The 144179-nt window shown below is 35.5% G+C and overlaps 2 protein-coding genes across 2 annotated transcripts in view; both read left to right on the top strand.

The window, feature by feature from the left end:
- Positions 1 to 10298, top strand: part of LOC114349997 (pickpocket protein 28) — a 23111-nt gene extending 12813 nt beyond the window's left edge. Inside the window, exon 11 of the mRNA XM_028300612.1 lies at positions 10150 to 10298. Within this exon, the coding sequence (XP_028156413.1) occupies positions 10150 to 10298 (149 nt within the window). The remainder of the gene's footprint in view (positions 1 to 10149) is intronic.
- Positions 10299 to 61530: 51232 nt separating this feature from the next.
- On the top strand, positions 61531 to 105198 carry LOC114349996 (mucin-2-like). Its single transcript, XM_028300611.1, has 22 exons — positions 61531 to 61563; positions 63737 to 63766; positions 64113 to 64157; positions 67858 to 67911; positions 68088 to 68108; positions 68486 to 68581; positions 68867 to 68908; positions 69557 to 69619; positions 69999 to 70064; positions 81248 to 81283; positions 86702 to 86773; positions 87296 to 87331; positions 93604 to 93633; positions 93853 to 93900; positions 94673 to 94699; positions 95424 to 95492; positions 98470 to 98583; positions 98752 to 98802; positions 101264 to 101350; positions 101710 to 101760; positions 102606 to 102659; positions 105087 to 105198. The coding sequence occupies exons 1-22, from the start codon at positions 61539 to 61541 to the stop codon at positions 105149 to 105151; spliced, it is 1182 nt and encodes a 393-aa protein (XP_028156412.1). The 5' UTR covers positions 61531 to 61538; the 3' UTR covers positions 105152 to 105198.
- Positions 105199 to 144179: the final 38981 nt, after the last annotated feature.

The raw sequence follows: 144179 nt of genomic DNA, 5'->3' as shown, positions 1-144179 counted from the left end.
TTTGGTATCAATGTGATGTCACATTTGTGTTGGTACGGCCTCTGTGTTACGGATATTCACAGAAATGGCACTAAAGACGACACAGTATCAATACGTTACCAAAATACCAACCCAATCAGGGAATGCCTGCCATCAGCAAACCAACTAGTACATACTAGTAATTTCACTTGACCTTTACTGATTTAGTTTTTATTGGCGGTAAAGCTGTAGATCCTGGCTTCTTATGTGTTGCAGCGATGGGAACGAGAAGTGGGAATAGTCGCGTAGTCATTTCATTTACATTATGCACGAAATCTGCATGCATACCGGTCACTAAATGCACTGTAAGGTTACAATATACTTCTGAGCAATGCTATACCGTAAGTTCATTCCATATCATATTGAATGCAAATAAAAGAAAACTTTCAGCACCAAGTTTTGTGTTCAATAAGTCATAAACTTGAGAGCTTTCTCGGATAAGAGAAGTTTCCTCGGAAAAGTCTTCAGATAATATTACTCTGAATATAACTGAATTTAAGTTGTAAATTCAATGTGGTTCGTCAAAATCAAATAACGTTAGATATTTGCATTGAGGATTTGAAATAAATAGTTATAAACCTTGTTATATTCATTAATTTAATTTATCAGAAATGTTACCTTTGCTGTAAAACGCTCTAAAAGTACTCTATCAATCACTCAAAATTAGGCGACGAAAGACTGAATAGATTTAGTCATTCATCAACGCCGCCTATCTTGATAAATTCTTATGCTCAGAACTACGTCTCAGAAAATGCTCATGCCTTCTTCAATCATAGCTTAAATGTTTTACAAGTTTCCTATAAATGAACAATCAATCAATACTGAAACTCGATAAAAGTCTTCAGTGTAACTTGTACATGACTGTGATTCATAGAACAATGCTCTATGTAACATCATATTTGTCTGTATTAGTTGATAAAAGATGTTTTGTAATTTGTTCCTAAAAGTACTGAATCATTTCGCCGATTGAATTTTTTCGCGTGGTGTTTACAAACATAAGATGAGGTTATTGCCTGCTTCTATACACATATGACTATTCGTGTCAATAGTTAGTCAAGTTTTATCGACAAAGCACCGTTTCTTCATGGGACGAATTATATTCCACAAATGTATCACTCAGCGTTCATTTCCCATGTGCTCAAATAGTCAAATAGTCTCCAAATGCATTAAAATTTTAGCAGTAAGCACTCAAACGTGACAACGTCTACGCCGCGCTTGTCCTAAGGTAAGCTAGGCTTAACCGTGTAAATGCAGTTCCATTTAATCCGACTTAAAGCTTACTCAGATTAATATTTCAGGCTTCAGGCATTTTAGGTCTCATTCGTACTTGAAGCTAAAGATTGAGCCACATGCAGCATGACAGAAAGCATTACGGTTAGGACAAAATTGATTGCCAAATGATGCAAAAAAATCTGTTAACTGCATATACAGTGTGAGTCACGTTAAAGTGTACATATGAAAATAGATGAAACTAGACCTATTTTTATCGACAAAAAAGAGGTCAAAAAATTTTTGAGATTTTTTTTTAATTTTTTATAGAATTTTTTTCTTCCAATTACTTATTGTAAAGAAAACGTAATAACTTTTCAACTAAGCGGTATATCCTGANTTGTAAGCTATGATACAAGAATACAGCTCAAAACTATGCCTATTTATATATATTTGTGATTTTAATAAACTTAATTATTGTACGAATTGAAAATTGAAAACGTACTCTGCCAAATACAGGTAGGTAATATGAAAACATTATCGAAAGCATGGCACAGTTTCGGCCATCTGCCACACGCATTAATTCGGCGCATTACTAAACGTGGTGCACGTCACTAATTCGCTAACTCGCCCGGGGCGGTGTGACATCGGCCTAATGTATCGGCGTGATTACTGCAATCATGTTAAAAGCCTATGCAATACTTGTTTACCTTTCTATTAAATAGTACTTATAATGTACTATAATAATTATGTCATTTACAGTTTACAGCGTATCATACGGATTATCATCATCCTTCGGACGCAGATTGGCCGTAGTAAGGACAATCTGGTCTGGTGGGGATTCTTGGATGGCTCAAATATGGAGTGCAGGTGCGGTTATGTTCCCCAGTCGATGAAGCACATGATGTCGTACCCTGCGTGCCCAAACAACTGCATGCAGGATGATTTAATGAATGCTACTGACAACGCCATTCTTGTAGCTGAGTTTTCGGCTGACATTGTGTAGGTTTATTGTCGACACGATAAGAAGAAGAAGCGCATCATACTGTAAATGAACATACCGGCTAGAAAACACATAAGTTTAGATTGACATAATGTTATTTGTAGTAGGTATACCCCATAATTATTAGGTACTTAATTAAATGGTCAGTAGTAGGTAATCATCTTCCATACATTTATACGTTAAATGAAAAAGCTTGAATAAGCTTTCAGAAAAAAACATTGGTATGAATTTGATCCAAATATAAATAAAACATATTGGCCAAGCGTGTAGTTTGCGCATTTTGTGAAGACGATAAGATTCAAATTCGTAAAAAAATTGAATTAAGATTTAGTTACTTCATACATATTTTATTTTTTAATTTAATAAAGTGAATATGGAGGTCACTTGTTTCAACTAAAATATTATTATCATCTTCGTTTAAATTGTGAATGCAAAACTAACATTTAAGTGTAAAGACGCTTTTGATCGCAGAAATAAAAATCCGATTTTTATTTTAACCCACGTTCTTGTCTACAAAGGCACAACGACCCAAATTTCAGTTTCGATTTCATTATTTTGATTGTTTGCCCTTACAATACAAATGGGATAATGTATTTCGTGGAATGGAACGTTTGCTCCTTAACAAATGCACTGTACTAAAGGGAGAGTTTATCTCGATTTTCTATAGCTGCTCTATTGTTATTTTACTTTATTCTGGAAGAGAGGACCGAATTGTAATAGGATGAAGGTCTCAGACAAGTTTTGTTTTAGTTCTGCTAGATTTAATTTAAAATTGAGTCTTGTCTTCATTCCAAATGCTTGGCAAGGGCACGCTTCAGTTTTTTTTTCTGTTTAGTAAATAGTACGTCCGCCATATGAGACTAAACATACTGACTGTTTCAGACAACTCTTGTTCCATGCAAAATAAGAGCTACATTAACAACTGCTTCACTTATACAGGTAAATAGTGTACATACGATAGCATATCAACCTAAACATAGTAGCATCTTAAAGGCAGTTATAATTTATGTGCTTTATTGCAAAAATTATAATCTTAAATCTATAATTTATGTGATTTTAATGAGTAACTAAAGGACCTTCCAAAAAGTAACGTTACGCAATAGGCTAACATCCACTGTAACTGTTCTCGAATGGAGACCACGTACAGACATAACGTAAGTCAGTCCTGCCTACCCAATTAAGGAACAACCCGGCCATAGTTAACCACAAGATAGCATAGAGAGGTGTCAAGTGGGGCATCGATTTCACAATGAATTTTTCAGATTAAAACACTAATGTATGATTCAAAGAACGTGAAGCTATTCAAAGTAACAATATTATTTTTGTAGCTGACTCAACGCCTTATTCAGAAACCAAACAAATTGTTTTTCGGGTGGTGTTAACCGCCGTTATTTGTAGTGCGGTTTGGCACTTCGGCATCGATACAAAGCCGATCGATGCCGCAGTCGGACTTGAACAAACCCGTGTGTAATCCCACCGCTTCGTTCATCCACGTAAATCAAAGGCTCGGAATTTCAAGCGCTTTCGAGCACTTCGCTATGGGCTGTAAAAATTTCAAGATTAAAAACTAGTAACTTCCACCTAACACTTGATTGTTGGTAGCAAACTCGGTCATCTGCAAACAGTACCTTTGTACAGCAGGACAAAGTCCTGCAGAAGTTATACTTAAATGCAAAGTTATTATAGGTAAAAACGAAAGACATCCTAACACAGAATGCAAATAATTTTCTGACCTAGCAAAGCCATCACGATCCAAATGACTCGATCTTTTTTTAAAAGAGTTCCATTGCCCCTGTCATCAGGCCATAAGCGCCACCATATTTAGTTATGCGTCTGATATTATAAAGGTAATCCCTACATGGTAAAATGTGATTTTTTTAAAGTAGATTAAATCGGAAACAACATCTTTTCACTGCAGCAAATTCTGTAAGCATGAATCATTAATATTTAATTACCCAGCCAAACCACCATGGACCCTCTAGGCCGTTGTCCTAGCAGGCGGCACAAAGTCTGTCGGGCCACGGACAAAGCGGCGGTTGGATTACGCAAACATCGCCCGACCCTGTTAATGGGCCGAATCGGACTCCTGTTGGATAGTGACGTCACCGATAATCTGGCATTATCGATACCTGGAAAGCCCCAAATTAGTGCTTCGATTGACAGCCATACTTGAATGATAATTACAAATAACACTCAAAATTCGAATGCTTCATAAGTTTTGAAAGCTTTTTCAGGGCACTCATAACCGTCCCAGAATAACTGCCCTATTGTAAACTCGATTCAGTCTCAGTAAATCTGTCCTTGGCTTGGTCCAAATATTATAAAAACTAATCAAAAGCCTTAATTTATGCTAGTTTCGTTCTATTTTTTACGTACCTGACTCTCATTTATGGTTAAATACCTATTCCGAAAAATAAGAGTAAGTAAGTATCATAGCAACCATGTCAAAGGCTTTTTCGATTCCTATAGTCTCTAATAAAATGTGAAATATAAGGACAGTAAACCTGAAAAACAATTGAAAGAATTCTATTCTGAGAATCCAATCCAACCAATAAAGCATAAAAGTATAAAAAATACTTTGAATTGCACTTTCAAAAGGCAATCTTCTTAGAAAATAGGTAAACACAGTGGACATCACTAGAGGCACGCATTGATCGCTCTTTGATTTTCCACCGGCTAGAGGTGTTGGGTGCCCGCATAATATGTGAGCCTACAAAGTTATTACATTCACCTTGCTAACAATGGAGTAATTTTAAGCTTATAGTAAACTACTTTTAGTCTAGAATTAGTATACTTTGAAGCAAGTAAACGAATGTCTAAGACAAGATAATTCGCGGCTTCGTTTCATTGGGCTCCGGTGGAAATGTCGGGTTTTAGTAGAAAGAACACAATTAGGCAGGGAGTCTCACATTCACAAACATTACTATGAGGTCTCACAGTGCGCGTGGTCGCACAGGGTCCCAAAAACCTATTCTTATACAATACTTGAGTGGTGGAATGACACACACGACGCAATCACCGAAGTCTATTCAACGCTGTGCGTTCGACTTCACACAGCGTTGCTGCTTTACTGTAAGAAAGCATCGTTTGTGAATACGAGTGTCATTTTAACCCTGGTCGTCCCCAGCATCGGCTAGCGAAGCATTTGCCGGCGTTAAAAGATGGTATACTTTAGGCACTTATTCATTTATTAATTTAAAATACTGCACCAAATTCCTAAACAGATTTTTTCTTTTTGATGGTACGAATATCATATCACATACTTGCATCAAAAGATTCACATGTATTCCTGGAAAATTACTGTTTTTTTTTCATACTTTGTCGAGGTAATTTAATTAGAATAATGCAATGAAGCGTGTATTTTTTATCAAAACGAAAATCATGCTGCTCTGTTGCGTTAAAATAATTACATATTGGCAAAAGGCATTGCTTTTAATAAAAATGAAGTCTTTATGTTGTATGTAATTACTACACATTGCAATGTACTAAATCCTGGTCCGTAAGCACGTAGAATTTTGTAAATAAAATATACAAATTCTCCAGGCTGCAGCTGTTTGGAAGATATCAGCGATCACTCTAAAAGTGATCGCCTAAATTATGCCGTCTCGTTTGTGTATGTCTTTCTTTTTTTTCCTTTCTATGCTTTTTTTTTCTTTGTCTTGTGTGGTGTAGTACCTACATACAATAAAGTGTGTTATATCTGTCTACTACAACTTAGAACTTACCTCAGCGTTTCTGTTCTAAGTGGATCAATACTCCGTTAGGTGTTTCCAACAGTAGATAATAACTTTTGCTCCATCAATTACTGCCGCGTATCAATGAACTTCAGTCCCCTCGGAATCTAATCACCGTCAAGTAAGATATAATCGATTTATCGTTTCTCTTGCAAACTACGATAACGATTGTAGAGTCGAGTGTCTTTCGAGTGGGCTAGCCCTGCCTCTATAGGCAAAGTAACATAGGTAATTAAAAGTGACTTTTAATTCCGAAATCGCTTCGTTCTGGCGATTATTTTTATATGGTTACTTCACCCCTTCTAGCGATTATGATCTGTGTTGAGGCTGGTGTCAGACTTCATGATAGTTTTTTGTCATGCCTTAACTCATGAGATGTATTGCATAACATACATCAAGGACGATTAATTAGGGCAAGGAAAAATAATGCCCTAAATAATTGTTTATGAATTTCCACAAAAAAATACTCCAAAAATAATTACTAATAACCTACTTATTTATTAGGACGAATTAATATTTATGTAGGTATACCATGATTGATACTTCTGGAGTCGGTGCCAAGATTATGAAACATGTAAAGTTTGCCTGCACCGACTCCAAAAGTATCAATCATGGTATACCTACATAAATATTAATTCGTCCTAATAAATAAGTAGGTTATTAGTAATTATTTTTCTACTTTTTAATGTAGGTTTTTTTGAGTCGGTTTTATTTTTTTTAATAAAATTTTACTTATTTATTGCTTTTTAGTTAACTAATTATTACCTTGATGTTACCACTGAAGGTAGGCAGTACATTGAGACCATACTCTTCATGTCTAGTGTAAAATAATATTCCCTACAAAATACAGGTTACCATATAGGAAACCTAAAAAGACCTTAAACCGTCAGCCCACCTTAAAAACATGAAAGAATACAACTGTTGGTCTATTTGTACTTATAATATTTAAAGAATTATCCTCCAACTCCTTTTACCTTCTATCATCAGCTCATCAATATGAGATGATGATTTCCAGGAGCAAATATATGAATAACTTAAGAAAAAGTTTGAAAAACGATATACGTGCCTATAAAATTTGAGGGTTGCTCTTGATTTCCCTAGGATCCCATCATCAGATCCTGACTTGGTGACAATGGGACTACCTCAGAAGTGTACCCTATCGAACAAAAAAAGAATTTTGAAAATCGGTTCATAATTGGCGGAGTTATCGCGTAACAAACATAGAAAAAAAAAAAAAAAACATATGGGTCGAATTGAGAACCTCCTCCTTTTTTTGAAGTCGGTTGAAAATTGTATCCATCATCATCAGATCTTGATGAACCTAAGCATAGTCTTATATCTTGTAAAGATAGAAAGTTAAAAAAAGTTAGGAAAAATCACAAGATGAAAAGCAAAACGCCTCTGTGGTCCAGTGGTAAGACCACCTGCTTCAGACGCAGAGGTCCCGGGTTCGATTCCCAGTGGGGGCAAATTTTTCTGTTCGGTTTGGTTGGTAGTAAGTCCGCTTGGCTAGCTACCACCATCTTACCTACGGTTGATAGCACATCAGACCATACGGTCTGATGCAACAAAAATGTATATTTTTGTTGCAAAATAGCCTGTAATACAACGAGATAAGACGCTACTGCTTAACTTGATAATATGCTGTCATCCTTCTTGTATCTGATATCGACACCCGAACTTGAGAACAAACATATTGACAGGGATGTATCGTGGTTAATTACGTGTTTGGATAGCAGTACGCGTAACATGAAGAATCCTGTTTATTTTCGGTCATTTTTGTTTTACTTACTCGTACATGAAGAGTCAAGTTACTTTCGGCCATTTTGTTTAGCGGTTGGTAGGTAATTGATATTGTTTGGCTTTGATACTGTTTTGTAATTTTATAGGATTTGTTCTGAGAAAATTTAATGTGCGTATAATTACAGTTAGTGAAACCACTCTGAACCGATTTGTGGCTATGATGCGATAATATGAGTGACGTTGTAGTTTTAATACAATTTATCAAAGACTTCTGTTTGACCATTTAACAAGTTTTAAAAGTTTTACTTTCTATTTTCAGATAACCTAAATTAAAAATACTTTTTAAATGTCGAATTCCAAAAAAATAAGTTTATTTACTGTAACATTTAATTTTAACATTGACTAAATTACAGCTAAAACCCAATAAGTATCAGTGTTTGTTTTACTTCGATCAAGGAAAACTCAATGTCATTAAAAGCTTTTTTTATTCAAATCGCCGATTTAAACTTAGACCTCCCGGGACGATCCAAACTGGCAACACATAAAGCGAATCCTTATAAATGCGCCTCGTTCGCATCCGCTAAGCAGCCAATTCACAACTGACAAACTTCCTGACGCAACTAAAATAAAATTTTACTGCGAATAAAATTTCCTTTGTTATCCGAACACCTAATAAAACATTTATAGGCCGAATAAAAAGAAGTTAAAGAAAAGAGTTGACTAAAGTGCCAGCGAGTTGTATCAACTCTTTAAGAGAATGTTCCGCTTGTCTCCCAAGATTAAACCCTCGACAAAAGCTGTCAGCGCCCAACATCATTTTTGTCAATTCTGTTCAAGCCACTGTCGCCTTTAGTCTAAGAATGTAATACCGACTATTATTGCATAAAAACGAGGGAAGAACCAAGAGATAGAAACAATTGAAGGAAGCAATAAACACACATTGTTTTTCATCTTAATGTAAATTGTGACGGTTTTTCTCATTTAATGTTTTATTGCGTATTATAAGTTTTGACCCAGTTCTAGTGACGGGAAATTTTCATCGCGACATTGTCTTTTACTGTTTGTTAGAAGAGTGCATTGTTTCAATTGTAGTTCACGCCACAATAAAATACAAGCAGGATTTTCTTATCAACTACTAGCTTTTGCCCGCGGCTTCACCCGCGTTAAATTTAGTTTGTCACAGATCGTCCTAAATTATAGCCTACTAGCGGCCGCCCGCGACTTCGTACGCGTGGACCTCGTTTTACTCCATTAGGGGTGGAGTTTCGTAAAATCCGCTCTTAGCACCTATAGCGCATACATTTTAAATTTCAACTCTCTTACTTTAAACACATAGGACTTTCATAATATAAACTTCCAACCCTCCTTTTATCTCCTTAGGCCCAGTAGTTGATTTCTAATGATACATTTTCAGTATACATATGTACCACCACCACCACCACCATTTCAGCGATAGGACGTCCACTGCTGAAAATTAAATTTTTNCCTTTGTTTGATCATAGCAAATGTTGTGATAGGGTTAGAGTTTAAGAGAAATTTATCAAATAACCAAAAAAACACGAATTTTAAAGCAGATTTTTTTCAAAAAGTATCATTTTTTATTATTTGTTGGTCTTTTTTGTGTATTTTATGTATATTTTTAGTATCGCCTGTTATTTAGCATTATTACTGTTTTTATTTTATCAGGATATACCGCTTAGTTTAAAAGTTATTACGGTTTCTTTACAATAAGTAATTGGAAAAAAAAAATCTATAAAAAATTTAAAAAAAATCTCAAAAATTTTTTGACCTCTTTTTTGTCGATAAAAATAGGTCTAGTTTCATCTATTTTCATATGTACACTTTAACGTGACTCAAACTGTATAGATTTACTACTCGTAGATTAAGGCTGGGATGCACCATCTCACTTTGACTTTAACAACCGTCAACAATCAAAAAACACCGGTTATCGTTATAGTTACGGTCAAATCTAGGTGGTGCAATCCAGCCTAAGACTTCTAGAGCTGCCTTTTTTATAAGTTTGAGGAAAAAATCCTAAAGTCAAATCACTTACATCCTACTTTTCCTAACAAAGTAATTTGTCTATAAGAAATGAAAGCACCAAAGCTCTGGCGCCAAAAACATTCTAGATTGAAGTTGTAAAGATGATAGTTTTTCTGTTTGTTTCTTTATTCGTACAATTTGGCGCTTTCGTTTATCGGCGTTGATATTATTTTTATTTTAATGTAAGCTCCTTACAAAGCACTGATTTTGATCGACAAAGCCCCTTTTTCCAAGTAAAAACCACCTAGCTACCAATTACGGCGCACATTACGCATTTTGTAATAATAATATTATGTTCGTCATAAATAAGGATCATAAGCAGCTTTTCGGCTTTATCATTAATTAAAATGCGAACATAATGTAATAAATAATAACGTTATGTAATATTTTTGTTTTCAGCTACTTACGGAGGAGTGTTCTCGTTAGCTTTCGGGGGATCCATTATTACTGTGTTTGAATTATTATTCCTGCTCATTAATTTCGTTAACACAAATGCAATGTATTTGTATGAAAGATTTATGAAAAATAAAATTTCGCCGTCACATTAAGAAAAATGTGTTGTAATTTTAATTATCTATTGTCCAAAAAACTGAAATAGTTGCTTAGGTAACTGTGACTTTTTTGCATACAATATCAGTAATTCATTAAAAAATATTTATATTAAATTAGTATGCAATAAATCTAGGTCATTTCAAGATGAATTATTATCATAGATATAGTTAACAGTACACCAAAAATTTGATTGCACAATCGCATTAGTTTTAGCGAGATTAAATGCCATAATGTTAACACTTTACTTAGATGGTGTGCCGTCTCTTTTTATTTATTTCGTGCGCTCTACTCTAAGTTGTAACCCACTCTTGACATCAACAAGGTTTTTCCCTCTAGTGGCAAAGTTCAGTCTATCAATCCTTTTAACTTAAGCCAAATGCTTCCACGATGAAAAGAAACATAAAAATACCACCTGAAAATGGTCCATTTTGTAAAATTACGGAATTGTGATTCCAAGCCGTGCCAAATATTTGAAAACGTGCCTGTACAAAAGCAGTTCCAAGAAATCCTAAGGTTTTTTTGCTGTCAATGACCACGAAGCCAACGACCGCTAAAGCCAATCGCTTATTAAATTGTCAACAAGTTCGACTTTCCAAAATTAATGATTGAAAGACAATGCTTAATAATTTAATTTCATAACTAGTTGAAATTGCTACCTTTGTCTTCTTTTGAACGTAGCAATGGAATTTCATTTATTATGACGCCGTTTTAATTAAAAATATCAATATTAAATACAATTGTATCTGAAAATTGTCCGTATTCAAAGAGATATTATCTCTTTGAATAAAAGATGATAGACCGTAGGTATATCGGTACATTCCAATTCAATTCTGAGTAAATTTTCAATTAATTTTGATATCAACGTATTATTTTGCTTTTCTAAAATTGGAGAGATAATATTTTTTATTATTAAAAGAATTATTCCTCGTATTGACGAGGAAGACATCAAGTTATTTTTTAATGCATACCAAACTAGGCAGTTATTTGACCGCATTCGCACCTGGTGTTAAATGAGATTCAGTCTAGGATGATACTCACTGTCGCCCTGAAAAGGTCCGGATTATAATGTTTGGGAAAGACAGCAAGCACGCAGCGAATTTCAGTCCCTAACTGTTCGCATTATAAAAGAGTTATTTTATTTGAAAGTTATGTTAAAATGAAATACTGAGCCCTAATAGGCTAAGGCTAAGTCTTAGGTTAGACTAGACTCATCAATAACTAGTTCCAGCTATTATTATAACTATAGACCGTTATTACTCTATCACTCATAATACCAACCCATTTAACCAATCAGACACTAGAGACGAGACCTAGACTAAGACTCACTTCAAAACAACTTAACCTTTGCACACATCTCAGTACCATAATATTGCGCTGTTACTTTGATATCAAGCCGTTAGGTTAAGTACGGTCACCCTTGAGCCTGCCCCGCTTGAGTGCGCTTCAGGGGAGTTATGACTCCTTCAAACAACCCAATCTTGGCGGTAAAATGCAGGCATTGTTTTTTATTGTATAGGTGAGGTCTCTAATTGACACCTACAGAAGTGCGAAGATTTCGTTTTTGTTTTTCGGAACAGAAATAGAGGTATTGAAGAAAAAATAGAGACTAATGGTTAAGGGACTCTAGAGTTTGTTTGTTATGAGTTTGCTAATGTTTGGGATCTAGTCTGAATGGCTATTTCGCAGTAACAGTCGTTAGGTAAGTACATAACCCGTTTCTAAAAGTAACACACGTGTTGTAGTTATAATAGTTTAATATTATCATTTTCATACTAAACGTCACATTATACGAGTAGGTATGTATAACTTTTATAATAAGGAGGTTAGTGTTTTTAGTAAAGTATTATTTTTAAATTACAGAGTATGGCACAGTGCCGTTATTTGCTGTGGTCACTGGTCATGTATTTTTTGTAGAAACCCTTAACTAACATACGTTTATGTCTACGGTTACGGTTGATTTCGGCCTATGATAAAATTGCTAGGTATGATATTGGAAGAATGTATGTGTTTCCGCAAATTAATCGTCAATATCAACATGACTGACCAATCTAATTGTCATTTTCTTTGAAGTCTCTACCAACACCACAAACCTCGTTTACAACAAAACCAATGGCTGTGACCCAATTATCTCACATGTTATCCTTCCAATATCCTGTTAATTACCCTATTAATATTCCTTTGGCGGGAATCCGTTTTGATCCTTGGTTGTGCTAACAGAAGACTTGGGAACATAGCGATTAATACATGAACGAATGTGGTATTTGTAGTCCACTGGCGATAATGATTTGACATAGCATTGGTAGATAGGTCAATACACCATGGTGGACTAATCATTTCAAATTCACCAGAAGTTATGTAGGTCATAAGATGAGTAGGCCTATAGAAATGCTTGAATAGAATTATGGGACGGACGGAATTAGTCAAGTTAAACATTGAGGCATCTCGTCATCGTCGGCCATTTGGTGTAGTGGTTCAGAACGGACTACTATGCCGAGAGGTCCCGGGTTCGATTCCCGGCCGAGCAGAAATTGAAATGATGAATTTTAATTTCTGTGACGGGTCTGGGTGTTTTCTATGTATAATATATGTATGTATTTACAAAAAAAAAGTATTTAAGTATGTTTATCCCGTCGTCTAGTACTCATAGTACAAGCTTTGCTTAGTTTGGGACTAGAGGCGCAGTGTAAAATGTCCAAGGGTATTTATTTATTTATTTATCTTAAAGCATTAACTTAGGTGCGCTATTTTTGGCTACAAAAATGTAGAGTCTTAAGTGCTGTCAACAGACTGTTTTTACTGCTGAACTAAAACTTCTTGATATTTTTTGTGACCAAATTCAACTTTCACGAAAAGTATTAGCACAATAGTATGAAGTAGCACAATATCTAATTAATGTACTACCTATGTGCTAACTCGTTTAATGAAATAATGAGTGTGCTTTTATAATGAACATACAATAAACAATTTTGACCTCAATAACCCGTTATGACGTGATGAATAATCAAGCTAGCCCCTTGTTTACGAACCCATCTATCACAGTCAACCAGACTGGAACAATTCATGACTAGACTTAGCCCGCGGCTCTGCTTGCGTTTTACCTCGCTAAAGGCACAATACAATGCATCGCTTTTCCTGGGAACATTTGTATTTGTCCGCGGTGATAGAGTATTGCAATTTGTTCCTGGAAATAGTATAGACCTAAGCGACATTTTTAAATTGACTAGACTAGGTAAACAATATAATATTTGTAAATAAGTTGATGAACAAAAAAAATAATTGGTAAAGACGAAGGTGACAGATTTTCTTCTGTCATTTCGTTTCAGCACCAGCCGATATGTTGACCTGAAGATACTAATAAAGAATTTGAATTTGAACATGAGTAAACATCTCGTGACCGACGTAGTTCACTTACACCTGTTTGCTGACAGTTGAAGGACGGATTTGGGTTGAGATTGATTATTATCAAAATGGCGTTAGAGCACCCTTCCGAACAGCACCCAGCCTAAGTAGGTACACGAACGTGCTGTTGGAGGATTCAAATTGAGTAATTAATTATGATAATACTTGGTTTTAATTCATTCATTGCACAAAATAAAAGCTCCTTGAATTTATTTTCGCCTGTTATAATTAACGATTATTGACATCTCGGTCGAGTGATTCGCACTCAATATAGAGCGGTTGCCAGTTCGAGTTTCATTAAAATGCGGAATAGTAGGGGAGAGTTCGGCATATTGTACCGCCGGGTAAATTGTACCACCCTCATATTTCGTAAAGTATTTAGGTATTGAATGTCTGTAATTGCAACACTCAGCGATACACAATTAAATTCAATTAATATCGGCCATGTGGTTTTTGCCGTGACAACGAACACGTGTGTTTTATTTTGAAAAGTATTTTTTCATTGTTTTCAAGTAACTTTTGACAATGCATGTTTAGTTTGTAATTTTGTTAAATTTAATCACAGGGTGTTTCTAATATATTATTCAGAAGCGTAAATTAGTGTAGATTACAATTATTTGAAACATTTTTCGGTATTTATAAGCTATATTTTTTACTGATTTTTTAAAAGCACTATCACCTAGTCGGCTAAATTGTACCACATCAAGTTGTATGGAACTTTACCAAAGGATTTTGAAATTTTTTTTAGTAAATCATATTTTGAAGTTATAATAGCGTAGTTATGTTTGACTAACAATAAATGAAAGCAAAAGACTGGCAAAGTAGATTAGGTACGAGTGTGCGTGACGATAATTGGAATTACAAAACTTTTACTCAAAATCGTGATAACGTGTAAAACAATATCGATTGTCTATGTTATTAACTACTGTTCCTTTTCGTTACCTAATTTGTTAAGAATGTATCGTATAATATTTTGCCATAGTTTTTTTATAGGCTTGAAATTTATTGAAATCTAATTTACTAACCCTGTGGTACAAATTATCGAACCGGTTGGCTAAATTGGACCGAAGCTCTGAACTCGTATTTTGTTCATTTGTGCTAAATATACAACAATTTTGTTGATTAATACCTATGAAATAGTAAGTTAAATAATTTCTCTTTAATTATATACCATGAACATTAGCAAAAACAAAAGAAAACTATGTGTAAAATAGGATTGAAAAAAACTGGTCCAAATTACCGGACTCTCCCTTAACTATTAATTTGACAAATATTTAATTTTGTGGAGCGAACAGGAGCATGAGAGTTGCGGGTAAATTTAATTAATCATGTAAATAGTTTTGGACTTAGTTATTGGTTTCATAGCTATTAATAGTTTCTAATCGAATAACTTTGCTACCCAATAGAGCGGGAAATAAAACAAATATTCACAGTTATAAGTTGATATAATTTTAATACCTTAATACATATTTATACACAATAAATAAATTGATACATATTTACATACCAATATCATGATATTTGGGTATAATTATCATACGAGTATACTATTTACATAAATTACACATCAATATTTACAAATTGTAAGTAATAGCTACTAATTTCGTTAAAACATTATGTACACTTGGTCCGTTAAGACAATGTTTTGAGATAATTTACATACATACATTTACATAACACAACAAGAGTTTGGATAAGCATTCGAATCGGGGCCTCCTAACACAGGTATTATACTTAACACTAGAGTACACGCGCGGACTACTATAGTAGACCAGGGTAACACTTTACGCTATAACTTTTTGAAAACTTCCGCCAGAGAGCTGGCATTCCAGGAAAGCCTCGTTTACTAAATTAGTCAGTAAGCCAGTAAAGGTAGGATCGCTAGCGTCTGCGCACTTTTCTAAAATTGGCCGTCAAAACTGCGGGTCTACTCAAAAGCCCGAAATCACTCGACAAAAAATTATAAAAGACTTGCAACAAATGGATTTACCCCATGTACCAGGCAGTAGAAAGTCTTGAATACTATGACAGATAAAAAACAAATCATATTTTTTCAGTCAATTGTTTTTTGTTAACATTGGTCTCAGAGTGCAATTTTGGTCCAAAAATTTACAACTTTTAAATCTGTTTATAATGTTTGATCCCAAATAGTTATACAGGATGTTTCTTGTAAGGTGTCAAGCCGAAGGCAGCTGATAGGTGAGGACTAGACCTATCGATTTCACCCCCATGTATGTTCTACGATATTTCATAGTTTAGAAGTTATCGTTAATTTTGTGATTTTTTCAAATTGTATGACCCAGTAGGCTTTAATTTTTTTTTTTTTTTTGGGTCGCCTTTTCTCAGATTTCTTTTTTTTGACAGATTACCTATTAATTGCAGATTTTTGAAAAAAAAAACAACTTCCTATCTTTGATGCAAGATACAAAATTTTTGCTAGAAACATAAAAAATATGCTTTTAGCGGAACATTATAAAATTTTCAACTTAAAAGTTAAAAAAAAAAATTCCATAGGTCCAAAGTAATTTTAAAAACTGCGCAGTTTTCTGAACTTTCATAATAACACAAAAAAAAAAGTCGACCCAAAAAAAAGATTAAAAAATTTAAAGCCTACTAGGTCATACAATTTGAAAAAATCACAAAATTAACGATAACTTCTAAACTATGAAAAATCGTAAAACATACATGGGGGTGAAATCGATAGGTCTAGTCCTCACCTATCACCTGCCTTCGGCTTGACACCTTACAAGAAACACCCTGTATAAATAACATTTGATTATAAAATAACTATAATAAACACTTTTATCATTTACATAGTAATTCTATACATAAATTGCTTACAAACTGATTTACAGTGATTTTAAATTGGCTTACTGGAGTAGGCCGCGCGTGTATTCGTGTAAAAAAGGGGGCGCGTGTACTGAATAATATACTGAATAAATGTTTTTTCATTTCCATTTAACATCGTCAACCTTAATAATAATAATTAAACCTTACATAATAATAATTAAAAAAAACCAGAAGATTATAGCCTCGTTAGACACTTGACTACCAATCGAAAGATCGCTGGTAAAATAGACCTGAGTATCCATCGTCGGACTATTTATTATGCTAAACCTTCACAATATAAAGTGTTTCTTTTTCAGGTCGCTTCAGGACTTTATAAGGTCTTTGTTTTATATTTCTCTATCTTTCTAATAACAATATCAATGATCCATCACGTTCCAACTGCATTGCACGAGACCTCGAGCGGATCCTACGCTAAGCAAATACTCGGGTGTTTATTAGCTTAGCCTTGAAGGCTGCAAACGTAGACACTCTTGTGTCTTGTATCGTATACAATCCACCAGTGAATTTTCATTTTTTAATCAACATGAAATCATGACACTTTTTGTGTAGATTTACTTCCACATGATACTTAGTAGGTACTCTCCGATTAAAAAGTATTCAGTGGGTAACCAGAAACTAAAAGTCGTCAGTAAACGACACGAGGTTTGGCCAAACCATCGTCATCGCTCACGCAGGCTGAGCACGTTGGTTTGGCCGAACCATTACAATAATTGTACAACAGCGATAACCCACAGAGTATGTACTTAAATAGAAACGATCAGTCGCTACCTGATAGAGCAACTTGCTTTCATGTAACCTGACCTGAAACCTAGTTGCTGCTATCCGGCTGAGTTGCTGTATCCAGCCAAGTTGTTGTATGCCGTGTCGGTAAATGTTAGATCGTCACTACCGGACACACTGTAGCGTTGCAATTTTGGCTGTTTTCACAAATTGATATTTCTTCTCGATATTTGGATTTAGGATACCACTAGCGACATCTATTGGCGTGATTTAGAATTAATTTGCAATAGATGGCGCTTTTTGCTCAGTCAATTCAAATATATTTTATTGAAACATTTCCTAATGTTTTTATTGTGATTATTCTATTTTTTAATAGAATATTTTCAGTGTTCAGGAGATTGTTTTCGTCATGGGTTTTATTAGTACAGTATTTACTTTTTCAAACGGCGAAACGAAACGTATCGCGATGTCTATGACAGAGCGGCTGTCAGTGGAGCTGTCAAATGACTTAGGAATTTGTCGATCGTGCGCAACCGCAATTTGATTATTTTCGGGAATGTAATTCCTTTTATTTCAAATCGGGTGGTGCAAAATGCATCCACGATAATTTCTTGATGAATAAATAAAAATAACACACATGAGGTAAGTTCCCGTCGGAGAATTTATTTATTTTTCGTGATTGATATTTTTCGTATTCCAGTACGTGGTTATTTCATGTGATCGTTTCTTTCAGAGATTCCCTAAATCGTATTCGGATGAGGGTATTGGGATGCTGAAAACTGCGAGTAAAGTTCAAATTAGCGAGCAGTTTTCGTGAGTATTTCTTTCCCATTGCGGTTTTTTTCATAACCTAATGCCACGTTCCACATGTGATGCTGACACTGGTATTTTTCGTTTCAGATGCGGGATTTCATATTTTACATTTTGATATTTCATATTTTACGATTTTACATTTCATATTTTAGATATTTCAATATTTCATATTGATTTCTATAATTATTACTCCTTTCTGAACTGCTGATCTCTTCGCATTTCCTCCTTGTCATCAAACCTCTGTCTCTGCAAGAGTGGTTTTATTAGTACAGTATTTACTTTTTCAAACGGCGAAACGAAACGTATCGCGATGTCTATGACAGAGCGGCTGTCAGTGGAGCTGTCAAATGACTTAGGAATTTGTCGATCGTGCGCAACCGCAATTTGATTATTTTCGGGAATGTAATTCCTTTTATTTCAAATCGGGTGGTGCAAAATGCATCCACGATAATTTCTTGATGAATAAATAAAAATAACACACATGAGGTAAGTTCCCGTCGGAGAATTTATTTATTTTTCGTGATTGATATTTTTCGTATTCCAGTACGTGGTTATTTCATGTGATCGTTTCTTTCAGAGATTCCCTAAATCGTATTCGGATGAGGATATTGGGATGCTGAAAACTGCGAGTTAAGTTCAAATTAGCGAGCAGTTTTCGTGAGTATTTCTTTCCCATTGCGGTTTTTTTCATAACCTAATGCCACGTTCCACCAATAGATGTCGCTAGTGGTATCCTAAATCCAAATATCGAGAAGAAATGTCAATTTGTGAAAACAGCCAAAATTGCAACGCTACAACACGACACAGTTTCCTGCGATAGTGTGCCGTGTCTCTAACAAAAGTGTCTACGTTTGCGCAGCCTCTTAGACGCTCTACCCACAGAGCACGTCGCCTTGCTTCAACACAATTACGCCCTTCCATGAAACATTGAGGTTGGTTAGCAATGGAGATGAATAGCTGAACATCGATACACTCAATTATGTGAATGGTCAGATATACGAAGACTTTTGTATTTTATTATTACAAAACATATTATTTCCTTAAAATTGTAAGCCAACGAATTGCTTTTTGATTCATTGCTTTATGTTGTTGGTTACGAAAATTGAAAAATTAATCCGAGAATATACAGTCTATTACTCATAATTGATGTTGCAAATTAGTTTTACAAGTATTTTAATTCGAGATCTTACTTTGAACTTTGAAGGTACAAATTCTAAGTAATTGCCGTCTGTTTGATGTAAAATTTTATTAGGAAATATTTGATGTATTGATATCAATAATCAATTAGAGAATGATACGTCCTTTACATAAGTATTTAAACAATAATAAGATTCTCAATTTAATCTTCTAAAAGTGTAATTAATGTTGCCATAAAATTGGCTTCGTAATAATCTATAAAAATGTTTCGATCAGTGTTTTTTATATCTAAAAACAAAATCAACATACAATATACATAAAATACGATTCAATACTTATAGATGTAATTATAAACATAACATATTGTTTTAATAGTTATATTATTTACAAAAGTCGTATACATTACATAGGTAACTGTGTGCCTACCATGAGTTTACGTTAGGTGTGCTCGCTAGCGACTGCGTAAAAAAATGACATTTAAATGTATGACATATTGTGCAGCGCCCCTAGCGGCTACTTTTAAGAAATAAAATCTTCATAGAACTTTTTGACGTATTCGCTAGCGAGCTCACCTAACGTAAACTCATGGTAGGCACACTGATGAATTTTTGGTTTACCACAACCTAACTTAACCCTCGATACCTTGCCGCCTACAAGGTTATACACGTGGTTACCTACTAACGTTAGTCAATTATTAGTAGGCTTGGTTGCACCATCTTATTTTGACTGTAACAAACGTCAAAAATCTGTCAAACTCCAAACAAAAGCACCGGTTATCGTTATAGTTACCGTCAAAGTTAGGTGGTGCAACTCAGCCTTAGAAGCGCACTCGAGATACGCATAATGGCCGGCTGGTACAAAGCTTGAAAACGTGCCGATACAGAGGCACATAAGAACAGTTAACATAAAGTAAAAGTAGCGTTTTCCAAGCATTCGGAGCGCTCGTTTGTGAGCCAGACTGCAGTCAAAAGACTTATCAAAGCCCGATGGCCCGATAGAAACGCTTTGCCGATGTTTTAAACGCGCTGCATTTCAGGCTGCAGAATGCACAAGTTTGCAAATTGAAAGGCAATTCACAGACGTTCGAATTCAATGTTTGTATTCAAGGCTCAAGCGAGTTATTATACGTTATTTTTAAATCATTATAGAGTAGTAATTTTTATGTATAAAATCTTTAACTAGGTATAATTAAGGTGTAATTTAAGGTTTTTGTATTATTAACATAATAAAAGAACTCGTTATTATAACGACTGACAACAAATTAATTTCTTGAGAGATTAAGTCTAATTAGTATAATTTTTAGTTGAGCTAAAATAATAAGTCTTCGTATAAAATAAATACGAGTAAAACTAGCGAGACTAACGTCATGACTTTGCAGTTAGATTTAAGCTATTTAATTGACAAACTTAATTGTGTTTTTCACGGCGTTATATTGCTAATTATTTCATTGTAATTTCGTCGAGTCACGTTTTGTTGAAAGGTAGGTACCATTGCTACGTGACAGGCCCCTGTTACAGTTTACTTTATGGTCCCTTTTGTGCTCTAACAAGAAGGGAAGAGAAAAGTTAAGTTTCCTCGTGACAAAGCCATGCCTTGCCATTCTTCTGCCGTAGTTGTTTTTAAGTTGATTCGGCGTTTTTGTCGTTTTCTTTTGACCTTACAAAGTTTTACTCTGGTATACTTTCATTAATTTGGTTCCTGAAAAACTTTTTCCTTTTATTTTCTTAATTATTGCAGAAAAACATTTTCATTCTATTCAATTTAACAGAAATCACCCAATTCCCTCTAAACAGACAGTAGGTATGTCCCAATAAGGTGCTAATAAAGTGACTCAAAATTGATTTGACATGACACAAAAATTGATGTTTTTGTGGATGCAATTCCAAAGGTAATTTGCCTTCATGTCCCAAATTCGGTAACTAATAAAACATTTCCGATATTTTCCAAGTCAATGAACTGTTACCTACTGTCGAAAAATATTTGCCTTTTTACATTCGCTATTTACATTGCCAGCCGGAAATATTTACGAATTCAACCCAAGCTCCTTCGTTTGACGGGAAAATTAACGCAGTGCCGGGACAAAAAGTAACTTGGAACGTCTTGGATTTTTCATAATATCCCGATTCGCAAAGTTACGACACGATGACATACGAGATAAAAACGCAAAAAGAAAATTATACTTTGTACAGTTAAGTATGTATACCTAACATGGTGCGAGAACTTTTAGTAAAATTAAGGTTGGATTGCACCATCTTACTTTAACTTTGACGAACGTCAAAAATCTGTCAAACTCCATTGCAAAAAACGCAAGTTATCGTTATAATTAGTACGGTCAAAGTTAGGGGGTGCAACTCAGCCTATATTTTTATAATATAAGGGAGAATCAGATCGAGAAAAAAAGGAACTTCTACAAATTAAGTTACATTCTTGAAATTAACAATGAGTCGAAAGCAGTCAGCATTCTTCAGGTGTGAGCGAACTGTGTGTATTGACTTAGAACCAGTATAACCAAATAATATGGGATGGGATAAGCAAATAATGATAAACAGATGAAAGGGGCATTCAAATCTAATTTAGAAACAAAGTTTCCCGAAGCCACTTGCACCATTGTTACGCGGTTAACCCTTAGGGCTTGTACACAAAACTGCGATGTAACGTAGCATCGTAAAAATCTATGAACTCTCAATGCCAATTCGTGTCCCAGGCGAATTCGTATCGCGCCATTTCAGTTTTGTAAAAGGCCTAAAAGCCTCGTCGATTGTAACTTCTCTTTCACACCGAATAGTCAAAATAAGGCTGACTTGCACCACCTTTTGACAGTTTTAACAATCGGTTAGGTTAGGTCGGCCGTTTGGTGTAGTGGTTCAGAACGGACTACTATGCCGAGAGGTCCCGGGTTCGATTCTCGGCCGGGCAGAAATTGAAATGATGAATTTTAATTTCTGTGACGGGTCTGGGTGTAAATATGTATAATATGTATGTATTTAATTTAAAAAAAAGAAAAAGTATATAAGTAGTATATCCGTTAAGCTAGCACCCATAACATAAGCATTGAGTTGCTTACTTTGGGGCTAGCTGGCGCTGTGTGAAATTGTAAAAAAAAAAAATATAGACCTAAATAGACCTGTTTTTTGTATAGAGTTTGACAGATTTTGACGTTTGTCAAAGTTATGGTGCAACCCAGCATAACTGAAGGAACAACTTTACTATGCATAAGCCATAGGTTCAAGCGGACTTCTATCAGTAGTACTGATATTAATTCAGTTATAGTGTTGTGCTTGGAATGAATGAATGAAAGTTATAGTGAGAGAAGGCTATGTAGTATGTGGAAGATTTAGAATATCATCACCGAAGGAAGGAATGACAGTAATATTGATGTCATTTACTAATAGTCCGTTCCGATTTACAGTCGGCGGCTGACAATACGGTCGATGTGAACAAGCCCTTAATTTCCACGTAAAATATTTCTCTCCCGACCTACGTAATAACCGTCGTAATATATCTTGAGATACGATTACAAGCTCTGTTAGTTAGGAGTATTACTTGAGTTCAGCCAGCCAGAAGTCAACATTAAGGGACGTAAAATACAACAGGAATTTCACTTATTAAGTAAATTGCTTTAAATTTTATAGGGTTACTTTGTTACATTTTCCGCGTATTAAGTGAATTTAGAATTAATTGTTGCATTGAAAGGATGTTAAAATGAACTTAAATCAGTCTTTGGTAGATAAGGAGTACTGAAATATAAACATTCAGGCGTATGAACTGAGATCGAAAACTCGATTAAAGATAATTTTATTAGGAAAACTAGGTAATATCAAGAAAGCCGAGAAGAAAGTAGGTTAAAATTTACATGATAAATACAATAAAAAGAACTTAGATTTCTGACTCATTCACTTCTGAAAATAAAACATTGACTGAAAAGTATGCAAAATTTGTTCTGACTTTTAGCCACTTTTAGATATTTGAGTTTGGCCAAATTATTCAATAAATATTCATAAGTAAAAGTTCATTAATATTTACAAACAGAGGAGATTGACCGGTAATTTTAGACTAGAATTAGTCAACAACTGACACAGTTTCGTAAACTTAAAATTTGCAACGAATTTTAATTAAATTTTCTACTACAACTTCTACGGCAACTAATTGTGATTTAACTTGAACTCTAGCTCAATAATACCTTGACAATAATTTATGGACCCGATTTCCGATCCAAGTTATTAATAATGACTGAGATGGATTAACGTCCCCCGGGATAGGATGGGTCAGCCACGTATTATTTTGACTCGATCAATCCCAATCCAGCGCGGGCCCACATAAATACATAAGTGATGAAAAGATAATAACAAATTCAATTGCCAAAGTGCCCTTAACGTAAAATACGAGCAAAATCCATTACATTTATAATTACAAATAATTATTGTTGCTCATTCCAAAGAGTAATACTCAGTTTTCGAATAATATAAATAGATTTTATATTATTACAGTCCAAACGTGGACTGTTATTAAAAGTATTGCTATAATACTGTAAGAAATAGGATGAAAAGGTATTTTTTTATATTTTATCTTCACAGTAGGTGTACAACAAAACTAAAAGCATTACAAAGTCTTATTTAATTTAGGCCTCAAAATACGAGTGTGGATATTAAATCCACAACATGAAACTACAAGTGTTTATGTACTGTCGGAAATTGTTAATTGTGTCAAACAAGTCGTGTTCTTAGCGATATATTACGCTATATACGTGTGAAAGTATGTCTGTTGTTACATAAACGGGTTGTTGTAAGCTATTAAGAGCAAACAAACTTAAATTAATTCTTGTCGAGGCAATTTCACTTACTCAGACATAATACGTACAAAGCTTTTTGGATGTTAATATTAAATTGGCGTTAAATAAAAAAAATGTAGATCAACGTAACACTTTTTTCTCAAAGGGAAAAAACATTCAAGTTGATTCAGAAACTTTTTTAATGAATGTAATAACATTATCTTCTTACTTCAAAATATTTACTGAGGACTTTCGTTTGCTTGCGACCTTGACTCAATAAAAAGCCTAGTGTCTGTGCAGTTCTTGCGTGAAGGTGCAAAAAATCCAACTATCCTCACTCGCTGTCATAATATTCGTATCGATTTCGTATCCAAAATAGGTCGACGACTCATCAGCATTCTTGTCCCTTGGGCTTTCCCTGTGAAGAGAAAATAACTACGAGTACAGTGTATAAAGGGCAGCTTTGTAAGGATTCAATTTATTTTTTGCACAAACATAACATCCCTATTCGGGTATCATTGACACCACAATCCATTGACTTACTTTTTATAAGCTATCTAAATTCTAGAAAACTGAAAATAAATAAGTGCGGTTGATTTAAAAAAAAATTCACGTCTATCTAATTCGTAATGTTAGATTACCTACCTAATCTTTATTTACATACATATGAGTTGAAATGACTTACGAGTATATCTGTTACGGTCAAAGTGATAAATGTGAAAATTATGAATAATCGCCGGTTATTATGAATAATCACCACATGATTTGGTAAATGTGATTAATATGAGGTCATTTATGTGTGTATAAAACTAAATAGGCGGCTTAGGGGTGGCCCAAGGGCCACCCCCGCCGCACCTTAACCTATTTTTCACTTTAAATCAAAACATTATGTTATAGGCATCATGGAAAAGTATTATTATGCAAGAAACATTCCAAACTCATTATGCCAAATTATATTAATATGTGATATCAAAACGTTCAAAAGTTTGGCTGTACAGGAGCACGTACACAAGATGTTGTTCTCTTTTATGAAATTTGTTAGTACTAAGGTTGAATTATTAAATCATCATCATCATCATCATCATTTCAGCCACAGGACGTCCACTGCTGAACATAGGCCTCCCCCAATGACTTCCACATCGCACGGTTGGTAATTATTAAATAATCACTGTTAAATGTGATTAATTTATCACTTTTACCGCGACTGTCGGTAATTATTCATAATAACCGGTTATTATTAATAATTGCCAATTTATCACATTAACCGTAACACATATATATAAAAGAAAGTCGTTTTAGTTACTCCACTTATAACTCAAGAACGGCTGAACCGATTTAGCTGAAAATTGTCAGGGAGGTAGTTTAGAGCCAGGAGAAGGACATAGGATACTTTTTATCCCGTTCGAAATTAAAAAAAGTCTGCTTATTTATTGCCATTAAGGCGGAACAAAGTTCGCCGGGTCAGCTAGTAATTTATAAAAATGTTTCAATCAGTGTTTTTATCTTAAAACAAAATCAACATACAGTATACATAAAATACGGTTATATACTTATAGATGTAATTATAAACATAACATGTGATTTTAATAGTTATAAAGTTTACAAAAGTCGTATACATTACGTAAGCGTAATGAATTTTTGGTTTACCACAACCTAACCCTGATACCTTGTCACCTACAAGGTTATACACGTGGTTGCTGACGATTGTCAATTATTCTTAGGCTGGGTTGCACCATCTTACTTTAACTTTGACAAACGTCAAAAGACTGTCAAACTCCATATAAAAACACCGGTTATCGTTATAGTTACCGTCAAAGTTAGGTGGTGCAACTCAGCCTTAGAAGCGCACTCGAGATACGCATAATGGCCGGCTGGTACAAAGCTTGAAAACGTGCCGATACAGAGGACATATTAAAGAACAGCCAACATAAAGTAAAAAAAACCTTTTCCAAGTATTTGGAGCGCTCGTTTGTGAGCCAGACTGCAGTCAAAAGACTTATCAAAGCCCGATGGCCCTATACAAACGCTTTGCCAATGTTTTTCGTTAAACGCGCTGCATTTCAGGCTGCAGAATGCACAAGTTTGCAAATTGAAAGGCAATTCACAGACGTTTGTATTCAATGCTTGTATATCAAGGCTCAAGCGAGTTATTAAACGTAATTTTTAAATCATTGTAGAGTAGTAATTTTTATGTATAAAATCTTTAACTAGGTATAATTAAGGTGAAATTTAAGGTTTTTGTATTATTACCATAGTAAAAGAACTCGTTATTATAACGACTCACTACAAATTAATTCTTGAGAGATTAAGTGTAATTAGTATACTTTTTAGTTGAGCTAAAATAATAAGTCTTCGTATAAAACAAATACGAGTAAAACTAGCGAGACTAACATCATGACTTTGCAGTTAGACTTAGGCTATTTAACTGACAAACTTAATTGTGTTTTTCACGGCGTTATATTGCTAATTATTTCATTGTAATTATTTTCGTCGAGTCACGTTTTGTTGAAAGGTACCATTGCTACGTGACAGGCCGCTGTTACAGTTTACTTTATGGTCCCTTTTGTGCTCCAACAAGAAGGGAAGAGGAAAGTTAAGTTTCCTCGTGACAAAGCCATGCCTTGCCATTCTTCTGCCGTAGTTGTTTTTAAGTTAATTCGGCGTTTTTGTCGTTTTCTTTTGACCTTATAAAGTTTTACTCTGGTATACTTTCATTAATTTGGTTCCTGAAAAACTTTTTCCTTTTATTTTCTTAATTATTGCAGAAAAACATTTTCATTCCATTTAATTTAACAGAAATCACCCAATTCCCTCCAAACTGACAGTAGGTATGTCCCAATAAGGTACTAATAAAGTGACTCAAAATTGATTTGACATGACACAAAAATTGATGTCTTTGTGGATGTGGATTTCCAAAGGTAATTTGCCTTCCTGTCCCAAATTCGGTAACTAATAAGACATTTCCGATATTTTCCAAGTCAATGAACTGTTACTGTCGAAAAATATTTGCCTTTTTACATTCGCTATTTACATTACCACCCGGAAATATTTACGAATTCAACCCAAGCTCCTTCGTTTGACGGGAAAATTAACGCAGTGCCGGGACAAAAAGTAACTTGGAACGTCTTGGATTTTTCATAATATCCCGATTCGCAATCTTACGAGACGACTACTTACTAGAATATTAAAAACTCAAAAGCAAATTATACTTTAGGTACATTTATGTATAACATGGTGCGAGAACTTTTAGTAAAATTAAATCTTTGTAATCTAAGGGAGAATCAGATCGAGAAAAATAAAGGAACTTCTACAAATTAAGTTACATTTGTGAAATTAACAATGAGTCGAAAGCAGTCAGCATTCTTCAGGTGTGAGTGAACTGTGTGTATTGACTTAGAACCGTAGTATAACCAAATAATATGGGACGGGATAAGCAAATGATAAGAGATGAAAGGGGCATTCAAATCTAATTTAGAAACAAAGTTTCCCGAAGCCACTTGCACCATTGTTACGCAGTTAACCCTTAGGGCTTGCACACAAAACTGCGATGTGACGTATCATCGTAAAAATCTACGAACTCTCAATAGTAATTCGTGTCCCAGACGAATTCGCATCGCGCCATTTCAGTTTCGTAAAAGGCCTAACGCCTCGTCGACAATAACTTCTCTTTCACACCAAATAGTCAAAATAGGGCTGAAAACACAGGTGATCATTAAATTTACTGTCAAAAGGTGGTTGCACCACCTGTGTTTTTTGTATGGAGTTTGTCAGATTTTGACGTTTGTCAAAGTTATGGTGCAACCCAGCTTAAAAGTAACCCGGCGTTGTGTGCAGGATCACTAATTGTAGGAACGACATTACTATGCATAAGCCATAGGTTCAAGCGGACCTCTCTCAGTAGTAATGACATTACTTCAGTTACAGTATGGTGCTTGGAACTAATGAATGACAGTTAAAGTGAGAGAAGGCTTATAGTACCTATGTGGAAGATTTACGCCCGTATTCACAAACATTACTATGAGGTCTCACAGTGCGCGTGGACGAACAGGGTGACATACGAACCAATCACAGAGCTCTATTCAATGCTGTGCGTTCGATTTTTTGCTTCACTTAAGCAAGCATCGTTTGTGAATACGGGTGTTAGAATATCATCACCGAAGGAAGGAATGACAGTAATATTGATGTCATTTACTAATAGTCCGTTCCGCTTTANTGAGGCCCAGTCAGTGGCTGACAATACGGTCGATGTGAACAAGCCCTTAATTTCCACGTAAAATATTTCTCTCCCGACCTACGTAATAACCGTCGTAATATATCTTGAGATACGATTACAAGCTCTATTAGTTAGGAGTATTACTTGAGTTCAGCCAGCCAGAAGTCAACATTAAGGGACGTAAAATACAACAGGAATTTCACTTATTCAGTAATTGCCTTATATTTTAAAGGGTTACTTTGTTACATTTTCCGCGTCTTAAGTGAATTTAGAATTAATTGTTGCATTGAAAGGATGTAAACATGAATTTAATTCAGTCTTTGGTAGAAAAGGAGTACTGAGACCTGAAAAATAAACTTTTAGCCATATGAAATGAGATCGAAAACTCGATTAAAGATATGTTTATTAGGAAAACTAGGTAATATCAAGAAAGCTGAGAAGAAAGTAGGTTAAAATTTACACGATAAATACAATAAAAAGAACTTAGATTTCTGACTCATTCGCTTCTGAAAATAAAACATTGACTGAAAAGTATGCAAATATTGTGTGTTCTGACTTTTAGCCAGTTTTTATATTTTTGAGTTTGGACAAATTGTTCAATAAATATTCATAAGTAAGAGTTCATTAATATTTAGAAACAGAGGAGATTGACCGGTAATTTTAGACCAGAATTAGTCAACAACTGACACAGTTTAATAAACTTTCAATTTGCGACGAATTTTTATTAAATTTTCTACTGCAACTTCTACGGCGGCTAATTGTGATTTAACTGACTATTCGTGAACTCTAGCTCAATAATATCTTGACAATAATTTATGGACCCGATTTCTGATCCAAGTTATTAATAATTACTGAGATGGATTAACCTTCAACTGGTGACGTGAATATGGGTCACAGTATTGGTGAGGTGACGTCATTTTGACGTAATACTAAAAAGCCGAAATTCAGGAGACTTACAGCATAAGCAATGTATAAATTACATTATTTATAAGAATATGAGTTTGTTTTCGTAAATAAAACACACTGGTCGCAATAAATGTTGAAAATTTTAATTAAATAACGCTTAGAAACATGGCAGTCATTTTTGGTCTGTTTTTGTAGACATGAGATCAATCATAATAGAATTAAAAAAAAAAACAAAGGAATTTTACAAAAATTACTTTCTTCTTAAAAAACAATAAGTAAAAAATAAGAATCAGTCATTTTTAGTATTTTGTCCCATAGAAAAAAAAATAGGATTAATTATGGTAACAAACAGCACAAAAATTTTTCTAGGCAATCAAAACATGAGAGTTTCTTGCACTTTTTGCAGAGGTATGATGTTCTTTTCATCTTCTTAGTTGGACATATAGTGCTGGATCTTGATTTTCTATGTCGCATAGTTCACTCGCAGTATTGTGATCCGATTCTAAGCAGTGAGTGTCGTGTAAAAATCGATCTTCCGTATCGCTGATGTCACTCACATTTTCTTCTAATAATCCCGATACAACACGTTTGAAATCCTCGTCATTTGGATTCGATTTTTAACCACTAAATGAAACAAATCATGAAATAAATCACTGACACTAATGGTGACGTGACGTCAAATTGACGTTTGATACCCTCTATCTCACTAATTAAGCGCGTGCAACATCCGATTTCAGTCACGGCGGACGCCAAACTAAGAAAGAAGCAGCTACTGAGGGGTGCAGGGGCGGGGAACAAGCCGTTTGAATAATATGTAACGTTTTCTCCTGTGCGACGTCAATTTGACGTCACGTCACCAGTTGTAGGTTAACATCCCCCGGGATAGGATGGGTCAGCCACGTATTATTTTGACTCGATCAATCCCAATCCAGCGCGGCCCACATAAATACGTGATGAAAAGATAATAACAAATTCAATTGCCAAAAGTTCCCTAAACGTACCTAAAATACGAGCAAAATCCTTAACTACAATTATTGTTGCTTATTCCAAAGACTTACTCAGTTTTCGAATAACATAAATTGCTTTTTGTTTGGACTGTTATTAAAAGTATTGATGAAATACGATAAAAATAACAATGAAAAGGTATTAATTTGCTGAAACATTTTTATCTTCAAAGTAGGTGTAAAACAAAACTTAAAAGCATTACATAGTCCTATTTAATTTAAACCCCAAAATACGAGTGTGGATAAAAACAACACGAAACTACAAGTTTTTATACTTATAATAGCGTCGGAAATTGTTAATTGTGTCAAACAAGTCGTGTTCTTAGCGATATATTACGCTACATGCGTGTGAAAGTGTGTCTGTTGTTACATAAATGGGTTGTTGTAAGCTATTAAGAGCAAACAAACTTAAATTAATTCTTGTCGAGGCAATTTCACTCACACAGATATAATACGTACAAAGCTTTTTGGATGTCAAAATAAAATTGGCGTTTTAAATTAAAAAAATGTAGATCATCGTACACTTTTTTTTCTCAAAGGGAAAAAACATTCAAGTTGATTCAGAAACTTTTTTAATGAAAGTAATAACATTATGTTCTTAGGTTCTTACTTCAAAATAATTACTGAGGACTTTCGTTTGCTTGCGACCTTGACTCAATAAAAAGTCTATCGTCATCTCGTCAAAATCTGTGCAATTCTTGCGTGAAAGTGCAAAAATCCAACTATCCTCACTCGCTGTCATAATATTCGTATCGATTTTCGTATCCAAAATAGGTCGACGACTCATCAGCATTCTTGTCCCTTGGGTTTTCCCTGTGAAGAGAAAATAACTACGAGTACAGGGTATAAAGGGCAGCTTTGTAAGGATTCAATTTATTTTTTGCACGAACATTACGTCCATATTCGGGTATCATTGACACCACAATCCATTGACTTAGGTACTTTTTATAAGCTATCTAAATTCTAAAAAAACTGAAAATAAATAAGTGCAGTTGATTTAAAAAAGCAATTAGATGTTAATTGTACGAATTATCGTAATGTTAGATTACCTAATCTTTATTTACATACATGTGAATTGAAATGACTTACGAGTATATCCATGGCTAAATCATGGTGTTATTTCTAATGTAGGTACACAGTATATTGCACTTCATAAAGGAAAATAATTTCAATCCCGGAAATCTACTGGTATACAAAATACATTATGTATTTAATGTCTTTTTAGTCAAAACGCACTGGCATTTCTAAATAACGCACACACATTACACAACTGTGTCTGTTAGAACGCGCTATTTGTGATATTAGCGCTTGAAGTTGACGTGGCCGTGCCGTTATAACATCGTGAGAAATTCTTCACTTGAGTCTTCTTGATAGAAGAACACTGTACAATTGTTTTACATCAGTGTCTGTGTCGCCGCTGCATTTTCTCGGAAGCGCAAGAAACTCATCAGTTATCAATCGGGACACTCCAATTATTTAACCATAGGTAGGGAGGAGAACACTATTTAATTATTTCAGATCAGTGTCTTCCAAGTCACAACGCACTGGCAATACTGGCATGCTTACAAATGCATTCCCACAATGCACACAAATCGGTGTATGTTAGAACGCGCTATTCGCACATCAGCGCTTGAAGTCGATATGGCCGTGGCGCTGCAGCATTTCTACGAAGAGCGCGTCACGTGACTGAGCTGCGTGGTTTGCGAATGCGTTTCGATGCATTTAGACAGCGGCAGCACAAAGGTATCGTCACTTTTATCATTGGAGTCGGATAATAGTTTTATGTAAATGTCTTTCATGCCAAAACGCACTGGCATAAACGCATAATGGTGTCCGGTCTTGGAAGAAACTTGGCACTTTTATAATTTTAGGGGTATAACAACACTCTTCAATTGTTTAACAGGGGTCTTTCAAGTCAAAACGCACTGGCATTCCTACAATGCACACAAATCGGTGTATGTTAGAACGCGCTATTCGTATATCAGCGCTTGAAGTCGATGTGGCCGTGGCGCTGCAGCATTTCGACCGACAGCGCGTGAGCAGGCGCGGTGCGGCGCGACGAGCGCGTCACGTGACTCAGCTGCGTGGTCTGCGCGCGCGTCTCGATGCCACGCGCGATGTGCGCGCCGTGCACGTGCCCGTTGTGGCGGAGGTTGTTCATCTGTGGAAAGATAAATGTTGAGAAGTGGAAATAGTAAAATAAATTCACTGAAAAAAATACTAACTGAACTTTTAAAGGCATTGCTGACGTAGCTAAAGCCTGGTCCATGAGCACGTAAAATCCCGTCCAATGACCTGAAGCTGCCCATCCTTGTCGCTCGCAGGTAATTATGTTGCTGTCGCGCTCGCACACTCACTGCGGGCGCGCGTCGCACAGTCGCGACAGCAATATAATTACGCGCGAGCGATAAGGATGGGTAGCTTGGGGTCATTGGACGGGATTCTACGTGCTTACGGACCAGGCTTTAGATTCAATTATATTTTAATACTAGATAGGAAATCTTGAAGCCCGCTGTGTACGATTATAATATTTCAGTAATGTTTGGAAACTATTATAAACCATTTTGGGTCATGTTTATCTTAGGTTGCCTTGAAGGTATTATGTACTTACGTTTATTATACAGATAAGTATTATTACGAGTAGAGCAGTATATTTTTTTTATATTTTTTCAGCACTTTCCAGCTTGACAGCGAGCATCAAGTCTATTTTATGAGTATCTTTAAAATTACCTTTTACTTTGATATAAACTCAATAAGTACTATGTAAATAGCTTTTTTACTTGACGCTTTTATCTTAAAGTGGTGTTTGTATTTTTCTATTAAGTAAAAGTACGAAACAAACGCCACCAACAGTAAGTAAAGTGGTTTAAAAATAGATACATTAACCTAAGAAGAAAAAAATAGCTCTAAAGCTCTAGCTAGCTAAAATTTTACGAAAAATGTTTGTAAGAGTTTTAAATTATTTCTTGAGATGTTCTTTCATATTTTAAAATAAAAACAGTGCTCAACAAAACTTAATAATAGCTTGTTAAAACCTTAAAGGTAACTGAAATGAACTGATAATATTGAAAAGTAAAAGGTAACCAAGAATAATAATGTAGCAAAAGTCTGAGAAATACATATTTCATTATTATTGGACGGAGTTTTCAGCTTCTAGTATTCAGCTTCAGTGATTTACAAGAATGAAAATGTTAAACTCACCATACGTTTGATACAAAATCTTACATCGAGACATCGTTGGAGATAAATATTAGAGATAGCGAAGGTAAAGTATGATATTATGTAAATATACATCGAAAAAACTCCTCGGTGTAGTTGTATACATCCTTTGATTCCCGATCCGGAATTTTCCGGTTCGAATTTTGTGTCTCTTCAATATAGGAGGAAAATATTTGCTGATAAATTCGTTTTGCTGTCGGTGGAGTTGAGTAAAATTAACAGTTGAAAAGGAACACCTGAAAATATGTGAGTATATGAGTTAAAAGGCAAATAAATTAAGGTTAGAAAAGGAAATAAAGGTTTGAAACAATATTTTAATGAATGAAATACAAAATAAGGATACATTTTACTTACACTAATGTACTCATTCTTAAGAATAAAAATAAATTGGTTAGTAAAGACACTGAACAAAAGAATTAAGAAACCAATAATATGAAACACGTGGAAAAGTGCTAACGATTAAAAAAGTAGAGTTAATTTTTGGTGCGTAGCAAATTAGCCGTCCTAATGTAATCAAAAACACTTTTTCCAATATAATAGCGCTCATTTAAACATTTAACTGTTAATAAACTCTGTTGTTCATTGCACAAAAAAAAATGCACCCTTTAGTAATAAAGTCTCAAGCAAAGAAAGCGATTTGTCAAGTACCTACTCGTAATATAAATTCCGAAACCCATGCATCGTTCAAACATTTTGTTTACATGTCTGCAAAATTACATCTTGGAAAACATGTGCCGCGTTCATTTGCAGCCTGATTTTCGTTTGTATTTTTATGTTGGTTTATGAAAGTCAGACGATTTTGGACTGAACGAGGGGTGGAATATTGAAACACTTTCATCCCTTGTATGAGCTTGGATTTTGGAATCCAATTACGGTAAAATGCAATCATTATAATTTGGGAATATTTCCGTAGACTTTTTCGTTTTATCAAAATAAGTTATATTTCTTTGCAGCATCACCTTCATTAAAATATTTAAAATAACTAACCAAATAAATTTTTATCTCATCATCATAATGATTTTCAGTAGATATACTCAAGTAAAAGGCTGCGTGAACTATCAAACAACAATTTCTAACAAACTGTTTCCTTGGGTCAAGCTTTTACCAACGTCATACTATTACTTATTCTGTGCCAACATTCACAATCGAGTTTTTCAGCAAAATATGTTAAAACGGCATACTGGTATGGCGGAAAACTTCCAAAGATGAAGAATGAAAGAAACCATGCTGATTTATACAGAGAAGGTGACGCTATTCCTATGATTAAAAACAAATTAATTTAAGGGGGTCCTGCACAGAATTCTTAAAATTGTCATATTTTTAAATCACGAGTGCTCTGCGATTCGTGACTTAAATACATCAAAGAAACTTGTGTAGGGTAGCCCAATCCTTGATCTAGGTCGCCGCCTTTTCGAAATTTTGAATAAATACGTAAAAAATTGATAAACAACATTTAAAATGCAGACATATGGAAAATTTATTTCTTCGAGAACTTTGTTAATTTAACGTATGAAGCAATAATTTTTATATGGAAATGTTTAAATGAATATTTTGAAGGTCGCCCCCTTTTTCGTTTTTGGTATTAATGCATTAATATTGAGAATTTTTGATTTTCCAAAAAAAACTTTGCCGTGAAGAAATCATCAGGCGTTTTGCTTTATCGTAGCTGTCAAGTGTCAAATCTGTGTTTGTCAATCCTTTACAGAGTAGTGTAGAGCGCAGAGCATGCAAATAGTACCTCTTTTGTTATGACTTCGATTGTAACGAAAAAATATTTTACTTATTTTATAGTTAATATCTTAATATGGATAGAAAACCCTTGCAACCTTTCTTTGCCGTTCGTTCGTTTCAGCCGAAAGACGTCCACTGCTGGACAAAGGCCTCCCCCAAGGATTTCCACAAAGACCGGTACCACGCCGCTCGCATCCAGGTACCACCCGCGACCTTCACTAGATCGTTGGTCCACTTAGTAAGAGGCCTGCCCACGCTACGTCTTCCGGCTCGTGGTCGCCGCTCAAGAACATTCCTGCGCCAGCGGCCATCAGCTGTACGAGCTATGTGCCACGCCCGCTTTGGTTCTCCTCATTTCTCCTCAAACGATCATAGCAAATGTTGTGATAGGGATAGAGACATGCGATTTTTGGTTTTACAAAGGTAATACAATAGAAAATAACATAAAGTAATAAAAACTACCTGTTATAGGGGCATTTTTTGGAGAAATTTATCAAATAACCAAAAGTACAGTCGACAGCACATCAAGCTATACATTTTCGTTGCAAACTCGCCCCTATCGCAACTACGTAAGATACCGCAGTGTTTACGTTGACGTGCTGTCGACCGTACACGAATTTAAAAGCAGATTTTTTTCATAAAGTATCATTTTTTTATTATTATTTTGTTGTCTTTTCCTGAGTATTTTATGTATTTTTTAGTATCGCCTGTTATTTAGCATTATTACTGTTTTTATTTTATCAGGATATACCTCTTAGTGTAAAAGTTATTACGTTTTCTTTACAATAAGTAATCGGAATGAAAAAAAATTCTATAAAAAATTAAAAAAAAAACCCTCTAAACATTTTTGACCTCTTTTTTGTCAATAAAAATAGGTTTAGTTTCACCTATTTTCATATGTGTACTTTATCGTGACTCACACTGTATACAGAAAGTATGCTAAATGAGTAACGCAAAACAATAAGCGAAGTGAGAAAAGAAAAGAGAAGTTTAATATTACTGTGACCGGTAGGAAGCGCCGTCTCGAAAGTTTAAAGAGACTTTTGAACGAGGTTCTTTAGTAATAAAGTGATAAGTTAAAATTTTATTTATATTTTTCTTGCAATAAACTTTCATGTGTACTATCACTCCAGAGATGGGCGTTGTTTTACAAAACCACACCCTGTATACATGGGTAGAACGCAACCGTAGGAAACTGCTCGTGTATATTTTGTAATACTCTTCGTAAATCTGCGACTACAGTACAAAGTGTACACGAATTTTGCGTACTGAATACAGACGTGTTAAATTTTTATTGTGGATGCTCGCTTCTCCGTTTCAAACTATACTACACCACTTACACTTGACAAGAGTGTGAAAAAGTTAGTTTGATACTTATTCAGTAAAATATGGAATTACATTTAAGAGTATTTTTATTTCTTATTACTTAAATAATATATTTTATCGAATCAATACAATAAAACTAGATTTTAATACTCTTGCGGGTAAGTGGTTTTTGAAAATAAACTGATTAGGTAGGATTAAATAAATAAATCGATAATATTTTTATTTAGAGTAGTAGGTACGCGGTATTTGCTCATACAGTTTGGAAGAGTTTAGTAAAAAAAAGTTATTTCCAAACTATACTCGATTAGTTTCACACCCTTGCGTTCTGGCCATGTATAGAATGGAAAGACGCTACGTTAACAGCCTATTTGAATTGAACGTCTAGGAAAAATACTCTTTTACGAAACTTTTTTAACGCTTTTGTTCATCAGAAGAATCAATATTAGTTAGGATTTTTATTGTGCAAGAATTTTCGCAGCAATACCAACAAAAAATCAAATCCTTCCTTTTTCCTAATTAAAGTATTATAAACTCACGTTTTGTTTAGCAAAATTAGTGAAATACGTGTTTTTACTCTGTATTGAGTCTCTTTTGTCTCTACTCTGTAAAGTAGTTCGTGTGCGATCGTGTTAGTTCGTTGCGCCACCGCTATCTCGGCTAGCAAATCGTAATTTTTCGTCGGCGCTGCACCCCCTTAACCCCATCAAACAGCCATTCACAAAATGAGTGTCCTTATTTATTTTACTAATATCTATCAAATATGTCCGGATACATACTTTTCTACTGAAATGAATATGCAATAGGGTTCAATCGTACTGTATTTTAACAAATTACCGTTTTATTTAGGTTATTTAGAAACTGTTTACCAATTATTTTTTTTATAGACAGAAGAGGCAGAGCAAAGTAATGGAGTATTTTTTACTAGAACTTATAATAGAAAGAGAGAAAGAAAAAAAGAAAATAATTTAATTTGGCCACAAAAAAAGACATTGTACATAATTAATAAAATCTGTTAATTCATATATTTTATGTAGGTACCTATACCTACTAGTAGATTGGAAATACCCTTAGGGTACGATAGATCGCACCGCCAACGCATCTACGTTACGTCAGCGTTGCGGTCACGTTTAGATGTCGCAGTAGAGCTATGTGGTGGGTGAAGCGCTGCTGTTTCTCTAGGCCGTTACATAAATTTGCATGTTTTGCCTTACTCTAGACTAGTTGGCTCTTTGAAAATTCGTGTACATTACGAGCATGCTCACTTGCAAATGTGCTAGATATGGTGATATGTATTTGTGAGCTGTTATGTGTTTTATTAATAACTAGCTTTCCGCCCGCGGCTTCGCCCGCGTGGAATTTTGTCTGTTACAGAAAAACAATATCGCGCGCGTATTTGCTCACCGTTTAGACCTACCCTGGACTACGACAAACATTTTAAAATCAAAATCAGCTCAATCGGCCCAGCCGTTCTCGAGTTTTAACCAGACTAACGAACATCAATTCATTTTTATTTATATAGATGTTAACAACCAAGTGGAAAGTTAAGAGAGCAAATATGTTAGTTGTAGCCTCAATTATTATACAATAATGTTAAAATACTTTTTTTATTTTGCAGACAAGCTTTTTGCCTACAGGACTCTATGGTACGCACTATGATCAATGTTCTTCAAGTACCAGGTTCGACTAAAACCAAACGCGAAGCGAACTGAAGATGTGAAACATGACAAAACTGCACCGTTTCGCATTCCTATCGGAGATTAGAGTGTTGATTTTATACCTACCCCGAGAATAAATGATTTGCTGTATTACCATCACCTACCATCGTATTTTTATATACAGAGAAAGTACTAAAAGTAATAGAGCATTACTTGAGAACCACCCACGTCTTATTGTTAGGCTCTAAAAACTACGAAATATCAAGTAACACGATTAGGAAAAGCCTAAAGGATATTATATTTTTAGGACAATCTAGAATTAGATTATGTTGCTTATAAAAAACGTTTATTTTACAGTTTCTTACAGAGACAAACACCCCGAAAACTTTATACAGCGCTCACGTCACGCCGTATTTGTGTACCGGAGGATTTTATCGGTTCAATTTTCCTTATAACGACCAGCACAGACAGGCCACCGACCTTTTTTAATGTATTAACTCGTATACAATGTGTTAAGTAGCAATGGCTTCCGTGGCAATAAGCCACATTAATCCTGACCATATCCCTGGTACAAAATAACAGGTATACAAAAGAGGAGTTCCTTAAAAGAGTATTTGTGCAGAAAAAATCAGTCATGAAGACAGTCCTTTCAGATGGACCCAAAGCTGTGGCCCCAAATTCCAACTACGCACATACTATGTTGTACGAGTACCTATATTTAGGGATAATACCCACCTGTATATAACACCTTTTGTGCGGCTCGTGATAGAGTTCGTAGTCGCTTGACGACCCCTCGGGTTTTTGTGTACACCGCCACTGGAACAAATTATTTTATCAATTATAGTGTTGCAGAACTATCGACTGTTGACTATCGATTCCGGAACAGAGGGCCTAGTGTGAGTTTACATCAAACGCGTGTGTGCTAGTGAGCGTGTCAAAGAATGAAATTAAATGTATGACGGATTGTACAGCGCCTCTAGCGGGAAACGTTCAAAAACTAAAAGGACCCACTGGAAAACAATAACTCAAGATCGATAGTTTAGTTACTATGTACAGACAACGGCATGCCAATCTAAAATCTGTTTTATGCAACTGCATAGGGGCGATTTCGTAACAAAAATATAGAGCCTGATGCGCTGTCTGTACTCACACTAACCTGATAAGGTTTGGAAACATAAAATATGGTTATAGCTACATTCCTGTACCTATTGCCTACGTTTTTACTGCTTCATTTACGTCAATATACTTGCAAACTTTAATTGGGAATAATGGCCGGTTGATTACGTTATCTTCCAAGAAAAGAGCCTTGCTAATGCTGATCCAATTCTGAAAACTTGCCAGCCAAAGAAAAGATCACCGATATCCGAGCATAATGAGATGTTTTATTCTGAGAACGGACCTTTTTTAAAATGGTTAAGCTGCGGTTTTAAACCCTCTGAGTGGGTTGATCTTAATCTATAAAGAGGGTTGACGTAGTTTACTTTTTTTGAATAGACGGTAGACAGAGGAGTAAAAGGATTTTTGCGGTTTCGAGTAGAGCATGATCTCATTAAATACTATTTCAACTTATTTATTTTATTAAAGGTACGTCTTAGAAGTCATCACACAGAATTAATGAATATTCATCCGCTTCTTTTCTTATTATTTCTTAGGAAAATGTGTTACCTAGCGCGCCTGTTAAAAATCGTTGTTTAGCCAAGTGTTTAAAGCGTCCCAAATGTAACCTTCCACACGTTTCCTAGTTTTACTCTGCAAGATTGATCACCACAAATAAAACCAAGAGTGCCACTCAACCCGTCATCTATTACGCCTGTGAAGAGGAAAACGAGCCTCTTTTCTCAGTCTTACGCTGCTTGTAACACAAGCATTTCCTTGCAACATCGAATCACGAAGTTTTCGAACTAAGTCGGACAAGTAATAGGCACAAACTTTGTTGAACCACAGCGAGTTGGTTTATTTGTGTCAAGTAAACAAGAGCACATTTATTCGTGGTACGGATTTTGTAAGTATTACTTAACATTTATTTTATTCTGTAATCCGCTTAAAAAGTCAGAGGTTAAGTAGATATTAATAAATAAGTAAATAAGCTTAATTAAAATAATAATTTCGTGATAAAATTATTTTTAATTCGCGCGTATATTATGCAAAGTCAAAGTCAAAGTCAAAATTTCTTTATTTGTTTGGACTAATAAATAGTTCTTACAAATCGTCATTTTGCTCTTAAGGAGCCTCTACATGTCTCATAATTTTTTTACCCTACCAGCGCTTCGAGACCAACATTTGGCAAGTGCTGAGAAGAAGCGCCGCAACAAACTCAGTCACCACTGTCTGCCGGTTAATATAAATAAATAGAAATAGTAGTAGTAGGTACATTCGATTCAGGAGCAGTTCACTGAATTTACCATGCATTCTTGTATGGTGTATCTTATAAGAATGGGTATACAAGATTGCGTGGTATATTAAACAAGGTAGTGACGTGCTAATATCTAGACTTACATATTAAGATACTAATAGAAATGACTCGCATACATAAATTTGAATAGCTTGGATTGACCAGTCCCCGAAAGCAGCGCCTGTTCACAGACATGACGAGTGAACCAGCCATCGCTTCACTCGACCATATTAGAGGGAATGTAATGCGAAACTAAGAGAACAATATTATTTAAAGCTTTAGATTAAACTTATGAAAAATATGGCAATATGGTTTTCTTTCGTTGAATGCTTTATTTAAGATTTACGTTTAAAGCTAGCCTTATGTTGTTTTTGTACAAATTGCTAATAGTCCCGTTAGCCCCTCGTACTAAGCTAATGCTTTGTGTCACAAGTGGGCTCACCATATTACTCGAGCATCAGTGGGGTTTAAACCCGCGTTCCTCGGATGACGAGTCGGTCAGTGCGACCCCTTAACCGTTCGGCTATCATGGCTACAAAGTGTTTAATATATTATTTATTATTAATGTTTTAAGACACATAATCTTACAAGTATATCATGTAAAAGAATACGAGCAATGCAACAAACGGGTAAAAAAGAGTAAAAACAGAAAGTAGAAAACAAGGGAAACGAGGACGTGTGCGGTGTTACGAGATTGATTAATTAAGCTAATTTTGTTGGTACAAGAGTTTGGTCCGTGTTCGGGAAACTCCATCTATTTATCGAGTTACTTTGTATCACCGTAATTAATTCCATAATAACTTGTTTTACTTAACAAAACATGAATGTGTAACTTAAATAAAAACAGCACAATTTACGTCACACGAAATACCTTTTTAGTCACAGGTATATAAAATATGCGAACTGCGAAGTTAAATTGGCAAAAGGTAAGCATTTCCACTTTACGCTTCTTCAAGGCAACAGTACAATTATATCAGACAGGTGTATACTGCCTGGGCTGAGTCTGAGTCATGGCAGCGTTGTAATTACTGAGTGCATGTGCAAGACACTTGACTGAAGTTTCAAGGCAGTTCTTATGTAAGCATCGGTCCTATTATCCAGTGTAGAGTTAAATATACCCAATATAAAGTAAATACAGTCGGCGTCAAATAGTTCGTAACAGCCAAAGCAGGCAAAAAGTTTGCAACATGTCTTTGTTATGCGGTTATCACATTGCGCCGCGCTCCGCCGCGGAGCGCGGGACGACAGATTTAATCATTGTATGCAAGTACCTCAGTTTGTATAGAAAACACGCGCGGCACTTCACACTGACACTTCGCGTCTGCGCGCGTGATTTTGTATATGAAATCACGCGCTCCGCGGCGGAGTGCAGCGCAGTGTGATAACCGCCTTAAGGTTGTGCTGTCAACTTTTTGGCCACTTTGGGTGTCACGAACTATTTGACGCTGACTGTAATACAAAGTAGGAAGCGGTTCACTTTCTTTGGGTATATGAATAAATGAACATTTGCTTCATGTAACTAATTGTACGTTATTATATTTCCCACTTATTTGGTGTTAGCTTTCCGCTCGCATCTTCGCCCGCGTGGAATTTTGTCTGTCACAGAAAAACTTTATCGCGCGCGTCCCTGTTTCAAAAACCGGGATAACAACTATCCTATGTCCTTTCCTCACGGAAAACTATCTCTATGCAAAATTTCAAAATCGGTTCAGTGGTTTAGGCGTGAAAGCAAGACAGACAGAGTTACTTTCGCATTTATAATATAGATTAGAAATGTAACCCTAGAACCAAGTTCACCTGATATTAATTGTTCCCGGATGCTGTAATGAGATTATGTTTCATTACGCTGTTTAGTTCTGCGTGTAGGTATTTGAATATTTGACGAGAACTCTACAGGGTGGGTTGACACGTGTTAGACAGCTGTGGGTAATATAGGATTCGACAAAGCTATGTAAAGCTTGTCGAGACGATATCTATTATCATAATAAGTATAGGAATAAAAAAGAAATCCTTCGTAGTTTTGAGAACTAGACAGTAAGCTTATTACCTATGTAGGTAGTCTGTATTTAAATGGAGACGACTCGTGAAAGAATCGAATAATACATTCGAAAAACCAACTACCAATGAGTAGAGTTTTCTTAGAACTATAGATAACATAAAATTCGTATAATGCTATTGTGTAAAATAATAATGTGACAAGCGGCTTATATGTGATGAGTCTAGTGAGCCTAAACGTATTTCAGTAAAGTGAATTTCAGCATTCGTTTTTAGTATGTGTGTGTGCCTACGTTTGTATCATGATAGTGACTGGTCAACCCTTTTTTTACATGAGGAAATGCTTTGCGCATACCCCGGGCTGCGGGGGCAGCCAGGGGTTATGGTGGGACTCTCCACGCCAAAGGGGCAAGGCCTACCCACTAAAACTTCACTAGTAGGTTTGCGTTTACATTTATAACCACGGCTAAATCTTATTCTATTATGCATGATTAATACTCAGAACTCCCTTGAATAGGATTTTGTGTTTGACTACGGAATCCTAACGCTGTTCAAATAGAACCCTTGGAGGAAACTCAAATAACAAGTATGAGGTTGAATAAATTGAAAAAGTATTTAAACTTAGGCTTTTCTGATTTAGTAGCGATTCCTTTCCTAAAGATTTGTTCAGTCTTTATTCCAATGTTGAGTTGCCTACGGGGCTGCGAAAACGTAGTCATTTTTTGTTACCGACATGGCACACCATGGCAGTCATTATAATGTGTTGTGTCAAGTGAAAGCAACTGGACACCAAAAATTTTCTACTATTCCACCGTGTTGTCTGATTTCATGTTACATGAATATAAAATATTTACTGGTGGCTTGTACCACATACAAGACGTAAAATTGTCGACATTTGCGTTGCTTCTAAAAGAGTTCTTCGTACAACATGATGTTTTAATACAGCGCGATATTGGCGAAAAATATTGCTTTCATTTTGAGCTAAACTTCACCCGCGTTTCATGCCGGAACGTGCCGTTTCTTTCGTAGTTTCAGTAAAGTGATTATGTCTTGCGCATTGCGAAAGACACTGATAGTTCATCCCTTGGGTTATAGAAAAGTTTATCGGATTACCGTCTTTGTGGAAACTTGGTAAAATGATACTGAATAATTTGCTGGAGCTGAAGGATAATAAATAAAGCGGTTTATTATAACTCGATTTTGTCCTAAAGATCTACAAAATGATTGTTACTCTTATTACTACGCTTAGCATCATGATCTAGGAATCATTTTATTTAGGTATTTGATTACAGTGTGTCTACCATGAGTTTACGTTAGGTGTGCTCGCTAGCGACTGCCTAAAAAAATGACATTTAAATGTATGACATATTGTGCAGCGCCCCTAGCGGCTACATTCAAGAAATAAAATCTTCATAGAATTTTTTGACGTATTCGCTAGCGAGCTCACCTAACGTAAACTCATGGTGGGCACACTGTATTGCAGTTAATGTGAAGTGAGTTGAAGTTTTGTTTAAATTATATGTTAAGTATCTTGGAAATATCAAACCTTTATTTTTATGGTATCACTGTACGCACAAATTCCCAGTGTGAATATTGCGAATCACAAACCGTTTCATTACACAAAACATTGGCGATACCCGCTTTAATGGCTGGTGACATATCCAATAGCGAACGGCATGTGCGTTACAAAGCGGGCTCAGGAATTACGGAATGTTACAATAATGCTTTTTATCTCTGCTGAGAATGTGTTTGACGTTTCCAAATGTATTGCGAACTTAGTACAGTCGGGGCAGAGCCAGATTTCTAAAGTAAATACTGTAAACATATTAATGTGATAAAGACCTACCTAGTTCAAGTAATTCCAAGGCACTTCTTTTGATTTCATATTCTAGGTATTAATGTCAAAAGAAAGTTTACTTAGGCTTGAATAAATTAAATATTCAATCCTGTTGTGCGTAACAACTCAATTTATGTATAAGGTATAATTATGTTGCCCAGCCTTTGAATGAATTGAAAATAATGGAGCCTTTAAAAAGGCAAAACTTATTTTGCGAAACAGTTACAAGATTTACAAGTTAAACTTATATTAAAAAATAATTCGCGTTAAGTAATGACGTTTTAAGTAAATACAAGCTCATCGAGTGATTTGAACTTTTGGGTTTCATAAAGTGTAGCTAGTTCCTTTTTCACACGGGCGTCTCTAAAGCATGATTAGGCGTATTTAAGCACGCGAGGATACAAAATTAACCGAAAACGTCACGTTTAATATTGTTTCCAAAGGTGTTTAATGGGATCGTCGAAAACAGAGTTTAGGTAGGTACGCATTAAATTTTATAATAAGGATTTTTCCCAAGTAAATTAATAAAATAGTTTGAGCCTGTTAGTAAACTTCGCTTTAAATCAATAAAAAACTGACTGAGGCAAAACGCGCTAAGCTCAAAAGTAGTTGTGACGTCGTAGCAAAAACGTCACGTGGAACTTCAACATACCATAGGTAACATACCATAATTAACTTATTTCATTGACAAATAAAAACATAGGTACTGGTCTAATTATACTCGTAGACTGGATGGACTAATAGCCGTTCTTACAAACGATGCTTGCTCAAGTGAAGCAGCAACGCTATGCGAAGTCGAACGCACAGCGTTGAAGAGAGTTCTGTAATTGATTCGTGTGCCACTCAAGTATTGTCTATGGATAGGTTTTTGGAACCCTGTGCGTCTATGCGAGAGAGATGTGACCTCATATTAATGTTTGTGAATAGGGGTGTAAATGTTTTTAGGAAACAGCCTTATTCTGTCAATAGCAAAGTGTGTGTGTGTAATTACCGTGAAATGCGTCTGTTGACACACGCCTCGACCGCAGAGCAGCTTCCTGGCCGACCGCTGGAAGTTGCGCGTCATCAGGCAGTACACGATCGGGTTGATCGCCGAGTTGGCGTGCCCTGGAACAAAGCAGCATGTACAGATGAGGGCACAAGCTAAACACCATGTTATGTAGTTTTATTATTTATTTGTTTATTTATTTAATTAAAATGCAAGTGAGCTTACAGATTTATATCCAAAGCGCTCACATTGCCAATTTGAAATTACATTTAATGTTAGTAAGTACTTATATCTATTTATGGTTAGTAGACAAATACAATCTTATTTTTTTTACAAAACACTCTAAGGAGTTAGCAAAGATGTCGACGTCTTGGACGGTTTGCGTAAACATGTTTAAAAGACAGAGTGCCCTGGGAGTCGGCNAGCCAGTCAGTCAGTTCGTCAGTCAGTCAGTCAGTCAGTCGGTCAGTCAGTCAGTCAGTCAGTCAGTCAGTCAGATTTTTAACAGATTTTAGTTGGTTCGATTCCCGGGTGTGGCAAGCAAATTATCGGAAATCTTGAAATGCAGTTCTCTTTCGTTTCAAAAATAATAGAATGTGTTCTTTCTAGACAATAATTCTATCTACAGTATTAAGAGTACTTTTCCTCCAGGTGGAGCACAAAATTCCACCCTGTATACAGGGTGGCCAGGGAGTTGACGTTCTAAGCTAAAATTTGGATTCCTTACATCAAGGTGTATCTAAATCACCCCCATGCTGTATTACTATGTTCTACGATTTTGCTTAGTTTAGGAGATATAGTTAATTTTGTGGTATTTTATGACTAATAAGCTTCAATTTTTTTATCTTTTTTGGGTTGACTTTTCTCAGTTTTTTTTTTGACGGATTTGTTAAAAGTGGTTTTGGACCTATGGATTTTTATAGCATAATTTTAATATTTCTAGCAAAACTTTTGTATCTTGCATCAAAGATAGGATGATGATTATTTTTTTCAAACATCTGCAATTAATAACAAATCTGTCAAAAAAAAAAGAAATCTGAGAAAATTCAACCCAAAAAAAAGATAAATTTTTCCTAAACTAAGCAAAATCGTATCTAAATTTTTCTTTTAGACCTCACTGTTTTGGCCACCCTGTATTTAGATAAAATGAATATTGAAGAAAAATCAGTAATTTCATACTGCCATTCCTGTACTATACTATGAGGTCTTACAGTGCGTGTGGACGCACAGGGTGACACACGAACCTATCACAAAGCTCGATTTGCTGCTTCACTTAAGCAAGCATCGTTTGTGAATACGGACGTTACTCTTCAGTTAAAAGTTATCCGACGATCGAAAAATCAGCCCTTAATCAACTTTGCACCCTCTAGTCAATTGTTAAAAATAGATCCTTTCGTCAAATTAACGATCATTTTTTCCTTTCTTTTATAAAGAAAAGCGTGTCTTAATAATTAATGCACGAATAAAACAAACCATTGCACTCCAATTTAAGGGTTAAGGTTAGGGTTGCCAACATTTGGTACAAAATAAGACACAATTTTAAATTCTGAAATGAAAAACGTTTTTCTTTTTAGGGTTTTTTCATGTCTGTCTGTCCGTCCGTATGTCACAGCCATTTTTTTCCGAAACTATAAGAGCTATACTGTAGAAACTTGGTAGGTAGATGTATTCTGTGAACCGCATTAAGATTTTGATGCAAAAATAAAAAATAAAAATAATTATTGGGGGCACCCCATACTTAGAACTCAAAATTATTTTTTTCATCAAACACATACGTGTGGTGTATCTATGGATAGGTCTTATTGGGGGCAGTCCTTGCTGATATAAATATAACTATTCTTACTGTGCCAGGAAAATAACACACAAAACATTTATGTTGCTGTGGTTACATAATTTAGTTAATTATTGAAATAATTTTACAACCTACCATTTCATTGGTTTCATTGGTCCATCTATATAGGTATTATCTGTGAGAGGTAAATTCTGTACATGAAATATATTTTCAAAATAACTATCAGGGGGTGATTAGTGATCGATACTGAGGCCAAAAATGCAATCAGTAAAATTTTTGTCTGTCTGTCTGTCTGTATGTACCTTATAGAAACAAAAACTACTCGACGGATTTTAACGAAACTTGGTACAATTATTCTTCATACTCCTGGGCAGGTTATAGGATACTTAGGAGCAGAGTAGTGAAGGGAAATTTTGGGAAAAGAAACTGACTGACTGACATATCAATGCACAGCCTAAACGGCTATACTTGGCACTTGAAATTTGGAAGGGACGTAGCTTAGGTACCGTAGAGGTGCACTAAGAAAGGAATTCCCGAAATTCCCACGGGAACGGGATAAAACAAATGAAATCGATTTTGCAATTATAATTCACTGCACTTACGGAGTGCACACACCCTGTATTGTTGCAGCCCTACGTGAATCACAGTGCGTGTTGCGTGTCACGCGCCAAGATAGCCCACCCTCCCCTTCTATCCTTTACAACTGAATTATGACCTGACGACTTCATAACGCATGCCATTGCAATTGCATGGCGTGAGTCATCTAATAATGTTTGTGAATACGGGCGTAAGTTTGGCACATTGACTATTTTAGTTGGGAATGAAGAATGTTCACTAATTTTGTTTTTTAGCTTTCTGTATTCTCTGTTAAAAATAAAAAATACACGTGAAAGAATTATTTCGATACGTCAATTAGTTTCCAAGATATTGAATTTTAAAAGTGCGGGCGGCGGCCGGCCCGCCATTTTATGCGCGTGACGTCATATTACAGTGACTGGCTCATATTTGTATGGGTGGAATCTTGCAAGCTGAATTAAGACCCACTTCCAGGCAACCGATTAAGCTGAAATTTCGCAAACACATGACGTGATTTAGATGACCATGCAATATTATGATGACATGGAGCTGATCTGATGATGGAGCTGGAAGGTGGCCATAGGAACTCTATAATAAAACGACTTAAATCCATCGAGTTTGGGTTCGTTCGTTTTGTATTGACGAGTACTTTAATTCTATGTAGTAATCAGGGTCTAATGATGGAGCTGGAAGGTAATTCGCAATAATACGACACAATCGCATCAAGTTTGGGTTTGGTTCAATTTTAATTTCTGTGATGGGTCTGGGTGTTAATATGTATAATATGTTTGTATTTACAAAAAAAATGTATTTAAGTATGTTTATATCCGTTTTCTAGTGAGCGGATACTGTGAATGTACGTCACGCGGGGTCACGTGACCGTCGGCGGCACTCAATATTTAAGCGAACTTTGAATGCCTATAAAATCATAACTACTGGGTATTTTTGAATGAAATAAAAACTAATGTATTTGTAAATGTAAAAGCCTAACTGTAACATAGGTTTCAAGTGATTTTGCATACCTAGTAACATTCTCAATTGTGGTATAAAGTTTCCTACACCTCCCCAACTTGAAAAACCCCGTAAATCTGCAATCCCACCTTCCTAACACCTGCCCCCCTAGCCCCCTCTCCTGAAACTTCTGGTATGAAGTCTATAACCCCTCCCCAACTTTAAAAACCCCGTAAATCTGCGACCCCATATTCCCCCCCTAGCCCCCCCTCCTGAAACTTCTGGTATGAAGTTTCCATCACCTCCCCAACATGCAAATCCTCCAAGTTTAGCAACCCCACATTTCATTGAATTGAAATTGAAACCTCGGACAACCTTGCTTTTTAGTTAACTAATGACCTTGATGTTATCACTGCATGTTAAGTGTAAAATACTATTCCCTAAGAAATACAGGTTACTATATCGGCAACCTAAAAAGCCTACCTAAAAACATGACAGAATACATCTGTCAGTCTATTTGTACCTATAATATGTATTTAAAGAACTATCGTCCAACTCCTAAGCGCTAAGGAGTTGTACCAGTTGTACCTACCATCACCAGTTCATAATGATGAGATGATAACTACCTAATGCAAACACTCGAATTGAGAATCTCCTCCTTTTTTGAAATCGGTTAAAAATAATGTCACTGACTTAAATTAATGGTAACGGTCAAGCTATTGTTAGTCAAAATCCAGTTTTATTGATTGTATTTTAAAGTGTTTTTTTCTTTGTTTCAGCTAATCATGACGGGCGTGATAAACTTTTTAATTGTAGTGATCATAGCGCTGTCCGCTGGCGGTATGTATATAGAATTATATAATCTTCTTTAATTTTAGACCATGTCTTTTCAGGAATTCTTCAATTCTTTAATTTTATGTAACAGGATGAATTTTCTAATGTGCAGATAAACTAAAAACTAAATGTAAAAACAGAGAAATCCAAGTGAAAAATACCTACATAACTTATTATTTGCTGTGTTTTAAGTATGTTTAGCTTCACTATGTAGGTATTTATATTGCGTGCGATTGTAGACAGCAGGAAGGCTCAAGCTCGCGTTGACTTTCAGTCATACAAAATACCTACGTCGTACACCTCGCATAAGTTGCCAATTTGCAATGTCTTATATTTTAAAAAGAAACGAAAATAAATTACTTTTAAGAAAACGATTGACAAGCCAATCTTGAAAAATTAATCTTGCTTGATCGCTTCCACAAAGCGAGTTAAAAGAAACTTATAATTATTAAATTATATTAATTTAATTTGATGATGAGTGAATGCGATTCCTGATAGATTTGAGGTATTACATTTGAAATTATTCTTACCTTAAATGTGACATGATTTCGGATAAAAATTGGCGAATGAATGTATGAGCTGGAGAAGGAATGAATCGCAATGAAAGGATTCCGATACTACTACCATAAGATATCACAGAACTTGCAATTATTAATCTTGTACTTTTATTTAGGCATGGACCATAAGCCACCGATTCCTCCCCGCGGTAAGTAGTCGTATAACAATAAATATATAAGTACATGTTAAATGTTGTAAATTCGATGTTCGTAACATTATTTCAGCCTCCTGTCATGCAGCGCGTTCCTTCTTGACCATTCTTGGTCATTTGGTGCATGGAGTCTGACTTATCTGTCGTCTCATTCATTTGTTTCTTCCTTCGTCGTTGTTTATTTTCTTAAATGTTGTGGTGGATGGTTGTCTTTTAAATTATCGTCTGTATATCGTTTAAGTTTTAGTCGTATTTATGCCTTGTGTTTTTTTAGTGTTATCATTTTTCACAATAATTATTAATGTTTTTATTTTTTAATTTTATGTAAACATTAGCAATGGCTGGCTGTTGTATGGAAATCGATGTTATTTTTTTAATGTAAGTACACTCTATATTTTTCCTTAATTCTTGTGTTGTTTGTGCATGCAAGTTTGTTTTTCGTATTCGTATAATTAAAATATTTTATAGTATTTTTAAAGATCAAATTTAATGTGTGTGATTGCTTATAGCTTCTTGCTACAAAAGTCTCAAATCCCATATTCTTACCCCCTTACTAATAAAAATTACACGCTCGTTGAATTGTTTAAGAGCGTTTACGCCGTTTGGCGCAAAAACAGTACTTTTTCAACTCGTTACAATCATTAACCAGTAATACTACAAATATGTTATAGGCATAAATAGTTAGGCAATTTCGTCGTCTAAATAGTTAATTGAGAAAATATTGCGATTAGTTTAGTATTTAAGAATTCTATCAAGATAAGTCCACACAGGTTTTGTAAATTTCCACTTTAGCGTCAGTTTACAAGCTGAAATTTTTATAAAAATACTGTGAAAACGATTTAACAAACATTTATATCCTATAGCATAGATCCTTGGGCAAATAGTTATCTGAGAAAATTTTTAGATTTAAGCATTTTACAATAAGAAATCACAAATTAAAAGAACGTGAAATACCCAAAAGCACCGAGCGCGGTTTGTATGTGAGCGCACGCCAATACGTATGCGGCGCGCACGCACACACTGACAAAATTCGGCGCAACACACACACACAAGCCACGCTAAATTTTGTCAGTGTATGCGTGCGCGCCGCATACGTATTGGTGCGCTCACATACAAACCGCGCTCGGTGCGTTTCTATGAAGATGACCTACTCATTTGTATTTACTCTGCCTTAACTTACCTAAGTCACATAGTTTATGCAGTTGTCCATAGTGTCTGCATAGTTTACAGTACTATTTTAGATCTTGATTAGCAATCAGTATAAAGGTCACAGCACACTTATCAACCTGGAAAGGAATCAGCACGGCGGTTCCGTTTCCGGGTTGATAAGTGTGCTTCGTCCTTTAATGTACCGATTCGTAGGTACGTTTCTTTAGTCCGAAAAACCAAACTAGGATTTTTGTACCACCCAGGAGAGCTTAGATTAGATTAATAATACTTATTAAAATTTAAGGTTGATATTGCCGATTGTTTCTTCAATATTAATTTGTATAGAAATTCCCTTAATACAATATTATTTTTACTAAAGCCTGGTCCGTGAGCACGCTCATAGCAAATGTTGTGATAGGGATAGAGACATGCGATTTTTGGTTTTACGAAGGTAATACGATAGAGAATAATACAAAGTAGTAAAAACCACCGGTTATAGTGGCATTTTTTGGAGAAATTTATCAAATAACCAAAAAAACACGAATTTAAAAGCAGATTTTTTTCAAAAAGTATCATTTTTTATTATTTGTTGGCCTTTTTTGTGTATTTTATGTATTTTTTTAGTATCGCCTGTTATTTAGCATTATTACTGTTTTTATTTTATCAGGATATACCGCTTAGTTTAAAAGTTATTACGTTTTCTTTACAATAAGTAATTGGAAGAAAAAAAATTCTATAAAAAATTTAAAAAAAAATCTCAAAAAATTTTGACCTCTTTTTTGTCGACAAAAATAGGTCTAGTTTCATCTATTTTCATATGTACACTTTAACGTGACTCACACTGTATATATCTCTGTGTGTCTTCAGTATAACTTTGTGTATTTAAAAAGTCATTGCAATTTTGAAAGTGTACTTACTTTTTTAGGTCAGTGTAGTTTAGAGATTTAACTCATTTAACTGACAAAAATGAGTTTAATGTTAGCTGGCTGGTAATACTACATTATGACAACAGAATTGATCCCATGATGAAATTTTCGAATTGCTTTGTCATCATGAACCCTTGATGAAAAAACCTTATTTCTTGTAGTTATCATAATTATCTTTTTCAACTTCGACTTCATATTCGTTGATAGCACACACCCTATCTAGCTATTCACTTTATATTACTTATATTTTCAACGTTACTCACTTCAATTCACATTATAGCACATAATGTATTTCCTTCTAATGTAAAACTGTCGATAGTATTGACTAAAGCCCGGTCGCCGAGCACGCAGAAATTCGTTCAATGACCCCAAGATATCCATCCTTATTCGTCACGCGTAATTATGTTGCTGTCGCGCTAGCACACTCACTGCGGCCGCCTGTCGCACAGTCGCGACAGCAATATGTATAATTACGCGCGAGCGATAAGGATGGGTAGCTTGGGGTCATTGGACGAAATTCTACGTACTTGGCGACCGGACTATAAGTGTCCGACCGAAACAGGATTTTCGTCCGAAACCGAAAAGTTTTGATAAAAATTAATTGATAACTGAGACATATTTTTTACACTTAACAGTTAATACGTTACAACATTACAACAACATATCTGTACCCCCAGTGAAAACGGAGTTAAGTCGAAAATGGTGATTTTTGGGAAATCGCATTTGAAGTTAAAAAAAATCCTGCTTCGTCGCTATTAGAGATAACTTGGTGAAATATTTTTTAGGTGAAAGGTAATGTTAGATATAATTAGGCAGTGTGCCAGTTTGGGAAATATAGCATGTAGTTTTTTCGTAATTAAATAAAAACCCAGTTATATCGCCATGCACGGCAACTTTACATTCGTGTAAAGTGATGTAATGGGACATAAATCATTTTACACCACACTGAATTGACCACCCGCTAACAAGTGTAAAGTGATACATTTTACGCCATTTCTGTTGATATTTTTTTAAGAAGTACTCTGGTTTTAGATGATGTTCAGAGTTGGATCTGATGATGATGATGATGGGGGATGGCTATAGGAACTCTGTAACGGAACGATGCAAACCCATCGAGTTTGGGTTCATTTGATTTGTTTTAAGAAGTACTCTGGTTTTAGATGATGTTCAGAGTTGGATCTGATGATGATGATGGGGGATGGCTATAGGAACTCTGTAACGGAACGATGCAAACCCATCGAGTTTGGGTTTATTTGATTTGTTTTAACACTAGAGTACACGCGCGGCATACTATAGTAGACCAGGGTAACATTTTACGCTATAACTTTTTAAAAACTTGCGCCAGAGAGCTGGCATTCCAGGAAAGCCTCATTTACTAAATTTGTCAATAAGCCAGAAAAGCTTGGGTCCTAGCGTCTGCGCACTTTTCTAAAATTGGCTGTCAAAACTGCGGATCTACTCAAAAGCCAGAAATCACTCGATAAAAAAATTATGGAAAACTTGCAAAAAATCGATTTTCCCTATGTACCAGGCAGTAGAAAGTCTTGAATACTATGAAAGATAAAAAACAAATTATATTTTTTCAGTAAATTATTTTTTTGCTAACATGGATCTCAGAGTGCAATTTTGGTCCAAAAAATTTACAACTTTTAAATCCGTTTATAATGTTTGATCCCAAATAGTTTTATAAAGAAACTTTGATTATAAAATAACTTTAATAAACACTTTAATCATTTACATAGTAATTTTATTCATAAATTGCTTACAAACTGATTTACAGTGATTTGCTTACCAGAGTAGGCCGCGCGTGTATTGGTGAAAAAAATAGGGCGCGTGTACTGTAGTGTTAAGAAGTACTCTGGTTTTAGATGATGTTCAGAGTTGGATCTGATGATGATGATGATGGGGGATGGCTATAGGAACTTTGTAACGGAACGATGCAAACCCATCGAGTTTGGGTTCATTTGATTTGTTTTAAGAAGTACTCTGGTTTTAGACGATGTTCAGAGTTGGATCTGATGATGATGATGATGGGGGATGGCTATAGGAACTCTGTAACGGAACGATGCAAACCCATCGAATATGGGCTCATTTGATTTGTTTTAAGAAGTACTCTGGTTTTATATTATGATGTTTAGAGTTGGATCTGATGATGATGATGGAAGATAGGTTAGATAGTCTATAGGAACTCTATAACGGAACGATGCAAACCCATCGAGTTTGGGCTCATTTGATTTGTTTTAAGAAGTAGGTAGGTACTCTGGCTTTAAATGATGTTCAGAGTATGGTCTGATGATGGTGATGATGATGGAAGATGGCCAAAGAAACAGGATAGTGACGGAACGATGCAACGATACCGAGTTTTAGCTCGTTTGATTGTCTTAAGAAGAACTCTGGACTTAGATGATGTCCAGGGTATAAATGATGATGATTGAAGGCGGTTATAGAAACTCGGTAACGAAACGATGAAAACTCATCGAGTTTGGGCTCGTTTGTATTGTCTGAAAAAGTACTCTGGTTTTAGATGATTTCCAGAGTTTGATCTGATGATGATGGTGGAAGTTAGGTTATAGGAACTCTGAAACGGAACGATGCAATCCTATCGAGATTTGGCTCATTTGTGTTGTCTTGAATACTCTAGTTTTGAATGATGTCCAGAGTTTGACCCGATGATGACGATGTTGATGATGATGGAAGATGGTCAAAGGAACTTTGTGATGAAAGAATGCAACCCTATCGAATTTTAGCTTGTTTGATTTATCTTAAGAAGTAGGTATTTTGGACTTAGATGATGTCCAGGATATGATCTGATGATGATGATGATGATGGGAGGCGGCTATAGGAACTCTGTAAGAAAACGATGCAACCCTATCGAGTTTGGGTTTCTTTGATTTATTGTATACTTTGATTCTTTGATTTATTGTATAAAGAAGGATGCAAATCCCTGGTCTCGCCTTCCACTGGATAGGTACTTTTGAGCTGAAAAAAGTTACTATGGCACAAAGTTCAATGCAGAATTACCTTATTCTGTTATGTTTTAACAATCTAATTTAAATGATATTGTTATCTTTAGTCGTTTCTGCTATAACGCTGCTGGATAAAGGCCGACACAATGACTGGTCCCACACTGCCTACATCCAGGTGCTTCCCGCGACCTTTAACACATCGTCGGTCCACCGAGTGGGAGGCCTAATATTCCGTTCCTCCTCTTGCGTCTTCCTTCATTTCTAATTCGATCACGTAGAAAAATTTAGAGCTTATGTTATGAAAGAGTAATTAATTTGTTTCTAATTAACCTCATTTAAGAGTCAGGTTGGAAATTTTTGAAACTAATCTCGTATTACTGCTAGGAAATAATGAAAACTACTAACATTCGACAGATCTTCCGAGATCGAAAGTATGCCAAAGCTAGATTTTTGCTGAATCCAAACTTTCGGTCGGTCTACTACCTATGTCATCATTAACAGTGTTAATTAATAAGTATAGTATACATATAAAAATAGTAATTAAAGGTCGTCGCTCATTTATCAACCTGGAAAGGGATCGCAACCATATTAACTCGAGGTGGTCAGTATTCTTTGTATGAAACTCCATACTGCAACGCACACTTATCCGCACCGTAACGTAGAACCCGCCAGACCGCGCGGCGAAAGGCGATACGGTTACGATCTCTTTCCGAGTTGTTAAATATGTGACGAGATTATAGTTATTAGGATGACAGCAATGGGTAGAAACTCAAAGAAAAGTGGAAATTTTGCCACCCCAGTAGGAATCAGAGAGTTGAAGATCATAATGGCTCTTGGTTTGTTCGATGATAGAGATCGGTCGGTCCACCCTTCAAAATAAAGACAACATTTCAACTTATGTAATGATGTTGTCAACATGCTGATTTGACGAATGTAATACACATACTACCATTGTCATTTGTGCTACGGATCTGCGGTAAGAGTCCGCATTTTGTGGCTTAATACGAAAAATACTTTGTAGGTACTTTACTATTAGTTAACTATAAATTGAAGGTCACGTTGCGATTCAAAATAGTGTGTTGGCATCCATACACCATCCATATACTTAATCATATAGTTCTACTGATTATGGATCTGAAAAGATCCATGTGATCCATCCAACATTGGGGTCAATTCTGTTATACCATTTGCTTGCGAATGTTTACTTTGAGGCAGCGCAAACGTAGAGGCTTTGGATCGAAAATGCGATATTTTCACAACGTTTATTCTTAAAAATTATAAATTACCTATCGATACGTAACGTTATCCTAATAAATAAAAGTCATAAAACGTATTTCTCTAAAACTGATAGCTTGTATGGAAAAAAGATATTTTTAATTTCTCGTGAAAGGTGTTGATCCCTTTCCGAGTTGATAAGTCTGCTATGACCTTTATATCCCTAGTCTGGTAGCAGGTTAATAGCAACTTGGTGTGCCGTGTCGGTTGCGCAGTCTCTTTTTAGAAATAGTCTAAATATTATGCTAAAAGTATTAGGAAGTAGTTTATTGTAAATGCCAAACCAATGCGTTTAGGTCAGATCGCCATCGCCATCGTGCACGCTGGTTGCACGCGTTGGTTTGGCCGAACCTTAATAATATTTTTTATTTTTCAGATTACATACGTAAGTACAAAAACACGTACGTATACCTTACTACTACTACCTTCGGTCATAAAATTTTATTAAACATTTTTTTAAGAAACTACTAAAATCTAATATTTCACACAGAGAGGTCTTTGTCGAAATAGAGTTGGGGTTCACAAAATAGCAAAATTAATTTTTTTTTTTTTATTTTCACCTTGATTAGAGCAGCAATCTGCTAAAATCCAATTATTTTATGTACTTCGGAGAGTGCATTTGATGCCGTTACTATCAAATTAATGTTACATAAAAAAGAAAATGATTTAGGTAAAGGAGTAGATAGTAGTGTTGTGGTAGATAGATTTTGTTGTATTGTGTAAATTACTATTATGTGTATGTTATATTTTATGTAGTAGGTAGGTACATAAATACCTACCTAGTTGTAAATGTATAGTTTTTGTGTCGTAAGCTTTGTTGTTCTGTGTTGCCTCTGTGTTGTTCTGTTGGAATTAATGTTTTTAGTGTGTGCGTGATTTTTTTATGTTAATGTGAATGTATGTGTGTTAAATGTTATATTATATGTACAGCTGGTAGAGTAGAGGTGCTCTCCATTCGTGTTGCTATAGACTAGCCAGAGACTTTATTGACACGGGTAAGTTGTTTTACAAATATGTTTTTTAAAAACATTACCTACCTACCTAAGTAGCTAAATTACAAACAAAATAATCTATATATACAGTGTGTCCGGGCATGTAGTGATCAAACTTTAAGGGCGTAATCTATGGACAATTTTATCGGTGAAAATACTTTAAATTTGGGGCTTGACCCATTTCTCGCATATTTACAAGGATTTAAGTTTTTAATTTTAAGTTTTCACCTCTTTCTTCAAAAACAAGTGATAGCGTGGGTAACTAAACATTAATAAGCAAATATTTTATATCATGCGATAGCCAATAAAATTATCTAATAGTAGAAGTAGAAAACAGACACAAGTTTCATACATTTTAAGGGAGTAAGAATGGATTTAATTAGAAATAAACATGATTTTTTTCACATCTTTTTCAGTTATTTCCCAACACAAGAAAAACCAGGTCGTTAAGGTATGTTTTATTTGCATTGTATTATTAGTATTTGAGCCATTCTACAAAACGAATGTAAATTTATTAGTCTACGTCTATTAGTTTCGACGTAATTGTTGAACAAAGATACCCCTTCCCAGCGGTTTCCATAGCGCACGCGACATGCGAAAATGCACTGCCTGAAAGAATCACACAACCTATTCCGATTACTATGGAAACCGCTGGGAAGGGGTATCTTTGTTCAACAATTACGTCGAAACTAATAGACGTAGACTAATAAATTTACATTCGTTTTGTAGAATGGCTCAAATACTAATAATACAATGCAAATAAAACATACCTTAACGACCTGGTTTTTCTTGTGTTGGGAAATAACTGAAAAAGATGTGAAAAAAATCATGTTTATTTCTAATTAAATCCATTCTTACTCCCTTAAAATGTATGAAACTTGTGTCTGTTTTCTACNAAACTACCCACGCTATCACTTGTTTTTGAAGGAAGAGGTGAAAACTTAAAATTAAAAACTTAAATCCTTGTAAATATGCGAGAAATGGGTCAAGCCCCAAATTTAAAGTATTTTCACCGATAAAATTGTCCACAGATTACGCCCTTAAAGTTTGATCACTACATGCCCGGACACACTGTATAAAAGAAAGTCGTGTTAGTTACTCCACTTATAACTCAAGAACGGCTGAACCGATTTAGCTGAAAATTGTCAGGGAGGTAGTTTAGAGCCAGGAGAAGGACATAGGATACTTTTTATCCCGTTTGAAATTTAAAAAAAAAGTCTTCTTATTTATTGCCATTAAGGCGGAACAAAGTTCGCCGGGTCAGCTAGTACAAAATAAAGATAATGAACTAGGGCAAAAATATGCTGGCATTAGTATGCTGAAATTGATAATATCAACCAATGGTCGTGTCTTAATGTTCGCATGCAATATAATGTTATTTTTGTGTGCTATTGTTATTTTGTCATGTTTTTTTTCTTAAGCGGATGATGCTTTGGGCCAAGTTCCTGAGGCCCGCGCCATGCCAAGAACAAGCGGAGCGGTCGGCAGACCCCGTCGCCGAATGCCTGCTATACCGCCGCGCCGTGCAACATTTAATAACGCAGGTAAGTGATGTACAGAAAACCCTAACTTACCTGTTTCGTCCAATTTCAGCATACACCCGCCAACCTGATATCAGGTTGGTGGCTCATTTTGCAATCGTAATTGCTCCCATCTTAGAGAAGTACGAAATAAATAACTAAAGGTACACCAAGGTACACCTCAGGTATTAATTAATCATATTTATTTTGTTAATTTCTATGATCATACACCCGCCATTCTGACGTTCACACGAATTCAAGTCATTTTAAAAACATTTAGATCTAGACGCGGCTCTTAACGCCAGAAAAAAATTAATGACTTTATAGACATTTATAATAAATCCAATAGTAGACTAATACTTGCGGCCTCCCGCGACTTCGTACTCTTGGATCCCTTTTCACCCTTTTAGGCGTTGAATTTTTGCAAAATCCCGTCTTAGTGAGCTCCCAACGTACAAAAAGGAACCCTCATGCAAAATTTTAGACTCCTAGCACTTGTAGTTTCTGGGATTTCTTGATGAGTGAGTGAGTCAGTCAATCAGTCAGTCACTGACGCACACAGAAGCGGAGCATCAATGAAAAATATTTCCACAATGGGCAGTTATTATTCAAACGACTAGCTGTGCCCCGCAGTGGTAAAACCTATGTGTTAATCCAGGGTGTCAGCTAACTCCATACCAAATTTTATTAAAATATCTCCAGCCGTTTAGACGTGAAGAAGTAACAAACATACACACTCACAAACTATCGCATTTAATTTTATAATATTAGTGCGATTCACACACGTACTAAGTCGCAGGCACAGTTATTGACATTTTATATAAGTAAAATCAATACCATTAGCAGTGCAGCACTGTTAATAAGAAAATGTTAAATACATTAATAGCTTCCTACCATATTTGTTTATTTATGTTTTGTCCTTTCTCACCAGCACTTTTCAGGCGCCGCTTTATAATAACAATTTTATTTGTTGTTGCAGCACAAGATGAAGGAAATCGAGATGCGTCTTCCGAGTGTATACGTAAGTATAATTTAATGTTATACAGGGTGACAGGGACACAATATGACCTAATCCTTCCTTGATACTAGAGATCATTAGCAACAAATGATAAATAAATAAATAGTTCGTTTGTTCATCTCTTTACAACAGTATATGCGTCTTAATTAACTTAGGTCTATTACAATGCTGGACCAGCGAACCCATATCGTTGTGAGAGACTGGTGCCTGAAGTAGGTCTCAGAGGTAACCTGTAATACAGGTCACCAGGGCCCCCTCACAGATTGAGCGAATAATTCAAATTCAAAACGTTTACGGCGTTTCTTCTCAGCACTTGCCATATGTTTGTCTCGAAGCGCTGGTAGGGCCCAAAAGATAAGGAGACATGTAAAGTGCCCCATAAGGGCTACCTTTTTCTTTTTTTATTATTTTCTATTGACGTTCATAAGTGCCACTTGTGGTCTAAACTGAATATATATTTTTTGATTTTTGATTTTTTTTTTGATTTTATTGCATGTCACATTAGGATTAGGCAAGCCATTAATTTCTGGAAAAGAACACAATATTAAAAATTATGATGATTAATATGTTCAGTGAAAATTGAAAAAAAAAAAGTACTTACAGTAAATTAACTTTTTATTTCCATGACTGTAAATTTCGGCCAAGCGCTTTTTTTAAATAAACACAATTTTTTGACTTGACCCTACTTGACTACTAATGACCTCTAGTATTACCCATTTCAAGGAATAGGTCGAGTATCCCTGTCACCCTGTATACAGTCTAATACAAAATTACATACCATTAGCATTATTTTTTACACGCAGTAGGACATTTCCGACGTTCGTTATTTTCACACTGTTTTTCTCTATCTCGTAGCTTAAACCCTCCAGGAACTTATTACTGCTGAAAGGTTCATATTGGGCCGGAGCCGTATTTCCTACTATACTACTACTATATTTTCCTAGCGTTTTTAAAAATTATTTTTATAATTTCATAATTGTTTTAAAATAAACTATACAGAGGGTTGATTTCAATCCTCGCTATATTTAATAGGTAGTTTTTGATTAAAAAATACGCACACATTTAAAGGACTAAAGGAAAAAAACGCACGCACCCAATGGATCGAAAATCGAATCAACACGAGGCGGTCTATATTCTTTGTATGAATCTCCGTAGATACTTCAACGCACACTTTTCCGCATCGTAACGTAAACGCATCGCCTCGCGGTTGACAGCGCGGCGAAAGGCGATACCTTGTTGATCCCTTTCCAGGTTGATAAGTGATATGACCTTAAAGTATAATCTATAATGTACAAATTAATTGTCCACAGACCCCGCCATCGTGCCCACAACGGCGATTTTTATAACTCGTAAGTATTTTACTATCTTTTCATCATTTTAATTTCAGCCATGGAAGTTCAATGTTAAGATCCAGTAGTATAGATTTGTTTTTTTTTATTAGTAACTAAAGGACAAATCTTAGACTTACAATTTCCGTGGCTTACAAGTTCCATAACACTAGTCTCACTAGTAGTTTTTGTGGAGTATTAAAACGTCATATTTTTGTCCTTAGCTGCAAGAGAGAACACCTGTCCTATGCCTGAAACTATTCGGCAAACGCGTAAGTTTATTTTGACTATTACTAATAATATAACTAGCGGCCGCCCGCGACTTCGTATGCGTGGATCCCGTTTTACCTCCTTAGGGGTGGAGTTTCGTAAAATCCTTTGTTAATGCCTACGTCATAACATCTACCTGCATGCCCAGCCTGTTAGTGACCATGAAAGTTTAAAACAATAAAAGGTTAATACACTGGTCATCACAAAAATCGACCCTCCCGCGACAAGCTTTCAAACGTATGCCCACTTCCCACCAATATTGGCACCATTTAAAAGCCTAGTTCTAAACTTCATTTCATTAAAGGAAAGGTATTTTACCCCAAAAATGTGTCTGTAGAAGAATCCAGAGTCACTTCTTCAAAAAACAGGTAATTACGCTTGAGCCAACTATTATGGCTATAAAACTGTTAAGTTGGGATTAATCGCTATCCATCTGTTAAAGAGGACACGTGAGATCATTATTTGGTTTTAAGGTGGGTGGACCATGGAAGGCCACGCTCCTTTGAAGGCCAACTATCAAAAAGTCGTAGTTATTGACATGTAAACACATATTCCTTCAGCTATACACTAAGATCCATCAAACTCAAGGCCACAGATGCGGCGGCGAGTCGCTCGCGCCGCTATTGTGGCAGTGCGATCTCACGCTTCGTAGACTTCGGTCATCGACGTTACAATTGTTATTCGCGCGCACAGCAAAACGTACGTTTTAAGTTAGATAACCTATTATTATTTCATATTTTTTTACTGTGAATTGTCGTATAAGGATATGTTTATGGTACTAAAGAAAAAAAAATAGTTTTGCCTCGATTTAAGTTAAAATATTGGTAGTGTTCCCAGGAAAGCCAATGGTTCCTTATAAGGCCCATCAAAAATTAGACAGTTGGCCTTGCTAGGGTACATGGGCCTTACAAAGAACATGTACAAACCATGAACATATGAACAGTTACTTTTTAGTTATAAATACGTACCGTTACAGTTAAAACAATGTTTTATATTTATAATATTTTTATTTACAAGGGTTATTAAACTTTTTAACTCATATTAACTCATTTTGGCCTTACAAAGAACGGACCCATAAGAAGGCCATTTGAGGTAAAAAAAAAAGTTTTTAATTTCATTATAATACGCGTTGGCAAGTTATTTGATGTCAATATAATACTCATTACTACTGTTTTTAAATAATTTCCATTAATATATTCTTAGTTATACGATGGTGTTCAAGTAATGTTCTTTGAGTTTTTTATAAATGATAAAAATATATTGAGCATTTAATGTTTTGCTTAAATGAAAGAGCTTATTATGTAGTTTTAGTAAAAGCGAATATATTAATTGTTACAACTCTATTTTTAAGTTGAACGACTGATGTATAATATTGGCCTTGTTTGGAGCCGTGTTGCTTGCAAGGCCATTTGGAAGAGCTTAACAAAACTTAAGTTTAATGAATACTGATTAAAGCTAGGTTAAAAAAAAGTGATTTATATGGTACACAATAAAACAAACTATTATTTGATAATTTGTTTTTTTCATTTATCCAGTTAATAAAGGAATAAAAAGCGTTTACTCGTTAGAGTGGCCTTCCATGGTCCACCCACCTTATAACCATAAAAATTGGTCTAATTGATCCCAGAGTGAGGTCTTTTTTCAAGTCACATTTATTGTATATCGCGTTTATGTTAATCGTTTAGGTATTAAGAAATTAAATATGTTTTTCTTTAAGTATCTTTATCTTTAAGTAATATCCTGACTTCACCATATCATTTATATGACCATGTTAACATGGGCTAGTGTCGGCTCATATACCCATTTAGCTAACACCCTGTATTTACTTTACAAATTAATGATCTCACTTTTTCATCACCTACCCAGTTTTAAGGAACCACAAATCTAAATTTGAATGACGAAAGTCCTATTTCAACTTATTTTACGAGTTTCCTTTTTAAAAAACTTACTTCTCCATTACCTATCCATTTTTAAGAAATATCACAAATCTAAATTTTTGATGAGAGTTCTATTTATACAAAGAAACTCTTTAAAAGTATTTTTAAGAACGATGACAGGTACCAACTTTATGTAACTCATGCCATACAATCTATATCCATCCAACTAAAGAAAAAACTCAGATATTTATTAGCATTTTTGTAGTTATTAGGTATATCTTCATTTTCTTGTCCTTAGCATCCCCTGGCGAAACCGCACGACGAATGCGTAAGTTGTTTTGATTATTATTATAATAGAAATAGAAAAACCTCAGATCATATAAGATGTGAGAGAAAAACCTTTATCTGACACGAAAACACAAATGAAAATGAGCAAAATAAAAGAAGAGAGAAAAAAATTAACAAAATGTGTTTTAGGTAGGTACTTTATAAATAAATGGATCTTCAAATATGGAGTTGCCGTTTTGCATGGATAAATAATCCTTTTTCAATTACAACTAATAGGAACCACATCAAAATTTGAAATCTAGCGAAAGTTTTATTTGTTTTATACATTTATGAGTAAGTATACAGTATTTTTGTAGTGATTTTAACGATATTTCCTTTGTCCTTAGCATCCCCTGGACCGACGCCGAGTACTGGCGCGATCCGGAGAACAAGTAAGTTGATTGTGGTCATTATTATCTAACGTAAGTGCGCCTATTAACGACCCCCCAAAATTTGTATTCTATTACCGCCCTATTTTCCTTTCTTTCATAAAAGACATAACAGGTTCCAGAAAACACGTTACCTAAAAAATATCTAGATATGTTTATTGACTATCAAAACGATTAAAGTTTGTGTTCGTAAATAACCAGTAAACGGAGTTATTTGATATTAAATGGGACGCGCCCGCAACGGACGCACTTTTCATACTGACGCGCTCCCAGCTACTTAAGGTGCACCTTGTTATTAATTAGCGATTTTAACACATTTAAAATGAGTATACCAACATGTTTTTGCATAACAATATTAATTCGTACTTTAGTTTCCTTAATAAACCCTCAATATAGCCCTCTCGCTGTATTTTTGTGGCTTAAAAACAATTTTAAATAAGGGCGGTAATAGAAACACTTTTAATAATTTGGTTCCTAATAACGACCCATGGCGTTGTTAGAATTTTGATAACGTTTTTTATTTTAGTATTTATATCTTTAATTACGCATTTAACCTCCATTTTATTATCTTGATCGATTCATAAGAATATTTCACATAATTAAATCAATTAACGCCATACGTTAATTGTCATAGGTTTGGCATAAAACTGCAATGAACATTAAAGAATATCTCTAATAATGTATGGCAATAGATTTTATAAAAACCTGTTAAATTCTAATTAGTACCTATTTGATATAAAATAAAACCTAATAAAAATGATACTTCACTGATCACGTCTTCATTAAAGTAGATATTTTAGTTTGTTACTGATTTTTTTTACGGTCGCTAATAGAATAAAGTAATATTCATAGTGGATTCTATTACCGCCTCATAACTATAACGCCACTTGCGAAGACTTATAAGCCTGTATTTTGTATATAACTAACATTTATGACATGACACCAAACCAATCATGCGTTATCACAACTACTATGTAACTTTTTAAGATCTTTTGAATAATAAAAAAATAATTTAAAATAATTATACAGACAGTGTCCAATTGTTCATAGTTTAAATTAAAATACACAATTACACACAATTAAAATCAACCAAAAACTATTTAAGAATTATAGTCAAATTAAAAATAAAATATTAAATGAAAAATAAATTTTATTAAAACTCAAATACAATTTAAATAATGACCCCCACTACTCACTAGAACACCGGGTACCGCGTCATCAAGTATAATAGAGGAATTTATTATTCTACTATTTCTGCTTGATTATTTATTTATTTTCGAGAAGCGTGCCTTTTCTCTTTTAAGAATAAAAAAAATTAACTTGAAAAAAAAAAAACAAATTTAACTAAAACTAAAAGCAAAACAAATTTAACTTGAAAAAATCAAGTGGTTCCCGAGCCTCTGAGCGGGAATCGAACCCGTGCCTCTTGGAATATACCCAATTGAAGAGCAATATTCTTAGCGGTCGGTAATAGAAACAGAAAAAACGTTAATAGAAACACACCTCGTCTATAGGTCGGTAATAGAAACAACTGCTTTTTCAGATTAAATTGCTATTTATTAATTATTGTGTAATTGTATACTCATTATTACTACTTGAATTCAAAGACTACTTCATCATTGTTATAAATAAATTAAAGTGTATTTTCTATCACCACGTCTTATATCTAATTTTCTAATGTTTATCCGAAGTCAGCTTAAACTGGCGGTAATAGGCGCATTTACGTTATATCTTCTATAAAATGAATTGATGTTCGTTAGTCTGACACTTGAGAACGGCTGGGCCGATTGAGCTGATTTTGGTTTTAAAATGTTTGTCGTAGTCCAGGGTAGGTCTAAACGGTGAGCAAATACGCGCGCCATATTGTTTTTCTGTGACAGACAAAATTCCACGCGGGCGAAGCCGCGGGCGGAAAGCTAATTATTAATAATAATAAATAGTGTATTACCTTAAAAATATATCCAGGTCTATAAGTTACCGTTTTAAAGAAAATTAAAATAATAAGCTCACTTTTCCTTTACACGTTTTTATAATACCACAAAGTCTATATTTATTTGACGAAAGTTCTAATTTACAAATAGCTTTTCGCCCGCGGCTTCACACTCGTGAAATTTTGTCTGTCACAGAACAACTTTATGTTTCAAAAACCGGGAAAAAAACTATCCTATGTCCTTTCCCGGGACTCAAACTATCTCTGTGCCAAATTTCATCAAAATCGGTTCAGTGGTTTAGGCGTGAAAGCAAGACAGACAGAGTTACTTTCGCATTTATAATATTAGTAATTGACTTGTAATAGATTTGTAAGGGAGACTTTTTATTTACATAGTTTAACTAGCGGCCGCTCGCGACTTCGTACGCTTGGATCCCGTTTGATTTCGTAAAATCCTTTCTTAGCGGATGCCTACGTCATAACATCTACCTGCATGCTTTTTAGCCCGATCCGCCCAGTGGTTTGGGCTGGGCTGGCTGTGCGTTAAAGTCTTTTTCACCTAAGATGATCCGTATGACGTTTCGAGTTTGAAAGATTTAGAGATGTCACATAACTAAACCATAGCGATTTATCTATCGATTTTTTTCGAAGAGTTAGTAAAACCTACTTTTAGATAAATATTTTGTNGTCAGTTTCCCACGTCATTTCTGTACAATAGCCTCGCGAACATAAAGAAATATTCTTCAGCTATCTGCCACGATTTAATTCTTTGGTCAGCCGGAACGATTTTTTCGACTTTTGAACGTTTCCTTCACTCAGTATCGTGACAGGGCGGGGGTCGTTTTCACAGGTCTCTCGTCCGTGTTGAAATAGTCGGGCCCATTTTTTAACCATAGTATATGAAGGTCCAGAATCCTGAAGAACCAATGACATCTCTTCAAAAATGTCTTTCGGTCTATTTTCCTTCTTTACGAGGAATTATGTCCGCGGCGCGCGGTGTCGAAATTCCGCAAATCTCCAGATTGTGTGTGATGTCATTTGTTCGATAGAAATTGAACTATCAGTGCAAACTTAATTAGTGATTGCTTTATAAAATACTACTGAGTGTCGCAACTAGTGACATAAGTAATATGCTAATTACTCATCGCCAAGTACCTTAGGCCGCGGAATTATCAGCCGCCCCTCGTATATTATATATTTAGAAGTACAATACAGTGTGAAATTTTGTAATGCCACCTGGAAGGAAGTACTCTAAAAAATTTTACTCAAAGGAAACATTCCTTAATTTAGGAGAAGAAATAGAACTGCATTCAAAGATTTTCTTAAATTTTCGAAAATTCACCACCATACCATACAATTTTCTGTAAATAATTAAAATAATTTAAGATTTCATGGTTTTCCTTTCATTTGATTTATCAAGTTTTTTGTTAGAGATTTCATCCTTATACTAACCCTAACGATCGATGCAATAAAAATACAGGGTGTAATTTTTAACAAATTTTGGTTCGATTCCCGGGTGTGGCAAGTAAATTTTTAGAAATTTTTGAATGCAATTCTATTTCTTTTCCTAAATGAAGGAATGTTTTCTTTGAGTAAAATTTTCTATCTGCAGTATTAAGAGTACTTTCCCTCCAGGTGGCATTACAAAATTCCACCCTCTATACACCAGTTTAGTATTACTTCTGCCTTACTAACTTATAGCTAGGTAGGCCAAATAACAAATATTTATTAGTATTTTTGTAGTTATTAAATCACAATTTTCTTTGTCTTTAGCAACCCCTGGCGGAATCAGCTCCGAGACTCCATCTGGAGTCCAACGGAGGATAAGTAAGTTGATTAAGATGTTAAATTTCGATTTTATTATAATTATTTATTTTTACTCATAAAATAGTTCGTTTGTACCTCAAAAGGAAACCTTATAGAGTCACTTTGTTGTCCGTCTGTAACAAAACGAACACTATTAAAATTTATTAATGTATTAATAAATTTTGCTTTTTTCTCAGGTCGATCCCGCCGCCGCACCCGTAAGTATTTCACATTTATCTTTACTTAAATGTTTGTATTACATAATACCTATCTCATACTATTTTAACGTTCTGAATAACCTATTTTTTAAGGTTTTAGCTACCAATTAGCTCCTTAGATTATTATAGAAATGTATATTTGATCTCAGTGTCTCTCCATAAGTAAGAATAAGTATTACCTTGTCTCTCTTATTCTCTTGATATAAGTGTAAAAGAGAAAGAAAATTTAATGGCACCCCCGTGCGTTTACGATTTAATGTGAAATGTACGAGAACTGCCCAGCAACCACAGATATGTATAATTATCTATATCTGTGCCAGCAACCGCGCAATTATCTCTGTCTGAACCAGGCCTTATTATTATATTTTCTCTTGAAGAGGCGACTGTCGTGAATTTCGGTGAAGAGTACCCGCACCTGAGGAATTTGGCTCCGAGGACTACAACGGCTATGACGACCGTTACCACCCACAACCGTAAGTTGGATCTTATTGTGATTGATATTATGTTACGTTAAGAGATTAACTAAATTACCTAGCATTTATTATTTTTGAAAAATCTCTCGTGAGATTAGAAAAATCTCACTAACTTTCATCAAGGGGGGAGGGGGGGTTGAAAAATAACTATAATTGTCTCACGTAATTAAATGGACGCTCCCTTATCGTGTTCAGCGCGCGGACTTTGTATTTTGTTTAGTTAGTGATGCGTATGCGCATTTTTGGATTTTTTCCGTTACTTTAACTGTCTTTCTTTTGTTAAAGGAGGTGTGTCAACTATGGCCCCGGCTCGCTCTACAAATACTAGTAAGTTTCAGTTCTTAACAAATGTAGGTACGAGTACACATACAAACTAGTTAAGCCTGATCGTTTCAAATCTATCTCTGCACATATTCTATGGAGAAAAATAATATAGTAAACGGGACATCTGTTTGAAAATCCAACCGAGCTAAGGTTCAGAATTTCCAGGAGATTGTTATCTATGTTAGACTTATTCAATTTTTTGACTACTTTACTATTTTGGTGTTTCAAAAAACATCCGTGCTTCAAAATTAGAAAGAAGGAAAGATTATTACACATAACTCATTTTTTTATTCAATTAATAAACTTACTAACCTTATAAAGCTGAAGAGTTTGTTTGAATGCTCTAATCTCAGGAACTACTAGTCCGATTTCATAAATTCGTTTTGTGTTAGATAACCCAAAGCAGTAAAGAAAAAATGGGCGGAGCAGTAAAGGAAAATGTTGCACAAACGGAAATATTATTCAAACTATTTTCACGCTTACGACGCGGGCACAGTTAGGCTGGGTTCCACCATCTTACTTTAACTTTGACAAACGTCAAAAATCTGTCAAACTCCATACAAAAACACCGGCTAACGTTACTTACGGTCAAAGTTAGGTGGTGCAACTCAGCCTTAGTGTATGATGAAATATTGTTTATTTTTGTTAAAGGTACTTCAATAGAAGCCTTTGCTAGTATGCTTCCCTCGACCACAACAAGCACCACCCGACGTCGTAAGTTTCTTAAAATATTCATTATGGTATTAGTTTAAGATTTACAATTCTTTATTAATTTCCGAAGTTAAAGGTAATCGTTAATTAACTCCTAATATAAATTGTTACTACTATCTGTAACTGTTTTATTACAGGATGACGGTGTAACTGTCTTTTGCCCAGCTTTGCATGTTGTGTTGAAAATTGTTTTTACTCTTAGGCTGGGTTGCACCACCTTATTTTAACATTGGCAAACGTCAAAAATCTATCAAACTCCATACATAAAACACCGGTTATAGTTATAGTTACGGTCAAAGTTAGGTGGTGCAACTCAGCCTTAATATTTAATAGTTGGCAAGTGAGTTTGTCATTATTTAATTATTTATTTTGTCCTATTTAGCTGTCCCGCGTATTCCCCCGCCTCCACGTACTAACTCAGGGATCAAGAGCAATCGGCACCCACCGCGTAAGTACCTGTACAATTTATTTATTGATTAGTAGTTAGGGTTCTATATAGTTTTTATGACGCGACGCAGCGCAACGGACTAATGAGGATCAGTACTGTTGTAGAAAATTCAATAAAACTAGTATCTACGTTAATCTTTAAGACATAAGAAAGATATATCTTTTTGAATTATCCAAATCGGACCATTACTTACGAAGATATTAAGGCTTGGTATTTCTGCTAAAGTAGGTATTTCGCGCTGTCAAAATCTGCGCGCGCAATACTTCGCCGAAGACAGCGCGCCAAAGAGCTCTCGCGGCTACACAGTATAGAAATACGCAGTTTAGAAATACGCAGTTGGTTAGGTTAGGTTGACTTCCTTCCGTTCAAGCGTCACACTCACAGCACTTTCTAATACAAATCATATCCAAGTGATACAAATTAAAACAACTTTCAAAATTTTTGGGAATATATTTTAGAATCGAATAAATATAGAATATAACTGCCAAAGTAAACACGGTTCAAAGAGGCGTGGCGTCACCCGACCTTCCGGAAGTTCCGCGCCGGCTAAAAGAATTTCAAGATTACGTCACCCGACCTATCGGTAGATCCTCGGGAGCTTGAGCAATTGGAAAAACATTTTATGATCAGTTTATACATTTTTATATTTTACTTGGAAGAAGATATGACTCTAACAATACTTATGAACACCTTATTTGAATAAATTGCCAAATATACCACCGCGGAGACCCCAATCGCGTCTCTGCGTTACATTGAATCGTATGAGCGTATGGATTTTTTGCGTCATTTTTCACAATTTCTATTTTTAAAAATTACTTACTTTATTCTGATGAATAAATGTCATTACAAGTTTTTCTCTAAAACTGATAGTTTGGCTAGAAAAAAATATTTTCTATCCACGCAGTACGCCGGCAGCGTTCGGATCGGATATAGTGACGTCATCGTCCCCGCGCCGGGCGGTCAGTGAACTTTTTTAGTAATTTGGCCATAACTTCGTCAATTTTTGTCGTAGAAAAAAAATTTTTGGACTGTGTATTAAGGATTTCTTAGCCCTATAAATCTGCATTCACAGCTCAAAATCGAAATGATCCTCATTGGGCCTCACCCTTACTCGTAGTACCTTGCTGTTCCATAAAAAATGTGTTTCATCAAATGTTTGAGGACTTAAGGCCTAGAAAAATATAACTCTGTCCCAAAGTGTCATAGAAACGAAATTAAAATTGAGTGTAAATTTTTATATTATTTTTGGAAGATAACTGTTTTTTTTTAATCACATTATAAGCATTAAACGCAATGCTTATCTGGATGTGTGCCTACTCAAAATCGGCAACTGTACCTAGTTACTCATACCAAATAGGTGAAACTAGTAATAGTGTGGTAATAGTAAAACTATTAAGGCTGGGTTGCGCCATCTTACTTTAACTTTGACAAACGTCAAAAATCTGTCAAACTCCATACAAAAGACACCGATTATCGTCATAGTTACGGTCAAAGTTAGGTGGTGCAACTCAGCCTAAGACGTCCACAATTGAAACTAATTTTTGGGGCTTCAACAAAATGTACAATCGTCGTTCATATTGCAATTTGTTCAATGTCAAAAAATTCAAAAACAAATCTTACAAAATATTTATTATTTATGGAGACTTTTATATTTATATTAAAAAGAACAAAATGCTTAGAAAACAGTAGTTAAAAACCATTTTGGTGTCTTAAAAGATTTTTTCCCGTACGCTGTTTTTTTTTACTCTCCTGTAAACTTGTCATTTTTGACATAGAACAAATTGCAATATGAACGACGCAATGTTACTTGCAAAAAATGCGTAGACATGATTTGCGTTTGAAGTTTTTGACTAAGGCTGAGTTGCACCATCTAACTTTAAGGATAACTATGACGACGACCGGTGTATTTTGTATGGTGTTTGACAGGTTTTTAACGTTTGTTACAGTTAAAGTAAGATGGTGCAACCCAGCCTTAGACTTGTCAAACATTCCACGTTAGATAGACGGGTTTGGGAGACATAGTGTTTGCATTGATGTTGTAATAGTTGCTATCCCTCTTCATGAGTTACTCCGAAGAGTGTTAAATAAAACCGACCCGTTTTAGTGCAGCTCATACACTAATTTATTATTACTGAGGGATTTTATAGGCGTGAATTGAAACTACACTCGACGTCAAATAAATCGCACCTCCCGCGACTAGCATTTTCAAACGTATGCATCCCCACTTCCCACCAATATTGGTACCATTTAAAAGCCTAGTTCTAACCTTTATTTCATTAAAGGAAAGGTTTTTACCCCAAAAATGTGTCCTTAGAAGAATCCAGAGTCACTTCTTCAAAAAATAGGTAGTTACGCTAGAGCCAACTTTTATGGCTAGAAAACTGTTAAGTTGGGTTTAATTGCTATCCATCTGTTAAAGAGGACACGTGAAATCATTATTTGTTGTTATAACCATAAAAATTGGTCTAATTGATCCCATAGGTGGGCCCAAAGTGAGGTATTTTTTCAAGTCACATTTATGGTATATGTTAATCATTTATTAAGAAAGTAAATCTGTTTTTCTTTAAGGATATTTATTGGCCTTTCAAATAACACCAATATTGTTGGGGTACCATGATTGTGTCAGAAGAAAATCGTTAAAGTTCGCGTCGCGTAAGGTGCGATTTATTTGATGTTGAGTATAGTTCAAACCAAACTTATACGTAAGCTGTTTGACGCCTACTTAGCAATAAAATATGACTATACAGGATGTTGATTTCAATCCTCGTCATATATTAAGGTGATCATTATGACTTATATAAACGCATTATCCACCAAAAAATATAACAAACGAAAGTGGAATTTTTAGCGAATATTTTCCGTGCGACATCAACTGTACTGTGGCTCGCAATACTGCAATACGTTTACACTGCGGCGTCATCAAGCTACGCGGATCGCTCGCTTAATATTTCGGATAGCCTACTGAAGGAAGCCACGTAAAGTAGGTAGTGTAAAATTGGTATTTTAGTTTGGTCTTTGACTAACTAAAGTTAGTTTGTTTAAAAATTTTTTCGATGTCAATTTTTTTACTGATTCGTGATCAGAATAAGCTACTTAATCAACTCCCCAAATATGGCGACGATTGAAATAAACACCCCGTATAAAAAGAAATGTGCAAGTAATAGTGTACGATAGCTCGTACAGTACGGCTGGCACGAAAAACTTTCGAGTTCAAATCGTTTCCGTACTCGAATCGCTATCAAAAGATTTAGTAAGAAAACTACAACATCGCCCTTGTGAACGTGTCGTAAAGTGAACTTAGTATGAGATGTGGTTGCACGAACTTATTTTGAGAATCAAAATAAATTGTCACATTATCGTTTAAGTCGAAGATTGAGTATTGAATACGCAAACAATTCGAAGACGAAAGTGGTTCATGCTAGAGGTACTGATGTCCCTAAGTCGTCTCACGGAAAGAGTGGAAGACAAAACGTGATAACATAGTACATACTTACTACCAGAGACTGACTGACAGATCAGTGATTAGTTTATTAGAAAATGAAGTCTTATGTGGGTTTCATTAAATCATGTTTTTATTTTGATAAAGCAATGTTGCCCGGGCGAACGAAGTTGAATTCTCCAATAATGAAGGCCCGAGCTAAGAGTGAGTATATAATATATACATTTATGTGTTATATTTAGAAATAAATCGTTGTAGCCTCATTAATTCATGATGTTCATTAATATGGAGGCAAGCTTCTTTACAACCAACACTTCGTACCTACTTTGCACAATTCAAAATAAATATTATTTCAAAAGAAATTATTTTTTCGCGTTGTTGTTGTTACATTTCATCAACAAACAATAATTGACGGTATAAAAAATTGAACTACAGAGTTTACAGTTACTGAACTTATTTTTCATATAGCTACTTATACTTTTTTTTTTATAAAAAATTGACTCAATTTTAAATAAACAACTTGAAAAAATCGATCTGCCTAAGGTGGGACTCGTACCCACGACCTTCCGTTTGCCGCGATTTACTTAGGCAGTTCGATTTTTTCAAGTTGTTTATTAAAAATTTAGTTTGAGAAGCCACTCTATTCGCTATAAAATTTTAATAACGATCAAATTGACCCAGTCTTAATAGTGCTAAATAAATTAAATTCATAGTATTTTGGCAAATTTGTTGGATGTCGAGTAACATCTGTGAAAACTTACATTTCTGTTTCTTAGACTTTTATTCTTAAACGACGCTTATAATACGTAGGTCGATTCACATTTAACTTTAAGCCTGAGATTTATTGAAGTGCAGTACAGGTACAGTACAGTTCAGGGCACTTCTAAGTATACCAATATAGCTCTTAATTTTTAATTTTTTTTTATGTGACTGCATAAAAATTGTTTGTATTTTTTATGTGCCCGTCTTACAGATAAATAAAAAAATTGCGAAGTGCCTGTCGTGACACGCGCAGTGTAGGGTTCCGTAGTCGTCCGTCGTTAAAACAATATATTTCAGAAGCAAGCAATTACTTCATCTAAAGTAACTTTTAATCTTTTTATTAGGTATGAGATTTTTTTATAACACATGAGTAAAACGACTATTAGTCTTAAACTAACTGATCTATCTTAACCGCTATAGTTTTCCTTGAAAGTTCACAAAAAACATTAATATTATCACGATTTTTTTCAGATTTTTCAAGCCAACATTAATTTTCGTTTTTGGAGGGTGGGGTGACGCCCTACTCGAATAAAAATTGGCGCTTTAAACTCGAAAAATCATCTTTGAAACCCCTAAGCCATTTTAAAAGGCTTATCCAATAATACCCCACACAATGGGGTGGAAGATGAACAAAAAATCATCCCCACGTTACATGTAATTTTTTTTTAAATTTTATTGTACCGTTTTTCGTCGTGATTAATATACAGGGTGTTAGGTAAATGGGTATATGACTTGTCGGCCGTTTGGTGTAGTGGTTCAGAACGGACTACTATGCCGAGAGGTCCCGGGTTCGATTCCCGGCCGGGCAGAAATTGATATGATGAATTTTAATTTCTGTGACGGGTCTGGGTGTGACTATGAATAATATTTATGTATTTAAAAAAAAAAGTATATAAGTAGTATATCCGTTAAGCTAGCACCCATAACACAAGCATTAAGTTGCTACTTTGGGGCTAGCTGGCGCTGTGTGAAATTGTCCAAAGATTTATTTATTATTATTATTATTTATATGAGCCGACACTAGCCCATGTTAACATGGGGATATAAATGGTATGGTGAAGTCAGAAATTTGATATCATCAAATTAATTTTTTAAATTTTCATACAAAATAAATTTTATAAAATCCGATTTGTATGAAAATAAAATAATTAAAATGAATATATCAATTTTCTGACTTCACCATACCATTTATATGACCATGTTAACATGGGCTTGTGTCGGCTCATATACCCATTTACCTAATAACACCCTGTATATACTTCTACAAAATAACAACTCTCTAGTGCTAATAGTTTCCAAGCAAAACCTCGGACAGACAGACATATCGAAACTATAAGAGTTCCTTGTCAGGACTATGGAACCCTAAAAATTGCATTTGTAAGCTAATAATAATTATGTGTCATTAAAAAAAACATAAAAATGAAAAATAATGACCAAAAAACTTTAAAAAAATAATGAATTTTAGTTTATATCAAAAAACTCAGTTTTAACGGGTACTTCACATAAATTCACATAAAAAATAAATTTAGAAAATTAAGCCCCCCCCATTCCAAGAGGAGGGGCACATAAGGGGGCATTTTTGTCTATAAAATTGACACAATAACATCGCCTTAAATTATTGCTAGCCCTATCCCAAACACACTGTATATTAATATCCTTGGACATTTTATACTGCACATTTGACATTTTACAATGGGGATGTTGCCTGGGTCAAAAAGCAAGAGTTTTAATTAGTCCGTCAGTTAACTTATAAAAAAATACTCTACACGTATTTTTCACTTTTTCAAACTAATGAAAATTTAAAGAGATAAAGCGCCCCAAAGTTCATAAGAAGAGGCCCGTGACGTCAACGCTTGCTTAAAAATGCCGCACGTTGTGACGTCGTGCGCAACTTCAACGCACCATAAGTATGTAATTATTTGTTAGATTGACAAATAAAAATATACATGTCCAATATTTTTTGATATTAAACATTACGGACTAAAAAAATTTTTTAGGCAACTAGCCTATTCACGTCTAGTCCCAAACTAAGCAAAGCTTTTACTACGGGTTCTAGATCTAGCTTTTTTTTCTTTTTTTAAATCTCCGGCTGAAATTGCCGGAGTTCGGTTTCAAACAAAACAATTTCTTGAATATTAAATCAATAATGTATTTTTTTAGAGCAAGTGGTGGTAGTTTCTCGCTAATGTCTACGAGGAAACTTGTAGTCTCCATACTTTATAGTCGTTTATTTATGTACAAGGTTTTTAATTTACAATTGAAGTTAACATTTTACAGTAGTTATTTTTTTCTTAGATCTAGCTAGACAATCACTGACTCAATAGAGCGCCGTTTTAGAATAATGGTCTAACTCTATCATGCAAAATTTCTGTTAACTTAACCCAATTTCAGGTCACACTTGTTTTCCATATTCTCCTATCTAAGGCCCAGTTTTTTGATTCATAGTTAAAATAACAAATAGTTAAATTTTGTTACTAATGGTTAAATATTAACAAAATGTTAACTAATAGTTAAAAAATGTACTAAAAGTCAAGCTAACCATTGTTCGAAAAACATTATTTTCTGATATTTAACCACTTGTCATTTGACATCTGTCAAATTTGACCATTGGTTAATTTAACTACGAATCAAAAAACCGGGCCTAAGACGGTATAATGTACCTACTCTTTTTATTCCATTTGCGCTTTTCAATTTTACAAAAATCATTTTCATGATCACGAAGGCTTAAGACCATTGGCCTGAAATCGGGCGAATGAAAATATGAGAATAAAAAAAATATTGTGAGGTCGTAGAAAAGCTTTTTCGTGCTATACATATACAGTATGGAATAAATGTAATGACATATTCTTCAATAACAAAAAAGTTCTCCTAATATCTATTGAACCGTGTAATCATTTAGGATACCTATAGTTAATTCAGTCCTTTCAGCGAGCTCTTAAATGATAATTATTTTAAAATTTCAAAGTTTTGGTAAAAAAAACTGGCTAACGAAGACGAACTACGAACTTAAAAGCACAAACTGTCTTCGTACTACATGTACTGTTTCGTACTACATGTTTTAATGTCGAAAATAAGGAAAGAGAATTGAAAATAAAGGAAAGTAAGGTACAGATTTTTTCTATTTTTACTCGCATACGTAAGTCAGTGTCAAATTAATTTACATAATATCGAAATCAGGAAAAAACTTACGATCATAACGATTCTAATTCACTTTATACATTAAAAGACGAAAAGACTTTTCTCCGATCTATTTACAACATGGTTTATAGCCTCGGATATAAGGGAATGTACCTACTTGTGTGGATGAATGGATTCATGACTATCATCATTTTAGTCGTTTCTATCCACTACAGTAGAACGGAGAACCACCCTATCTGATTTATCAAACGCTGAAAAAGCAGGCCAGAATTTTGAATTGTAATTTTAAAAATAATAGAAGAAATAATTAAATTTTTCTGTCATTGTTCTTTCATAATAATGAATTAAACGTCAATAAACCAGCTGTTATTATAACGCACCGCACGACTTTCGACTGAAAGTGTGACTGAAACGATCGAACATCGCGGCGTCGATTCTACTCGTATCATATGAGTAAAGAATGTGCTCGTATGCATAGTTTGCTGTGGTCGTCATCGCGTTAAGCTTCAACCACGCCAACGCGTGCAGATCGCGCGACCTGTCATTGGCCTTTGATCGTGCCTGCGATTTCTATTGTTAGTGCTTACTTTTGTTGGCGTTGCGTCTTCTAAATATAATTATATTATAACTTTACACGCCTTTTTTAATCACATGATCCGCAACAGGCTCCATTTGTCCCTTATGTATCCAAGGCTTAAATTATGCTGTAATTCACTATCATGTACTCTTAGGGCTCTTTCAAATACGACGAACGACTAACGTCTTTGCGCTTGTTCCCATGGAAATATCTCGTTTTTTGCAGGAATTATTTTTGCAGGATCCAGTTTAGTAGTTAGGTATACGTGTTTTAATATCAACGTCCCGCAAAAAACCGATCCGTTCGAATTTGTAATTTGAATTTTAAATAAGTACTCTTGACGTGTGTGTTTATACAGGGTGTCCCAGAATGGGTGAATCAAACTGCTAGGGAAGGTAGCTCCACTAATGTACTATCCCTAAAAAATATGGAAAAAAAAGCGCGTAAGGACACAAAAACATTTTTGTTGAAAACGTGAAAATAAATCAGCTTTGCTAAGTATCTGGCTATAATTGCTGCGTTTGGAGTTTATTTGTACTTTTTTCTTACTAATTTAATTGTACATGATCGCTTCGTTTATCTGTAAACAAACTTTTGAAAATAATGACTACATTTCGAGCTTAGAGCACTTTCTTCAAAAAAAATCCAAACTAATATTTTTTTTTCATATTTTTTAGGGATAGTACATTAGTAGAGCTACCTCCCCTAGCAGTTTGATTCACCCTTTCTGGGACACCCTGTATTGTCGTGGGAATAAGCCTTTATTTGGAAGGGTCCATATGGCGTAATCATGTCATTTTATCTGTGCTGTGTGCTTGTCATCATTAACATTCACCATTGGCTTCTGATCCATCATGCAGCCGCCGGATTGGCCGTCATTACACCCAAGATCACTACCACGACAGCTGCCCCCAACAAAACTGATACCGACGGCGCCACAGTCGCCGAAATAGAAAAAAAAATACTTCTCATGCACTTTCTAATTTACATTTATCTATATTTTAAGAATCACTAGACAGAAAGCTTGAATACGCTTTAGTATTAAGTTTGACCGATATAATATGCGTCATTAATATATCATAATATGTTACTCACATCAGTCAATAAATGACTTGATAAATCGTGCATTTTTTATCAACCCAATTAAAATTGTTTTCATACTTTATTGCATGAATTTCACTCATGCTTATGCTATTAAAATTAGCTTTGACGCTGAAAGTTATATTATATTGTCAAGTAGCCCTCACATGGTAGGGGAAAGTAGTACGAGTTGATCCCCTGGGGTAAGATGATCCTTTGCTATTGTGCTGATACCATTAACACCATTTTAGTTTCTTTCACTGGTAAAAACATAGCTCTGGACAACTCCCCGCCTCAGTCAAATCGTAATGGTCGCGTGATCATCTTACCCCTACCAGGGGAATCATCTCACCCACAGGGGTGGACAAGATGATCACTTGCAAAAAATTAAATATTTTAATGAAACAATTAATTTCTGGTTTTGAGTATAAAGAAAGTTGGATAGATAAATATACTAGTAGTAATTGTCTTTATTTTTGGTTTACCTTGAAAAATATGCGTTTACAGCGATTCCCGCTTAAGGGGATCATCTCGTACTACTATCTATAAATATTAACTGAATAAATTTCGATAATGCTAAGTGGATTTTTTAAAATTGTTTGCGATTTCGTTTTTTTTTTGCTGTATCTTTGAATGTAGGTAGGTTCGGTATTAATATTCTATTTAGTTTTTTTCCTGTAGCCCTGTCGCAGGACGCTGTGCCGCTTTCGATATTTTTCCCACATCCATATTTGTCCTTTTTATCGTGAGCTGCTATTTTCAATTATGAACCCATCTGACTATATCTATCAGTTGCTAAAACTGATGTTATATGTGTTACAGGAAATGTATGAAATCCATCATTGTATACAATTCCTAGGAATTGTAAATAATTCCTAAAATCATCCGGAAATGTGTGATGTACATTATATTTGACACATTTCCTAGGAAATTAATTCATTTCCTAAACGGAAATCGGAAATGTAATATTATTTAAGATTTCAATAAATACGCGTGGACATAAAACTTTATTTCCTAAGAAGTATGGAGATACGTATTATAATTTAAAAACATTATGACTGTTACTTGATTGTCTGAATGAGAGGCTATATAAAATCTCTGATCCTTGAATTATTAACAAGTAAAGATATTACATGTATGCATTGAAGTAATATTAGTACGTAGTACATTATAACTCAATGCATATATGTATAATTGTTACATAATTGTCACATTTAGAGACCCTTAACAGAACTCTGATTCTTCTTTTAAAACGTGTTTTATTTATTTTTTTCACACATAGCGTTCGTTTCATACATTTCCTAGGATATGTGCGTATTAAATAATCTCTGAATCAATACTTTATACATTTCCTACGTAGCTTCGGAATTGTAGGTATACATTTCCTAGGATTTTTATACAATTCCTAGATTTCATACATTTCCTGTAACATAATGTACATACAAGACTGAAACCTAGCTATTCACAATACCCCCAATGCACCACGAACTTATTGCAGCCCAACAGGCGAGTCCAATTGACGTGACACTTTCTAGCGCAGACGTCCAACTGGATAGGTCGAAAAATTTCCGTACTTTTAAATTTTATTGGCAAGTAGCTAACAGCTCACGTGACCCCACAGTAAATGAATTATGTCTGTGGTGTATGTCTTTTTTAAGGCTTGAAACTTTTGTTTGCCACCTGTCATCCGCTTTGCACTGGGAAATCGATCCTTAACTTCGAACTCCTGCTAAGTTTCTAATAAATTTCGTTGCGGGTCCAATGACAGTTTAACTTTTTCCCGGGACAAACTTGACCTTCACTGGTTGGGTTTTTATTGTTGGTCTAGCTGTAGGTCCTGGCTACGCAGGAGTTGCAGCGGTGGGAACAAGAGGTGGGAATAGTCCCGTAATATTCCAAAACGAGTAAACCCCTTATATTAATAATTTTAGACGACAAAATCATGTAAAAACGGTGAAATGCGATTATATTTTATCGTGGCGCGCATTCCATGCCTGCTAGTGAGCTAAATGAATGAGTATTCTTGCTGATGGTCCAGCTCAGCGGTTTGAATGTGTAGTTAGGTGTCGGCATGTCCTATTTTCTTAAACTTTGAAGAGCTTATTTTATTTTTTGTAACCGCTTTTTAACGCTTTTTATTACTGATAAAAATACTAATCAAAATTTCAATTTTATCCACAAACGCAGCAAATACTGAAGAACGTGGATCAAACGTGCAACAGGGTAAGTTTTTTTACAAGCTTTTTATTACTTTCACATGTCTGGTGTCTGTCGTCAAATCTTGCAACTTAAAATTGACCCACTTCCCGGTTTCTTATTGAGCTGAAATTTTGCATACATGTGTAAGCCCGATGACAATGCAATATTATGGTACCATTGAGCTGGTCTGATGATGGAGTCGGGAGGTGGCCATAGGAACTCCTAAACAAAACGGCGGAAACTCATCGAGTTTGGGTTCGTTGGATTTGTCTTTTCGAGCACTTTAGTGTTAGATAACGTCCAGGGTCCTGAGATTAAGATATAACTAAAAAGTGTAAAATAAAATTATAATAAAAATAAACTTTTTTAAAAACAAGCTTTTATTCTGAATTTCGAAAGCTTGTAGCGCAAACAGAGAAAAAGAGGAATAAATTCCATGCGCGATACAAACTTTCGAAATTCAGAATAAAAGCTTGTTTTTAAAAAAGTTTATTTTTATTATAATTTTTTTACTAAATTAAAATTGAGTGGTTGACATCACCATAGTATTCACCATTCATAGATATAGTGATGACAACTATCCAATAGGGAATATGCAAGGTTTTTTCAGTAGCCTTCATTATCAAATCAGTCAGTGCTTTTTCTTAACAAAGTTTTTAAAAGATAGGTTCCTGAGATAAAATAGACGTTAGAGATATCATGACGTCATTGGTCATGTTATGTTAGAATGAAACGCAGAGTCCTATACAAGTTAAGGTACAGTGAAACCAATGCGATCACACGCGATCAGCCGGCGTGCAGCGATGGCGATCAATGCATTTTCTGATCGGCGGGCGGGTGACATTTGATGTCACGCTCAGCAATTTTCATACAAACTTTAAACAAGTATAATTTTTTTGTTCCCTGTCCGGTTTCAAGACCAGTTTTTCAGAAATTCTATGATTTGACTAAAGTGTTTATTTATACAATCATAATTAATTGATTAACTTTTAAAATCGATGCATATTCCTTATTGTTTAAAATAAGTTCTTTACTACCCTTATATTTTTGTTATAAATACAGGATGTTAGGTAAGAGGGTATATGAGCCGACACTAGCCCATGTTAACATGGGCATATAAATGGTATGATGAAGTCAGAAATTTGATTTTATTTTAATTTTCGTACTAAATAAATTCTATAAAATCCGATTTGTATGAAAATTAAAATAATTAAAATGAAGCTATCAAATTTCTGACTTCACCATACCATTTATATGCCCATGTTAAAATGGGTATACCATTTACCTAACACCCTGTATAGGTCTAGACAACAGCACATCAATAGACGTTTTAAGTATTTTTAACAGTGAATAGTGATGAGTGGTTTACTGACCTATTCACGTAATAGGTACCTAAATTAACATAACCCGTTGCTGATATTTATCCACAATTTGTTTAATAGGTTCTTTAGTAGAGAGTAATAATTCAAAAATTAGGGGTGAGTGAATGAAGTCAAAAAGTTAATTTTAATTAATTTATGCATTATGAATGATCTTATTATAAAACTTAATCAAACTTTTAACTTAATTCTTAAACTAATCAGCCTGCTTGTTATACCTTGTGAGTTTTCAAAATAATTTAGTAAAAGGTACTATTTTAAAAAGATTTTCTTTTAAAATATGAACCTCTAATTCATCAACTAAATACACTCGACAGCAAATAAATCGCACCACCCGCGACAAGCATTTTCAAACGTATGCATCCCTACTTCCCACCAATATTGGCACCATTTAAAAGCCTAGTTCTAAACTTCATTTTATTAAAGGAAAGGTTGTTACCCCAAAAATGTGTCTTTACAAGGATCCAGAGTCACTTCTTCAAAAAATAGGTAGTTACGCTATTGCCATTTTTTATGACTATAAAACTGTTAAGTTGGGATTAATCGCTATCCATCTGTTAAAGAGGACACGTGTGATCATTATCTGGTTTTATAACCATAAAATTTGGTCTAATTGATCCCAGAGGTGAGCCCAAAGTGAGGTCTTTTTTCAAGTCACATTTATGGTATATGTTAATCATTTATTAAGAAATTAAATGTGTTTTTCTTTAAGGATATTTATTAGGCTTTCAAATAACACCAATATTGTTGGGGCACCATTATTGTGTCAAAAGAAAATCTTTAAAGTTCGCGTCGCAGGTGGTGCGATTTATTTGCTGTCGAGTGTATATATTATGTATAAAAGTAGTTAGGTACTTTCTCTTTTTCTGCATTTTTCTTAATTATAAACTTATTTCATCTTTATTTTGTTGAACCTTTAGGAAGTAGTCAATAAGCCTGTTACATTATTTTTCAATATACCAACTTATTTTTTTGAAAGAAAGAAAGAAAGAAAGAAAGAAAAAGTATTTATTTGGTACTAAATGATACACATTTAAAAGTCTCTTATTGTGAGCAAAGGTATCGTTGAAGTCATAGTTATGATTTTGTTAAAATATTGTTTATTTAGTTACGGATTTTTTTCCAAAGTGGGGATTATTTCCTGTAAAAACTTATTTTGAAGTAGAAATACCTACAGCTTTACATAATTATTGTACAAGTTTTATTGATGTATGCTTAATATTATGCCTACCAACAACGTAATAATTATGTTGATAGCATTGAAAGCAGAAACCTATTCATTAATTACTGTAAATATGAGATCAATTAACGGATTGATATTATCTAACAAAATAAATTTCCCAATTATTCTTATATCTCCCTTTTTTAAATGATGAATACAAAGAGACACATAATAATATGATACTAGCGACCCCCTTAGGGGTTGAAATTCCGTCTTAGTGAGCACCTACGTTCTTAAAGAAACCCCCATGTAGGGTTGCCAATCAGTATCATAGCTAATAGGCATCTACTATCATCTTCGAATCGGTAGCCCAACATGTGCTTTTGACTGGGCGCGGCAGCCTCAAAAAGCCTAACAAAAGCCGGACAGGCCGCATAAGGGCATTTCTACTGTACGGTGTATTTTTTCTCAATTCGGTGCTAAAATTTATATTTAATTTTTTAAGTAGTTTCAATACAAAAAAAATAATGTTACTCCATTCTGAATGTAAAAATAGCATTGTCACTAAATATTGTGAAGTGGTTTATGAGAAATGTTAAGCATCGAATTGAGAGAGCACCGAATTGAGAAAATGAATCACGGAATTGAGAAATGAATCTCCAAATATAAAAATCGCTCCGCAAACTTAGAATTGATGACATTATGAAGAAATACCTAATGTATTTCAATAATCAATATAATAAATAGGTACTTAAAACGTATATCTGATTGCTGGTCTATTAGTTAGATGGTTCATTTTAGGTTTGTGTGTTTGAAATACCAATGGAATAAAACAAAAATCGTAATCAATATGTTTAATTTTTTAATAAGGAACTATAATAAATTCTTAATTTTTATATATTATTTTAATTTTATTTAAATAAAACAAATAAATACATAACACAGGGTCTCTTTGTTTATTTATTCTTAACCTTAAACATAAAACAAATATTGCAAAACCCAAGAGCTAGATTGACCTGACACTATACCGAAGATATTATATCGGACGTCAGTTTGTACACGATTAAAATGGCACTCAAATAGCTGAAATACCACAAAGCACCAGGTGTTACGGCATTNAGCAGTAATCTCATTAAATACTTCATGAACATTATTAATGTCGCACACCGGTTTGAGAAATGACCAGTGACCAAAAATTCTGAGTGATTTCAAACCTCTGAAAAATGCTCCTCAAAGCGACTGATCCCTCTTTTATACTGCTCGACCACTCGAGTGCAACTGCTAGTTTATGGGAATCAGGCGTGGGTATTCGTATTGTGCGTTGTTAGTGATATAGGAGCACAAAAGTAAAAATCACGGAATTGAGGCACACTCGTCGGACAAAATTTAAATGTGTTACTGTATTAAAACCCAAGGACTTGCAATAAAGAAACTCATTTATATGGCTTTATTAACTATCCCTTGTTCTGTGAATGTGGGTTTCATAATGGGGAAGTTATTATTTCAAAAGTTATGAAGCAAAAACGAGTAAATTCTGGAAACCGGACACTCCATTTTAGGCCAAATTTCGCCCGTTTTTGAACTTTCGGATTTTTTCAAGGCGAGATGTAAAACCTGGCGGTCTTCTAAATATGCTCTCCATCAAGTCAAGAGTCCTATAAATACGTGTGATTTTTTTCAAGTCCGTACTTCAATTGTCAAGGTACTTTTTTCGCCCCAGTAGGTCGATCGGTCGTCCCCGTAGAAATGCCCATAAGAGAATTTTTGTCCGGCTAAAGCCGGACACCTGGCAACCCTACCCCCATGTGAAATTTGAGACTCCTAGAACTTGTAGTTTTTGAGATCAATGAATGACATTATTCACTTACCCACAAACTTTAACTCATAGCCCGTTGACAATGTAGACATGGATTAAAATATAATTTATAATTCATTTAATTATTTTTACCACCTAGGTAAATTCTCTCGTTTGAAGTGTGACTAGTAGCACTGAATAATAATAAGTATAGCCTGACCAGGAACATAAAAACCCTGGCATAGAGGCGCTTCAATTGCATTTGATAGTGCAACACTGAGTACAGTCGTACCTGTGTTAAATTAATAGGCTAAATTTATGTATCAGGATTCAGGATTACGGGCTAATTTGATATTTTCATAAATTAACGAAAAAATATTAATAAAGGTAACCTGGTTTAAATAAATTAAATGAAACCATCAATCGAGCTAGTAGGATTTATTTTATTATTCATCAATAATCAAATTCAGAACTTGAATATTCAACTGCAATGTCTGCTCATGAACGCTTCAAACTCGGTACTTCTTTCCCAATTCCATAAAATTCAAAACTGAGAAAGTGACAAAAAACTAAAATAGGTAGTTGAAACAAACTACAGCTAATTTTCATAGTAGACTGTACTATACGATAAACATGTCAGTCAATTTGACAACCTTTGTCGGAAACATTATTCAATGAAAATATTGTCCGAACCCTTGGTATTTCTCTTCGACAAATACATTAACACATTGTGAACCACTTTTCTTTCACGACTATAAAAATATTTTAGCAATTTAATTCACAAAAAGGGTATCGTTTCCTTTGTTGGCAACTCAGCCTTAGTGCAGGGTATCGTTTCCTTTATTGGCAACTCAGCCTTAGTGTAGGGTATCGTTTCCTTTATTGGCAACTCAGCCTTAGTGTAGGGTATCGTTTCCTTTGTTGGCAACTCAGCCTTAGTGTAGGGTATCGTTTCCTTTGTTGGCAACTCAGCCTTAGTGTAGGGTATCGTTTCCTTTATTGGCAACTCAGCCTTAGTGCAGGGTATCGTTTCCTTTATTGGCAACTCAGCCTTAGTGTAGGGTATCGTTTCCTTTGTTGCTAATATTTTGTATCTTTTGTTTTAGTCTCGGGAGTAATTTATAGCCACACCGGCACCTTAGTAGAACAAACAACTGGGTTTCATCAGAGGTCATCAGGTGAGGTTTTTTTTTACATTATAGTGTGTTTCTATGCAAAGTACGAGTATTTATTGTACATACGTGTTATTGGGTTTAAATGACTGCCGTAGCCCAAGCATTATTAGAACTACTACCGTCTTACCCAGGAATAGTAGGGCGATATTTTGAAGGGGTGTCAATGAAAGTTTTTGTTTGATACCTACTAGTTACCCCCATTTATCTAAAAATAAATAAAAGCGAGTTTTCCTTCTGCAGTCCACTGCAAATTAATATTATCTCCAGATTAATGACCTGATGATGTTGATGACAATAAACTATTTCTGTAGCTTCAGAGGCATGCCCTCAAATCTCAAAAGCTTGAAGCCTAGGCGCAGACCATCGATTTTTCGTCAGCCGATAGTTTAGTCGGGCAGTTGATCAGTATGGGCAATTGGGCATGTATGAAAGTGCGCACATAACGCCGATTTGGCAGATTCTTCACGGTCTGTGCCTAGGCTAATTTTACAAGATTACTACTAATCTATTTTTTGCTTTGTCCAGTTGCACCGATGTCCAACCCGGAGCCACTTTTTGACGGTAAGTAATTTTTTTTTCATCAACATATAGTTTTAGTAGCCGGTCTCTAGTTAGTGCACTATTTAAATTGTGAGCCTTGACAAAATACGTGCTGTTACAGTTAGACATTATTTTATCTGACACTTTTAATGAAAGTTATTTAATTCTAAACTAAAAGGTGTTTTTAGAGGTAAATAACTTTAAATGAAAAAATATATTTTTTAAAATATGTAAAAATATATTTTTTTGACATGGTATTGGTAAGATATTCTTATTGCGTTTATGCTTCAAAATGATTTCGGGCCTAAGGGTGCCATGGTTGACTCAAATGTAGAGCGTAACTAATCGCGATGGTTGAAAATTGGATCAACCACTTTTTCGAGCAACTGGGGCCATACATCGGCAATAATGCGACGAATGACGAATTCAAGTAGGCAGTTTATTTGCGCAGAAGTGTAACTTCACAGTCAATTATATCCACAGAGATAATAATCCATAGGTTTTGAGATCACACGATTGTGGAGGCAAATTCGTTCATTACGTGAAATTATGCGAATCAAATGTTTCCCGCAATAAATTGAAATTCGCGTGCTGGTTGAAAAAAACCATCATGTTGAAACCATAACTCTGCCACATTAATATCATTCAACTGCGGAATAAATACGGAACCTTAAAAAGTTACAAAAATGATGTCGACCGTAATATACACTCAACATCAAATAAATCGCACCTCCCGCAACAAGCACTTTCAAACGTATGCATCCCCACTTCCCACAAATATTGGCACCATTTAAAAGCTTAGTTCTAAGCTTCATTTCATTAAAGGAAAGGTTTTTACCCCAAAAATGTGTCTTTAGAAGGATCCAGAGTCACTTCTTTAAAAAATAGGCTATTACGCTTGAGCCAACTTTTATGGCTGTAAAACTGTTAAGTTGAGATTAATCGGTATCTATCCTTAGATTAATAAAACCTAGATGGATAGTCTTCATACAAACGCTTCGTCAAGAGTGAGGCAAAAATCTTATGTCATTAGTGTCAATTTTGTTGGGGAGTGTAGACAGTCAAGGCGATTTTCCCGAAAGTAGGGAAAATTTTAATACGTTTTTAATTATTTTATAATTAACAAAAACAAAACGCATCATGTACTTACTTATTTATTGAATTCAAAGTACCTACTTAATTACAATAAGATAAATCGACTTAAAAGTCTCGATTTCATAAAAAAGGAAGTGTATTTGTACGGCGAACAATTGGGAAATCAATTTTCTTGTTACTGGTATCATTCCCGTATTTAATTTTTGAAAGTCAAATTCAAGCAAAATACGCGTCGAATCGTAGTACTTACTTATGAAATGTAACACTGGTCACTTTCTTTCGTTTTTCTGATGTATTTAGACACCCTTTCACAGCACAAACCGTCGTCAAATAATGTTGTGGCAGGCCTTTGTTCAAACGATCATTGCAAACGTTGTGATAGGGATAGAGACATGCGATTTTTGGTTTTACGAAGGTAATACGATAGAAAATAATACAGAGTAATAAAAACCACCGGTTATAGGGGCAATTTTTGGAGAAATTTATCAAATAACCAAAAAAACACGAATTTAAAAGCAGATTTTTTTTCAAAAAGTATCATTTTTTATTATTTGTGGGCCTTTTTTGTTTATTTTATGTATTTTTTTAGTATCGCCCGTTATTTAGCATTCTTACTGTTTTTATTTTATCAGGATATACCGCTTAGTTTAAAATTTATTACGTTTTCTTTACAATAAGTAATTGGAAGAAAAAAAAATCTATAAAAAATTAAAAAAAAATCTCAAAAAATTTTTGGCCTCTTTTTTGTGGATAAAAATAGGTCTAGTTTCATCTATTTTCATATGTACACTTTAACGTGACTCACACTGTATAATCATTTATTTAGAAATTAAATGTGTTTTTCTTGAAGGATATTTATTGGGCTTTCAGATAACACCAACATTCTTGGGGCACCATGATTGTGTCAGAAGAAAATCTTTAAAGTTCGCGTCGCGGAAGGTGCGGTTTATTTGATGTTGAGTGTAGATGTTTTTATGGCGAACAGCACCATCATTTTCAAAATAACCCTCCATAACCCTTCGGTAAAATAAGATAAACTAACCAGCACAGTAGAATGGTTAATCACAAATGTGACCTTTGACACGTCTCGTTAAATAACTGACTACCTAATGAGGATCAGTACTGTTGTAGAAAATTCAATAAAACTAGTATCTACGTTAATCTTTAAGACATAAGAAAGATNTGATCCTCATTGAACACTTAGGCTGAGTTGCACCACCTAACAAGACCACTAAAAATCAAAGTTAGGTGGTGCAACTCAGCTTAAGTACTGCTACTTTTCTTTGGGTATATTTCTAATTAGATTTAGAAAAAAAAATTGAAGACGTGCACGAAACCAAATCGGCTGTGAAATCGATTTCTAGTGCTCCCAATTTTATGTTATATCCAATCACTCAAAATAAGTGTTGGTATTAAATTCAAATCGTAAAACTGTTTGCGTTTCTCGCCGAAGACTAAAGAGCGGAACGGAATCACTCATTAGTTGTTTTTGGGACCTGCCAGGTGATTCCGAACCATCTAATAATCCAAACTAATCTAGATCATTACGGTACATCAGATTGATTGTTTTTATAACTAAAAATAGAGTTTTAATGTGTAAAAAAGAGAGTTAAATTAAATCGAAATAGGGATGTTTTGTGGGTAAAAAGCAAGAGTTTTGATTATTCCGTCAGTTAGCTTATCAAAAACTACTCAACACCTATTTTTCACCTCTTAAAACTAAAGAAAATGTAAAGAGATAAAGCGTACCAAAGTTCTAAAGAAAAGGCCCGTGATGTCAGTGAGTGCGTAAAATTGCAGCACTTTGTGACGTCGCGCGGAACTTCAACGCACTATAACTTTGTAATTATTTGTTTGATTGACAATTAAAAATATACGTGTGCAATAGTTTTTTATGCTAAAATAGACGGATTAAAAAAATATTTTAGGAAACTAGCCTATTGTTGAATCTACAACTGGATTATCGTAAGGGCCTGCTTAGGACCCGGTGTCCATCAAAGCGGAGCAGAGCAGAGATGTGTGTTGAATAACCAATCAGATTTCATTATTTCCACTTTTGGTCTCCGCTCCGCTACAAAAACCTGTTTTACCCCCTTAGGGGTGGAGTTTCGTAAAATCCTTTCTTAGCGGATGCCTATCTCGTAACTTCTACCTGCATACCAAATTTCAGCCCGATTCGTCCAGTGTTTTATTGTTTGTGACAGAAAAACTTTATCGCGCGCGACCCTGTTTCAAAAACCGAAATAAAAACTATCCTATGTCCTTTCCCGGTACTAGGAGAGATAGTCTTTGTTTCATCAAAATCGGTTCAGTGGTTTAGACGTGAAAGCGACACAGACAGACAGATTTACTTTCGCATTTATAATATTAACTAGCTTTTGCCCGCGGCTTCACCCGCGTGAAATTTAGTTTGTCACATATCGTCATAAATTATAGTCTACTTAATATGTTATTCTGGCTACGATATCGTCCGCGAATCGAAGGTGGGTGATGTACTCGCCGTTGATATTTATGCCAAATCCGTTCCAGTCCAGAAGCTTGAAGACATCTTCCAGAACGGTGGTAAACAGTTTTGGAGATAATATGACGTCTCCCTGTCTTACCCCTCGCTGCAACTGGATAGGTTTCGAGTCCCGATCCTGGAGGCGGACCGACCTTGTGGCGTTTTTGTACAAATCCCTCAACACTTCGATATATCGATAGTCAATTTGGCACCTTTGGAGAGACTGTAGCACTGCCCAGGTCTCGACCGAATCTAAGGCTTTCTCATAATCCACAAACGCCAGGCAAAGTGGTTGATTATACTCCTCGGTCTTCTGTATTGTATAATCCGTTTATTCCCGATGTCCCCCACTATTTGTCCACCACTGGTGGACATCGAGAAAAAAAGTTGCAATGTCCACCAGTGGGGGACAGCGCTACTGAAATCTTCCCGTTGGGCCCTACTGGTGGACACTGAGAAGAAATATGTTGCTCTGTCCCTCAGTAGGGATATTCCGATACTAATAAATACGAGTAGGTACTCGATACTTTTGATTCGATACCAAGTATTTATTGTATCGAATCAATTTTGCGATACATAATCGGTATCGAAACAAAAATACTTGGTATCGAATCGAATCAGCAAAACAACCGAAAACAATAAAAAAAACCGAGAACGCATCATACAGAACTGAGAGAGCAAAAACAGTCAGCTAATCAGCTTTAATCGGTTACCGAGTTACCGGCATTCGTCGCGTGGCGGCGTGAGTGACGCGTTGTCTCGCCCTGGGCCAGCCGAATTCGTCCGACTTCAGCCGAGCCCGAACCGAAAGCGAGAGAAGGAGACACCCGCACCCGACCGCAAATCATCTCGCCATTCCGCCATTGTGAAAGTGTTAAGTGATTGTTTACAAGTAATTTTATTAATTGTAATCATCAAATTCATCGGTATATTCCAATGTTATCATGGCACCACCAAAATTACCCTGAAAATAATAAAACAAAATAAAAGTTCCAAAAAGTATCGATATCAGTAAGTATCGATACTTTAGGAGTACTTATTTAAGTAGTATCGAAAAAAGATTTGAGTATTATCGAAATGAGTAGGTATCGATACTTTGGTGGTATCGGAACATCCCTATCCCTCAGTGGTGGACATCGAAACCAAAAAAGTTCCGTTGTCCCCCACTATTTGTTTTGTTTTCGTGATTATTAAAAAATAATAATTAATAAGTTTCGTTTCTGCCTTAGCGTATGTATGTGGTCTATGGTACTAAAGCCTTTTCGGAAACCGGCTTGTTCGGGAGGCTGGAAGTCGTCGAGCCTGCGAGCGAGACGATTCGTAATGACTCTTGAAAACAGCTTGTAGACATGGCTCAGAAGTGAGATGGGTCTATAATTCTTCAATAAGGTTTTATCACCTTTTTTGAAGAAGAGTACCACCACACTTCTGTGCCATGTCGTAGGCGTTTTTCCTTCGAGGATGACGGAATTGAACAGCTTCTGAAGAGCCCTTAGTACCGGCGTTCCGCCTGCCTTCAAAAGCTCAGCCGTGATTTCATCATCACCCGGTGCCTTGTTGTTCTTCAGCTGTGTGAGAGCCATTCTAATCTCGTACAGACTGACGTCCGGGATATCTTCGGTATAGTGTCGGGGAGTTTCCCTGCGTGATCGAATCAGAAATTAGAAGATCCGCAGGAGAACCAAAGTAACCGACATAGATCGCAGAATTGCTAAAATCAAGTGGCAGTGGGCGGGGCACATAGCTCGTAGAGACGATGGCCGTTGGGGCAGGAAAGTTCTCGAGTGGCGACCACGGGCTGGAAGACGTAGCGTGGGCAGGCCTCCTACTAGGTGGACCGACGATCTGGTAAAGGTCGCGGGAAGAGCCTGGATGCGGGCAGCGCAGGACCGTTCATTGTGGAAAACCTTGGGGGAGGCCATTGTCCAGCAGTGGACGTCATTTGGCTGAAACAAACAACAACAATGTTATTCTGGGTTATCTATATCTATACTTATAATAAATCTGTCGGGAGGTCAATTCTGTACATGAAATATATTTTCAAATTAACTATCAGGGGGTGATTAGTGATCGATACTGATGCGAAAAATGCAATCAGTAAAATTTTTGTCTGTCTGTCTGTATGTTCCTAATAGAAACAAAAACTACTCGTAGGATTTTAACGAAACTTGTTACAATTATTCTTCGTACTCCTGGGCAGGTTATAGTATACTTAGGAATTCCCACCGCAACGGGAATTAGCGGGAAAATCTTTTTGTATGAAAAATCTAAACCGCTTAAGTTAGACGCTTGAAATTTGGCATGCAGGTATCTTAGTAAATTTAAAGCTTAGTTAGAACAGGATATTGCAAAATTCCCACGGGAACGGGAGTTAGCGAGAAAGAACATTTGTATGAAAAAATCTAAACGAAGGAAGGGGGTAAAACGGGATCCACGCGTACGAAGTCGCGGGCGGCCGCTAGTAAACAATAATACTGTAAAGTTTCATCAAAAGTTCGTTCATTAGTTTTTGCGTCAAAGAGTAACAAACATCCAGACATCCAAACTTTCTCATTTATAATATTAGTAGGATATAGATTTGACGTCCCAACACTTCTCCGCTCCTCTCCGCTTTAGTGGAAACCGGGTCTAACTCATTATTAAGATTGCTGGAATAAAACACATATTGACGTGTTCTTTTTTAATTGTCCTTTAGTACCAATGCTGCAGTCGCCGGAGGCGAGCGGTAAGTAGCATTAATATTATTTTTAAATAATGTAGAGGAATTCATAGAGGAACACGACAAACTATCACGTTAAAAACAAACTGAGTCACTATATTTTATCTTGTCCATGTAAGACTTTTACATAATGTTAATGCATCCAGTGTCACAAATGCTTTAGTTTCATATTTGAAACTTGCACTATCCTTTCCTATTTTCACCCTTTTTTTTCTTTTGTCGTAGCACTACATCGACGCAGGCGTGGAGCTGTCGATTATGGAACATTTGAAGGTACGAGTACCTATGTATCTTTACTATCATTATATTGTTTGAAACTTTCATGGTCATTAACATTACAATGATAATATTTCAAGCCGTGTGGTGACGGCAGAGTAGAATACATTTGTCACCAACCCCTACTCTTCCCGCGGGTGTCGTAAGAGGCGACTTAGGGACTACACATCAAACAGAGAATGGGCAGCAGCGCTCTCTGAAAAACATCAATCTTTTAAACTGCGATCTCCAACCCGCCTGCCAAGCGTGGAGATTATGGCAAAACCCTCCTCTCTAGTGGAGGAGGCTCATAGTCCAGCAGTGGACTGTAAAGGGCTGTTGATGATGATAATATTTACGGGATTGCTACCATGTACCTTTTTATTTACGAGCTTCCGATATTTCGGCACTGTTGCAAGCGCCGCCATGATCACGGAGTAATGAAACATGCTAGTAATTCCGTAAATAATAAAATCATTCTTTACTATCATCTTTTGTATCATAGAATGATTATGTTACGAGTTATGAAGAGCTCAAACATCTATCTTAACGGCAGCGAAAACCGAATTCATGTTAGTAGACTGAGGGTAGTTATATTGTAGGTACTCACATTTGCGCCCGCGCGCCGCCTACCGCACATATTTCATGCATTCATTTTAAGTTCAAACTTAAAAAAATACAGATTTTTTTCTAAAATTGTGACTTTCCTGTCAAATTATGATTTTTCTATTCTTACCAAAATTGTCATTTTTTAATAAGATAATAATAAACTATGTTTTGACTGTTTCAGTTAACGACAATGGACCGACGTCGAGCCGTGAGTTTTTTTGTGCCATTTTTACCCTTTTTCTGACTGCTTTATACTTTCTCTTATTTAGATTCCCTATTATATCATAGGTGCACCAATGTAGGTTTAATAATCGTGCCATAGTAGCTAACAGGGCAATAGACATTAATTTCATAATTAAGTTATTAGTATAGATAGATAAAATAGCATCCAAATAGTTCGTGACACCAGAAGTGGCCAAAAAGTAGACAACACAACCTTATTCCAACTGTAACAAGTGTTGTGAACGTGTGTGTGACGCTGACTCTACAGTTGATAGAACATCTTCTTCTAATTCGTTACGCTCTTGGCAGAGCGGTCGTGGTCACGTTGAGGCGTTGTTCACATCGGTTGTAGAGGCGGATACAACTCTCCACACGATCTCCCGCCATCTCTCTCTATTGGCAGACTGTCTCCCACTGCCGATTTCACTTGGTCGGTCCAGCGCATTGGTGACCTGTCTCGCGATCAGGTTCCTCCGACTTTTCCTTGGACGACCAGTAGTTCTATGGAGTTGTCATCCCGCCTTGAGACATGTCCGAAGTATTGCAGTATGCGCGACTGTACTACAGTTGATAAACGCTGAGTGACTGTACATCAGACTGTACATTTTTAGAGGCAAAAGATTGTCGTTGTCCCCGATTTTGTTTTGATTTGCTGTTATCCGTGCATACTTTGTACTTCTTGCAAGTCAAGTTAGTTGGTCGTCCAACAGGTGGTGATGGGTTTCTGTCGATGTTCCGGGGCCGTGATCGCCGTGAAGAACGCACTTTGACTGACGAAGGCAAGTTTATTATAATACACAGTCATTACAAAAATTCGCCTACCTACATTTTACAAGAAATTCATGTTTGAATTAATTGTATTTTAATCGCAAAACTAAACAACGTCTTTATTTTTTACAAGTTGGTCAATAAACTATAAATTTTTAAGATTTTATCTAAAACACATACAAGAAATTACCGTTTTAACTCTTTTTACAAGCTTTTATTAAATAAATAAATAATAGAAAAACCTTTATTTGACACGAAAATACAAATGAAAATGAACAAATAAAAGAAGAGAAAACACAAAAATAAAACATTATACACAACATTACATTAAACAATACATAAATCTTGTGCCCAAAAAGGCCCCCGCTCACTGGTTTTCAGCTAAGTAATTATTAAGTTTCACCTGTAATCCTTAATCTGGGTTCATAATCTTGTGTTCGTAAGTTTGTGTTTGGGCCAAGTTCCGTGCCGCTGAGTGTATAATGATTTGATTTTTGTTTTAGATACGATCCAATTTTTGATGCCGGCATATTTAATGCCAACGATTCCAGCGGGAACGGGTATTTATTACATTTGAAAATTGTTTTCTCCTCCCCTTACCCTCCTCTACAATATTTTGCCAATATTTGGCAGGTAAATAAATGTAAAACGAATTAAAGATTCAAAGATAAAAATATAATTTAAATTTAAAAAAGTTAAAATAATACTAATTTCTTCTTCAATAAGTACGAGTAAGTTAGTATTTGCTCGATTAAGAGATGCACCAACGGCCCATATTGACGACTCATGGGTGCTTGCATACATTATACACGTGTAGAATGTATGGAATAATAGCCAAGAGCCAAGCCACGGTAATACTAGCCAAGCCGTGCCGATTTCAATATTATGTTGCGTCTTGCGCCTCTGAGGCTGAGCGTATTCCGAGAAGCAGGCCTAAAGCCTAATAGACTAAGAGTTAGTGCCAGACCTACGTCATTTTATAAAAGCTGAAAGTTTCTCAGCGTATGCTCCCAATATAGGAGAATGTTGGTGAATCATGAAGTTTGAGTCATCGTGGCTTTAGCAGCTATAAAAAAAACTGTCTGGCAAGGAGTCGGAACTGTCAAAACTGTCTGACTGATGAGGAAAGTACTTCTAATTATTGCTCAAATATTATATAAAAATCAGCTTTTATGGTATAACGTAAGCTTAATTATTACGTTGGATTTTTCTGTATATTCAATAGACCGTATATCTTCTTAAGTTATACCAAAAAATCTGATTTTTATGTTGTTTTCTCATCAGCCAGACAGTTTTGACAGTTCCAACTCCTTGCCTGGCAGTTTTTTTTGGATAGCTGGCAAAGCCACGATGACCCAAACTTCATGATTCACCAGCATTCTAACCTATATCGGGAGCATACGCTGACAAACTTTCAGCTTTTATAAAATGACGTAGGTCTGGCGTTCACTAGTTCTTAGACGGTTATCACACTGCGCCGCGCTCCGCCGCGGAGTGCGTGATTTCATATAAAAAATCTCGCGCGCAGACGCGTTGTCAGTGTGAAGTGCCGCGCGTGTTTTCTATACAAACTAAGGTACTTGCATAGAATGATTAAATCTGTCGTCCCGCGTACCGCGGCGGAGCGCGGCGCAGTGTGATGTGATAACCGCCTTAGTCTATAAGGCCTCAGCCTCGAACTTAGCGGGCAGCGGGGTGGCGGCGGCGGCGGCGCGGGAGCGGAAGGATCTTATGCGTAAAATCAAATAGACCGGTTCTCGAAAACAGCGGCGCGGCAGCGGCGCCGGAGCGGGCAACGAGCGGGCAGCGGCGAGAGAGCGGGCATCGAGCGGGGAGCGCACTCCTTCTTTTGCCCACAATAAATCGAGCGTTAGGAATAAATTTGAATCGAAATAAAATTGTCGCCGTTGTTCAGACATTTCGTTTGCGAATAAAAACAAATATCTCGACAACACAACCCCGAACACAACACTTCGCCGCTAAAGCGCCGCGCGAGCTGCCCGCTTGTTTCGAGAACGGGTCTGCGTTGCCCGCCCCGCTCCAGCGCCGCCGCCGCTCCCGCCCCGCTGCCCGCTAAGTTCGAGGCTGAGGCCTTACGCATTTCACTTCCAAGGCGATCGGATATGCACCGAATGGCTACCACATGGGGATAATAATTGCTTGACACTACGGGTACAGTACTCAAAGCTGATACGATGTAGCCACGGGCGAATGTGTGCTTATTAGGGTGGGTCACTCTAGTATGGAAAAAATAAAAGTTGGTGAATCAAATTCTAATATACAGTGTGAGTCACGTTAAAGTGTACATATGAAAATAGATGAAACTAGACCTATTTTTATCAACAAAAAAGAGGTCAAAAAATGTTTGAGATTTTTTTTTCTCCCAATTACATATTGTAAAGAAAACGTAATAACTTTTAAACGGTATATCCTGATAAAATAAAAACAACAATAATGCTAAATAACAGGCGATACTAAAAAAATACAAAAAATACACAAAAAAGGCCAACAAATAATAAAAAATGATACTATTTGAAAAAAAAAACTGCTTTTAAATTCGTGTTTTTTGGTTATTTGATAAATTTCTCCAAAAAATGCCACTATAACCGGTGGTTTTTATTACTTTGTATTATTCTCTATCGTATTACCTTCGTAAAACCAAAAATCGCATGTCTCTGTTCGCAATCGATCTGAATCTGAAACTGAAATTGCTGTTATCTGTGGGTACTCAGTGTATTCTTCTGTCCTGGAATTGTAAATTTATGTTTATCGTTGCTCAGTTTTAAATGTTAATGATATTGATAGTAATTTCTTATTAATTTCTAAACAATTTTCTTTAATTTATTTGTATAATAGTATTGCATTCCATTATTGTATGTTAGTGATCCGTAGTTGTTGCATAAAATTGGTTACAATGCTGGATGTTACTCACTTTCGTTGGGTACGGTATTGACACACTGAGTTCATTCCTGGTCCGTTTGCCCTTAGACATAACGCCGTCTGAGACATCCTTCGCGACGCTGCCTTCCACGACAGCACCAACATCTTCGGCGACAGCACCAACAGCTTCGGCTGCAGCGCAAATGATGACAACCGAAAATGGTGAGTATAAAGCTTTTTTTTTTCAGGAAAAATGTTTTTTATTTAACCTTTTTTTTAAAAAAAAGGCTGCCCTGTGTACCTACTAACCAATTTTTAGAAACAGTACACTTTACTTTATTTTTACCAGTGCTTCAGAACTATCAGTATTAATTTTAAAATATTTCACAGATACCCATGACCATTCCACTGGTTATTTGCGGAATAGGCATCGATGCCAGAGTAAGGAACATTTATGACGCCTTTTATTTGCTTAGAAAATAACTTAAATCTCAAAATCTAGTCCGAGATAGGTCGCACAAAATATCAATGTTAGCACTTTCTCACACTTCCACAAAACCATCGTGGCTGATGCTTTCTGTTGTCTTATCTACTTTGATGTACTCGTATATTGACTTAAAATTCTATCAGTCAGTCATAACTGAATTTGTTCGATGTTCAGAAATTAGGCTCGGTTTCCACCGAGGCGGAGCGGTGCGGAGACGAGAGGAGATGTACAGCGAAGCTGGCAGGCTATTGCCACCAAAGCGGAGCGGAGAAGAGCAGAGAAGAGTGGAGCTGTGCGGAGACGACAGGAGATGTTTGAGCTGTGCGTAGCTATCAGCTGTCAGTTTATTGCTATCTATGAAATACCGTACCACTCCGCACATCTCCGCACCACTCCGCTCTTCTCCGCACCTCACCCCGCGCTGCCAAATTCTATAGAAAAACAAGCGCGCCCAACACTTCTCCGCTCTTCTCCGCTCGATCCTTTTCCATCTAAGTGGAGCAGAGTTGAAATGTGCAAATAATGGAATCTGTATAGTTATTTAAAAAACTTCTTTGCTCCGCACCGCTCCGTCTTGGTGGAAACTGGACCATAGCCAAGCGCTTATATCAAACAGCTTTATACAATATCATGTCAGTACAAGAGATACGAGTTCGTTAACTTTTTGGACTGCTAGGAAGTGACGTCTAAAGCTTAAATTTAGATTTCTTTCTTACTATGTGTCTTGCTAATGTGCATTAAATTTTTATCAAGTTCTTTGAGTATTTGGTGTTTGGTTTCGCCGTTAGTTCACTTCAATGCGTAATACATTGCACACGAAACTACCAAAAGGCATAATCTAGACACGTGGTAAAGTGTAAAGCCTAAAGATATTCATTCAAGTTCAATATTATCATAAATGGTCATATAGTACACTGGAGAAACATGATCCTCTCCAATTTACCAGAGGCAAATGAGGCATTTGACCTACACTCCTGACGCCGGCCGGCCAGACATTAGCATAATTCTCTAATAGTTGAACTACAAGGGTGGAAGGAGAGAAGTAAAGAGACTTGGTGACGAAGCAGCTCTGTGTAACACGAATCATTTGGGGCCTTTAGCCATAATCTAAGACTAACATTCAGATGAAGAAAGAAGTGAATAACGAAAGTCGGAGACTTGTTCGTCAACTCGCACGTGTACTCGCGAGTGTATGCGGATATAAAAAAAAAAAATTTTTAGCTTATGACATCACCTTTCTACCCAATCAATCGATGTACTGTGAACAAATACTGATAATTTGGCCTTGCCATCATGCGATGCGAAGATAATACATCAGCAGAGTTTAAAATCATAAAATCACATGAACCTTCCTAATATCGTTCTGTTTAGAGGCATTATCAAAAAACTTGTAAGACACAAAATCTTGTAAGTCACAAAATCTTGTAAGACAAAAATAATTGATTAGGTATACAGAAAAGCCTAAAGTTAAGAGATGAATATTAAGTAATTGTTTCAATATCTTCAACTAATTTTACTGTGAATACAGAGTATTATGTGAACCACTAATAATATGTTTGTGGCAAAGTAGAGATAAATATTTTATTTTATAAAAAAGGTACCTACATATAATTATGATAATAAAGACCTTTCTTATTACAAAGATGATTGCAAACCACGTCAGTGAAATCCTCTCTAACATAATAATATCGCGCGCGCAGCATTGTATTTTTTTTATCATTTTCATTATAATTTTATGTTCACCGCTATTATCATCTCAATGGCCATCGTCACTCACGCACTCAACAAGGTTTGTTACATTAACCTTTTTAAGATAAGTTAATGCTACAGCTTTGTCCGAAGAGCAGATTGGTGGAAGTTCCGTCATCGTCCGAATGATCAGGCCCAAGTTCACCTAACAAGTTAATGTCAATGTTTGCTTTTAACTGCAGATTGTACAGGGTGATTACAATCGGTATTCAGTTCTTTTTAATAAGCTCTATAGAATAATTTAACAATACAACTTTAACGTAATTATTTTCAATCGTGGCAGTTTTCGGAAAAAAATACTGAAAATGTAATATAATAAAAATATTCGCTATCTCAAATTTTAAAGGATAAGGTTTATTTTCGCGCACCATTATGTCTATTAAGCTTTGCAGTTAGGTAACTGTATGTACGTATTTTTCTATGAACCAAGTAAATTATCCACGTTTGCCAATTTTGAAACCGTGCGCAGCTGATATAAATAATTGAATTTGAAAAAAAAAAATGTTTTCTTTACGTAAATCGATTAAGTAAGTGATTCTGATTCGCTCCTAAATATTTGGGCACTAATTTCAAAGTCACCCTGTATAACCTCTTGCACGTATTAATGAACTGTTAACATGTAACGTGTGTTGGTGAACTGGGGTCTAAATAATTTTGCACTTTCAGGCTGTTATATGCGCTACGTACAGGAAACCGGGAGGGTGGCGGGGCCAAATTCACCGAACCCCCTTTTCGCCCATTCGTCTGAAAGCGGTGAGTATGCAGTCTCTAATTGATATCAAATACAGTCCAGAAGCAAGCAAGGTTCTGGAATGGAGGCCACGTACCGGAAAACGCAGCGTGGGACGTCCACCCACAAGGTGGACCGATGACCTGATAAAGGTAGCGGGAAGGCGCTGGATGCAGGCCGCTACCAACCGTGCGATGTGGAAGTTATTGGGGGAGGCCTATGTTCAGCAGTGGACGTCCTGTGGCTGAAATGATGATGATGAACCTTTTGAATTCATTCGAGATAAAACAATCTAAGAAAAAAAAACCGTATCGTAGAAAAAAGCAAAAAAAAAAAATAGTCACATACTGCAAATATAATAACAATGTTATTTTCTTCCTAGATCCAACAAATCGCGACGCTACAAATGTTACTGTCGTGAATATAATAGGAGGTAAGTGCATTTAGATATTACTTAATAATATTACTTCGAGTAAAAAAAACCTAAGAAATAATAATAATAATACCCGTGGATAACATTAATACCAGCATAAAATGCTGAGAATTTAAAACAACTCAAAATAATAATAATACATAATGAAATTAATTTATTAACCATAAATATATCTACCTTCTATATTTTGGAAGCGTGACCAATAAAATTATGGCTCAAATATTTTCTTAACCACCTACTTTCGTCTCTCCGTCCGTCTGCTCGTTTGCCTCCTATCACATAAAAAAAAAACTTAATTTTTTTTTATTATAATGTTTAAAATATCTGTGAAAGTGTCAGAAAGATCCTTCCCCTAGTCATAAAAGTTCAAAATCTGTTGAGGAATATTGTACTTTTTAGGCTGAAATACTGTTGGCTTTGTGAGTTAAATAAATAAATAAAAAAAATGTTTTATAGCACTGGTAGAAATAGCAATAGAAACAGCTGAGGGCAACCTTTTTTATTGAGAGTTTTTGTCTCTTATTATTTAAAATGTTCTTATTGTTACTTTCATTATTTATTTTGTAGATTTTTGAGACGGCAAAGTGATATTATGCAACTGATCTTTACGAGTAGACAAGAAAACATTATTTAGAAACCCTTTGTTATTGCAGCATTCACTGAGTCTCTCTGCCTATTAAATTGCAAAAAGTTTAATAATACATACTTATAATATTATACCTAGTAAACAACAATTCATAAGTTTTTGACCTAATAACTACTTTTTCCAAATTAGTATAAAAATAATTTCAAGAGATTTATTCCGGTTATAATATGTAATAATAACACGTTTATTGTTTATACAGCGTATGACAGACACTTGCGGCTAATCGCCTCCCGGAATCTGTGTAATTTTCAGAGTGAGTCACTAACATAATATTATTCTGGAAAAATATTTTTTATGACAATGCACTTTAATTTTAATTTTTTCAAAACATTAACATTTTTATTTTTATCTTTTTTTAATAGATCAATTCCGTTTACTTCGATAACTATTTTTTATTGAGGGCTATCGTTTTAGCGCTCACCAGTTGGCGCCACTTTAGAGTAAGGTCCTGGCACTTGCTAGTAGCGAAGACAGTGGCGCCAGCTGGTGAGTGCGAAAGTGGTAGGAGGACTATCGCATTTGCACTCATCAAGATGGCGCCACTGTAGAGTAAGGTCCTGTCAATCGCCAGGGGTGCCAACTGTTAGGTAAAAAAACGATAGCCCTCATTACTTTGAATTGAACTAGTTTTGTTTTGATTTGTGTAAAAAAATGAAATGATAAAAGTAGGTATAGGTGTACTTACCAGAATCTCAAGGCAAACGGGGAATTGCAATATTGGGGAAATTAGATTAAGCGATCTTGATTCTGTTTATTTTTTATTTTTACTTTAATATTAGTGAACATGAAGAAGTAGGTAGGTAGGTACGAATATACATAATAGGTATGTGTTACTATGTGTGTTTGAAGAATGTTGTTATAGTACCGTGTATAACAACATCCCAACAATAAAAACCTGATGATTTTTAACATAGAAAAATGTCTTGAAAAATAAGTAAATCGTATTACTTTTTGTAAGTAATTTTATTATGTATCATACTTTTACCTATCTTATCACCCTAGGGCGGCTATAATATAGGGGGCGCTGTTTAATTTTTCATACAAAATTTTTCGATGACACTTTGAATACGCAACGAAACGAACTCGAAAGTTTTTCCTACTAGAGGTACAGAACTTGAAAACGATTCTAAAAACTCCCCTTGCATTTCATGTTCTGAAGAACAACAGATTATCAAGATAAAAAGGTATTTATTATAAATCGCTCTTCCAGCATTTCAATTATTCAATCTTGCGTGATGAAATATTTTTCAATTTTCATTACCTACATGACAACATTTTCACCACGTCTCTGCGCCAATTTGTGAGATACACCTGAAAACCCCGATAAATTACTAAGCAAGAACAAATAAAAAAACTTAACCCTCCTTCTGAAACAGTCGGGTAACTAAATAGGTATATCAAAATGTTTCAGTCCAACTTACCTGTCAACGCAACGACGCGCTTTAAAATCAAAGATTGAGTTTGAATTACCTCTTATTTTATAATACACATTGAAAACAATGTTGAAGTGGCTTTTTCGACATTTTCACAAAAATGACAGATATAGATGACCCACGCTGAACTGTCCCACCAAACTCAATGACAGGGGGGCGCTACCATCGTTCAACTGTATAGTTTCCAACATGGAAAAAATCAGAACCAGCGATCCGGTATTGACGGTGGCGCCCCACTACTGTCAATGTCATGCATAGGACAGTTCAGTATTTTGGAACTAATAGTCATAAAGAGATCACATTTTTTTTGCAGCGGCTGACAGATCTCCTAATTTGCTTTGACAAGTGACAATAAAGCAATAGACAATTGCCATATGAAAGTCACACTTTTCCAATATTTTTTTATTTCATGAGATTCTGGTAGACCTATTATACATTTATTATACCTACTACTAGCTTTTTCCCGCGGCTTCACGTGAAATTTAGTTTGTCACTGTAAAGTGTCATCATAATGCGTTCAGTAGTATTTGCGTGAAAGAGTAACATACAAACTTTCGCATTTATAATATTACTAGCTTTCCGCCCGCGGCTTTACCCGCATGGAATTTTATGTCACAGAAAAACTTTATCGCGCGCGTCCCTGTTTCTAAAACCAGGATAAAACTATCCTATGTCCTTTCTCGGGACTCAAATTATCTCTATGCCAAATTTCATCAAAATCGTTTGAGTGGTTTAGGCGTGAAAGCAAGACAGACAGACAGACAGAGTTACTTTCGCATCTTACTAATATTATAAATGCGAAAGTTTGTGTGGATGTTTGTTACTCTTTCACGCAAAAAACTACTGAACGGATTTTGATGAAACTTTACAGTATTATTGTTTTTAACCCAGAATAACATATAGGTTATAATTTATGACGACCTGTGACAGCCACATTTCACGCGGGTGAAGCCGCGGGCAAAAGCTAGTTTATAATATTAGTATAGATATTAGGAGTAGGATATTGAGATGTTTTTTTATTATTTGCATAATTACTGCAGTTCATTGATCTATCACAAAATGATGGGTTGATGTGTCACCTTGACAGTATGTCTCTCCATCTTGGCTCTCCCTCCATAGATAAGAATAATTACTTTGTTGTCTCATTTTCTCTTTATAAAAGTGTAAAACTTAAAAGGAAAGATAAACTGTCATGGTGATAAAAACCACCTGTGTGCACAAAACCATAAAACTTTTTTTTGTCTCAGCGGATGCTATGCCCAGGACCACAAACAGACAAGGAATGTATCCGTCGGTGCACCGAAGTGAGTGAATAATAAAACTACAGATGTAATTATTTTTTTCATAGTTGGATGAAAAAATTAGTGGACTTTTTTTAGTGATACAGTCATTAACCATGGCAAAAGTAGCGTAAAATTTTGGTCAAATCCAAAGCTCTGTTTGTTTTAGAATCTAGAATGTATTTATTTCGTAATTTTTAAATAATAAAATATGAATTTTTATCTTAACAAAATTACCCGCTATTTATTTTAAAATTCCCTTGTTTTATTTTTTCTGATAACAATACAATTATTCCATTTTGTAACATGAAATGTATTGAAATAACATTAAGATGAAGCAGGTCAAGAAAACAGCGGGTGATCGTGTTGAAGTCAGCAGCTGATGATAACAGTCACCGGCACAAATCAGCAGGGCTACTCCGAAACGCTGTTTACGTAGTTTCGGGTCTATCTCTCACCGTCGCTCATGCTGGCATCTCGCTTTGCGGGAGAAGGATGGCAAAATTCGAAACTTCGGATCGTTTTTCGGAATAAGGGCCCCTCTGACATAATACAGAGTGGCCCCGAAGAAAGTTCACTTTTGAAAATGCAAGGAAACAAAAACTGTACACGTTTATAGAACTTTAACTATTGCAATTTAAAGGAAATTTATTGAAATTCATTTTTAAATTTACCTTTATTTAATTACATCCCCCAGGAGATTTCCTTGACTCTTACAACATTCGATCAACATACATCAAAATCTTGAAATGCGTTCGTCAGAATTACCTTGAAACCTATTTTCAATTTTTTGCCGAATGCTCAGCTTCAGTTGCTGCATGGTTGTTGGATTATAAAAGTATACTCTATTCTTAATGTAACACCACAAAAAATATTTTTCTGGAGTGAGATCAGGGCTTCCTGGTAGCCGCCAGGATATGTCACCCCTGCCTGAAATTAATTTTTGTGGGAACATGTCTCTTACCATCTAAATGCTCTCATTTTGAAGTATGACACGTAGCCCCTACTTGATGAAACCAAGTGCTCCGATCACAGCCTTGCGAATCTTGCAAATTTGAAATCAAAAAGCTTTTCATCCTACCAGTATAGCGCTCTCAAAAAATAATCATCCTTTCAATGCAACAAACCAATTAAGCAGGGGTGAAATCTCACTGCCTCTAAGAAGCGCTAATCTCATTCCAGTAGACTTCTTTTTGTGGGGTTACCTTATGAGCAGAGTATACTCTAATAATCCAAAAACTCTGCAGCATTCATCCATCCTGTACCTCTAGTAGGAAAAACTTTCGAGTTCGTTTCGTTGCGTATTCAAAGTGTCATCGAAAAATTTTGTATGAAAAATTAAACAGCGCCCCCTATATTATAGCCGCCCTAGGGGGCGCTGTTTAATTTTTCATACAAAATTTTTCGATGACACTTTGAATACGCAACGAAACGAACTCGAAAGTTTTTCCTACTAGAGGTACTGAATCCATTTCGAGGTAACTCTAACGAAAGTTTTCCAAAATTTTGATGTATGTTGACCGAATGTTGTAAACGTCAAGGGAATCACATGTACGATAAAATGTATAAAAGAAAGTAAATTTTAAAATAAATTGCACTAAATTTCCTTTAAACTGCAATAGTTAAAGTAAAGTTCTACAAAAATGTACAGTTTTCGTTTCCTTGAATTTTCAAAAGTGAATTTTCTTCTGGGCCAGCCTGTATTTTATAAAAATAACACTTAATTTTTGCAAAATAGCACTTAACTAATTTACCACTACAATGCCATAGTACTTAACGTGCCGTTAACTGTGGGCGCGTAGTGTGAGTTTACGTCCGACGCATTCGATGTCTACAGCGTAAAAAAGTGACACTAAATAATTTATGACGGATTGTACTGCACCCCCCTAGCGGAAACTTTTTTTTTATACATCTAGAACTAAGCTTAGGCTAAAAATCGGTGGTCTGCGCCTAGTCTAAGACGAACGACGTTTGAGGTAAACTCACACTATGTAACATATTTTTAAGAATTTTTAAATATGTACAAATTACTAATTACATAGAAAGCTAATAAAGTTTCCAGTGGGCTAAAAAAAGGTAAAAAGCAAGGTAAGGATTTTTGATTTAATTTGCATGCATGTGCATTGCTTAATTACACATTGCGAAGGTAAATGATAATATAAGGTATTTGGGGTAAGTACATTATGACGTGAATGTTTTTATTATGTGATGTAATTGATTTCATCTCCGAATTACATAAAGAAAACAAGTTAAATTAAAACATTAAAAGGTATTTGGGGTAAGTACATTATGATGTAAATGTTTTTATTATGTGATGTACTCGTAATTGATTTAATTTTCATCTCCGAATTACATAAAGAAAACAAATTAAATTAAAACATTCAAGGTTAAAGTTACGATTTATAATAATACAAATTCTAGAGAACTCCAACTCCAGACATGTTATAAATATTTAAAATAATGCTTAATCTATATCATAAAAATAGTGTATTTTTGAATAATAAATAAATAATTATTAAAATAATAATTCACTCGATAATATACCATTGGTGAGTATCGAATTACCGATTTCGGACTTGCCAAAATTAAAATAATAATATGTTCTTAGTCTGGTCATAAGTTCTATCACATGCCCGACTGTCCGAGCTATAAGGCAAACTTAGAACAACTGATATTAAATAATTAACTTTTAAAAAAAATAAAACCGACTTCAAATGTGTGAACACAAAAAAAAACTAAAAATTAAAAATATTGGGTATAAAAAAAGTTCATGCCCAATTTTCCACCCTTGGGGGTGAAATATTTTCTTCAAATTCGCATGAAACCACCCTTTTGATAATACGTATTCAAAAAAAAAATCGTTCAAATTGATTTATAATCGGCGGAGATATTGCGTATAAAAAAGTTCATCCCCAATTTTCCACCCTTGGGGGTTGTTTTTTCTATTATTAAATGTAAATGGGACCACCCTTGAGGTATTACCTATACGCAGAAAAAAGATTTGTTCAAATCGGTTCATAATTGGCGGAGTTATCGCGTAACAAACATAGAAAAAAAAAACATACGGGTCGAATTGAGAACCTCCTCCTTTTTTGAAGTCGGTTGATAAAATACTGTTTATGACTAAAGCCTCCATAGGCCAATTAAACCTCCATAACGATAAAATTGCTACGTTGGAGTTGGACAGACTTATCTATATATCTATATTCTATATCTATCTATATAAATAAAAATGAATTGCTGTTCGTTAGTCTGATTAAAACTCGAGAACGGCTGGGCCGATTGAGTTGATTTTGGTTTTAAAATGTTTGTCGTAGTCCAGGGTAGGTCTAAACGGTGAGCAAATAAGGAAAAATTGCGATGTTTTATTTATTGCCTTTAAGGCGGAACAGAGTTCGCCGGGTCAGCTAGTTGTTGAATACAATCCTCGTGTTAGTACAAGCACAGAATAATAATAAGTACTACGGTACAAGAACAATATCAGTATCGGCGTGCGCTGCAAAACTATTCAGATTAATAACAGTGCACGCGCCGGTATATACAGGGCATCCCAAAAAGTAGTGTCAAGCCGAATCCTAGAGGTAGAGCTACAGTAGGGCTATCCGAATCAACCCATCACGACTTCAATGATAACCCTACGCGGGTAATCATTGGAGTCGTCTCTTATCACTTTGGCACGGCAATCTATGCTCGATTGATATGGAGCGTCGCTCAGCCGTGGAAGACTTCATAGCTGAAATGAACTTAGTCACAACACCCCAAATGCACCACCAACCTACAGTAGCCCAACGGGCGAGTCTCATATTGACGTCACGCTTTCTAGCGCAGACGTCCAGCTGGATAGGTGGCGTGTCCTCCCCGACGCGTCTTGTAGTGATCGATCATTGCTTACTAGTGTACGAGTTTAGACCAACGTCGCGACAAGACACAGTTCATAAGTGCAACAACAACTATAGATATAAAATTAATAAATGTCGTGGTGCCGACTGGGATTTTTTCGGTACTCTTTGATGATTTAATGCTTAATTCAATACAACATAAATCTGTTTCTGCAATTTATTACACCGATCTTGTCGCGACAAGGATAAATTTCCGTGCTTTTAAGCGATTTTGTGAAAAATATTATTCATAAGCTAGCTCATAAGATAGGTCCCCTTAATTGATGTTTTTTGTCCGTGGTGCATATCTTTTCATAAAGGTTACTAAGCCTTTGTTTGTCACCTGTCATCCGCTTTGCAATGGAGGGAAGTCGAACCTTAACTTCGAACTCCTCCTATGTTCTTCTAATTAATAACGTTGCGGGTCCAATGACAGTTTAATTTTCCCCGGGACAAATTTGACCTTCACTGGTTGGGTTTTTATTGGCGGTCAAGCTGTAGATCCTGGCTACACAGGAGTTGCAGCGGTGGGAAAGAGTGGTGGGAATAGTCCCGTTAAAGAAATAATGAAGATTAGAATGTAAAATACACAAAATAAAAGTAGTTGCCATCGCACGGTTAGGATTCCAGCAGCGTTAAAAATTGTGAAGGCGCGATCCCATGCGTCAACAGACATTGTTTGCCCAGGAGGTAGGTGTAGGTAACTCGAACCAGGATGAAATTGGTATTATGAAAATTTAAGGCTTCGCACATTTTGGATAAAACCAGAAATAAATCGTTCATATGCACGTTTAAAAGACCCCGTTTTATTTAAATGGTACGCGGGAAAAAAGTGCCTTGAGAATAATTTTAGAGAAGAGTTACAAAAAACAAACTGATAAGATGGATGCCTACATCAATGAAGTAGCAGCAGCCTAATTTCGTGTGTCCAGCTAGGTCAGTTTCAATCTTCACTCAAGGTTTGGTTGCGTATCCCAAATTTGGCCTTAACTGAGGTAATTTTTGAAGCTTGCTTGCTTGTGAACGCTTTTTCACATATTATGTTCAATAAAGGGTGTTCCAGCACGATTCTGCGCCAGCTCATAATGTAGAACGAAAAGCACGTAAAACTAGCTCGTTCACCCGGCACAAAGTCTGGCCCTCCTTTAGTCCAGATTTAAAGCCGTTGGATTAATATGGCAACATTGGGAGAAAAAGACTGATACTTTATGATTTGGTTCCTCAGGGCATCCTGGATTAAACCAGCCGCCGATATTGATACGAAACTCGTTTGTGCTGCTAGAGACTGAGCGCAGTTTGAACCCTTGTATTCGTAATTGCGGAGATAATTTTAAATAACTTTGATTAGCATAAAATGTACGTTTAGTGCCTTTCTATTTATTGGTATATAAATGGATCCGTAAAATCAATTCAATTATTTCACAAAACATGAGACAGAACTTATGATCGGATTAAGTAAGTAGTTATAATACAAATATTATTTTAAAATATGCATATAAATTATTGTAATATCTAATGAGACTTCTTAAGATAAATATTAGAAAATAATAACAAAGCTGGCAAAAAAATTTCCCTCTGGGAAGTTCTTATTATTTATTTTTAACAAAATAAACTAATTAAATATTTCTTTTCTTACAGCAATAGCCAGAGCTAATGCTCAGATAGTGAGATTGGGTAAGTATATTACATTTTCAAATTGAAAGACACCGAATCTTATATATTGAAAATATAAGTTCAATATTACTACTAAAGTACTAATTCAATATTATTACCTACTCCGTACAATATTAGCACTTCGAACTGTTAACAGCTTGTAAATATCCCAAATTAACTCAATTTATCAATTGAATATACTCAAACATTTCAAAGGTTTCAAATTAAGTACCTTGATTGTACAGCCGCTGTTCTGATGTTGTACACAGAGATGTTCGATATACTGACGATAGAGAGAATACGCTGTAAACTTAATGTAAAACACAATATTTTCCCAAAAAGTAGTGTCAAGCCGAGGCCTAGAGGTAGAGCGTCACTGCGGTTACCCGAATTATCCCCATGTATGTTCCGCGATTTTTGATAGTTTTCGAGTTATGATTGTTTTAGATTTCTGTGCTTAGTTACTTTTTTGGTCACTGTGGCGCGTACATAACAAACAACAAAATAACAACATAAAACACTTAGAAAACACTCAAACACCTACACCGCCACAGAAAATTAACATGTGCCTCAAAAACACACTATCCCAACCGACCAGTTTCAGGTCCAGTCTGAATATCAGCGCTGAGCTTATATTGCTGTCGCGACTGTGCGACGGGCAGTGATGGGAGTGATTACGCGCGAGCGACAAGGATGGGTAGCTTGGGGTCATTGGACAAAATTCTACGTGCTCGCAGACCGGGCTTTACAAGCTCAGCGCTGATTTTCAGACTGGTACCTTTTGCTTACCTATAAAACTGTAACATCTTAAGGTAAAATTTTTTGTTTAAAACTTTTTCTTTTTCTTTATTTATGTGCACACTACTTTATGGGACACCCTGTAAAGTTTGCAGTTAAAGGTTTATCCTTCAATTTAGACTATAGTTTTAGTTCCATAAATAATGATGTGATGATTTTAAGGTAGCTCAATATAGTCGTAAAAAAATTATGAGAATGATAACAATCGTCTCGATATTTATTCGTAATAGGTATAGAAACGTATTCTCTCTATGGGATTCGGTGTATTTCTCCTTTTAACGTTACTATCAAAGAGCAGATGCAGTCAAATTAATTAATAGCTAAACTTCTAATTGGGGGAGGCCTATGTTCAGCAGTGGACGTCCTGCGGCTGAAATGATGATGATGATGATGTAGTACTATAGTTCCGTTACTTTAAACTGCTATTACTGCACCCTGTTTGATAGTGGCGTTAACTGAAACTTCTATAAAACTGTGCATTTATTCTGGAGACGTATTTTTGAAATAAAACATTAACTAACCTATTAGTATATATTTATACCTTACATAGTAATTTTTTGAATCAGTTAAATTTAGAATGATTTTACACATCACAAAATATTAGACAAAGACAAAACAGCCGTTTTTTAAGTGACAGGGAACTAATATTTATTCATAAATACGTCTCCACATCTTGTCTTAATTACTTCTAAACTATTTCGCTGATGTAAACGGTTAGGATGTATAAAATAGTTAATGGTGATAGATATAATTTCTTATACAAACTTTTGCATTGGCCTCAATAAACAGAGCATAGTCTCTAAAAAAATTAGTAGCTTTATGTGCGACAGTCAAAAAATGTTAGGATACACTTAAATACTTATTCCATTTTTTGTTAGTTTTATTCGGAATTTGTGACCATTGTATCGTGGACATCCACGTAAGACTTATTTAAGTAGGTACTAGTCGAGAGAATAGCACATGATATTCGTTCGTATACCAAATATGTAATTTAGTGTTTACTCAAATTATAGCTATAGTTACTTTAGGTACTTATTGCTATTTTTCACGAACTGCATTCTTATGTAATAATCGGACCTTACTCGTGGTCGTCGTTTCGACCAATATTCTTTCTTAGGTTTTATTTACTACTAGCTTTCCGCCCGCGGCTTCGCCCGCGTGGAATTTTGTCTGTCACAGAAAAATAATATCGCGCGCGTATTTACTCACCGTTTAGACCTGGACTACGATAAACATTTTAAAACCAAAATCAGCTCAATCGGCCCAGTCGTTCTAGAGTTATAATCAGACTAACGAACATCAATTCATTTTTATTTATATAGACAGATAGATGATAGCTAGCGGCCGCCCGCGACTTCGTACGCGTGGATCCCGTTTTACCCCCTTCATCTATCTTCAGCGGTTAACTCCAGTTCCCGTAGGAATTTTGCAATATCATGTTGTAACTAAGCTTTAAGTTTACTAAGGTACCTGCATGCCAAATTTCAAGCGTCTATCTCACGCAGTTTAGATTTTTTCATACATATGTTTTTTCCCGCTAACTCCCGTCCCCGTGGGAATTTTACGATATCCTGTTGTACCTAAGCTTTAAATTTACTAAGGTACCTGCATGCCAAATTTCAAGCGTCTATCTTACACAGTTTAGATTTTTTCATACATATGTTTTTTCCCGGTAACTCCCGTTCCCGTGGGAATTTTACAATATCCTGTTGTACCTAAGCTTTAAGTTTACTAAGATACTTGCACACCAAATTTCAAGCATCTAACTTAAGCGGTTTAGATTGTTCATACAAAAGGATTTTTCCGCTAATTCCCGTTCCCATGGGAATTTCGGGAATTCCTTTCTTAGTGCACCTCTACGGTACCTAAACTACGTCCCTTCCAAATTTCAAGTGCCTACGTTTAGCCGTTTAGGCTGTGCGTTGATCTGTCAGTCAGTCAGTCAGTTTCTCCTTTTATATATTTAGAAGACTAGTGTCAGAAGTGCCCGGTTTCTGTTACTAGTGACTGCGAAAGCTGCGCCTCACTAGGCGCGGTCGTTTTTTGGCTTAATCAAGGTATTTCTTGGCTAAACCAAAAAAGGCCGCGCGTTGTATTACCTGACCCCCTGTGAGAGTGCGACAGCTGTTAACATCTGAACTACCTATACGTTTCAAATTTCAATATACCTCGTCTATTGTATTGACTTTTGACCGAGAGTGGAGACTTCTTTTTCGATCAACGGATAATATTGCGGTTTTATTACTTTAGATTATTTCTTATAAAGTTGTAGAAACTTTTGAATCCAGGCACTATAAAATTATTTCTAGGCTGTAGGAGCGGGAATGTCCGCAGTTTGTTGTTCGTTGGGTTGTTTTTTGTGTGATTCACTCACACACTCATCGAAAGGTTTTTTATTCCAGGTTCATACTTCTGGTTCGTAGTGTTTTCAGTTTGGTTTTAGGGCATTTTTTACAGATTTTTAGATAAAGGTAAATTTCAGCTTATGGTGAGTAAACCGAAGCTCTTTTCTCTATACTCATTTCACAATTCTGTTTGTTCTGTGGTATCTGTCAAAAAGATGCTGAGAGAGTCATGATAGAATGATTTGTATGAAATCTAAATGACTGAACCTAGATTATGGTTTTACTTCATTTCATGTCTTGTTTGTATGGAAGGAAGAAATGAATTTTTTTTACAAGTTACTTGATACATTGACTATTCTGGCACGTAGCCAGTATGATAGTTTACAGCCTTCTCTAGTATAATACTGGCAGAAATTGGCAGAAGTGAAACTTTACGAAAAAGTAACTTCACTTTGCGAGGGAAATATAAACAAAATGAAAAATTAAATTAAAATTATTCAATGAAACATTAAGGCTGAGTTGCACCACCTACTTTAATAGTAACTTTAACGATAACCGGTGTTTTTTGTATGGGGTTTGACAGTTTTTGACTTTTGTCAATGTTAAAATAAGATGGTGCAACCCAGCCTTAATTAAATTCAAAATTGACGGCAAACAATATTTGCAGAGAGAACTCTACGAGCTGTCAGAAACTATGACGCAAGGCTCCCTTGTGGTCAGGGGAAGATCTTTCTAGATGGTGCGGATGCTTATGTTCTATGGGTGAAGGATGATGAGAAGTTCTTGTATCGGTTCCCGAACGAGGATACGTTGGCAAAGTCAGTAGTCAGCAGTAGTTAGAAAAAGGTCGCCCCAGTTACTGATTTTAACAAAAAAAAATATAAAATCAAAGATATATTACATTCATAGAAAAAAATGTTATTACGGATAGCATGTTTTTTCGATAAACATATTTTTTGGAAAATAAGTACTGAGTGACATATTTTTCTTAAAACAGCTTCAACTTCATTTCGTGTCTGGAATACACGAATCACTGAAGTAATGAAATATTGTGATACACACAAAAACTGAGCTTTGTGAGTGGTTCCAATTCCTATAACTTCAAGTAACGGTTTTCCATTTTTTGTAAAAGGGGCGACTTTTAAAATCTGCATATTTTTTTTTAATTACTATTATTTTGCTTTTCTTTAATTTGCAATCATTTTCAGATCGCTAAATCCAAACAACATATACGGTACTTCGTGTGTAGATAGCGAACATTGCTATGATGATACTTCTCTCTTTCTCCCCAAAGTGGGTGATCAGGATGCAGGTAAATACAGGTGCAGGGTCCACTACCAGGGGTCATCTTCTGTGGACTACGTCATAGACCTTCAAATTGTGGGTAAGACCTATTTTGTATCTCTTTCGACAGTTTTATTGGTGAAGACTGAAATACAACAGAATTTTTGAGTATCAGATTTGATACAACTATACTACAGTTCATATTAATCATTTGGTTAATATAAAAAATGACATTGTTGGTGACTGAGTTTGTTCCAGCTTTTCTTCTCAGCACTTGCCTTATTATGTTTGTCTCGAAGCGCTGGTATGGCCCAAAAGATAAGGAGACATGTAAAGTGCCCCATAAGGGCTACTTTTTCTTTTTTTATTATTTACTATATTTTGAAGTTCATAAGTGTCACTTGTGGTCTAAACTGAATAAATATTTTAGATTTTTTGATTTTGTTCTTAATATTTTCACGTTCCGTTCTGTTCCGTTTTCACCAATGAAACATAAGACGACGTGCTTTTGACACTTTTTTCCTTTTTTATTTGTATTATTTTCATGTAAATTTATAGATAGGTACATTTTCAGAGGCCACAGGAACACCTAAGTTATATGATGAAAAAGGCGAGAGTATCGTTACTCCTTACGTTGGTCCTTTGACATTGGGGTCTAACTTGACAATCATATGCGAAGTAGTGATCAGTACGTATTCATTTTGTACTAAATATTTTTGAAAAATGGGCTTTTTACTTCTTAGTTTAATTTCCACGCCCTCAATTGAGTATCAGTTTAAAATTGTTGTAAAGTTGACACAATAACATTAGATACATGAGATGCCTAACAAATGATACTGCTCAGGTGACCCCCCAACCACTGTGCTATGGCTTCGGAATGGTGTGACGGTACGTCGCATAGTTTCCGACAAACCGGGGATACTTCGGGAGAGAATAGAAATAGTCAATGCCAGTAGGGACGAGCTGGACGCGCACTACCAGTGCACAGCGTCCAACGCTGACGTCACCGAGGCTATGGCGGCCAGTGTGGTCGTCAAGATGTACCGTGAGTTAGATTTTTATGATGGCACCAAAATCGCAAATTTGGCACAAAAAGTTGCAGATTTGGCACAAAATGTCGCAGATTTGGCACAAAAAGTTACAGATTTGGCACAAAAAGTTGCAATTTGGCACAAAAAATTACAAATTTGCACAGAAGTCACATAACTTGATAGTAAATCTTGACACTCACGACACTTGCTTAGAACATGATTGCTTTTAATTGAAATCTGCTTTCGTTAACGATTTTATTGTGTTTTGTGAAAATATTTGAAAAGTCAAGGGCACTTAGGCTTCATTTACACATTTTATTTAAAGTCCTTGACGTAATTTTGATTATTTTAATTTTAATTTTTTCATAAAACCCCGATTTCAGTTCCCCCTCTCAAAGTAGAAATACGACTGAACAACAACTTTGACTTTGAAGTCGGTCAGCCGAGAGTGGTAGACTGTGTGGTCGTAAGTTGTGTACCCACGCCTACCATCAACTGGTACGTTGGAGGCAAATTGTTGAAAGCTTCAGTGCATAAGGTGAGGTTTTATCTATACACCCACTCCGAAAAATGTTTTGGGGATATTCGGCTTTAACTCCGTCAGAATAATTTTAAAATAACCATATAGAAGCAAATCCTTCATCATGAGTATCTTCCGTCTTGGCTTAGAAACTTCTGAATTCACCAATTTTTGTATAAATAAACGCTAGTTAAATCATAGAATTCCTGAAAAACTAGAATTGAAATCGGACTGGAAACAAAAAAGCTTGTAACTTTTAGCTAGTTTAAACTATGTAAGGAAATAGCTGAGCGTGACGTCAAATGTCTCCCGCCCTTAGTAAAAAGCGAAAGATTTATATTATTATGTACGTGTTGAAGGGAAACCAGAGACCCATCCTTAGTAATTTGTATGAGACTCTGCATGTCATTCTAACATGACCAATGACGTCATGAGATCTCTAACGTCTATAACTTAGATAACTTTTGAATTTTTTGTTAAAGAAAAGCACTAATTGATTTGATAATGCCAAGGATACTGAAATGTGAGAAATAAAAAAACCTTGATTTCCTATTGTAGGATGTTACCAACTTGTCTATGCTCTGGTTAGTTTTCTTGTTACGTAGGGGTTGCATAATTTATATTCTGAACGCCGAATATTGCAAACATTTTTCGGAGTTTAAATAAACCTGTTAATGGTCTGTGAGATGCGGGAGAAGTCCCATTCTTCAAACCAGGTACCTACAGTAATAGAGGACCTAATTTCAGTAGCTGCATGTACGTGTGCTTCGAGTAGACTTCAGCTAACAACTGGGTTGTTTCAGGAACTTCATGATGGGAATTATACAGTATCGTCACTGACGCTTACTGCATCTATGCGGGATAACAACAAATGGCTTTCTTGTAGAGTAAATAATGCCTATTTACCGTCTATATATGAAGACAACGTAACTCTGCATGTTGGTTGTAAGTTCTGTTACAGTTCGCGAGGCCTAAACTGAGCTTTGCACTTGTGTGAGTGCACATGTATAGTGTAGTTTTGACAGTTTGTATTACCCCTTTTTGGGAGGCGTAAGTCCACCCCCGCATCTGTACTCGACGCAAAGACTCGTGCCAGGCGGGGCCATAATGTAATTTTTGAAACATCTCATCTGCATCTGGCACACTCACCAATATTTTATTAGTTCCTTCGTTCGTTTCAGCCGAAAGACGTCCAATGCTGGACAAAGGCCTCCCCCAAGGATTTCCACAAAGACCGGTCCTGTGCCGCTCACATCCAGGCACCTCCCGCGATCTTCACCAGATCGTCGGTCCACCTAGTGTTTTTTGTCCGACTCTATTTTTAGTGATCACTCACACAAATGCAAAACTCAGCTTACGCATCGCGAACTGTAAATAACTCAGTATGGGACAGGGTAATGTCGATAGAACTATACTTTAGAATGTAACGCATGACAAGGAATATCAGCTGACTCAAACAATATTCTATTCTATGCTATTCTAAACACAACTGACACAACAATACAGACTGGACTATTTTCAGTTTTGCTTTACTTTTCACTTAGCACACACAAGCATTGCCACTTATATTATTGCTAAAGCTTATTTAGCCTATAAGGTCTTTAAATAGTCATAATTCTTGTACTTGGTGAATGGGTAGGTAATTTCCAACACAAAAATGGTATTGGCACATAGAATTGAATTTTATTTCAGCTAGGGTGGGAAAACAACATTGTCACTGTAAATGTTTCAGGATGTTAACATTGTTGAAGGTCTTCTTCACATTAATTCTTAATTCTTGAAGGTGCAGGCTTAGGAAGGTTGGCTTAGGAACTGTTGGAATTACTTTTTCTTTCATACTATTGATGTTCTTTTACATTTTTGATTCAAGTTATTGCTAATTAAAAATGGCAAATTTATTTTTGCAATGTGGTTTATAAGTCGACATACTCTAATCAAAACGACGGCAGACATTCACTTCAGACAGTCACACTTATCTGGACAATTTAGTTGCAATATCTCAAACGTTTTAAAGAGAAGTTTTATTCGTTAAATATTCGCCTAAAACAAATGAACACTAACAAAAATTATACAATAAAACCAATAACAGCGGTTGCATATTACTCATAGATAGAGCACTATATTTTTAAATACATAAAAATAATGTAGCCTAAGGTAAATACAGGTAAATATTTGTAAAAGTCTTTCATGAGTCCTTCTTGATGACAGAAGACCGCGATAGTCGTAAACCTCTGCATTTACCTTGGGTCTCATAACATACACCTCAAAACACGACAAAGTTGGTGGTGGAGAAAATTGGCTTACAAAATTACCGGATGAAATATTGAATTGGCATAATAAAAGTGACAGTGATCAAAAATCACCAACGATCAACCAACTGCTTCGTCGTCTACGTTTGTGGTGATAGCTGGAGCTTGTGAATTTACATCAAAATTGTCTGTTTAGATCGCCCCACCTGCAATGTTGAGCAGGCCCGGGATATAATTATTGTCCCAGGCCAGCCCAACATGATCCAATGTCACGTTTCGTCATCGGAAGCCCCGCAACAGTTCCGCTGGACGATGGCGGACGGCAGGATTTTATATACCACGGGATATGTAAGCAATTCACAGACATCCGAAATTGCTTCTGGAATTTTGTTCTTAAATTCTAAGAGTTTCCTTTTTTTGGACAGGGGATACTCGAGCACGTCGACGTTTATCAGACGTCGATAAGTTTCGTTCCCACAACAGATGATGTGGGCATCGTGCAATGTCACGCATTGAACCAATTTGGAGAACAAAGACTTCCCTGTCTTTATAACCTAATACTGGGTGAAGCACCTCTCGTACCCAACTGTCGAGAAGATGAAAAGGCAGGTCTAACAACTGATTGCGACGGTGGTAAGTGCCTAGTTTTCAATTTTATTACCAGTAATCGTCACTGTGACGATTTGTGGCACTCATATTTTATTTTATTTACTATCATGCACTTTACCAGAAGGCCAATTCTGCAAATGCTCGGTTCTTCGCCTCCCTCCCTGATGTAATTCTTGACTCTGTAACTGTAACGACCTTTTTGTTGTAACAAACTTGATAATATGTATACATAAAAAAATAAAAAATATATGTTCCTTGTCATATAAAAAAACTGAATAACCTTGATAGAATTGATTTTCTTAAGCACAATATCATATCATGGTAGTCGACATCAATATATTTATTGCATGTTAGTACACTGTAGCTTTTATTTATTCGTAGATCATAAAATATCAGCAATCATAATAATTTAGGTTTATTTCATGATCCGTAAAGAATTTAATTAGATTAACTAATTAGTGTTTCAATCATTAATGCGCAAGCGCTGGATTTAAGCCTAAGAGCGAATTTTTATATGTTTGCAAGGCGAGTGCCTATTTGTGCCAGAAGTATGATATGTACTATACTTTCTGAAGCCCCAACCTGCCTTCAAAGTTTTATAATCCTACATGTCACTTCCTTAGCAAGCTTGGTTTTGATAAAATAAGCATGATGATTTCTCGGGGTTTTATGTTAACAAAGTCATTCTATCATAAATTGTTCTATTTTATTCGGAGAGCATTCAATAAGATGTTAATTTCAATAACTTTGAAATAAAAAAATTCTATTTCTCAATGAGGATCATTTCGATTTTTAGCTGTGAATGCAGATTTATAGGGCTCCTCCTCGGCCAGAAGCTGGGTATGACTTACCTAAGTATACTTAGGAATTCCCACGGGAACGGGAATTCGCGGGAAAATTCTTTTGTATGAAAAATCTAAACCGCTTAAGTTAGACGCTTGAAAGGCATGCAGGTATCTTAGTAAACTTAAAGCTTAGTTACAACAGGATATTGCAAAATTCCAACGGGATCGGGAGTTAGCGGGAAAAAACATTTGTATGAAAAAATCTAAACCGCGTAAGATAGATGAAGGGGGTAAAACGAGATCCACGCGTACGAAGTCGCGGGCGGCCGCTAGTTTAAAATATATTCTTTATAGCATTTATACTTCAAAATGATTTCGCTAAGCCCGGATCGAGGATTTTCAAAAAATGTTTTTGCTCTATTTGAAAGCGTTGTTCAGAAGAAACTTTATTTATAATGAAATGCCAAAACATACTGATACTAATGTACCACCAAATTGACTTTCACTAGAAACAGTGTAAGCAATTTTAAGGTTGTCTACCTCTAAAAAGCACCCTTTATATTGTAGTTGTAGAGCTCGTTTTGTGTAAGTGCCTTAATTTTATCTTTATTACTAGTGCGAACTTACATCTATTTTTACATAATTAGTTAATTACCTAACGTATTATCACAATACTAGATTATGCTAATGCAATAATAATTTGTAGGTACAGTCAGCGACAAATAGATCGAAAGGTCTAACATAGCCAAATTGATCTGATATTCAATATTATGAAATATTCCGGTAATAACCAGGTTCGTTGGAAATTTTGCATTATTATTATTACCGTTAAAATGTCGGCATCTGATCCTGATCAAAGGAGTGCAAGTTCTGTTGCTACTATTGTGTATTCTGTGCTATCACTGGAAATTAAGGATTATTTTCCTATAAAATATACATATTTTTGAACGTCCTGACAACTCATATAAAATTAAGAACAGTGTTGCTTATATTGACTAATTTGGGTGCCTCAAACAATATGCTCACTTTGACTGGTTAATGGCTACATTTATATGAATAAATGCATTCGAAATCGCACTTTAATACTACGCACACAAGAGCGCAATTTTTTTGTGATCAGAATTTATCTACCTCGCAGCTCAAGCGTCAAGCAAAGTAAAATAAATAAAAACTTAACTTTTAGAAGCACTTATTGTATTTACGATTGGTAAACGTTAATCTAGTGGTGTTTGTATTTCGTACCATCTCCAAAGTACCTATTAATAAACTTCAGTGTTGCGATAATTCGAAATTCGACAAACGTTTTAAAAGGTGTAGTGTCGGAAACAAGACTCGGTGAAGTAAAGTTAATGTTTTTACTAGCTAAAATAATGTTTTTGCTACAGCTTTTTGTCATAAGTATTTCAAATTTATTAAAAAAAAATGCAGTTATTTTTAATTATTTAAATTACTACAGTTAATTAAGATTTCTAAATATTACGATTTTCCATTATAAAGACGAATAACAGTGCAGTTGGAACAATAAACCTTGATTGCGACCATGAAGCTAAAGATAAAAATGGAGGGCAAAGTTGGAACAAAAACTTGAGTCAAATACCTACTTATATCTATCTCGCTCTCTGCGGCCCTACCTCTCTTTTTAGTGTGAACTGTAGTATTGCTATCTTCTGATTTAAATCTCCTTGTAAATTCTTCGAAATAGCCAATTCACTAACCAAATCAGAAGTTAAACAAATAAATAATTAATATTTGAAACTAAGATTACCTAGTTAAATAAAAAATCACAAAATTGTCGGCCATTTAGGCTTAATGTGTTGGCGAATCAGGGAATTACAATCCCAATTCCTGGGTAATCGGTACCATGTGGCAACATCGGCCCAATCCGGCCCATCATGGCGGTTGTTTACTATTTTGTTTATTAAGCAGTTAATTTCGTTTGAGATTGTTTACAGGAAATAATCATTGTTTTATCACAAGAATTGGTGCAAAATTTTGTAGTGCGTGGTTGCGGTAGTACGTGGTGTCCTGGAAGTGACATAAGATTCCACGCGTAAGTGTTTATTTCGTGATTTCCGACATTGGATCATTGTAAACATTTTTCACATTTTTTACAGTAATTTCTTCCTAAAACGTTTTACCACTAATTACACTTATCATTTTTAATGATAATTATGTCAAGAAATAAAGATTTTACATTGGTTTCATTGAATTTGAGCAATTTTATATTTTTTGTTTATTTAGAAAGAGCGAGTCTGCCCACAGAGAGGGAGATAGTGATACTTAGTTTGTGCTTCAAGTAGGTATTCGGAGTGTGGCCTCCATTTTTATCTGTAGCTTCATGATTGCGACCGATGATCGACCGAGCGTGTATAGGTTAGGTTAGCGAGTGGACACAGGCGCGTGGCGGCCCTGACTGATTTGCAACTTGGAGTTGTCGCGCGCTGTAGGTAATTATCTCGGCCGGCATAGGCGAGTGACGGAGGCCTGGTGATAAGGTTATATTTTATCTAACATATTTTGAAATAAAGTTTTAAGATCTTTTTGTTGTGACCTCTTTGAAGTCGTTTGAAATGGATTAAGAAAAAGTCATGACAGTTTCTATGTCATATCTGCATAAAGATGACCTAAATTGAACTGTCCCACCAAACTCATTGACAGAGAGACGCCACCATCGTTCAACTGTTTCCAACATTGCAAAAATTGGAACCAGCGATCCGGTATTGAGGGTGGCGCCCCGATTTCAATGTCACAGACAGGACAGTTCATTATTTTATTTTACCTATAAAATTGAGAACAGTATTGCTAACATATAATATTGACTACTTTGGGTGCCTCAAACAATATGCTTACTTTGACTGGTTACAATAATAATTATGAATTAAATATCAGATCATTTTGGCTATCTTAGACGCTTCGATCTATTTGACGCTGACTGTACTTTGGAATCTTAAGGTTATTACAATATTTTTATAATTTACTAATTTTATAAATATCAAATTTTGATGAAACTTATACATCAGAATAATACTATAATTAATACTGGTCTGTGATTTCAAGCGGGCAATACCACGGGCAAAAGCTAGTATCGAACGGAAGTAAAAAAGCGAAAAGGTTAATTTTCTTGAAGTAAATTCTATTTTTCTATTTTTCTTTAGATTAAATTATTATTCATCATTGCATGTAGCATTTGCCATCTCGATCATAACCTTTCACCATCACCTTAGATAGCGTTAGAAATAAATAAATAGAACTTAGTTTACTGAAATTAAATACGCAGGTTTGATAATTTTAAAATTATTTATAATATGTAATAAATAATAAAGAAATTATGGAATTCGTCATTTTATTCCAATAGAATAGTTAAGTGTAGTTTAGTATACCTATGTACCTAGTTTAGTTCTATTTAGTTTTAGTTACGGAGTCGGATCAATGTTATTTTAAACATTGGATTGAGTGGAGTGAGGCTGGCGGAATTAATACTATTTTTATTTTTATTTTGTTTATTCTTTACAAGTAAAAGTAAGTGAATAAGGATAAAATAACGGATTCTTATACAAAGTTCTCTTTTTTATTTCCTGGAACTCTAGGGTATTAATAAGACCACTTAAAAGAATCAAATGGCCTTCAAATGTTTTTTCCAATTCAACAATTTTTTTTACCCTATTTTTTATACAATTTTTTATAATCATGTTGATTCTTCTTTCCTGTTAAATAATACTTGGCTTGACACGCTGCCTCGTGTCTAAATAATAAATAAATAAATAAATATCGTTGGACATTTTTACACTGCACCGCTAGTCTCAAGCTAAGCAAAGCTTGTACTATGGATACTAGACAACGGATTAATGAATGATTTACCCAATTTATCAAAGAAAATAATGTACAAAAAGACTAGATAGCTGTACTTAACTGGCTGTCAATTTTGGAAAAAACTCTATTATGATTGATGATATCTTCGAAAAATGCGTTTAGGAACACACTGATATGTTCTGAAGATATTTTAACTAGTTTTTATTCATAAAATATACACCTACAATTTCCGGAAATCAAAAGGAGCACGTTGTATAATAGGCATGTAATGTATCACAAGCAAGTGTACCTACCTACTTAAAAAAATAATCTCTACTTTACGTTTCCACTAATTGATGATATTTCGGCTGAATTGTAAAATAATTAACGAGAACGTGATATTATTATCAGGCTTATAATCACTACATATTTTTAAAACAAAGTCACTTTTCTGTCTGTCTGTACTCAAACTCAATATTCAATATGTTTATTGCTTCCATAATACATAGTAGGTAATATAGGTGTTACAGTGTGATAATACAGTTAATTATGGACCCTTTTGGGCGCTGCAATTTAAAATATAAAATATAAGAGAGGAGGCTTTTTTAATTATTAGATTAATAGACTCATCTTATTTTATCATCTAGATATTCTTTTATAGTGTAATAACATTTTGTACTTAAAAGCTCTTTTAGTTCTACTGTACCCATGTATGCTTAGATCTTTAAAACTACGTAACGCATTTTGATGCGGGTTTTTATTAGATAGAGTGATTCAGTAAGGAGGTTTTTAAGTATTATAGGTACCTGTGCGAAGCAGGGACGGGTCGCTAGTGTCACAAAACCTGAGGCTGGGTTGTATCATCTACATAACTGTAACAAACGTCAAAACCCTGTCAAAATTCATACAAAAAATACCCTATAGTTATAGTATAAGATCCCGCTATACAACGACCTTCACCGAGATGCTTATTTGATGAAACATTTTTATATTCAATTTAACATGTCAATAATTATATTGCTTAAGGGTTGCCTAATAAATTTCAGTCCAGGATATGATTAATTAATCATTAAAAATAGATTATTTTTTCAATATTTCATCGGTTTGACTATTAAACAAACTCCAACTTAGAACAATGGACAGACGGTGGGCATAAAATTTAAATAAAGAAAATAAAGTACAGTAGGTCGGTACCTACTCGTACTATAAAAATATGAATAAGTAGTGAAAACCAAGCGGAATAAAAAATGGCTTGTTAATTTTTAATCCTCTCTAAATCAAAATGAGCACAACTATGTTTTTTACTAAATTAAGGTTATCAAACATTAGTAGTTTCCCTTACTTCGTTTATGTTTGGAATCCTAACATTACTACTTAGAAAGCGGGTGTCTTCTCGAATGACCTTAAATATAAGAATATCAACAACATTAGATAAACACATTTCAAAGCGGCACAGGCGGTTGCAGCCAGAGACATCTGAGGTCTAAACATAAAAATAATCTTAGACAGTGCATCCGTACTGCAAACGCTACAAAGCAAAACAATAACAACGGCTCTTATATTGGAGTGCCATGACGCGCTCCAAGACATTGCAATTGTAAATGGCGTTACCCTACAGTGGATCAAAGGGCACAGTAACTCCTTGGACGACGCAGCAGACGACAGTTTTTGGTCCGGAACCAATACTGCTGATCAGATCAGCTGATAGATCAGGCCCTGGCTGCGTTCCAAAACAGAAGAAAAACACCACACAGAACGGAAAAATAGTGAAGGATGCAGGCAAACAAAAGATGCAGTTCCGGATGTATCGAAAAGTTCTCCCGCAGCCTCATCAGACTAAATATACAACATCTGCAAGGTCCTGAGTGTTATAACCGGACTGTGCAGAGGATACATGGAGGCAGAAGAAACACCGCAGCACGTTCTCATGGAGAGCAGAAACACAGCAGAGCAACGGGCTCAAATTCTCCAATCACCAGGCTGCTTGCTTTCTGGGAGAGAAGGTGGTTGGAGTAGGAAGATAAACCACAAATCGTGTCACAAATTATGCAAAACTAACCAACTAACTAACTATTCCTTAGGAAGAAATAAATTAAAAGAATATATTACAAATAACAACCCAAACAAAATACTTAATCCTAACCTAACCTAACCTAACCAATTACTAGCGAGAAAGTGCCTGAAAGCTCACGAAGTTATCCGAGATGACTGTTTCATAATACAGTTGACCTTCGGAGGGCAATAACTCGTAAAATGGGGAGAGGGGTTGCCCCCGTTTGTGTGTGCTTAGGGTTGGCATCCTTCTGGATTTCCTCGAAATTGTCCTAGTTTAGAAGGCGTATGAAAGCCGTTCAGAAGTTTTTTTCACTATGGATGATAACTGATTAAACCAAAGATAAAAAAAAGATCATTTAAATGGATGCATTAAAATGTTCGCCTGTTCATAATCATCACTGCAGCTCAAAAGTATTTCCTATCGTTTGATATTTGATACACAAAAATATATTGAATCATAGCTTGTGTATTTTCAAGTGTTTGTTAAATATTTACCAAAAAGCCCGGGGTTTTTGAAGTTTGGTGCGGCAGGTGGCAGCCCTGCGCTCCATATAGCTGTAGCCTCGTTCGGGTGGTTCGGGGTAGACGGGCTGTAGACGGTGACCGAACCATTCAGTTCAGTTCGCGCCGAGCGCTTCTGAGTGGTTGTCGTGTCGCATTTTCCGACGATTTGCTTCGTAAAGTTCGATACTTTAATATCTAACTAAAACCAGGCCTGGCTCACTCCGCGCGGTACATCCGATAATTACCTACAGCGAAGCGCCCCGCCGGCGGGTATTATATCAGTCGAGTGTCACGCGCTCGCCCGTCAGGACGCTGGCTTGCGTTTTAGTATGATTATAATTCTATGATCGAAGTATTATTTAAAAATGGACATAAAGAGAAAGAAATATTGTGCGGCGTTCGGGTGTTTAAATTCGAAAAGAAATTACCGGATTTATCTTTTTTTTTCGCTTCCCAAAGATGCTGAAAGGTATGTTGGCCATGTAGGTAATCAATAATAAAATTCTTAGGATAGTATAGGATTCTTTTTTTTCTGTAATAGTATGTTTAATTTATCTGTCTTATGTTAAAATAGGTATGAATGAAGACATTGTAATAGAACAAGTTTTTTTAATCCTAATTAGGTATATTTGAAATGTTATTTTTACTTACCTACATACGTACCTCATTACAAATAAGTAGATTAATTATTTTTTCACTAGACAGCAACCCTAACAGCGTAAGAAGAGTTCAGAGGCACGCGATAGAAAGAGACAAAACTTGTAGGTGAATAAAATTGTAGGTACGTAGTGCTGTGCGAGCTGAATTCCACTGTATCGCGTCGCAGCAAGACTCGCATTTATTTAAATCGTCGTGCGGAGTAATCCTTCTGTACCTGTACTATTACTTATTCTGTGCTAAAACGCAACGGAAACTTGCAAAGTTTTGGGAAACTAAGAACAATCTGCCTATATTTGACGGTCAAATAAGGAAAAGTCACGCTGATAAGATGGATATAAAATAAACGAAGAGGATAACAAATTAATTAGGTATAATCTGATATCCAAGCTGGAGAAATAAAAGAGATGTAAATGTATGTAAAAAGAGATGAAATTTACCGTAAATTATATCTTGGAAACAGCGGTTTTATGTTTATCAAAAGAATAAGATTTTTTCAGAAAATACATTTCGGCTTTTTTTTACAAAAAGCAACAAATTGATTCAGCAATACTTGAAAAAAAAAAGTTAAAAAACAGTATACGAAACCCCAATTGAATTGATAAAGATTCGTTATTTAAACCCGTATTCATGAAACCAAAGCGACCTGTTGTGACATAACATTGGTTTTGTCAGGGAACAATTTGAGGGGCTCGGGTAAACTTTAATTCCACGGGTAGATTCTGTGCGAATTTTCCGATCGGCAGCCAGTCTGCGCAGCGCGCTTCAGAGTGGCGGACGTGTTTACGTCACTTAGAATTTTCCGACGTATCACGTACGAGATGAGAGGGATTTATCGCTCGTACCAAAACCGCTGGAGGGATTGCATCCGCAAAAAATTGGAAACATCAGTTGTCTGCGTTTTTGCTGGCTTGGCGAAACAAGAATTATTTATCTTTGATGCTTTGCGTTGATAATAATGATATTTATCTTTGGATCATCTTGTCAGATAGATCTCTAAAGAACAAAACATCTGATTATGATATAATAATAAAAACATTACATAACAAAAAATTATGCAAAAAGATACAAACATACCTAATAATATTAATGCACACGTATGTTTTACGGAACGAGGATTGCCCCATTAGACTCCAATCAGCTAAACCTTCAACCGCACAAGGTCGTCAGAATAAATTACTTCAGCCCGCGTCCTTCCTGAAAACGGAGGGTAATCAACTCGGCGTGGGGCAGATAAACATTATCATCTATAAAGGCGGCTAGACTGGCAACAGACAGTACGCCTCGCGCGTTCCAACGTGGCGGTCGTACTGTGTCGGATTTTCTGCCGAATCCCTCGAACTCTGCGGAGCTGAATATTCTAATCCGTATATACGGGGAGCTTAAGGAGCTGGATACAAAGGCCAGAATACAAAATACTTGCGGATTCAGTTCTCGGAAACAAGCAGCGGAAGTTGCTGGTATAAAATGTACTGTTGTTAATCAAAACTTAGTCTTTTTGACTAATGTATGTAGGACTGTTATTAATGTTATCAAATCGGGATTCGCTAAATTAGGCTAAATCTTCGCGGGTTAAATGAGAATTGACTGACTTAAAATATTTTGGATTTGACATCAAATTTCAAGCAAAATAATGAGAACATCTATCGAAATTTTGTTGGCTTAGCACTCCTATTCATCAGGGAATATAAATAATAGGAAACCTGTTGTTTATACAGAAGGGTGACTCCGAAAAGCAGTTCACGTAGTTTCGGGTCTATTTGTCACCGTTGCTCATGCTGGCATCTCGCTTTGCGTGAGAGGGATGGCAACATCCGAAACTTCGGATAACGTTTTTCGGAGTAACACCGGATACTACGTTTGACCAGACCTACTCGGCCACGCGGCGCGCGTTCGGGCTGAAGTTCGGGGGTTTGCGTTGGTGACGTAATATACGCCCCATTCACTTTACGAGTTTAATGTACTGGCAAACCTGCAACCAGTGTTGCCAACTCGGATTTTGAAAAAGTCGTAGGACAGATTAGAAAATTACGTAGAAATGGTACAATTTCCTTAAAGAAAATACGTAGATCTACGTACTTTTTTTTCTGAGTGAAATGAAGAGAGTAGGGGTAGGTAAAAGTAATAAAACGACAATTTATATTACCCTAAAAGTAGTAAAGTACACTTTTATTGTGTATCATTTTCAGAAATGTTTTTATAGTGAAGATTCACTTTGACCGTTTGACGGTTTACACATACACAGTCAAGTCACTTCAGATTTCAAATTTCATATCAGCCCCCCTAGACAAAACGCACTTTTTGATCGAATCGAAAATCGAATCCATCAAAACTCCATAAAAAAAAGGAGCTTTTCGACCACTTTTCGACTGGTTTGCGATTATAATTTGCACTTTGTCTAGACCCACTGATCAAGGCTCTTCAGTGACATTTACAGGGGGGCGCTGTACAGCATTTTTTCTATGGGGAAATGTCAAAATAACATTAGTTCCGACTTTTGCCACATGCCAAATAACCGTGATCGGACTAATAACCCTTGTGACATACATGAGTAATGTTTTGGCGCGATGTTATTATTAACTTTTTCGCAAAAGTAAAGGAAACGATACCCATTCAGCCTAAATTGCAAATTTGATAGAAAATACGTAGATTCTGGGACTAAAGTTCGTAGGTTTGCAAGGAAGGCTTAAAATACGTAGATCTACGTAAAAATACGTAGAGTTGGCAACCCTGGTATCAGTTCTGTTAGTACGCTCCGCGCGTTTCAAGGCGGCGGACGTGTTCAAACGTGACAACCGCACGTTATTCAGACAACTACGAGCGCTTTTAGCAACAGATGTATCGAGGTCGAGTTTTTCTCCGTACATTAGGATTTTAATCAATCAAAAATTGAAAATAACGAAAAAAATATGACTGTTAGTTTAATAACTCTCGTAGAGTTAAAAAATTGGACACCTAACTGCTCGGGTCCAAATCAAGTTTTCGACTGTCAAATTGGCTGTTTTCTATCAAATATCCATAATTTTTGAGGCGATTACACTTTAATATTGTTTATATAGTTTTATAAACAATTTAAATGTAGAGACATCGAAAACTGTAGACGGAAGGATTTGGATTAGGATTAGGATTGAATATGGAAAACCAGCATAAGTCAGCCTTCCACTTGGCGGCTTTCAGTTATTGTAAATTTTACTTTATCACCATCACTCAGCGTTTGTCAGCCGTAGTACAGTCGCACATACCTACTGCAATACTTTGGACATGTCTCAAGGCGGGATGACAACTCCATAGAGCGACTGGTCGTCGAAGGAACACGGTCACGTGGCAGGTCACCTATGCGCTGGACCAACCAAGTGAAATTGGCAGTGGGAGGCGGCGTGTGACTGCACCAGACAGTCTGCCAACAGATAGAGATGGCGGGAGATCGTGCGGAGAGTTGTATCCGCCTCTACAACCGATGTGAACAACGCCTCAACGTGACTACGAACCGCTCAAACGCCAAGAGCGAAACGAATAAAAAGAAATTTACGTTATCCCTTTATTGTACAATGCGGATCGTGTATTGCGTTTTATTCAGCTTCAAACGAAGCGAAACAATATGTTAACTACTTCGATATAGCTTGTCCTAATATGAGTTCCCCAGTGTCGTCCAGGTACAACACAATCAACAAAACACAGTAACAATCGAACAGGTACCTTGTCTGCCGCCACGCTGCTGGTAGGTAGGTACTCTGTAGGACGCCGTCGGCCGGTGTTTAGGGCTTCGCCCGGTGCCTTCGGTGGTTCACTTGAGTCACTGACTTCAAGCACAGTATGGTGGAGGCCTCACACAAAAAACATTTCCAAAAAGTCTCAAAACACATTCCGTTGGAGCACACAATAAGCGTGGCACTCGCGATGGCCGGCCGGCCCAAACGCGATAGAGCGCGTTGCGTAGGTTGCGTTCGTTTGCCGTCGTGGCGTGCGGCGCTGCTGTAGTCGCGCGCGCTCGCCGTGTACCTAACTTTTGGCGGGACGAAGTTGGCGGCAGATTTAAATAGGTCCCGCGCAATCGTACCGTGCCAATTGAAAGCATGTGTGCCTGAACACAATATTACTCATTGCTTAAAAGTTATTCTAACATTTTTGGAAGATTGTTTCTGGCGTATTCACACCAGGAGAGATTGATATTACAGCCCTGAAAAACAAATTGTAAAACTAAGAACTAAGGACATGAAGAAGAAAAAGAACTCGCATGGAAGTCTGCGAGAAAACTTACTTGCTAATGCGATGCGGTTGATATGAGCTGAAACTCAAAAATAATACAGAATATAAAAAAGTACTATATTAGATATACCAACTAGACACTACTAATTAAATCTATTTAAAAGTGAAAGGTCACTGATTGACTGACTGACTCACTCACTCATCACGAAATCTTAGAAACTAAAAGTGCTAGGAGTCTCAAATTTTTATAAAAACAAGATTAATTAACGGGTATGAAGAAAACAAAGAAGAAGAAAAAACTTCGAATAAAGAGGCATTATAAAACCCGGTTTCCACCAGAGAATAGAAGTGTTTTGGATAATCAATCAGATGTCATTATTGTGCCGGACGGTATGGGGTTGCAACCCTGTGCGGACCCTTGATACCGTACGCCGACACGGCGCGATGCGGGGTGCAGCGCGAGCGGGAGAGCGAGACGAAGGGGGCGGGGAGCGCAGAAATGATAACTCGGTTGTGGTTGAGACTGTGACCGGTTCCTCGGAGCAGTGGCGAGAGCTTGGTGTTGTAGCTTGTTGAGGAGAAAACGCGGAACTGACTGGGTCCGGATGGCACCCCGATATTTATTTACTTTCATTAGAGTGAGAAAACCTCGTTGCCTCTCGCTCTAATGAAACAGCAAATCTATTGCCCTCTCTCTCTAATTTAGACCCCCCCTGGGCGGCAATACCGTATAGAGAGCCTGTTTTTTATCTATTCGGTGACCTATTTTTTAACTATGACCTTGACCTAATTCTTATCGGATTCTAATTAGCTCTTCCACTATTCTTTGGAATCTATGTTATTTATTTTCAGACAAATTACTTCTTACTATTCGATAGGTAAATAAAGGTACACAGGTACAGGGTTAATTACAAATAAATCATTTGTACAAAAATTAGGGCTCATTTGGCCACACTATTTTACATTAATTGCCTTTATGGCTAATTAAGATTATCACCAATTAAAAGTAAATAACTATAAAGATCTACACATAATTATCTATCTAATTTACATATTATAAATATGACTCGACATACATAACTATGCGAAATTATAGGTTTAATCGATATACATAAAACAAAGGGCTATCAAATTATACATTTCTATGGTTTTCTAAAATAAACTATGATTTATACATCTCCAACGTCCCACATACGCCTATTAATCAGTAATTAAGGACTCGACACATTACTAATTGAGAACCAACTGAGAGAAAGTGGACTGTATTACGAAGTTAAACTATTTACTGTCAAACTATATAAACGAAATAAAAACGATACAAAATTGAAACAAAACGAAAACTATTTACAACTATTTAAATTTCTATTCGGGCCGTCCGTCGTGCACAATTATTTTCACTTTTCTTCTCCGCTCCGCACAGCTAAGCCCGGCGCCGGCGCCCTGTGTACGACTTCTCCGCTCCGCTTTAGCGGCAAAGCAAATGTTGATGCACGCAAACTTAACTCTAAACAAAAAAAACTTACTGATTACTCAAAATGAGATCTTGAATACATTCTTACACATTATTTGACCACCATACTTACACCAATTTATCTGATGTTAGCGAAAATTCTGTACCATACCATACTATTTTCTGTAAATAATTTAAATAATTTTAGATTTCATGGTTTTCCTTTAATACTTTATTAAATTTATCAAGTTTGTTAGAGCGATTTCATCCAATTAACCCTAACGATCGATTTAATAAAATACAGGCTGTAATTTTTTATTAACTGATTTTAGTTGGTACTATTCCCGAGTGTAGCAAGCAAATTTTTGGAAATCTTTGAATGCAGTTCTAGTTCTTTTAAAAAATAAAGGAATGTTTTTTGGAGCAAAATGTTCTACCTATAGAGTACTTTCTACAGTAGGCGCGCGAGTTCATGTCCATCCTGAGGAATGTGGTAGTGCTGTTACCTAACTAATTATGCTAATGTCGATATCGACAATTATTACCAATTAAGTAGGTCAACCTTATCTACTTATTCCATATTTTTTGCAACTTATAAGTAAGTATAAGTAATTAAGTAAGTAAGTAAGTAAGTAAGTAAGGCCCCGATGGACATGAACTCGCGCGCCTACTGTACTTTCCCTTCAGATGGCATTACAAAATTTCACCCTGTATAGTATTAAGAGTACTTTCCCTTCAGATGGCATTACAAAATTTCATCCTGTATAGTCGACAGCACAAGTAACCTTAATCGGACTAGCAAGTAGAATTTTGTATTGTTTTAGGAAAGGAAATAAAGATTAAATTATACAAATGTGACTGCTAGTAGATAACCATTGCTTGAGGGTTTACTTAAAAGATTTCTAGTGTCTTTTATTAAATCTTAAATTATCTTTATTTTAAGAATTGGTATGCGAAATGTGCTATTTTCGAAACTAGACAATATTGCTTTTAATTATGTTGTTTTCTCTCTCGCACTGAAGTAGGTATACATGACAACGATCTATTTTGTTTTCTACTTCTAAAGTGTACTAACTAAGCTCTCATTGCTGCTCTTGAATTTAGTTAAGTGCTTGCCTAATTAAAAATTTCGTATCCATTAGAATATCAGATTGAACTCTATCAGGCATTGCTAAGTTTTAAAGACTTGATTTATTCGGGTGGTGGTACTCATTGATTATATTTTAATAACATTAAATGTCATTAAGAGTTCTTTCTCCGGGGTATATGTAGTTCACACCACGAGTGATTCGGTTTAGCTTTATAGGTACGCATTATAATACATAATTATACAATAATAAGCACCTGGCACGTTAAACTATGGAATTTTGAATGCGCTTGGTTAATTTTATACCTCGTATCTATATATTTATATTTTTCTGTCGCACATTAACGTTTATAAATTCGGACTTATTTGAAATCAAAGTGTGTTTTGACTTACTTTGTATTTAAAATAAAAAAAAATAAAATCTACATAACTTTAAATCTACATAACATTAAAAGAGATGCCAATCCTTACAAAGAAGTTTTAAGTCAAGTGTAACCTTATCTACATAACCGTTATTAATAAAAGTTACACCCTAGTTGAACTCTGGTTAAAAATTGACATTTAGTATGGAAATGTCATATTAAAATGACATTGACATTGTTCATCCTGGGTGTAACTTTTCATTAATATGGGGGTTATTGTTCAATATAATTAGCCACAAATAATATACCGTCAGAATAAATATAATTTCTTAAAGCTCAGAATAAAGATCAGCGAAATAGAACGTTAAAATTAGAAGTGTTAACTCAGGATGAGAATAATACAGCGTGAGTCACGATAAAGTGCACATATGGAATTAGGTGAAACTAGACCTATTTTTATCGACAAAAAAGAAGGAAAAAAAATTTTGAGATTTAAAAAAAATATATATGGATTTTTTCTTCTTCCTATTACTTATTGTAAAGAAAACGTAATAACTTTTTAACTAAGAGGTATATCCTGATAAAATAAAAACAGTAGTAGTGCTAAATAACAGACAATATTAAAAAAATACATAAAATCAGAAAAATGCCAAAAAATATTAAAAAAATGATACTTTTTGAAAATAATCTGCTTTTAAATTCGTGTTTTTTTTGGCTATTTGATAAATTTCTCCAACAAATGCCCCTATAACAGGTGGTTTTTATTACTTTTTATTATTCTCTATCAGTTTACCTTCGTAAAACCAAAAATCGCATGTCTCTATCCTTATCACAACATTTGCTATGATCGTTTGGACAAAGGCCTACCACAACATTATTCTACGCTACAGGTAGAGACAATTTAAATTTTAAATAAAATGCTTATTTTACTTCGAAATCTTTTGTTTTTATTTGAAATCTAACTTGTCTTTATCAAAATTACAAATCTAGAGCCATTTTCAGTTTCGTTGTTAACGAAGCGTTGAATGGCGCACCCGGAGAGGCTTAGTTCAAACGATCATGGCAAACGTTGTGAAAGGGATAGAGACATGCAATTTTTGGTTTTACGAAGGTAATACGATAGAGAATAATACGAAGTAATAAAAACCACCTGTTATAGGGGCATTTTTTGGAGAAATTCACCAAATAACCAAAAAAACACCAATTAAAATGTATTTATGATTTTTTTCAAAAAAGTGTAATTTTTTATTATTTTTTGGCATTTATTAGATATTTTATGTTTTTTTAGTATTGCCTGTTATTTAGCTTTATTAATGTTTTTATTTTATCAGGATATAACTCTTAGTTAAAAAGTTATTACGTTTTATTTACAATAAGTAATTGGAAGAAAAAAAAATCCATTAAAAATTAAAAAAAATCTCAAAAAAATGTTGACCTCTTTTTTGTCTATAAAAGTAGGTCTAGTTTCACCTAATTTCATATGTACACTTTATCGTGACTCACACTGTATATTACATTATACGAGAATTCAGAAATGTTGAACTTTTCAGATGAGAATGAACGCCATAATGCTATTCAGATAGCTAATAGCTCGATAGAGCTCAATAAGACAATAAAAGAATATGGTGAGTTCTAACCTAAGATATTTTTATTTAGTTTTAGATAGGTACGTCGTACGCACTCAAGAATCAGCTAACAGCTCTGAACAAAGCGAGCTACGTCAGCCACAGATGAGCTATCTTACCTCAAACTGCCAATTTCTCTAATATTATTCACTTTATTGAAGCCTCACTACACGCAATTCAGCCCATTATCGACAATTGCAACCATATTAGCTGACACCTGTTGACACAATTGATTAATATTTTATGAGTTGTCAAAACGCCATTATAGCGAATGTGTTTTTAAGTTTAATAACAGATAATTGAATTTGATTTGATGGACTACTGCTCGTTTTCACCTTCAATCCCTAATTTTTAAGTGACCCATATGAAAACAAAATTCCTGTTATGTGTTACCATAGAAGTCACTTAAAAAATACTTAACGATTGATGGTGAAAACGGGCATAAAACGCTTACTGGTTTATTGTGTCAGCTTGAGTTGCTTATTATTAAAATACCTAGTCTTATAACACCGATTTAACTATGTCAATTTTTATACAGAGTGTTTCTACCAGACTCAAAATCAACTTTGTATGGATTATTTTTGTATTATTTATTATTCTATTTTCTTCCCTAAACTTTGATTTTTACGAATTCCAATATCTAATTGCTACATATATCATTGGAAAGAAGAGAAGCTAGAGATAATTATATGATTATTGGCATTAATTTTTTTAATCGAATTCTAAGTCGAATTTTTTATCTTGGTTTATGTATTTTTGTATAACTTTCGTGGCTAGTAACTAGTTATTCAATATCTGGATCTAAAATTTATTTTATTTGACTAAAGCCACGTTCGATATTAATACCAAATTAAAAAATCGGTAGAAAGACCGCAAGAAAAAAAAATTGAAGCAGTTTTAAGTCTAAATTCGGAAAAAAATAAATAACAAAAACACTTAGGGTCAAAATGGGCGAACTTGTAATTCTTAAAATGACCTTACCTATACACCCACGAAGTTTGTCTAACGTTCTACCAAACACTCTGTATATTTCTACATTGGTTTAAAAGTTTTAAAAGAACTTCAAATAATTATTAGTTAAAGTGATGTTATAAGACAGTTTGAAAGATTTATGTAGAATCAGGCGACAAAATATCGGCCCTCTCCTTCGGCAGGGCACTGATTAATGCTTTAAAAATATTCTTTAAGATGTAGTGTCAACGTTGATAGTCGTTCTATTGAATTTATCATTGCTTTTAAACGGCTAGTTATCACTATGCTTATGTCCCCTCAGACGACTGTTACGTTACTTGTCAGAAAAAAATTCTGCGCGGGCGCTGGCAAGGCGACGACCGCTCAAAAGACTAGTGAGGAGGGTCCCTAAGGCCTCCTCTAGTCATGAGTGAGGAGGGTCCTTAAGACCTCCTCTAGTCATTAGTGACAACTAGCCTAGTAGAACTGCATGCTTTTAGACGTGACGGAAATAGACATGTTGACACCACCAATCAATTGACGTTCTTTTTAAAACTGTCAAAACGAAACTCTCCCATGGAATTTGTATGGCACTACAAGCAAGTGACGTCACTATTTTGTCAACTCAATTTAAGAGCGTTTACGCCGTTTGGCGCAAAAACAGTACTTTTTCAACCCGTTACAATCATTAACCAGTTACATTACAAATATGTTATAGGCATAAATAAAATTAGGCAATTTCGTCGTCTAAATAGTTAGTTGAGAAAATATTTCGATTAGTATAGTATTCAAATTTCCACTTTAGCGTCAGTTTACAAGCTGAAATTTTTATAAAAATACTGTGAAAACAATATAACAAACATTTATATCCTATAGCATAGGTCCTTAGGCAAATAGTTGAGAAAATTCTTAGATTTAAGCATTTTACAATAAGAAATCACAAATTCAAAGAACGTGAAATACCCAAAAATAAAGGGGTTTTTTACCCCATTATTATTTTTTAATTCAACATAAAAATAGCCTAATATAATAAAATTACATCTTCTTTAAAATATTTACTTTGAAACGATATATAATTCATTGTTATTGTTTTGCTATAAACATTTGAAAACTATTAAAAAACGCCGCGCGCGAATCATTTCCAATGATGCCTCTTGAAACGCCGCGCTTCGCGTAAACGCTCTTAACTACTTTTTTCAATTACAATGCGAACAAAAATCGTAATTTACAGGCAATTTAAAATTAATAAAGATTTTAAGACCAGAATGAAGGGTCTTTTAAAAAAAGTTGTGGTTTCGAATTATTGGAGTATGGTGTCAAACTGTCTATTTTATAACGTGCCAAATTACTTTAGCAGTTTATTATTGTGATGAAAATGAATCGACACAGATTTTAACTTAATTATTATATGTAGATAATTTTACTTTGCTATTTTAATAAATTCATGCACGCGGTATTTAAGTTTGTTTGATGCTCTAGTTTATTGGCAACGTCTTTAATAATTAATATTACATATGTACTAGAAATTTCATTACGTAGTATTTATGGCATTCTATCGATCATTTAGTCTACATAATACATATTATATTCATAATATTGTCATATCCGCTTGAGCCATTGTCATGTGCCACATTATTTACTGAAAAATTAATACTGTTGTTTTTTTTTTCTTATAAATAGAATATTAGTAATTTGTATTGCACAAGTTATTGATAGTCCCGTTAGCCCTTCGTACTAAGCTAAATAATGCTTGTATTTATGTATAATTTTATTACGATTTCCACGATAATAGAGTGTAGGTACTAATAATGTATTTGTGTTTTAGACAACCACCGCACCTTCATGGAGAGGGTGATGAATTCAATATGGGGGGCTGCTGGCATCTGTTCATTTGTGATAGCAGCCTTTGCGGCATTGTCAGTTTGGTGTCATAAGTGGGTTCGCGGCAACAATAGGGATGACGATCAAAATACCATCGAGACCGGTAAGTAATAAATTAACAAATAACACTGTCGTAATAGAGTAATAGTGTTTGAAGTCCCAAACCAACATCGGGCACGGCAGTGCCCCCGCCAAGTCGAGCGTGAAGCAAACAGTGCCGTACCATCCTTTATTGGAACCATTTCGCCGCATTTTAGTTCCCTATTTGAGAACCTCTGGATAAGACCAGAACGCAGAAATTTTCGTCATCCAGTAAGCTATAATCAGCTACTTAAAATTATTTCCTGTACAAACGGACTTCTAATCATTGATAGAAGTCTGTCTATTTTATGTTAGATCGGTGGTCGATTTGACGCTCCAAAAAGAAGAGAGCAGAAGTCAGCATTGTTAATGCTGCACAATCAACAACAACTTAAAATGAGACACTTACCAGCGTCCAATTACCAATACCAAATGGGCTATTATCTCGCTTAACAAACATAGGTAGTTACAACAGATATAACATTACGTGAAAACAAAATTGACTTGTACTTACTAACGTATAAAAAATGTTCAGCGGCCAAGTTACACAACATTAACTATAATAATAAAGAAATCGCAGTAAGGAACCATAGACTTGGCACGACTTTGTCTAGATTTCATTACTTGTTAGAGATAAACAAGCAGCTCCATAGAGACTTGGCTAGATTTTTACAGAATGTTTTTGGTGATTTATATTAGGGCGCTTTCAATTTAGACGTTTCGTATCGTTGTGTGCGTTTGCCGTGCGTTAGGTTTTTTTATACCGTATTTTAATAAAACACGTATGGTACCGACATTCCCACCACCGAAAAATCTTATTGATTTTTGAACTGTTGACTTTTTGTAGACTTCTTGAAGTTTTTCCGCACTTTGTTAATTAACAATCGATATGTTGGTTTGGGACAATCATCGTCGTTGAGACATTTATTATCGTCGGTATAGTGAACACCTCGAATACTGTCTGTGTATGTATAATAGTCGAATAATGCATCTAATAAAAGTATAAAAACGGAGCTGTGAACATATTATAATTTACTATCTAAGAATTAATTGAATATAATTGTGTTCAAGTCGAAAAAAATTTTAAAAAGTTCAATTTTTTTTAATTTTGTTTTTATGTAATTGAGGTTGTCACTGGTCGACGTTTTGGTCTGTTACAACTATGTATTGCAATAATTTGTATTGTACAAATTACTAATAGTCCCGTTAGCCCCTTCCCCACCGTGGGTCACGGTATATTATGCTGAGTGGGGCTCCATTGCGATGGGCATCGCTGTTGCGACAGGGTAGCACTGCTCAGTTCACTTTTTACTTCCTTGTAATATTTATGTGCTATTTCTGTCTTTTTTTCCGTATAACTACCTTCTTTGTCCTTAACTAAGTGATGTTCATCGTAATAAATGTTTCTTTCTTTCTTTAAATGTTGTTGTGAAAATTTTCTCTCACCAAATTTTAAGGTTTGTTCAGAAGAGAACCCACTATTGATAGAGAGGATCAAACGCCGGGCAGCATTTTGGAATGTGACGTCATCGGTTGTCCGAAAGTAAGAATTGTGTGCACGCGGTTTGCTTTTCGAGTGCACGTGTGAAGCAAAATTGCAAATATCCCACTCGACAACCCCTGGATGATACAATGAAACCACTTTTACCACAATTGCTTTAACTGGGTTTTTCTGAAACTCCGCGTCAAATTACAACAAACCGGGGGTGAGAGTAAGGATCGCGAAATCAACACATTCGCTGGTTACCAGTAAATACTGTGCTTATTACGCTTGGGTTAGTTCTATTCTAAATTGTATTAAAGAAAACACACTCTTAAGGCTATAATTCACCGGGACACCATGGCGGCGCAACCAGTCGCCGGCTACCAACAAAATGTATACAGCTCTATAGAGAGTTATTACTCACCTGGTGTCCGTTTGGTTGCGCAAAGCTGCATACATTTTGTTGGCAGCCGGCGACTGGTTGAGCCGCCATGGTGTCCCGGTGAAATATAGCCCTTACACCACACACTTATATGCACTACACAATCCCCAGGTAGAAACATAGGTTTGTAGCTCACTGGTTTGTTCCAGATTCCTCGTCAATGTCTTGTACAGTCTACTGCAATAGACTCCTGCTATTTCGCTAATTGGCAATTAAAGATCACAGAGTGTATCAAGGTTATTCGGAATTTATTAGAGATTTCCTGTTTCTTTTAACGATAACTATAAGAACTTCCGCCACGCATTGGAATGGGTACCGAATATATCCCTATTAAGCATTGATCTTTCTGGCAACATAACGAATGTGTTGATTGCTTGCTTTGACGAGTGGCGACTAACTGATTCTGCTGATCAAATGCGGGAACTTTCTCGAAGGAATCACGTTTCGAATAGGCTCTTTTCCGGGATCTTAGTCCACATACAGGGTGTGGTTTTGTAAAACAACGCCCATCTCGGGTGGTAAAATACACAAAACTGATGCCAAAAAAAATATTTAAAAAAAATCGTGGAAAATCCATGTTATCAGGAAAATGGTATTATTACTCGGCCGAACTATCGGATAGCCCCCGCTCTCCCGGAGCGGCGCATGTGCTCGGTGGTGTAGCGGGGTACGAGGGGGCGGTGGGAGCGGTACCAAGCGCCGTCTTGAAAGTTTTAGGAGACGTTTGAACAAGTTTTTTTACCCAATAAAATGACTTACTTGACTTAAGGTCCTACTATGTCCCCTAGATGGGGCAGAGGGCGTCCACAACAGTGATCCTCCATCGCGTTCGGTCTTGAGCTTCGCGCTTGATCTCGCACTAATAAAATAATAGTTACAATTTTGTTTAGGTATATTTTTCTTGTAATTACTTTCATGTGTACTACCACCGCTGAGATGGGCGCTGTTTTACAAAATCACACCTTGTATAGCTTGCGCAACCTTCGTGTCAATTTTGATTGGAATGAATCGGCTGGTTAAGGAATATTGCTCGTTCTTGTTTCACCTTTTTTTAAGCGTGCTGTCGACGTCGTACGTATCTTATGACGAACCTCGATCTATGGTACTATTATCTCGGTGGATTGGTGTCATACAAAAACGGGGATGGGGGTGGAGCCTTATGGCTTGATAGAGACGTCCTTGTTTGATAAGCAGAATCGGCACAGTTATAATTTTAAGCGGAAATATTTTAACGGCTGTACAATAATAGCTTTTATAACCTTCGCGAATTATTATATTGAAATAATTCTAAACACTTACTCACCCGTTATAATCTTACTGAGATTTATATTTATTCGCAAAACTCGGTTTATTTTTTATTTATTTTTTTAACTTATTTCACTTCTACTGCTTTCTTGATCACTTCAAAACATACTTTATTTATCTTATTTATATTTAATTTTTTAACTTCTTTTTTATTAATCTTACTGTTACATTACAATTGTCTACAGGATTTTTGCGCTCGGTTTATACATATCTTATTTTTATTGCTTTTATACCTAGAAATAAAAAAATGTTTTTTGTTAAAAAAAATTGCAAAACATTGATATTAAGAGATTATTATTTTTTTCTTTTTTTCTTTAAAAAAATACCGAACAATATTAAAATATAAGTTTTAACATAGAGTCCAAAAAATGAACAGATTTACTTTTCCTGTCATGTTCCATAGATATTTCTCTTCCTCTAAATAAAGTCCGCCATCATGCTTTCAGAATACTGGTCATGGTATCGTCTCCCAAATTCCACTATATTTGGATGAAAGCGTGCCCCTTGTCCTTCCGAATAAGCCCCCATATTACCTTCAAAATCCTAATGAGAATGTAACGTGCATCTTTAGAGACACTACATGATGATGGAAAAATTCAAATCGCTATAACTTCTTAAAAAATAAATTAATATTTTCGATTTCTAATCGCACTTTTTTGTATATATTTGTTTATTTAATCATAATATATTAAGTAAAAGCAAAAAATATATTTTTGTTGACCGGTGATTATTTTCCCTTGTAATAGAATTTGGTAAGTTTATACTTACCTATTACTTATGTATATTTCACTATATTTGTATTTTTTATATTATTTTATTATTAACTATATTTCATTATTTAAAATTTCAAGCACTTTCTCGCTGTGCGCCTTTATTTTATACTTCTTGTGCTCTTAACTCTTAAGCTCCGACTTTTGCAACAGTACATTATCGCGTATCTTGCATTGTGCCAAAAACTTTAAACATTGTATTCGGGTCAACTAAATAAATTATCTATAAAATAAAAATGAATCGCAAAATGTGTTGGTAAGCGCATAACTTAACAACGCCTTAACCAATTTTATCAATTCTTTTTTTTAATGTTCGTTGAAGTCCAAGGATGGTTTTTACGGCGAGAAAAATAATGGAATAGGTAATTAGGAAATATCGAATAATTTCTCGAATCGAATAATAGGAAAACTCTAAAAACAGCTCTTTTCTTTTTCCCATACAAACGTTTTCTAACTAAAATGTAGTTATTTTTTTGCCAAGGCAAAAATATGTAGTTTTTTTCAAGAGAGTAGAATAGAGTTTTTTATAATTTTCTACGAGAAAGTTTAATCTTAAGTTAGTTTCAGTGCGATGCGTTAGCTGCCATTATTCACATAGCGTATACTTAGCGCGCATTTCGCAAAATTCTTAGGCCTGCCGCACAAATTTTAGTTCTTTAGTTAATTTAGTCATAATTCGCGATGCGAGATACTATTATTGCTCAGTGCCATCCTGTTTTCACGCAAACGCGCAGATGACTAAATTTCAATTATGTTTGTCCGTCAGACAGATAATTAGAAATTTTTGACTCCTATTTTTTATTTTCTTTCATAAATAATAACAGTACTACACTGAGTTGAAAAGGCGCGTTACGTCACGATTGAGTAGCCTTTTTACTTAAAAGTGACGTCACGCGACATTTTAACTCAATATAACACTGTAATTATTCGATTACGAAAAAAATCAAAAATACTAGTCCAATATCTTTTTATTATCTGTCTGACAGATTTAATAGAATTTCGAATTCATTACCCAGTCATCATCCAAACTCAAAACTCAAATATTTTTTTTATCCACAACGAGGAAGCTCTTGGTCTGTATCTCACCTGATGGTAAGTAATGATCAGGCCGGAGGTGGAAGCGAGCTTCACCCGGAATCCTCAACCACAGAGGAACTGGCTAAGTATCTTACTTCTAACTGCCGGAACACAACAATGCAATTAACATTGTTGTTATGGGGACAGACATAGGTAAGATATGGTGGTAGCTAGCCAGGCGGA

This window comes from Ostrinia furnacalis, unplaced genomic scaffold (assembly GCF_004193835.3).
Source record: "Ostrinia furnacalis isolate ACB-3 unplaced genomic scaffold, ASM419383v2 OfSCF0768, whole genome shotgun sequence".
In the NCBI taxonomy this organism is placed as follows: Eukaryota; Metazoa; Arthropoda; class Insecta; order Lepidoptera; family Crambidae; genus Ostrinia; species Ostrinia furnacalis.
This window is presented reverse-complemented; position numbering and strand designations above follow the sequence as displayed.

Bases quoted from the DNA above. Each gene is read 5' to 3' on its own strand.
- LOC114349996 (XM_028300611.1), top strand. From the start codon at position 61,539: ATGCCTGAAACTATTCGGCAAACGC. The intron at 61,564-63,736 runs GTAAGTTTATTT...TCTTGTCCTTAG, and splicing joins TGAAACTATTCGGCAAACGC to CATCCCCTGGCGAAACCGCA. The intron at 67,912-68,087 runs GTAAGTTGATTA...CTTTTTTCTCAG, and splicing joins TGGAGTCCAACGGAGGATAA to GTCGATCCCGCCGCCGCACC.